The sequence below is a fragment of the Gavia stellata genome, chromosome 1 (genome assembly GCF_030936135.1).
Source record: "Gavia stellata isolate bGavSte3 chromosome 1, bGavSte3.hap2, whole genome shotgun sequence".
NCBI classification, from domain to species: domain Eukaryota; kingdom Metazoa; phylum Chordata; class Aves; order Gaviiformes; family Gaviidae; genus Gavia; species Gavia stellata.
In genome coordinates this window covers 74670670-74789479 of record NC_082594.1, presented here as the reverse complement: position 1 = coordinate 74789479, position 118810 = coordinate 74670670, and the positions used below count along the sequence as shown (strand labels likewise).

The 118810-nt window shown below is 41.3% G+C and overlaps 4 protein-coding genes across 5 annotated transcripts; 1 reads left to right on the top strand and 3 right to left on the bottom strand.

The window, feature by feature from the left end:
• Positions 1-4356: 4356 nt before the first annotated feature.
• On the top strand, positions 4357-82778 carry CYFIP1 (cytoplasmic FMR1 interacting protein 1). The gene is made up of 31 exons (XM_059820471.1): positions 4357-4387; positions 23018-23141; positions 23329-23418; positions 24789-24866; positions 25912-26013; positions 27239-27420; positions 28798-28894; positions 29034-29162; positions 30470-30574; positions 30749-30840; positions 32092-32209; positions 32793-32915; positions 35384-35509; positions 35825-35991; positions 37394-37541; positions 39412-39565; positions 40789-40945; positions 41509-41605; positions 41959-42035; positions 42129-42237; positions 42814-42933; positions 44651-44850; positions 51945-52032; positions 64862-65005; positions 66585-66675; positions 74398-74528; positions 76842-76914; positions 78081-78175; positions 79325-79563; positions 80491-80638; positions 81119-82778. The coding sequence occupies exons 2-31, from the start codon at positions 23025-23027 to the stop codon at positions 81281-81283; spliced, it is 3762 nt and encodes a 1253-aa protein (XP_059676454.1). The 5' UTR covers positions 4357-4387; positions 23018-23024; the 3' UTR covers positions 81284-82778.
• Positions 57864-58535, bottom strand: LOC104261036 (fibronectin type III domain-containing protein 9). Its single transcript, XM_009816948.2, has one exon. The coding sequence runs from the start codon at positions 58533-58535 to the stop codon at positions 57864-57866; it is 672 nt and encodes a 223-aa protein (XP_009815250.1).
• Positions 82779-84477: 1699 nt separating the features above from the next.
• Positions 84478-98317, bottom strand: NIPA2 (NIPA magnesium transporter 2). 2 transcript variants are annotated; one of them, XM_059820482.1, is made up of 8 exons: positions 98266-98317; positions 95544-95600; positions 90633-90693; positions 90052-90274; positions 88307-88363; positions 87458-87548; positions 86735-86895; positions 84478-85833 (listed from the first exon to the last, which is right to left on the bottom strand). In XM_059820482.1, the coding sequence occupies exons 4-8, from the start codon at positions 90188-90190 to the stop codon at positions 85196-85198; spliced, it is 1086 nt and encodes a 361-aa protein (XP_059676465.1). In that variant the 5' UTR covers positions 90191-90274; positions 90633-90693; positions 95544-95600; positions 98266-98317; the 3' UTR covers positions 84478-85195. The 2 variants fall into 2 exon arrangements, with proteins under 2 accessions (XP_059676465.1, XP_059676471.1); XM_059820488.1 differs by lacking the exon at positions 98266-98317 and adding an exon at positions 97947-97986.
• Positions 98318-107166: 8849 nt separating this feature from the next.
• NIPA1 (NIPA magnesium transporter 1) lies at positions 107167-118043 on the bottom strand. The gene is made up of 6 exons (XM_059824388.1): positions 117958-118043; positions 117675-117925; positions 114352-114399; positions 110387-110477; positions 108978-109138; positions 107167-107690 (listed from the first exon to the last, which is right to left on the bottom strand). The coding sequence occupies exons 1-6, from the start codon at positions 118041-118043 to the stop codon at positions 107179-107181; spliced, it is 1149 nt and encodes a 382-aa protein (XP_059680371.1). The 3' UTR covers positions 107167-107178.
• Between the last annotated feature and the right edge of the window lie 767 nt (positions 118044-118810).

Here is a 118810-nt window from a genome sequence, read left to right as displayed (position 1 = left end):
GTACCCTAGTTTCTATACTGATGTCCTGCAAGAGCAAAATGAATGTAATTTGGAATAGAATCAAGAAGGGATTTAATGCTTGTTCTTGTCTGTCAGGAAGTTGGTGGGTGGACTCTGGCATGGTTGGCAGCACAGCATGCAGCGTTTTTGGGAAACAGGGTGGGGGGACATGGGGCCATTTTACAGATAAAGAGTTAAATCCCTCTGAATTAGCAACAGAACGTTTGTCTAGCATTTCAGGGAGCTGGAAAGCAGAACTAGGAAACCCTGCTTGCTCAGATCCTTTTGAGATAGTGGCATTCAGCACTAGGAGGGAAATCGGAACCAGAGAGCTGCACATCTTGTCATGTCCTAATGAGTATTTATGAACGTGCAGCACGCTTGCTGTTGGCAGCTGGGCTCTTGGTGGCACGTGCTCTCAGGGGTAGGAATCGCTTTTCCTAGAGCCAGAGGTAGGTGTGGGTGACCGGATCACTCTGCATTTGCATAAGGCCTTGTGAAGCAGAGAGCTCCTGGTAGGAGTGATGGTAGGAGTTATGTCTTTACTAGCTGGCCAGGCTTCCTACTGTGGGCAGGTTCTCGCTTTCTGAGCTGGCTGCTCATTGAGACCTCTGAGACAGTTGCTGCTTCCTGCTCACTCTCTTCTACTTAAACTCCCAGGTGCTGTTCCATTTACATAGGTGCCTGTCTCCTCCTGAGAGCTGAAACAACGGGTTTGCTATATGTAGTGTGGAAGCACATAATCTCTTCATAGGCTTGTTATGCTTTAAACCATTTACCACATCTGACACAAAATGAAGTCTGTGCTGACTTTTGCAATTTTGCATGATGTCCTGTTCTTGGGGTCACTGCGGCCATTGCCCGTTGTGGCTTCATAAATACCTTTCTGTGTCAGGTCATGACAGTTTCCTGTGTTGCCTTATGTCCTTTCTGTGGATGATAAGATCTCTGTGGACTCAGCAAGTTAAAAGAAAAAAAAAAAGGCAGCTAGATATGCTATTAAGCTTAATCTGAGTGGAAAGGTGCAAAACCAGAGGGTACATCAGCATCTTAGACATAGCAGACACCTCGTTGGCAGGACCACAAGATTCCTGTTGAAGCTCTCAGACTGCTGTGGAATGGAACTCTTCCATGGATTCCTGTGGGCTCCTGCAGAAGACTTTCTTTCATTGACTTTGGATAAATAGAGCCCAAAGAAAGAAGTTAAAATGAAAATAGCTGGAATTCAGGAAGTAGACTTGTGGATGTCTATGGCTAGCATAGTGCCTTGAACAAAGGCTTATCTAGTCTTCAGACAATTGCATTAAGCTTGTTACTACCATATTATCTGATGTTCATCTGGTTTAGGTGTAGGGTACATAAAGTGCCAGGAGCATGATACATCAGTGTTATAGATCTCGCTAAACATCATTGGCAGGCACAGATTAAATATCAGGTTTGAATAAATACCACCCAAGAAAGGGCTGTTTGAGATCCTAAGTCTAGCCATCGGCCTCATAAAAACCACACCTAACTTCCAGTGGATAGGAGATCAGCTAACGTCTTGATCAGGAATGTGTAGATACATGTATCTTTAGCTAGGCCCAGAAGGCCCGCATTCAGTGTGGCAAGAATAATTAAGAAGAATGGATACGGTAGAGGGAGAAGCAGGTCATGGAGAGCCACTGAATGCCTTTACTCAAGTACTGTCATTGCAGTACTGAAATTGTACAAGAGTGGAAAGAGCAGGGAGTTGTGGAGGCATTACAGAATTAAATCAGGCAGCTGGATTGGTGTGATGTGGGCTCTTTTAAAACGGTTCTGATAAGCATGACTCATGTTACATGAAAACATAGACATCCAGATGGTAAAATGTGATTGTCCTCTAATTCCAGTATAATAATATAATTCCAGTATAATAATAGAAAAGCAACACAAATCTTGACTAGCTGCATATCATCATCAGTGTTTTTTTATCTGACCTTATGGGTAGCTATAAACTTGAGTATGGGAATGTTGATCAAGAGCAAATTGCTCCAGCAGTGGGGAAGTAGGTCCTTCACCCACTCTGTTACTTTAGGAGCATAGCAAGACCTGGGGCATCAGGCAATCCTTAGGACAAGCTGTTACTGCTAGGACAGTGTGGCACCAGTTGGCAGTGCCTTGCTTTCATACAAAGCAGCTGCTCCTGGCACCAGGTGGCCTTTGGCAAGTACCGGAGCTGCGGTGGCAGTCTTTCACGGGAGCACTGCAAAACGAAGCGTTGCCCACCTGGGGGCAAGCTGCTGTTGATCAGATCTCACTGGGAGCTTTTGGCTTGACTTAGAGCAAGTTCCCTGTCCTCCCTGCTCCGTTGTGGCTTGCTAAGAGAGGTCTCACTACTGATGTAGGCCAAGTGGCTGCATTAAGACAAGGCTGTTCTGAATTTGCACTCACTCAGGACAAGGAAACAAAACCAAACCTCCTTACAAAGGTGAGTTATTCTTTACTTTAGCGAGCTCGTTGCCCCCAGCACAAGTTTGTGGAAAAGGGCGTAGGGTGGATTGCATTGGACAGTGTCGGCTGTCATTTTAGAAACCGAAGCATCCACCCCTGGTTGTGTTTTATAGTTTTGACTGAGCTGGGTTTAGAAGCTAGGCTGATAAGGAGCTGTGATGGGTGAAATTAATTCATTTGGTATGTGCACTCAAAATACTTACAAATATATACAAACAGTCAGAGACGAATAAGCAGCCATATCCTAGAAAAGAAACTGCTTCATGGAAAAGACGATAATGCAGCCCTGGGAAAAATAGGACTGTGAAGATGTGTCTGTGATATGATGAAATGGTAACAATAACATTTTGAAATGATGCATAACTTCTCCACAAGCTGTGTCAATTCTTGATGATACAGAATGGGTGGAATAATTGGAGTAGAGTACTTGAAATAAGGAGAATTCAGGGGGTTTAGCAACTTATTCTCACTTTCCCAAGGCTTTCTTGTTGATGCTATTACAAAAAGGCTAGTTAAGGAAACTTAATACAGGGAAACTTGTTTGAAAAAAAGCAATAAATGAAGTAAAGGAATAATTACTTTGTTCTCAGCACAAAAAGCATTAATAGTATGCATCCTGCTAACAGCTGTTGAAAGAGACCTAAAATTGCTTGCTACAGCAGTACTGTGGAGCTTGCTAACGATTAGAGAGGATTCTCGCGAGTAAGTAAAATGTTGGATGCAACTTAAAAGCGGTCAAATACAAGCAAATAGGCTTTGAGGAAAAATTGTTGGGAAGTTCCCATGCGCTCAACTGACTGTAACCCCTACATTGAGTAGGTTTGTGGGTTCTGTCTGCCATAAAATAGTGGATGGAAAGAACAACCTCGACAAACTTTAGTGAAAAAGAGCTAGCAGTTTCATTTTGTTGTGCAGCATCAAGTTCATTAGATGAATCTTGAAGAAATAAAAGAAAAACAGAACTTGAAGTAGGAGAACATTATGTGGAACAGGTAAGCAAAGTTTAAAATGAGCAAGTATATATGTGTTTGTTGTGTTTTACAGAAAAATGCAAGTGGAATGTTGTCAACGGCCAGGGGAAAACAGCCCTTCTTGTGTTTTCTATTTTCACTGTCAACGAACAGTGGCATTTCAAACACGAAAAAGACATGCATGAGCACCCTCTAGAGGACCTTTAGAAGGGTTTCCTAGGGGATACCTTTTGCTTCTTTAAGGTTAGGTCCTCCATCCTTACTCCTGGGCTCTTTCCCTCGCAATCCCGCCAAAACGGTACAGTGGAAAAAAGTAAGTGACCGGTTACTGCCGACCCCGGAGTCCCCCGGGCGCTGCATTTCCCTACGGGGGGCTCTCACGGTGGTTCAAGCGGGCCCCGCTTGAACAGAGGCGCAGGATCGGACTTCCTCTGGTTTGTGTACAAGTACGACGGGGGCACGGTAGTCTTAAATATAGATTCGTCGTCTTATGTATAGATTTCCCTGTGCGTATGCCCCAGAAAAGGCCGCCTTCATTAAAAGCCGAGAGACGGATCACGCCGTGGCAGCCGAGCGTGCAGCTCTGCCGCCTCCGGCAGAACCCGGGACGGCTCCCGGCTCCCCAGGGAGGAGGAGGAGCCGGAGCCCGAGCCGGAGCCTGCGGGGGGGAAGGGGCGGCAGGTTTGGGATGAGGCGGGAGGAGGAGCTGGAGCGGCAGGAAGGGTGTTTCCCTGCGCAGCTCCCGGTTGAAGTGACTCAGACAGGAAACTCCCCACCAGGCGTGGCCCAGGAGCGGAGTGGCCGGGCCAACGCGACCCTCGGCGGCAGCGGACGGGCCGGGCCGAGCCAGGCGGAGCCCGCGGGCGGACGGACGGGCAGACAGAGAGACGGGCTCCTCCCGCCGCCGGGCAACGCCGTTCCCGGGAGCCGGCGGCGAGCGGGTGAGCAGCGCTTCACCGGGCCCGGAGCGGCCTGCCCGCGGGGCGGGGGCCGTCCCTGCGGCGGCGACTCCGCGGCTCCGGGCGCGGCTTCACCCCCCTCCCCCGTCTATAGGCGCTTTCTCCGCGGCGCCTGACGGCCCGGCGCCCCCTCCGCGCACCTCGCTGGTGGCCGCGAGCCCCATACGCTTACTGTTGTTCTGCTTATGCCCCCCGCTCTGTTTTTGGCGCGCCCCTGCGCTGACCCCCTCGCAGCAGGCTGCGGCCCGCCGAGCTGCGGGGCCGGGCCCGGCCCGCCCCGCCCCGCCGCGGGGGCGCGGGGCCGCCGCGGGGGCTCCCGCTGCTCGGGCGGAGCCGGGCCCCGGGGTGCCGGGCGTCGCCTCGGAGGCGCTGCTGCGGCGGGAAGGGTCGGGCGGCGGCTTGGCCGGGCGCTGCGAGGCGGCTGTCGGCAGCGGGCAGGTGGCCGCCCCCTCAGGCGGGCCCCGGCAGCGGGTGAAGCCTCAAGGGTGGTTACCCAAAGGCTGATTCTAGTCTTTCTTCTGGGTGCGGGGTCCGAGTTGTTCTCTCTCACGCGTAGCCCGTGCCTCTAACACAGGAGCCGTCGCAGTTGTGCTTCCTAGGCTGTCCGGGAGCGGATTAGATGGGGAAAATAAAAGGAAAAAGCCCTGTGCAAGTTCATCCCGCTCTTCAGGTGAAGGAGATGACCCAGTCTCTGTCTGAGGCCATAGAGTAACTTCCTCTTGAGGCAGTTGAGTTTTGTACAGTTAAAATAACTGCTGCAGTGAGAGCAGCAACGTAGGCATGGAACTCCCCAAATGGATGGTCTGGTACCCCCTCCCTCTCCCACCTGTCCCTGATGAGCAAAGAGATGGGCACTGCACACTCACACTTCATCCGTCTGAGTATTCCTCTAGTTCATCGGGGACTCTGCTAATCGTCTTTGCCCCTTGGTAGGCTCTCATTGCCTTGATTTTTATTCCCGCGCCGTTTGATGACAGGTTTGAGTAGCATTTAGACATGTAAATAGTTGTTTGTGCCAGGGAGGCTGTTAGGAGGAACTTGTCTTTGTGGGATGCAGCCAGTCTGCCTGAAGTGGTGGCTGGAGAGCACACATTGGAGGGGGAGGCAAGCTGTCTGGAGGAATTTCTCCTTAATTAGAAGGTCATACCACGCTTTGCTGTAAACTGTGGGAGATGGAAAGTGTAGGCTAATGAGCGACTCCAGTCCTTATTGCATTCCAGTTACTTATTTGCCATAACTTTATTATAATGAACTTACTGAACACATACATATGCAGTGTTGCTGGTTAGCCTGTTTTTCAAAGTGGAACTTCTAATAATACCGCAATGCAATTCTGCGATCTCTGGATTATGTTTATATTAATTGCACTTACACAAACTGTTTTATGCTCAGACTGAGTATCTCTGAGCTATATGCTAGAAAATACATTGCTAGTCCTTACTTAAGTGTTCTGGTTCTTGGCTTTACTTAAGCCCTACTTTTATCTTTTAAAACCTCTTTTTTGCATTTGTAAACACAGAGTTTCTCCTGATCTAATGCAAAAGGCTCTTTAAGCCTTCCCAGACAACTGGTCTCTGAAGTCTGGCTGGTGTAGGCAGCCAGTGTCTCTGTAGCTGCCAGGAAGGAGGAGGAGGAATTCGGAAGCAGCCTGTACAGCATTGGGATACAGCAGGAAGGCTGAGTTCCAGTATCGTCAAAGCACGCTCAGCTTGCCCTCCAAGAAATGTACAGTAGGCTTTCTCTGCAACAGCTTGAATTTTTAAATTTTTTTGGTAAAAGATGATGTTATTGACAGAATATCTCAATTGTACTTTGTGGTTTTCAGATTGCTACACCTAATTTTAAATTATTTTTTTAAGAATAAACCTCTCAGATTCTTAGAAAAAATAAACAAGAACCCCCTCCCCCACAACTGCCCCGCTGAAGATGAGTAAGACTTTGTGTGTTTTGTTTACAGAGCTTGGGTTTGGTCAATTCCTGTTGAGGGTCATGATGAGGATAGTGGAGTGGTGTTTGAAATGTGTTCAGCAGCGTTAACTTAAAACTTCTGACTTAATAGATACCACAATATTTAAACCCAAGTGAAGCTGAATTACATAAGTTGTTTGAAAAAAATAAATCTACATTATAAGAAAGGGCACCTTCCGCAAACAGTCCAGACTTTTCAGTTCTTTACTCCTGAATGTCTGACTTACAAAAGCTGGTAGTCCTTTCGTGATGTATTTATAATATCCAAAGCATTCATTAACAAAATTCTTGTTTCTTCGGTTTGCCTTAGGTGGGAATCGGCCCCTGGGCTTGAACCTACAAATTCTCTTGACCCATTACACAGACTCTAAAGCTTAATTAAATAATTAACAGGTATCTGTTCCAGCTATGTGTTTTATGTTTAGAAGTGTGTCTGATATACTCCTTAGCTTTGGTTAGTACTTTGTTTATTCATTCTGTGAGAGAGGTGCCTTGCAAGGTGGCTGGTTCCAGAGGGTAGGTTTCACAATCTTGTAATAACTATCCTCTTAGAATCATCAGATTTTTATTTTTCATTTTGTTTCTCGAAGAGTTCTGAAATATTCAGGCTGAGGTGGAAGCTTCAGGGTGGTTGGGTTGGAGCTGCAAAGTTGGAAAAAAAGGTGGAACACCACCCCCACCCACCCCCCCCCAAGCTCCTTTTCTTTGATTCAGTTTTATTCATCCTTTGGCCCGAAAGCTGCTAGAATTGCTTGCAATGCTATACAAAAGAAAATTAACTTTAGTATCATTTCCACACATATTTATGTGCGCATCAAGATGGTTTCATTTTACAGTCATTGCTCTGCCTTCTCCGGGCAAGTTCTTCATGTGGTTCCTTTACCGTACCAACAAGTAAAGTAAACTTCAGTGTTGGGCAGCATGTTATACCATAGTGAATCAGAAGTCAACCATATGATTGATTTAGCTTCTTTTGAAATAGTGAGAGTGCAAGTTTCTGAATTCTTGTTGTTTATGTATTTTTAAATAGCTGTAGTTACTATGGCAAACCCCAACTTAATAAGCAATTATTCTTGAACCAAATTAAGTGCTTGTTTAGCTAAGGATGCTGCAGGAGCTTGACACAAACCAAGCGTGAATGGCCAGGGAAGTGGTTTGGGTGGATCCATCCATGCACTTGGGAATGTGATTGATTTAAACAGTCCTGAGCTTCCATTTGGACGTGCCTTCAGTTAGATCGTACAGTGAGGGAGTAGTAAATGTAACAGATATGGAAACTATTGATATTTAGAACATATACCTTGTTATAAGTGGCCTCTGGCAGACCTTACTCTTGCAGGGCATTTTGTTAGTTTTTGGCTACGTTGTTATTTGAATACATAACAAATGAAGGCCACCTATATTTGTCCTTTTTTTGTGCCGTGCGTGCAGCTCTGACACAGTAACATGAAAGAAGGACATTTCAGAATTGTGAAATATGACTGTATACCTACAAAAACTTACTGAGAACTTAGTAATGGTACTTACATTTTAAGCTATGGATTGTCAGTTTAGGATTCTTCTTTACTATGCATCTGCCATTAGAAGCTGACATTTGTAGGGCTCGGGGGTATACTTTGCTGTGTAATGCTGACAACTGAGAGTGTGTATTGATTTGCTTGGTTTAAGTATAATTCCATTAACCCATATCACCTGCCTTTCTAGTGGTAAAATTAATGTATGATGCATTGATGAGACTTGCTACAGGAAGGCAGAGGGTGCAAAACAGCAGATAATCTTTCTATCTCTTGGCACCAAAAATGTTGTAACTCATCTTTTGGATAGTTCCTTATCTCTCGTAAGCACACCGGCAAAAAACCCTGACACTTGTTTCCTTCATGGGGCTTAAAAGGTTTTCTCTGTGTCAGTACGTACTGTTTGCTCTCTACCTCTATTATGTCTGTAAATATATGTGCATTCATAAATGTGTGCATTGTGGAGAAAATCCTGTCTTCAAACAGTTCAGTGTTTTTTGGGGAAAGTGGCAGTCTTGGACTTCTAACTGTAAAAAGTAGGGTCCTGGTAAAGGTGGGTATGGCACAAAGAATTGTCAGGCATTTGCCACCTCGGTAGACGCTCCCCTCCCCTCAGGCTGACCGTCAGCAGGACAGCAAGTGAATTTATAGCTGTGTAGCCTTCCTAGAGAAAGACCATTGTAGGGGAGGTGATTTAAGGTTGTGGGCATCAGAGTTGAGAGCAGATCTGGCTGGGGAGGGAGCCCAGCTCTCCAAGCCTCCACGTCTGGAAGGTGGTGGTCCCAGGGATGGCTAGGAGCAGCGCTTGTGCTGTGCTGCCATTTCCCTTCCCCACATTTTCTGTAGCTGTTTCATCCCACTAGCACTTTGCTCCTGCTCTCAGGGACCCAAACGGGGCATCAATCTCACAGCCTGGTGAGGCACTGAGCTCAGGGAGGGCTCTTGGGATGGAAATCCCTTCATAGCCAAATGAGCTGCTTGCTAGGCGCTCCCTGCATGGGACTTACCCAGCTGTGGTCTGCCAGGTGTGGATTTGCAACCCTCCAAGTCACACAGCGAGGTCCCCGTTAAACTCTTCTCAATAACGTGAGAGAAGTAAAGGTGAACGTGGTGGTCTTTCAGTTGGGTGGCTGCTCTCTGTTTCTGCCTGTGTGCTGCTGGGACAGGTGCCCTGGCACAGGCGCAGCTTAAAGTGAATGACCTCCCCAGGAGGGGAGGTTCTACCTACTAACTTTAATAAAGCTTTTCTTATTTCAAATAATTGGGTAACACTAACACGTGAGGAACTGACGCTTCTGTTCTTGCTTTTGTTAGAGGTAAATGCCAGGACAGCAGGCTGTGGTGCCTCCCCTTCCCCTGGTTTACAAAGCAGTTACTTGTGGAGTGAAATTGCATGGTTTCTCCATGCTTGGACCAGATGTTGGGAGATTTTCTCAGTTTAACGGTGTGTCTCTCAGCAAGCCTCTCACAGGGCTGGTTTCTGCAGGTCTGGTTTTCAGGAATGTTGGTCAGGAGGTAGTAGAATGACCAAGCAACTTTTTAAAGCCAAGAATTACTCATTTGGAGCAAAAAAATGCCATTTCCCCTCCCCTCCCTCCACCAAAAGGTACCTTAAGACTTCAGAGAGTATGTAGACTTATGCTTATTAGATGACACTCTCTACAAATGATTAGCAGGGTTGAGTGTCAGTAATGTTCTTATGAATCAATACCATATTAAGTAAAAGAAAATAAATAAATGGTGCTTTTGGTTTTAGAAACAAATACTCAGATTTCAAAACCAGTACTGGGGTTTTATGTTAGGACATGAGTCTCAAGAGTTGACATGCTAAGTAATGATTCCAGCTGTGTAAATGGTACAAGGAGCTTTTGGTGATCCTTACTTTATGCCCTACAGGTACACAAGAGATTTGTTTCCATGGCTTAGATAAAAATATGGTAGTGCTCTATGTCACTTCGAAATACTTTAATTCTGATAGGGGCATGGACACTTTGTTAGGAAATAAAAACCTGAAGAAGAAAACCTGAAATAAAGACCTGAACTTGATTTACAGTCTTCCTTCAGTATAGCTCTAATCATTTTAAGTGGATTCACTGATGGTATTAAATCAATAAGGAGAGTGCACTGAATTGTATATTCTGAATGCTATCATGACACATTGCTCAAGATGGATATGGATGCTTGTCAGCTGATCTCAGAAGTAAAGCTTTTGATGAATTTTCACTGCAACTGCATATTTTCATGTATTGTATAAAATGTTACAGATGATGAGCTCTTTTAGAGGAGAAAGAAAGCTTAAGAAACTGAAAGCTATTTGCTTTTTCTCCTTCGCCCTGTCCTGTAGTATTTCCTTAATTTTTTAAGAGAACTATTAAATTATAACTTGCTTCTTGTCCGATTTTCCCTCTCCTGCCTGAAATGCACGTAGTGGTACATTTTTTTTAACAGCTTCTGAAGCCTGTGTTTTCTTAAATACTGTAATTTTGCAAAATTGTGCATTAGTCTTGTACTGTGTTTGCTATTAAATAAAAAGCTACTTTTAAGCACAAACAGTACAAATTTGCCTAAAATATCTTCAAACTTATTTTTCAGATAAAGTAGTGTAACTTTTTTTTGCCTAAATGAAAGTTGAGAGAGTTGCATTGTTGATTTAGTAAGTACTTTCAGGTAGAGGGCAGGAGTGGGAATGACAGCACACAGCCTCTGTTTTAGAGTCATTTTTATTGAAGCATTTGTTCACTTTTTACACTTAAAATAAGTCAGTGCCGAAGCCAGAGCTTCACCCGCAGGTCTGCATTGAAAAAACTCGCTGGATATAATTAACGTCTGTCATGTCACGGGGGACATGTGCTGTAAGATGGAGCTGGATGCATAATGCTGAGGCGCTGCGGAAGGGAGACTTGGGGGGCTGCTTTGACCTGGGCAGCTGCCCCCAGCAGTGCTGTGGCTGGTGGCCTCCCCACGGGCAGGGGCTGCTGCTGGGCAGGCTCCGCCGAGAAGCAGTGAGACTGACCTTGGAGCAACCATGTCTGGAAATGGGCTCAAGAAGAGAGTGCGTGCTCTCTCTCTCCCCTGAGAAAACATTTTTTTTTTTTCTTTATTTCTCCCCAGTCTTGTTTCTTTATTTCTCCCCAGTCTTGTGAAATGAAAGTACAGTTCAAGAAGTCACATGCTTAAATAAACAGCTTGTCCAAGGCTGAGGGGTTGTATTGTTGCTTAGATCGAAATCTAAATACTCTGGAGTCTGGTTTTTCAATCTTTGTGGCTCACCTCCCTCACCTGTGATGTGACAGACTGATGCTCAGCCCACCATCCACTGCTCCATTCAGCATATGCACACGGGTGCACCCTTTTTGATTAAAGTAAGAGCAGTCCCCCCCACCAAATACGAAGGACAACCAACGAAACCCATGTTGAATAGGCATGAGCAATCTGTGACAGTAGTCTTTCTGCAGGATGAAAGGTGCTGTGTCTGAGCAATGCTGGGTTAAGGCCAAGCGCACGTGCTTTCTTCTCTTCTTTCCGGGGTAGTTATTGCTCTTGCTGCTTCTTTCCTTGTTCTTTGCAGAATCCTTATGTTGGGAAACTTCCCCTTGCTAAGAAACGAGAGAGCTCTTCACAACTGCTGAACATGCCAGAAGCACTGTGCTTCAGTGCTAAACTTTAGTCTTGCCCAAAGCAATGCCGTGCAGCATTGCTTCCTAACACACCCATGCAGCAGCAGGAAGAATCAGAAACAGAAGTATGGAAGAAAATGCCTGTTGAGGACAGCTGCAGGAGATAGCAGCAGCACAGCAAAATGTCCAAAGCAGCAAAACAAGAAGAGAAAATTAAACAATAGGGGAGGGGAGGAGTGAACTGGGTGAGAGAAAAAGAACATGAAAAAGAGAAGGGGAGGGAGGGAGTCAAGAAGCAATAAAAAGAAAGAACTGGAAGTTGAAGGACAAGCAAAACATAAGCTGCAGCTGATGCAACTCAAAGATGTAGTATCGGGGGAGTGTTAAAGGGGTGAGGCAAATAAGTGTAGCAAAACAGATCTCAGCACATCTAACCTAGAATGAGACAACAGTTAAATCTTTTGACTTCATTCCAGCCTGAAGAGAGGCCAAATACTGTGGAAGGGTTTTTAATATGTAAGTTTAGGATTAATACAGAGCTGAGTTAGTATTCTGAGTGAACATGAAAAAAATGTAAGCATTAATTAGTAAATCAACAAAAGCCCCCTCTAGCTCCACTAATCACAGATTTTTGAGTTTTATTTTATATTGGCGACTTGTATCTTGGGCTTCAGGCTTAAGTACATAGATAAAACAAACCAAGAAAAACCCCTCTGTGAATTCTTGTAGCACAAGTGCCATTGCAGAGGGGGTTGTGTGCTGCAGACCAAGCTGCAGTGACAGGCCCTCCCTCTGTGTTCACATGTGTGGGATGCCTTTGGAGCAAACTTTACAGGGTTAGGCTTCTCCCATATCATTGTAATGGATTCTCAAATAAAACAAGTGGCAACAAGCAGAATCGGTTTCCCATTTTTGAAGTGCATGTATCGCACTACACTTGAGATTCCCTGCTTGGGGATAGCATTTGACCCTATGTTTTTATCATTGGGTTGTCGCATCTCTCCTCCAAAGTTTCAAGATGTGGAATGATATTGCAGATGCATAGTACTAGCCAGGCTGCTATTGAAATACCTGGTGATTACTTGCTGCGTTGTCCACTGCAGGTGCTGCTGCAGTTGAATTAGTATGTGCTCATCCATGTGCTACTGCTGGCTGCTAGCACAGCAAAAAAAGATAAACCCACTCTTGTGCTAACTTGCTAGCAAGAATATAGCGACTCCAGCCTTGTGCTATGATACGGGAGTGCTAGTATTACGCGACGTTCTCTAATTGCGGGAGAATTTTCTTACTGATGCTTTAAAAAGAAGTAGGTAGTAGACCTGAACCTTCTGGCAGGCATCAGGAAGGGCGATTCTGTCCCACCGTGGCTTACCCGTCTTGATACAGGCTTCGTCCAAAGAGCCTCAGAGTTCCCCTTTGTAACCAGTTGTGATGATAGTAGGTTATCGGACCTTCCTGTCATTGGAAATGTGCTTCAATTTGTGGAAGGGAACACCTATAGTTAATTGACAAGTGTGACCGATTGTCATCTGAGTGCCGGTGGTCAGTGTGTCAGTAAGCCGTTTCAGCTACATGCCAGCATTGTTAGCAGTGGTGTCCTTCTGACCTTGATTATGGCGTGGGAGGAAGGGAGAAACAGTACTGACTCATGAAAGCGTGGCTTTTAGGTTGCATAAATGGTGCTGCCATTGCTTACTGAAGTATCTGATGCTGCACAGAATTTGGCGTCCGAGGTGATAAGGCTGGTCTGTCACTGAGCACTTGAACTTTGGTTGCACGGTCAGGTCATAACATAGTTAATGCTTGTGGAAAGAGAAGGGAATTGCTTGTCATGATGTTTCCCTGCAGGAGACAGGAGCTGGACCAGTAGCGATGTAGGCTACTTTAATGAAGAATGTTGCGTGAAAAATTCATGTGACTGAACATGAAGTGCTTTTAGTTTGGGAAGTTGAGATTTTCTAAAAACAATACTTTCTGTGCTTTAGCATTATGTTTTCCTCCAGATCTGTGTCTGCTCCTGGGAGCCTGCTTCCTCTCCTGCACCCCTCGAACGGCAGGGCAAAGCAGTTAATGTGAGCCACGCTGCCCTGTAGGAGTCTAATGCAAATTAATTGTTTCCATTATGTGGCCATTCTTCTGGGACTTGCTATGGTGCTGGGATGGGATAATTCAGTGCCGGAATTTTTGTTTTCCCTTTTGCACCTATTGAGCTTTTTTTATTCCAGTCACAGATGTATTTTTGAAAGCCTAACAGTACGTCAAATCTGTTGCACAAAGGTCTGTCAGCTGCTGTTTGCTTTCTTCTGTCTTTTACTTTAATCAGGCAGGCCAGTAAATGATGTGAAAAGCATTTTTCTTTGCTCCTTCAGCTTATGCAAATCTGTTGCTTAGGAACGAAGAGGAGCTCCAGTCCCAAAAGGAAAATCTTACGCTGATCCCCTTGGCAAAAAGGCGGATTGTGCCATCCAGAGAATGGAAAAAGAGCATTTGAACTGAGAAGATCTGGCACATCCATGTTCTCTGAAGCACTTTAGTTATCAGTCTGTTAAAGTGTTTTCAGCTCAGTCTGAATTAATAGGTTTAATTAAAATAGAACTATAAGGGAATTTTTGAGAGAGATCTTGGAGGTTTGAAAGAAAAGTGAATATTATAGTAATTGCTGTGCTGTTCTTAGAAGAGAAAATCTGTTCCTTTTGTTAGCTCTTCCCTTCACAAGGGCCTTTTGTGATCAGAGACTCATGGTTTAACTTGAGTAGGAACATTACACAGAATATTGAATCAAATTTTCTTTATAGAAAAATGATTTAATCAATTTTCTGCAAGCCAGTAACTTAGAAGAATGACACTATGGAACAGAAGAAACCTGAAGTTGTTGTGTTGCTATAGGGGTAAAACTTAACTTCTGCTGCTGTGCAGACCAAGCCTATTCCTGTGGGAATGTTGTCATTAGTTCCCGTGGAGTTCACTGAGATTGGTCCCATAGACCCTGGTTCAACAGGCCATTCAATCATCTTTTGAAATTTATCTCTGTTTTAATTTCTCTCCTTCTATGCATGGACTGTGGAATGCTTTTGTTCCTCCTTTTTGAAGAATATGCTTCTCTTCTCCCTCCTTAACTGTTGTACATAGAATTTTCCTGATTTTCATCATGGTATTCTGTCTTGTAAAGTAGGGTAAGCTTTGCTTTATTTATTTATTTATGCCTGTTTTAAAAAGACAGAACAACTCGTGAATACGCATTTCACTTCATGGATTGCATGGCAATTGTAATCTTCAGTATCCATGCCAGGCTTGAGATTTTGTTTTAATTTAAGATTCAAAGATGCTTTTGCAGACTTAAGAAAGAAAAGAGGCAATGTCAAAGGAAGTGCTGTTTGAAGTACAGACAGACTTCCTCTTTGTCTTATTTTGAGCCTGGGAACATGTACAAGCACTTGGAGATCAAATGCATTTATTTAAAAGCAGAATGAAAAAATATGTCCAGTGGACTGCAAAAAGGCATGGGCCATCCCTTCCCAACACCCGTTTTCAGTCAAATGAGACAGTGTTCTCATCTGCAACCTTATAAAATATTCTGAAATTTCTGTAATCCAGCAATTTGTTGTTAGTTGTTTAAACTCCACCTTAATTATCTCACTTTTTGGCATGATTCTTCCCCTTCTTTTTGGATACAAAATAATTTTTTCCACTTACCAATGTCAGCGTTTGAGATCTTTTTGGGTTATGTAGAGCATGGTCTTACCAGAAACAATTCCCTGAAGGTCTCAGAACACCTCTGCTGTCTTGGGCTGTATTCTCACGCTAGTATTTGCATGTGTTGTATTGGTGTTGGATGTATGCTAGTTTCGGGAGCTGACATTGTACTGGGTGCAGCTTGGCCCGTTCTGCGCGGCAGGAGGTGGGGTGTGCTGCAGCATCTCGTCTTGCCCCACTTGTGCAGTTGCACTGCCGTGTCGCTGAACGTACTGCCGTAACTTCTCCCGCGGTGGAGAAACAGAAACTGCGCTTTGCTGATCCCAGCTCAGAGCTTGGCGTGCGGGCCCTGGCTGCCAGCCGCAGCCCCAAACTGCTGATCCAGCCTTTTGTCACCCGGGGCCCCAACCTCTGCTCTCCAGCGGTGGGAACTTGCTGCAGTTAATGGTGGCCATAGGGTATGTTTTTCCTGAACCGTTTCAGGCTGTTTGAAGTGTAACTATCTGCGTTTTGAATGGATTCACACTTTTTAAGTTTAAAAGTTTTCTTGGAACTCATGGTTAAATGACTGAAAATGTGTGCTTTGGGGAATTTCTTAGTTTTGGTTTTTTTGAGATGTGTATTTAAGATACTGGTGTCCAAGAATGGTGAAGTAGAGGAGTCCCTGTGGTCTGACTTGTACAGTTTGTAAAAATGAAGAGTTTATGTAGTTTCAGTGCTCAACCCTATCTTTTGCATCTGAATGATGACTTTGTTTTACACTTTGTTCCAGGAAAAGCATTTGCACGGTCTGCGTTGGGCTCTTGCTTTTCCCTGTGCGCCCTGTTGCTTTTCATGAATTACAGCGGGAGGTTAGCCAGTGCTGCTGCTTCTCTGACTCTCCTCACCTGGGGATTCAGCATCGCTCAACTCTTTGCCCATTTAGCTCTTCCCGCCTGCCTGGCCAAGCGTGGCTGGAGGTGGTGGTGTGTGCGTTTGGGGCAGGGAGGGAGAGGGTCTGTCAGTGGGTGGGCTGCTCCGAAGAGGATAGGACCTCAGGAGGGGTTTGCTCTGCTGCCGCTGCCGTGGGGACAGCCTAGGCAGCTGGTGGTTCGTTCAGGAGCAAATGTGACATGCCTCGTTTTTCAGCACCCGTTTTCAGAGTCCATCTGAAAGGTGGGATGAATGAGTGGAGGAAAGTAATTTCATCCATCATTTTTTCATCTACCTCTACTAGCTTGCTGCAGCCCTTCATGCCAGGGCAGCTTGAGGACCACACTGAATCCAGCTGAGCAAAGACACTTGTTTTACTCTCAGACTATCGGGGACATTCTGGTAATTCAGCTGAAGTTAAGCTGAAAAAAGTGCAGATCCTTTATGTTATTGTCTCTTTAATAATTTTTTTTTTTTTTGTAATCGGAGGTTAATGATAAAAGGAAATCACCATCCACAAGCAGCTGAGCTGTTGCCTAAATGAGATGAGCCTTTGCTCACCTTATCAGCTCGAGTGCCCTGGGCAGTGAGGGTGGCTGCTGCGCTTCCATGTGTGGTATTGGTGCTGGGGAGGGGTTCCTTCTCCATGGCATTGCCTGCTCGCTCCTCAGATCTTTCCCTTGCTGTGCTGTCAGCTAAACCCTTCTTTTGTTTTCCATGGAAGTTTACCTTCCAGGGCACGAGATGAGCATGTGGTAGCAATAGACCCAGTTGTGTCCATCGCCTGATCTTTCCGGTATGCAGCAGTATAGCAAAAGATGTGCTGTAAGGAGCTGACAGCAAAAACCACCTGGAAGTTGTCACTGTGTCCAGATCGTTACCTGCTGCAACCTGCCATGTTTCAAGCGAGAAGAGTGCTGGCTTGCCACTCTGCCACTCTGGTTGTGTGAGGATAAATCCTTAAAGATTTCAAGGTGAGGGTGCTCGGGTGTTCCCAGGGTGTCAAATCTTTGAGTTAGTGATGCAAAGGAAAAAATGCCCGTTGGCAATGGGATTTAGGTTTTAATTATTATTGTTTATTTGAGGGAAGTTTAACATTGTTACTCCTTTTTCCAAAAGGAGAGCAAGGATTGACATAAAGTGAATGCCTCTGTGTAATAGTTTAAATCAGTGTCTTCTGAAAAAAAGTTGCTCTTGCTGTAGCTTGATACTCTCTACTTTTGTTTTCTATTTTTTTTTTTTTTTTAACCAAAGGGCTGACTTACAGTATTTATCTGTTTTCTGTGGGAATGGTCACTTGAAAATCTTAGTCCGGGGGATAATGCCCGTTTGCAAGTAATTTAAATGGCATATGTGCTTCTACCTCTCCAAGGAGTTACTTCCCATTCTTTCCCTATATGTTTTCAGGATACTCAAAATACTTTTTGATTATTTTTTTTTAATGTTTTGTGATGACATGATACCATTCTCATCATCTCCTCTGATCTTGTCTAACACAGACATAGAATTTCATCTGATCACTTTCGTGGTGAAGGGCTTTATTTTTCATCTGTAAGTAGATATTACTCAGACCAGTTATTTGAGATTGAATTTTTACGTTGGGAATCAATGTCTTTTTAAAGCTCAGCTGGATAGATTCTTAAGGCCATTAGAGGCTGTTTCTGGGGAAGTCTTGGTCAAATGATTGTGGCAGAGGCTAAAGAGGAACTGTGTGGTAATTTCTGTACTTATAAGAAGGTCTGAAGAAGCCTACAGTTACCTAAGTTCATTTGCTTTACCCATATTTATTTTTTTTTAACTTGGTTGGTAGCTACAAATTACATCTGTTGAATGGTGTGTGCTGTTGTTGAACACATATAAGAACTATCTCCTCTCATCAAGCAGCATTTTCCTGTTTTAGCTATTTATAGACTGAGTGCCTGAGTTGTCTTTTGATCTTCTCTTTGATAAATAATCTGATCTGCTTAACTCTGTCACTGGAAGAAATCTTTAAAACTCAAAGGGTTTTTTTAAAACTACTTAACTCCCTAGAATTTGGGGGAATATTTTTAACTTTGAGCTTGAGAGCCGAATAGGAGTATAGCAGTCTTCTCTCTCACAGTGATTCTGAAGTTAATGCTCTTTCCTCCACTCTGTGCTTTCTCAGTCCTTACCTTCTGGTTTTTTATTATTTCTTCTGGTTACTTTTCTACCTTTTTGTCCAAAAGACTTTTTGCCATAATTTGCTCCTGTTCATATTGTTTTTTTCCAAATAGTCTGAAGCTTCAGGAGGCCTAAAAGAGCAAGGCTGAGAGATGCATGCTGGGTGTTTTCTGATATGCTTGGAATTAAGAATATAGATCTTTTGCAAAGACTTCAACATGATTCTGTAAGGATGGCAATGTGAAAACAGTATCTCTATTAGGATTGACACTCCTCTCCTCTAAATACCAGAGCAACGGTGTGAGCAGGGCACTGTATACCACGCAGTTGCGTGGCTGTGAACAACAGTACAGAATTATGACATTTAAAAAAGATTGGCAAATCTTTTGTCTGAATATGTTTCAATAATAAGCCAGCTCTGAAGTTAAATCAAAATGTAAACAACGCTAAAGGGACTTCAAGGTCTGGTGCCTTTTTTAGTTTTGTTTTTCGTGTGGACAAAATGCGATGGAGGCGGCTCAGTGAGCTTCTCTGCAGGACAAGCTTTTCTGGGCAGTTCAGGCCCAGCCAGTGCTCATCTCCTTCAGAACTGAAGAAAAAGAAGAATATCTTAATTTGAGCCAGTCAGTGGCCTTGCACTAACATACTCAAAGTTTCCCTAAAAACCCTGTGGTTGATACCTCTGATCCTTGGACAGTGGGACTTGGCACGGTGAGGCTGAAGCTTGTCTGCACAGGAGACAGGGACTTTCTTGCTCTGAAACCCAGAAAAACGAGCTGAGAACCAGCACAGATGCTGCTGTCTCCTGCTTAGAAAGCTGGGTGTGCTCATCAAACACCAAAATTTAGCAAAACAGCATGCTGACACATGTGATTCTCTCTGCTGGAGAGAGGATGTCGGATAACAAATGGTTTTCAATTAAATTGCATACGTCCAAGAAAACATGTTCTTGGAGTGCATTTTGACTTTACTGCTGCAATGAGAAAAAAAAGAGGATTATTTCAGAAATAATGCTTACATGTCTTCTACTTGAGAAAATCCATCCTGGAAAATCTCAGGTAGGTACAAAGCTGAAAACACAACATTGTAGGAATTTAGTAAGAAAGTAATTCTCACAGCTTGGGGGAATTTACTAGTATAACTATAATTATCAGTATGACTACAGCATTTTAATCTGTTCTCATTTAGGTAAACTCCTAATCAGACTGCAGCTTCTGAATTTTTTTAAGTAGGTCTTTGAAGTTTCTTATGTTCTCTGCCATAAAGGAGTCTGTTAACAAAGTATTAGCTCTCCTGCCCAGTAATTTCACCTGTAAGAACTCATAGTGAATGACTCTTAAGGAGGCAAAACTATCCAATTTTGCGTCTAGGGAATTTTAGTTTTCTTAAATTTTTTTTCCTGAGACTTGGGGGGAAAAAAAGTTCCTGGTTTTGCCAGCCCTCCATCGTTGTAAATTAGAAACAGTCGTTGTCTTTTGGAGCTGGTTTTATTAACAACAACAGCAGAAAAAAAAGGGGAAACAACCCCAGACTTCAAGGAAATATTTTCTGTCCTGGTCCCAGGGCTTCCGCATCAGGCAAGGAGGTGGCACGGACCGTGCGGTGGTGTCGCCTGGCTGTGGGACGTTGTGTCCTGGCTAACGTGGTGTGAGTGTGGCCGAGCTCCGGCTGTCCCCCCACCGCTGCCGTTGTCAAACCTCTGCTGCTCGCTTCTTGGGGGGCAGAGGGGACGCACGAATTGTACCCTCGCAATATTTGCAAACATGTCAAAGCTGGGCAGGAAGGAGCTGCTTCCTCTTTCATGTCTTGCTAGGTACCGAAGTAAAAAGCTGGGCAACAGGAGCGTTGAACTTGGCCAACGAAACACCGGGCACGTGGATACCTTTGGCAAAATTACAAAATGGAGCTGTCAGCAAGCGACCTTAAAACAAGAAGGCTTTTGTAACAGTCTGCGCCCAATTACTTGTGTTTTCCTGGTTCAAAAAATGCTGATCTGTCTTTGGGAAATCATGCTGAAGGGCTTGGAAAAATGTGCCTTCCCGTATTTCTTTCAACAACCCAGAGGGCCGCAGGAAGCTTTTGTTTCTTAGCGTGTGCGTCTGGCCTGCTAACGGAGGTTTCCCAGACATGTTTTATTAAATAGATGGCAGTGTAAGTGAGATGGGATTTTGGTTTTGCATATGCTTTGGTTTCTATTTTTAAATTATTTTCCTAGTATTAAAAGAAAAAATCCACAGATAGTCTGATGTCTGCTAGTCTGAACATAGAAAGCTGACACTAGAGGATAACCCCTGTAAATATTGAGGCCAAAAGCATGCTGGTGTGCTTTCTGAAATAGCACGTATGGGTATTAAGGGCCATATCTTCAGAATATTTGCTTGTAGTGCTGAGGAAACACAAGTCAGGAGCCTGGCTTTTGTGGATGCCTGGCTGTCTCCTGCACCAGGGACCTGAGGCATCGATGGACCATGTTTTAGGAGGAGAGGGAAGGTGTGTGCATTGGGGAGAGGGTGTTGATACTTTTCTTGCACTCAATGACAGCTCCCCTTTATGTGGATAAGTGCAGTAATTTTTGATGTAGAACAGGCAGCCATTTTTTGCTACGCTTTTTGGAGCGCGGGTGGAGCAGTTTTTTGTAGCATGCCCCTGTTGTGCTTCCTTGGAGCCAGCGCTTTGTGGCCGTTTGCCTGTCCTGCGGTGCAGCCAGGGAGAGGGCTATGGGCCCATCGGTCCCACTGCCGGCACGTCCCGCAGCAGCCGCACAACCAGGTGTTTCTGCTTTGAGAGAGAGGCGAAGAGGAGGGAAAGTTTCAAGTTGGAAGGAGCATCTCAGTTAAACTAACCTAAGTAACGTGTTGTGGTATTTTCATTTTTAGCTAAAGCTTGTTCTATAGATACTCAGACCAAAAATTAAAATACCGTGTATTTGAAATGCTCTGTCTTCTTAGCAACTCTCGTCTGTTTCCTTTAGGGTAAAACTGTTGAGAGTCTGACCTCCTCGCAGGACTTTTGCCCAGGCGTGGAAATTTTTTGGCATTTGTTTATTTATTGAAGGGAGGACGCTGTGGTTTTTGCCGGTCTTTAATTTGAGAATAACTGTGGTTCTTGTGAAGGAGCTCGAGCTGGGTGTAGGCAGGTGTTGGGCAAGCGTCCCGGTGCAGGTCTGCCAGCCAGCACTCCTGTCAGTCCAGTCCTTCCTTGTTTTTCAGCAGGGATCGCAAATGGCACGATATAGGTGGTGTTTGTTTATTTATCTATCTATCTATCTGTCTATTTATTTATTTATTTTAACAAAACCTCATATGCACAGGCTTGAAGCAAGGTTTGGGCTGGGGTTTCAAGAAGCAAAAGGCTCATGGACCTTTCCGATGGCGTGTGTCTAAAATTGCCGGTGAGCTCTCTTTGTACGTGGTGCGTTAGCTTTGTGGCTATGGCTTGGGACGCAGGGTTGGTTGGTCTCTAAAGACAGATAGGTAATCACTTCTGGCTGCTTCCTTCCCTTTGCTTTGGGTTTTGGGGTTTTTTTTTGTCAGCTGAGCCTGTCCTTGGAGGTAGAGCTGTTGTTTCTGTGGGGCTTTCCCCAGGAAACCATAATTAGGTAGGAGAAAGTGAGGAGGTTTTTCTGCCAGGCCACTAAAAGTGCAGTGAGTGGTGGCGATCGCCAGCCCGTCCTGGCTCTCGCAGTGAGCTTTCAGCAAAGCCGTGGCGAGGGCTGCTCCTTCCCCCCCTGCACCTGGGGATGGCATGGCTCCGCAGTGACACGTGCCTGCTCCTCCGGGGTACTTTCCGGGGTACGGGCACTTGTGCTTCAGGGGGTGTTCCTGCCCTCCTGGTTAGAGCCGAGGGCAGCGCTCAGGCGCTCCCTTCGTGGTAGGTGCGTGTTTTTGCTCTTCTAAGTGGGGGAAAGTGACTTGCAAAGCCCTATAGAAAAAAAGAGACAGCTTGATTAGAGGTGTTACCTTAAAAATGAGGAATTTTTGACTGCGCTGAGAAGGATGAGTAGGTCATTCTACAGAAGTGAATGATTGAGTTGTTCTTCACCCCACGCTTTCTTCCTAAAATTTTTTCTCGTTGCTGTTCTTGGTTCAAACCCCCATGCAGTGGCAGCAGTTAGAGGTGTACAGAGAGTGCCGAGACCCCGAAGGATTTTGTGCCTCTCTATCACTAGCTATTCAGAGTGGATCTGGATGGCCTAGGACATGAAACACTGGAGACTGCTGGCACCTTTTGACAGCCAGGTCTCCTGAAGATGGGCTGGCAGTAGTATCTGTGGATAAGGATTTGAAGACTCGTCAGCTCAAAACTGAACCCTTACAGGAAAGTTGTATATCTGCACTTGTTACAGGATTTTTCTGTGTTTATTATCTGTAACTGAAGCAGACCACAGAATAACTTTCCTTCTAGTTTAACCAGAGAAGGTTAGATAGTCATCTTCCTTTCTTTACTGTGCATTAGAGGTCATCCTTTCCTCTATTTTTTGTGTATTTCTGGTGTACAGCCATGGGGGAAGAGAAACATTTCTCAACTCATAAAAGTGAGGAGGAGGATGTTAGTCCTAAAAGTCTTTTTTAAACTTGTATACTAAACCCAACTGGTTTCAGTTTGACTGTTTCCCTTCCGTTATGGTTGAAGGGAAACTGCACATTTCCAACAACATAAGTAGTTCCCTGCTCTTCGTATTACTAATTTGTTTTCTGTGTATATAATAACATATAAAAAGTTATATGTATGTGTGTATACATATATATATGTATTTTTTTAACCAGGTGCAAAATGACTGCTCAAGTAACACTGGAGGATGCCTTGTCCAATGTGGATCTCTTGGAAGAATTACCATTGCCAGATCAGCAACCGTGTATTGAACCCCCGCCATCGTCTCTGCTTTACCAGGTGTGTTGTCATTGCAGGAAAAAGAGTTTTTCCATTTCCCATTGCTGTTAAGAAAAAGTATATGTGCTTTTCAAAAAAAACCCAAAAACAACAAAACCAAAACCAAAGTGTATTTATAATTGCAATATATATAAAAAAAATCTTTTCCCTACCAAGGATTAAATTCTGCATTTTGCTTTCTCTGCAGCCAAACTTCAACACTAATTTTGAAGACAGAAATGCGTTTGTCACAGGCATTGCAAGATACATTGAGCAAGCTACAGTCCATTCTAGCATGGTAAGTAGATGTTCAGATATATACTTTTGTGTTAACTTGGAATAAAAGGAGAGGAACGTGTCTTCTTGCATTTCATTATAAAAATTGTGGTCACAGAAAACCAGAAACCAGTTTACCTACAACACTTCCAGGAGGCAGTGAGATGAAAAAGTGTGTGGCTTTTCTTTTTCCATACATTTACTTCTTGATAATTTTAAAATGGTCTTTCTTCTTGATCAGCCAATGTTGCTCAAAAGTTTTTTGCTTTCATTGTGCATTTTTCCAGTATTCTGAGGTGAGTTGGTTGTATTGACAGGTAGCTGCTGTAACTTGAGTGAAAAACTACCTTCCATCCTCCCAAATTTCCACTACTTCTCTGTCAGTTTAGTGTTGTTGAAGGGTTTTTGTTGGCTTCCTCACTGTAGAGTGTGTATTATTAGTGGTTTATTGGCATGCTTTTGTGTAAGGTATTTTGTGGTTTTTAACAGTTCCACAATATAAGGTAAGACTTCATACTGGTACTCCATCCGTCTCTGCTGATGGTGTTGCTGTTTTGGGGTACAAAAGAACGTGCAGGCTGCAAACGCTGGTCTGTACTGAACTTGTCATCGTTTCATGGCACTCTTGGAAAATGAGGAATAATATGTCTTCTAATTTTAGAAGCCAATTCACAAACAGTGGAATGGGCACGTTAAGCACCTGATTACATGCTACTGAAAATTATGTAGATTGACACCAATCTACTCTTACAATTACCTGGTGACTCCTTAACCTGTTTCAATTGTTTGGATGTTGTAGGCCCTCTCCTTTGACATGTAAAAAAGGATATTGCAGTGCATGTGCTGACTCTTTTATCCTTGACCATTCCAGCTGCAGTACCCAAGTTTAAAAAGAAAAACAAACACCTCCCCTGCCCCGCTTCAGATTAGCATTTTTATTTATAGATTACAGTGTCTTTAGTTTTGGGAAGAAAGAACAACACAAAAAAAATCTGATGTGGGGAGATAATAATTTCTGTCATTAGGTAGACATAATTGCTGCAGTTGTTGATCAGTGATCTGATAGGTGTTCGTTGGCTTACATGGTATGAAGATGATGATGTGAATTCTCTCAGAATTAGGTTGGGTGCTCGAACAGATGACTGAGAATAAATTAAATGGGTTTTTTAGCTGTTGGATTATAACCAACCTGAACATCAGTAACTGGTCATCTCTAATACAGGTAATATGCCAGCTGAGCCTATGAATTATGGTAATATTATTTTACATACATACAGTGTGATGTATCATTCAGCTTGTAATATATTTGTGTTTGTACATATACATTCTGTATAAGTGGATTTAATCCTTTTTTATTACAATGCCTAATTATGCTGAGTGTCTTTCTTACAGAATGAAATGCTAGAAGAGGGTCAGGAATATGCAGTCATGTTATACACATGGAGAAGCTGCTCAAGAGCCATTCCTCAGGTAAAGGATGAAAATCAAACTGTCATGTATCATGTGAACTTCTGTCTTGTTTTGGTATGGAGTTGCACGGATATAGCTTTATCAAGGAGCTATGAAATGTAGTCTAGTTTGACTCCCCAGTAGGCAAGCTGGGCATGCCATAGTGTCTTTTAGCACTTGGGGACTAGCTGGAGCCATAGCAATACCTCATGGGTTTTGTGTTAATCTTACTGATTGGTTCAAGAGTGGTATAGGGGTAATGTGCTCTAGAAAGAAGATATTTGATTGTCAGATCTGTTTGAGGTAAAAATTTAATTAATTTCATTCAAGAGAATGGATCCCCCCAACTTAATACTTAAGTTCAGAACAGGTTTAAGAGGTGGCATAGCATGTAATAATTACAATTCAGGTTAAACTTTTAAGTTTCTAGACATCCTATGTAGTAATTCTCCGAATGTCAGAGCTACGCAGTGTTTTATTGTTCTGTATGCAAATTAAAACCCTGTGGAAAAAAAACCCAACAAACCTTCTCACCTGAGAAGTCCATAGGCAGCTTCAAGTGTGTGGGAATGGTTGTACAGGGGTGTGGTGGGAAGAATATTCAGATGCGTCAGAAAACTGAAAAAAAATATAACCATGAGCTGACACCTGCCTGCTCTATAAGGAGTTTGTAATGCAATTATTTTTGTACTGAAATGCAAGAAAGGCTTGTCCTGTGGTTTAAATATTTAGAGTGGAAGTCAAGTAATCTGTTTTAATTTCTGGGTTTGGCCCTATTTTAGTGCATGACTTTCAGCAAGTGGCTTGATAATGTGGAAAGAATATTGCCCTAACGATACAGAGGTGTTTGAAAACTAAATTATTTGCTGTGAGGTAATAAAGAGAAAAATCTTAGAATTTTTTTTTTTAAACACACAGAGTTAATCCTGGAAGACTAGAAATTTATGCCTTAAGTTTGTCTCTTTAGGATGATAATACATTTTCTCAAGTTGTCATTGGGGATCTTAGTTTCTGAGGCTTTATCAGGAAAAGTTCCCAGTGTAATGATCTCTTTAATTGTCCTCAGGTCAAGTGCAATGAGCAGCCTAACAGAGTAGAAATTTATGAGAAAACTGTGGAAGTTCTGGAGCCAGAAGTCACAAAACTGATGAATTTTATGTATTTTCAGGTAAAAGGAATGGAAACAAATTTTTTTATATTCCTATTTTGTCTGCTTGATACTGTGTGCTCAGACACTGAACCTAGTCATTATACTTCGGAAAAAAGCACCCACATTGTTTCAAAGAAGGGCAGAATTTCTAATGCCTATCTTAAAAACTTCAGACGATCTCTATTAACTCTCAGGATAAAATCGAAGATAATTCCATATGGTCGCTATGTGTCACATGGGGACAGTTCTGGCATTTTAGGAAGAAAGGAAATAGAAATATAATACGTTTCACATGCATACATAAAAGAATCTTAGCATAGAAACCATTTGTTGGGGGGTGAGGGATCCACAAGTTGGGACACTAGAGCAGCAGGTGCAACTTCAGTACGGAAATTCAATTGAGGCAAGCTAACCCGGTCGTTGTGATCTGCCAGCCCCACCAGCCACATGAGCACTGGAGAATAGCAGTCTGTCTTGCTTTCTCCTCCCATACTGGCAGCTTGCCATTTGGTTCAATGGACTGAGGATGTTTCCAAGCATTATTCGGAGGGAGCCAGAGCAGCTAGAGCCTGTGAGCCCCAGAGCACACAAGAAGAGGAGACTGAATGAAATGTAGTATTTCCTGTTGTCTTCCCCAACTGGCGGATCTTACTGACTATGAACAATCTCCTTTTGTTCAAGGAGATTAGTGCTCTAAACTCAGAACAGATTCCTCTTTACATTCGAAGTTGCTGTCGTTTTTGTACGTGCAATCTCCATCTAGATGGCCCTGATGTGCGCTTGGAAATAAGCCCTCAAATAAACATGTGGCAGGATGATTTTGTGAGTTGGCATGTACTGCTATTAATCAGTCTGCTGTGTTTTTTTGTTTTGTTTTGTTTTAAGAGAATATACCTATAATCTGCCTTTTAATGCCTATACACTTTCTCACGAAAGAAGATGAACTCACTTGTTTCAAAGGGATTTTAAGCTTTTATGACTTTAATCTGCAAAGAAGAACCTTGCCCCTTATGCCAGGCAAGCTCTGTGGCAAAAATCACTGGTGACACTTGTAGCACACAGCAAGTGCACAGGGGTGGAGCTGCAAAGTCTGTGCTGATACCTTGTTAGCCTTGCGTGCTTTAATGTTTTTCTGCTTCAGTGGTGCTTTTCATTGGACCAACTCCAGTTATATGATGATACTTTTTTCCTGGAAACATCACGGCTTTTACTCCCTGTTCTCTTTTTTTTTTTTCCCCATTAGAGAAACGCAATTGAACGATTTTGTGGGGAGGTGAGACGTTTGTGCCATGCTGAGAGGAGGAAGGACTTTGTGTCCGAAGCGTATCTGATCACGCTGGGCAAATTCATCAACATGTTTGCGGTATTGGATGAGCTGAAAAATATGAAGTGCAGCGTGAAAAACGACCATTCAGCCTACAAGCGGTAAGTGGCAAGAAGCAACAGGACCCAGGTTTGTGCTGCCAGGATACAGGTCTCCCGCGAGATGGCAGCAGTTGCTCTTTTTCTGACAGCTTTCTCTTCAAAAGCGGTCCCTTCACGTGTGGGACAGATTACCTTGACACTAGGGATGAATTAACTGCAGTTAGACAGTTCAGTAAATCTATTTTCTTTATGCTGTTCTTCCAGCAGCAAAAGGTTCTTCTGCCTTTTAATGCCAGGCTGTCAAATACTTCTGTCTTGGTGCATGCTAAGCCTAATGAATATGCTTTGCTCAATAAAGCTTTTCTTTTTAAGTTTGAGGGGAAACCAGCTTTCTCGTCGCTTGTGCCACTTCTGTTCTATTCTATTCTGTTCTATCCTATTTTATTTTTGGCATCCACTTTGCCATTTGTAGCTGAGAGTTGTTACACTTGTTCTTAAGACATTTCACCTCCGCTGTTCAAAGTTGTTGTGACTGCAGGTGTAGCAGTGAGGGGATGAGGGTGGGATATCAGTGGCCAAGTTTTGTGCCTGAGCTGCCAGATGGTATGGGATATCTTTTGTTGAACATGGTGGTCAGAGCAGCAGGGGAAGACAGTCTTTATGCCGGCTGCAGCATCTGTGGTCTTTCGTAAAGAAAACCATTTAGGCAATGACTAGCCAATTTCATCTATGCTGCTTCCACTTACATAAGATTTAATTTCTACGTCTATAAGTAGTTGCCTTGTGTAGTTGTTGTTTTCTCTGGAGACCTCTTAAACTTCCTTGGATTGTGGTTTTTTTCTTTGGAGGTGTGCTTCTGGAGGACAAACCTTTTTCTGGAAGGCTGACTTTTCCTGGGTTGTTGTGTGGTTTGGGTCTGTAGAGCCACTGCTGCCCCCATCAGTTGAAGGATACACCCAATGGTTTTTCGGTTGGGTTGGATTGGGTCTTTTAACTAGAGTGCAGTGGGAGATTTGGTGTTGGAAAACAGTTCATTTCGGATAAATTAAGTCCATATCTCTCTTACAGTGAACTTCCACCTTTCTTTTCAGCTGTTTTCCTATAAAGCCTTCCCTTTATCTTTGAGGAAACAGGCTCTTGACACACATTTGTTGAATCCATAGCCTGTGTTTGGATAAGTCACTTTTTTAAAGCTGTGGCAAAAAAGTACTGGCCAAGTTCTCTTTCTGCTTGATTCAGGAGTTTGGAGGTGGAAGGTGCACTGAGGTTGACAATCCTGTAACGAGCAGTGAATGATACACCAATGTACTGGCAGTTAAAGATGTGCTGACAACTTACAGTTCCCCTGGTAGATCTGGGTTTCTATTGAGAGGGGGCAGATTTGGTTACACACAGTCCTGCCGAAGGGAAATACTGGTTTTTTTTCTGTTTTCAAAGAGCTGCTCAGTTCCTGCGAAAAATGGCAGATCCTCAGTCCATTCAAGAATCCCAGAACCTCTCCATGTTCCTTGCCAACCACAACAAGATAACACAAGTAAGCTTTAATTGTCTTCTTGCAAAATACCTAATGCTTTACAAAACTATTAAAATAAAACTCTTCCAGTTTGGTAGTAACTGTTGTTCCCCAGGGAGCATACCTAGTTGACTAATACCCTTTTCTTCTTTGTCTCCAGTCTTTACAACAGCAGTTGGAGGTGATCATTGGCTATGAAGAACTGCTTGCAGATATTGTAAACTTGTGTGTGGACTACTATGAGAACAAAATGTATCTAACACCCAGTGAGAAACATATGCTTCTGAAAGTAAGTTTCTTTCTGATACAAAATTAAAAAAGAATTGTTCAGGCAGGACACAGATGTCTGAATTCCTGGGGTTTTTTGGTTTGCTTTTTTTAAAAAAAACAAACCAGATTAACCGAATAACTCAAATTATTCCTTTTTCTTTTTTTTTTCCCCTCTCTATTGTCTTTTTATTATATTGCATGCTAAATCTATTTAGAAAGTTTCTAATCCATTTTTGTTTTTCATAAATTGAAGTTGACCCGATTGTACTGCAGCCTTGCTAGGTAGGAAACCAGTTCTATGGAATTGTGTTTCTATGAAGTATGACAACAGAAAGGAACTACTACATTTTATTTTTAGATATGTGGCAAGTTTGTATAAAAAGCTTTTGGAGGTGAGGCTGTGTATCAAAGATTTCATGGAACAAGTAGCTTAAAATTAGGATTAGTAAGTAGGTAAGTTTAGTTAGCTGGAATATGTATATGTAATAAGAGAGTGCTGGGCAATATGAGTGTGGTTGGTCTTACCAGCTGCATGTCTTGCAGTGGAAGAAAAGTTATAGAGTAAGAATGGAAAATTTGCCTCATGACAAATATTTTGAGTCACTTCAGTGTTTAACTTCTGAAGAGCTCTGTTTATTGGGACCAAATGGAAGCATCCTGAAACAATACATGAACTGTAGAACATTTGCGTTCTGTCTGCAGGGATGCCCAATGCGTCTTTCATATTTAGGCCTTTTGTTCGGTAAATGCATGCTTAGAATGCATTAAGTGGCTAATGCTCAGCTCCTGCTATTGTAAATACTGAATTATGAGTTTATGTTAATGAATAACTTGGACAAAATGTAATTAGATTTTTTTGTTTTGATGCTTCTGAGCTCTTGCTTGTATAATTCAGAGATATGCAGAAAGCCATAAAAAGCAATAGCTTATAGATGTCAGATCTAAAATTCTGTTACAGATCAGTTTGCACATACAGAATTTTAATAAAATGGAAGTGAAAAAAAACCTGCCTAAAAATAGCCAGACTCTAATTTCAGTGAGATTTTTTTTGTATGCTAAACCTTTGTACAAACAAGTTACATCTTTTAAGAATAACTGATCCGGCTAATGTTAATGTAAAAATTACTAATATGTGTATAATAAAAGAATACTACAGAAATGTATGTATTTGAAAATATATTCTGTTTGAAGGAGGGCGGGTGTTTCAGGACTGTGTTTTTAAAATATTAGTTTTTTTTTTTTAATGATATGAAGAACAGTCTTACTGCAGCAGGTTTTTACCTCTGAGGTCCTTCTGCAGAGAGGTTTGATTTTTTTCTTTTTCAGGTTATGGGCTTTGGATTGTACCTGATGGATGGAAGTGTCAGTAACATCTATAAGCTGGATGCAAAGAAAAGGATAAATTTAGCCAAGATAGACAAATTCTTCAAGGTTGGTTAAAATGTGATCTTAATATGTGATTTTAAAGGTAATTCCCCTTGCATTTTAAATATAATTAAATAGCATAAAGATCACTTTGGACTATAATATGGGTAAATAGTGGTTTTCTTTCACTAAGATTTGTGTTTAATAATTTATCTAACTTGGTTTATTCCCTGTGTACAGCAGTTGCAGGTTGTCCCACTGTTTGGTGACATGCAGATTGAACTTGCAAGATACATTAAGACCAGTGCCCATTACGAGGAAAATAAATCCAGGTAAGGGTGAGAAGGAAACAAAGAGGGGAGCGTCTGGGCTGGGGAAAGTCAGTCCCTTGGAGTACATTTTCATAATCATCCGTTAGTCTGTGGGTCTGTGGTAATTACTTAAATGGGATTTTCACTTTCGTCTACTTTTTGGTGTGGGTATTTCACTATTAATGTACTTTCATGTAATAGATACAACTAAAGAAACAAGTTGTTTAAAGACCTTTCTATGCTGCTGAGCTCATTCTTGTATCTGTGACGTTTCTTATTACTTGGGTTGGAGGAAATGAATTTTATCTTACACTAATTTAATTTTTATTTTTTCCTTTAAAAATGAAACTTCCTTTAAAAGAAATGAAGGATTTTACTAAGCAAGGTGAGCAGTAGTAGTGCATGGGTAAACAGGCATATGTATATTGTATATGGAGCAGCAACTTAGCTTGTCTCCCCCCTCTTTTCTTTTGGCTAGGTGTGCAGCACAGCAAAATGGCTGGAAAATGCAGCCAGTTTTTACATAAATGGTTCCATGGTTTATCGTTATTGCTTTGGTTTAGTGAATGTTTCCATGCTCCTCCAAGACCTTCCCTTCATGCAGTTACATGAATTTAGAATGTAGTGCTTTGCATTTTAATTCCTGCAGAAAAAACACATAACCTGCATGTAATTGCTAAGAGAAAATCAACAGCAGCAGGCCTACTGAGCTACTAAAAATATGAGGCTACTTACCATGACATTCTTGGTAGCATGTCCTTTGTGTCCCTCTTGATAACCTGTTGATAGTATTTAATAATCCCTTTTTTTTATAGTTGGGAGCATACTGTAGGCTCTTCATAGTTAAACAAGAATAACAAAAATCAGTCTGAAGGTACCTTGATGTATCTTGCAGCCTACACCTATATTTCTGCCCTGGCTTTCAATACTTTTTGGTCCTGTCCCTAAGTGTATGCTCTTGAAGAGATGCTGGTTTGTATTTCATAGCAGCAGCCGTTAAAAAAATACAGCAAAGAAAAGAAAAAAGAGGGTGTTTTTTTTTTTTTTTTTAAGACTTGGAAGAAGTGCTGTTTGAACTCAGAAGGGCAATCCATCACTAATGGATTGTGCAGGGTCAGAGGTAGAGGTGTGAGGAGAGGAAGGGCCTCAAACAGAGGAGAAGGAAGACTTTTTTAAAAAAAGTCACGCATTGTGGTTCTTTCTTTGCAGTATCAGTTGTACTGTTTATTGCCTAAACTGATTTATGTGGGGTTTTTTTGTCATTTGAAACAGATGGACATGCACGTCTTCCAGCAGCAGTCCCCAATACAATATATGTGAGCAGATGATCCAAATCAGAGAAGACCATATGCGTTTCATATCAGAACTGGCTCGTTACAGCAACAGTGAGGTGAGTGGGATTAGAGCTATTCATGCAAATTTCACGTCACTGATTAACATTTTTTGTTAAATATCTGAATAGCAGGTAAACCTCAGGCTGGGTAAATGACAAAGCTTGATCACCTGAATCAAGAAAAGCTGGCTGCAGGGCTAGTACCCAGTCTCTGTGTGATATTCACACTATTTAAATCTAAAGTTACAATGATACATCATACAAACTGCAATATTCTTCTGCATATATATATCTTTATATCTAGGATATATATCCTAGAACTTTTGGCCCTATAACATATATAAAATATATATAATTAGTGTCTTGTCTTGAATTCATCTGCAACAATATTTTGGTGATTAGGGATACCAGTGGTTTTCATCACTTGACCAAAATCTGTGAAGTTTAACTGTGTAAGTCTCTGGAAGAAAAAGCTGATAATAATGCAGGTGTTGGTACATGGTGCTGTTTTAATGCTTAAAAGAAATCTGTGTAGAAATTTGGCTGTGGATGCTGGATACAGCATGTTCTGATGTGGGTTTGTTTGTTTGGTGGTTTGTTTTTTTTTTTTTTTGTTTTGTTTTGTTTAATAATGTTTTAGGTGGTGACTGGGTCTGGTCGGCAAGAAGCTCAAAAAACAGATGCGGAGTATCGGAAGCTCTTTGATCTCTCTCTCCAAGGCCTGCAGCTTCTCTCCCAGTGGAGTGCACATGTCATGGAAGTGGTATGTTATCCGGGGAATAAAACCAGATGAAAAAGAGGCGGCTTGGTGAGGTTGGACAGGCTTTGCTTTAATAGAATGAAAAATGTGTATTGTGTTTTGTTACCTTAATTCCCCTCTTCCTTCCCTCCTTTTCTCCTCCTGCTCCAAACCACATTCTCAGAGGAAGGCATATGAAGTTCTTGGAGGCTAGGAGTAATGTTGCTGCTTTGAAGATCCAGTAGCACGTACAATCTCATACAGTACATGCAACTTGTTATATTTAATGGATAGGTGATCACCTGTGAGCCTTGACCAGATGTTTTTATGTTGTTCTTGTTACGTACATTTTGTAGACTAAGACTTTATTATTTTCCTCTAAACATTGTTTAAAATTATATGATGTTAGAAATATCCATACCAACATGCAGTCACACAGGAGGTGATAGAACAGCTTCAACTGGCTATGTTTAGACATCATCGCTTAGAAAATTGAAGCACGTAAGGTCTTAACCAAAGACACAAAAATGAATGGAAAGGCTCCCATTGGCTTTAGATTAGGCTTTTAGTCAAAAGGAAAGTAAATGTGGGGAAAGGAAAAATTGAGAGGAGGTGAGGGAGGGGAATTAAAGAACCTGCAGAGTTGTTTCTCTGTATTTTAATAGTTTATTTTAAAAACAGATGCCAGTTAGAAAAGTGACTGTTTTTTCCCATAAGAAACTGCTTAAGGCAGAAATTGATGGGGAGGATGCAGGAGTCCTTTTTATTCTGCAGACGCTTAGATAAAAGCTGCATGTCTTACCTGCACCAAAGCATGTTTCTAGGAAGGGTTGAAACAGATGACGTATGAGAGAAGCCAGACTTGCTCCTCCTCAGTCTCTGATGTCTGTGGGAGCATCAAGCCATTTGCACTGCGTGAATCCAGTGCGGTCACAGTGGGCATAGCCAGACACCCAGTTTTCTTTCTCTTCTGTATTTTTAACTGCCTTTTTTAAAAGCCAGTGGATGAGTCATGCTTTTTCCTGTACTATCTTATTCCTGTTTAAATCAGCAGTGTATTTTATGGTGAAAATCTTGTTCTCCTTTTCTCCTTCTTAAGAGAGGTTGCTGTTGTCTATTTCTGGCCTCTGCAACTCCCCGGCTTGCTCCCTTTATTTCTGTCATTGCAAGTTGCCACATTCAGGCTCTCTTCACAGTGACAATCGTCATATTTTATTGCATCTCTGTAGAAATTCTATTTTATTATATCTTTGTAGAAAGTCTCTTGTTCTTAGCTCTGTTTTTATCCTCCTAGTTCCAGAACAAACTCTCTCTGAGGACCACAGCAGGTTTTTTTGCCTATTATCACTGTTTTTCTTTGTCTTTCTGATTTGTATGGATTCCCTTAAGTACTTCTCATGTAAGTTCGTATTCACCTTCTTCCTGTCCTCCTACTGAGAATTTATTCTGATTTGGAGTATCCTACTTATTTACCTGTCTTCCGCATTCATTCAGTATCCATGAATTTTGTTACATGCATCATGTTCACATAAAAAGTTTCAGCATACGTTTGATGTCCAGCTTAACCTTGTAAACTTAATGCCCCCAAAATACTTCATCTTTGTTTAATAATTTCCCCAGTGTCCTCTTTGTAGCACTTGGGTTGCAGGGTGTGATGATATTCTTTGCCATAGGTAAGATTGGTGCAAATGTTAGTCCATTAGAGTAGGCAAATTCATATTGCTCTGTAATATAACACTTACGCAAAGATAGTGTCAAGCAGACCTTACTATTTGCTGAACTCAAACTGTGAGAAAATTGTATCTGAATGTGACTAGGATTTTTCACTAGATGTACCCTGATAGATGTTAGTTCAGCCTGACACTGCTCAGGAACATTTTGAGCTGTGTTTGCAGTGACTGAAAAGGCCGTATTTAAGAGAAATGCATGCTGTGCAGATGATACTGTCACAGGTAATACAGCTATTTCCACACCTTTAAGCCTAGTAAACATAAAAAACCTGCCCAAAAACTGTGTAGTTTTCCAGTTGTCTTTTGAATTCTATATGTGAATATTTGGCCAAGTTGGAAGCTCCTCTTTTTGTGTGTGGGTGTGACGGATTTTTTTTGTTATGCTCTGAGGTCTCTCTGTGTTTCTTGTACCTGAAGGAGAGAAGAAACTTCTGCCTACGCTAGCATTTGCTCAGTGAAAAATACCCTGAAGTGCATTACCTGCTGAATGCGAATTGCATTTTTTGAGCTAATACAGGATCGCTGACTTTCAAGAAAATTTGTTAGGCAAATTATTGTTTGGCATTTCCACTAGATAGTAGTTTCAGAATTTATGCAGGTTTTGAGAATAGGACCAAATATTATTTTTCAGATATTCTTGAAAACAGTGGAGTATTTCTTAAAGCATGTTATTTGCATCCAGCTATGTTTTTTGTTTCTCAGGCCTTGTTTTTTTTTTTTCCCCACATTTTTTTTCTCCCTGTTCTGCTGTGTGAACTGTAGTATTCGTGGAAGCTGGTACACCCAACTGACAAATATTCTAATAAAGATTGTCCTGACAATGCAGAAGAGTATGAAAGAGCAACAAGATACAATTACACTAGTGAGGAGAAGTTTGCTTTGGTTGAGGTAAGATAAATCTTTTTTTTTACAGGGATTTTCCAAAGATTAATTCTACACAAAGGAGAACATTCTCTATAAGCATTTTCTATACCCAGTGCAAAAAGGCAGCATGCCCTGTGTTGACTCTGAAAGAGCATGTTTTCCTCCATTCAGTCTGTAGGAGGAGCACAGGAAAACTGTCCTTTATCTTTTGGAACTTGTTAATTCCCCGTTTATCATTTTCTGTATTTAAAAAAGGGCTTTTTGAACAATGATACAAACAAAATAAGAAAAATACACGAGGTGTTTTGTTTTTTTTTTTTTTTTTTTTTTTTTTTGCAGGTGATTGCCATGATCAAAGGTCTTCAGGTGCTGATGGGAAGGATGGAAAGTGTTTTCAATCATGCCATTCGCCATACCATTTATGCAGCTCTTCAAGACTTTGCCCAGGTCACACTTAGAGAGCCATTAAGACAAGCTATTAAAAAGAAGAAAAATGTCATTCAGAGGTAACATTCTTGTTTTTATCTCTTCTTGTATTCTTTCCCCCAAATCTTACTAAATTTGTTCCAGAATTGCACAGATGTTGAATTTTGCATCTTTCAGTCAGTCCTCCCCTACTCGTCTGTCTGGTATTCAAAGTTAGCTTGGTTGAATATGTATTGGAAGTTGAAGAAGCCTGAAGTCTGGAGTCAAAAATGAATGGCTGCCAACATGGCTACAGTAAGAGTCCAGGCTGTCTTGAGCCACTTAGGACTACCACAGGAAATCTTGTGTTGCCGGTAGTTTATTTTTATTTTAAGGAAAGATAAGTACTGTAATACTGAAAGCAAGACTATCTTTTTATTTTGAAGAAAGGTGTTACTGTCCACCTTTCTTATGATTCCAGTGTTTCTTCTCCATGTGTCTCATGTTTACATCCCTCCCCATAGTCTTATCTCTGCCCTCTTAGCATTCTGGCTTCTTTCTCAGCTTCTGCTGCTTTTGGCTTATTAGCCTTACACTTCTCTTCCAAGTGCTCTGTCTGCCCACACTGATTGGTGGCATTTCCCAACCTTATTTTTTTTGTCCCTAGTTGTTTGCTTTTAATCTTGACTTGTTTACCATTTGTTTACTCCCACATTTCATTGCAAAGCTCTTAGAGGTGAAAATCTTTGGCCAATTCGGCTATTGCTAAATGCTCTGACTGCCACAAAAATACCATCATAAGCTAAAAATAAACAAATTGCTCCAAATTACCAAGTTTGCAGGAAGAGTTTTTTGTCCCAGGGACTTTCATGAAATAGGGAGCTATTACTTTCATACCTGCTTGGATCTTGGAGGAGACATTTGCTTGATCATTCAGCATGCCACAGGATATGGCAGGCTGTGTTTCTGACAAGTATCTGAAGTCCAGTTCAGTATTTGGAATTAGAAGTATGAGGCTGTTTGTATAAATTCCAGCTGAATTCTGAAGTTCTGCTGGAAACAGGAATTCTATTGTTTCTTTTCATTTCAGGCCCAAACTATGTCCTTTTAGTTTGGTTAATAATCTGCTTCAGTTTGATTGAACAATCTGCTTTTTGTGGTTCAGGAGAACAAAATGGCTTGATGTGCTTGCTAAGGATCCCAGAGGTGAATTCTTGACAAGTGACTTTTGTCTCTGGTGAACCAGTTTCAGAGGTCAGCTTTCTTCTGACAGAGGAGGAGGGCTCTGGACTATCGTTTTTGATAAACAGTGCAGGGCGATTGTTTCATTGATGTGGCATTCTTGAAGTTGTTGGTGAAATCGTTTGCAGTTGCTCTGAGTTAGCCCAGGCTCCCAAATGCTGTTGCAAAGTTTCTGTGCTTGTGGAAGAGTGCTTAAAAAAGTAGAATGATCTCAATGCACTTGGATGCGTGCCAGTCTGAAGTAGTGTGCATTGTGCTCAGTGTTTTGCAGGCCATCAGAAAGACAGTCTGTGACTGGGAAGCTGGTCACGAGCCGTTCAATGACCCAGCTCTAAGGGGTGAGAAGGACCCCAAAAGTGGTTTTGACATCAAGGTCCCAAGGCGTGCAGTGGGACCCTCCAGCACTCAGGTATTTTCCTGTCTGGTGGTTGTGATATCTGTCAATTGCATGAAATGTTTTCTCTCTGGCCTGAACTATTTAAAAATTGCAGGGTCTGGTTTTGGGTTTTTTTTTTTTTTTTAATGTTCAAAGTCTACTCTGATTAGGTTTATATTTACAAAATCATATATACTTAACTAAAATCCTCTGTCTGGGTTGCTGTCACTTTCTACTCTGATGCATAATTTTTCCAAGTGTTCAATCTCTTCAACTTAACTTACTGGGAAGAAATATTTTCTCATTGAGCTCCTAATGTTATTTAAATAATATTTTTGAACTATTTGAATTATTTCTTGACTGACTTCCATCTCTGGTATAGCTGGTGGAATTATTTTTTTTTTTTTGTTAAATCCCATTATTCAATAGATGTCTATGTAGTTTTAAAATATGTTTAAAGTATAAACAATTGCCTGTAAAATATGGGAGAGTATTTGACTTCGGACAAGATCCCTCCTACTGTTCAGTCATGAATGATAAAACTGCTCCCTAAAATCTATAATCTTCTGCTGCCACTAAACCAAGAGGTATTCCAAGTGTGTTTTCTGTGATAGTCATTGAAATTCCATACCTAGATGCTCGTTCTTGTTACCTCCATATAATTCTCTTTTTAATTTTCTTTGTGAATTTGTTTGGAGAGTCTGGTAGTCATAGCTCATCTGAGAAAATGAGGTACTGAGCATTTGGGGTGAAAAATTGAGGCAACTGTGGTTTGTAAATAGAATATTTTAATCTGTGGGGAAGAGAGCACGTACGGATAATAATCTTGGGTAATAAAAAGTTGTTTACATTGTGCTAAGATGGGTTTAATAAAGATTTTTGTTTTGGGAATTGGAAGAAAATGTTTTGATTTCTGATTTTCTGACTGGAAAAAAAATCAAATACCACCACCAATGTGCTTCTCCTGTGCTTGGTATGTTGAAGGGCTTTGTTTCACTGGCTGCAACAGGCTGTTTAGAGTACATGGTTCTGTCTGCTTTTCCTGCTTTTGGGCTGGCACATTTATCTGTCTCGGCTGACAGGAGGAAGGGAGGTCAAATATATCGATTTTTAGATAGGTTTTTCTCAGTTTCATGCAATTCTAAAATGGCTATGTATGAATTGGTAATACTTGGAAATCTTTGCAAAATCATTTGAGAAGCTAATGGCGTTCTGAGCATCCTCTGAAATGAATGGGAATTTTTCCATTCACTTGAGGGAGCACTGGATTACAGTGATTATTCTGAATGCAGAAACCTTTCTGTATGTCCTCCTCTGCACGCTTACTGCGCTGCTTTTCATTTTTAACAAACTAACACATTTTCTCTGCTTCTGTTTCCCCTTCCTTATTTACCCATGTGTTTTTATTAACGAATTCTCTCTCCCCTGCCTGCCCCTGTCTGTTGGTTTTTAGCTCTACATGGTTCGCACTATGACAGAGTCCTTAAACTCTGCTGAGCTGTTGAAGCAGCTCAAGTCTCTGGGATTGGAAAAGCTATTGCATGTGACACACAAGTTTCTGAGGCAGTCCTACATCTATCCGCCTCTTTTAAACTTTGGTGGTAAGACATTACTTATTACTTTTACTTTTGTGGTGATGTGAACTGTTCCACTGCAAATGGTCTGCTGCTTCGTGTCAGTGGAGGTCCCCTTGGCATGGGTAGGCATTCGTGCTGGTGTGTAGGCTAGTGTTGCATCTGTTCCTCTCGCCTGAAAGGCTTTTTCCCACACAGTGCCAGTTTTCAATTTGAAGTGGAGCAGTCGCTTACTGATAGTAATTCTCAGTGTTGCTCAACTAATGTACCGTGTGTATTTTCCTTTTTTCCCCCCCTTTCCACCACAATTGTTTCCTTTAATGATACAGCTTTACATGGTGAGAACTATGTTAGAGTCCCTCATTGCTGACAAAAGTGGTTCCAAGAAAACCTTGAGAAGTAGCCTTGAGGGGCCCACCATATTGGACATAGAAAAATTCCATCGCGAGTCTTTCTTCTACACTCATTTGATAAATTTCAGTGGTAAGATATGTAGATGATCAGTGTCCAGCTTAGCATGTCCTAACACCTCTAACACAACCTGGAAAATGTTTCCGATTGCCTAAGCCAACTTACCTTTGGTTTATTTATCATAAGCCTTGGTCTGTCCAAACTTTTTCTGAGATGTGGTATTCGGTATTGTGGTGGGATTTTTATTTTGACTTGTTACACATTTGTTTATAATGCATCAAATTTCGTATAGTTACCTCCCTTTTCTATTTTTTAAATGTATGTATTTATATAAACAAGGGACAGATAAGCCTATACACATTGAAATTTTAAAAAGGAAGTAGGTTTTGTGTTTTGGGTTTTTTTGGGTTTTTCGTTTTTGTTTTAAGTACAGAGGAAACAAATTCTCTGTTGTGGTAAATTTGATGTCATATCACTACTCTTACTATTCAGTTAATTGTAATCGGAAACATGCTGTCCTAAAGAATTCACCTACTGACATTGAATGTATCTAGTCTTTGTCATCACCATGCTGTGTTGTCTTTCATTTTTGTTTTGCTACTGGACTCCTTTACCCTCAGAGAAGGGGGAGCCTGTTAATGTCAGTCATGCTGGGGAACAGCGTTTCAAAAGGTCTTCAGAAGATCTTAATGTAAAGAGTTCATTCCCATTTTGGTTCTCAAGCCTTCTGCAAAAGGAGGCTTGTGCCCAGTGTTTTCTGGACAGGTGGGAGGCACACCTCCGTGTCCTTGACAGAGGCCTTAGAAACTCTTTGTTTTAATCCTTCCTTCATGTGTCTGTCTGTCATTTCCTGCCCATCTAATCAACAGGAACGTGTGGAGCGATTCAGTCCTCCAGAGGGAGAGATGGTACTGGTGGATCTGGTACAATTTCGTCTCCTTTGCCTGCTGCTTCCCAAGTTCGGTGTATGGCTTTCTCAGCCCCCAGCTGAGAAATTAAACTAGAAATCCCCCTTTACTGGTGTACATAGTTTTTCTGTTTAACTGGTAGGTCTGGTCCACTTCCACGCTTTTTTTGGTAATAAGGCACTCCTTTGGGGGCCAACGTGAAGTTCAGAACTCTCTGAAAAAGTCATGGGCTTTACGTTTTGAATTTGGTTTAGATATTTGGCTTATGTATAGCTCTAGTGACTCACGCCTGCTTTTTTGTTTCACATTGCATCATCAGAATCACAGTCGTATTGTTCTTAATGTATTTCTATAAGAAGTGTAATTCTTCCTTATTTATTCTGAAAGAAACCCTGCAGCAATGCTGTGATCTGTCCCAGCTGTGGTTCAGGGAATTCTTCTTAGAGCTGACAATGGGCAGAAGAATCCAGTTTCCCATTGAGATGTCCATGCCTTGGATTCTGACGGACCATATTTTAGAGACCAAAGAGGCATCGATGATGGAGTAAGATCTACTTGTGCTCTTTAGTTGAATGATTATTCTTAATGATTGTCACTCCGTATTATGTTACTGCTTTAATTGGTTTTAAGAACAGTCACTGAGAAGGTATTCTAAACCTTCATACACTTTTCCTCTTACATTTGCTGATATACAGATTCTCAAAGTTTTCTTTGTGAAGTGAGTAATTGAAATAAGAAACCTTTCATACAAGTATCATTGCACCAGCCAAATATGTTGTTCCCCGAGTGACTTCTCCTTATTTAGTCCTCAAAGATGTCAAATATAGTGCATAGTGGTAAAAGCATAGTTCCATTTTGATGGAAAGCTACATCTAGAAAACAAGATTCAGACTACGAACTTATCTATGCAATTTCTTGAAGTAATAAAAGACTTTATTAAAGGAGAAAGTGTGATTCTTTTTATATCAAACAAAAAGATTATCCTGTTTGCGTGAACCACATGTGGATTACAATATTGGCTGGCTTACAACTTCTTGATTGCACCATCCTAAAGAATCATTATTTCTATAGAAATGTAACTCTTTTTTTTTACTCTTTTTCATTCAGGTATGTTCTGTATTCTTTGGACCTTTATAATGACAGTGCTCATTATGCACTTACTAAATTTAAGAAGCAGTTCCTCTATGATGAGATTGAGGCAGAGGTAAAGTAACCTTACCTACTGGAGAAAAATAGTCTGTACCTGAGTGTGAAAATGATGCTAAAGGCCAAGATCTATTATAAGAGATTCAGAACAGTTGGAGATAATAAACAAACTGAGAAGAAAGACCAGAAGATGGGTAACTGGTTGGGTGATATGTTGCGAGGTAACCTGTAGACCTGTGCAAAATGCCTCACATTGATGCTGAAGACTGAATGTCATCTTCTCTTGTACTGGGAAATTTGGATGCATTAACTTTCTTAATTATGTTTGATAAACAGTGGGAGGTCTTAGATAAGCTCCCCTCTTTTAATTTTAAGTATCTCTAAATGCAAAATTTTTTTTTTCCCCCCAAGGTAAACCTATGTTTTGACCAATTTGTTTACAAGCTGGCAGACCAAATATTTGCATACTACAAGGCAATGGCTGGCAGGTAGCTATTCCAGTAGTGAGAACTTTTATTCATGCATTTCTGCTCTGCTTTGCTGTCTAATATACTTTAAGCATTTTCTTCCTTTCTTAACAGCCTGCTTCTGGATAAACGATTACGTTCAGAATGCAAGAATCAGGGAGCAACCATTCAGTTGCTACAGTCCAACCGCTACGAGACACTGCTGAAACAGAGACATGTCCAAGTGAGTTAACTCATACTCTGTTGTATTTGAGTTGTTTAGCAATTTTCCAATGGTGGTAATTTCTGTAAGTATATAAAACACTTTCAGTGCTTTATGTCCTGTCATCTAAGTGGCATAACTGACATTTGAGAATCAGCTTTTTTGTCATATTGAAGGAGTAAATTAAGAAAGAAAACTTAAAAGATTCTGTTTTAATGCAAATGTCTGTTGCAGTTAAGCAAACACAAGCCAAATAGGAATGTCATGTGTGGTAGTGTTGTCTTCCTAATAATGTCTTTCACCAGTTTTCAATATGCTGTCGGCACCATGTCATGGACACATAAAATGCTGATATAAATACTTAGATGTAAATGCAGCATGTGGTTTTTACTTGTTTTTCTGAGAATTGGGATGTAAATTGTAATACTTCATTTGTTCATGAATTTATAAATCTTATCCATCTGCTTTGTTTCTGTGTGTTTGGAATGCAAGTTCACCCTGTGAGAGTCTGTTAATCTGTGGAGTCTCATAGTCCTTGTACAGCTTGTCTCCTAATTTGACTTTCAGTTCGAAACTTCATGGCGTTTTTTTCTTTAGCTTCTTGGTAGGTCAATAGATCTGAACCGACTGATCACCCAGCGAATTTCAGCGGCCATGTATAGGTCAATGGAACTGGCAATTGGTCGATTTGAAAGTGAGGATTTGACTTCCATTGTGGTGAGTGTTGTGTTGCAGTTTTGCCAGAGCACTAACACTGCAGTTAGGAGTCTAGAGTTATATATGTATTATGTTTTATATATATTTTTTATATATATAATGTTTTTCCTTAATTTTTATTTCTTCTATTTGCATTGAGATTGATAGACATCTAGCACTTTTTTTTTCCCCCATTATAAATCTGTGTTTGTTTTTTAATGGCAGAATCAAAAAAGTCTTCTCAGGTTTTGCTAGACATGATCTAGGTATTCTCTCAGCAAATAGTTGTACAGTCAGTCCTGAAGGCAGAAAAGGCTGAATGACTAACAGGCAAACTTGTTTTATCCCAAACCTTAGTTAAATATATATATACAAATGGGAAGGAATTTAAGCAGTCTCATTAGAAGAATAACAACACTTTTCACTCTGATGTTTTGTTTTCATTTTTCTGTAAGCATGAAATCCTATGATGCTATGGTTGAAGTTTGTCTGGTTTACTATGTCTAGATTGACAAAACCCCTTACCAGAGAAGCAGCTTACTCTTGCAAAAGGCATTTTTTTTTTGGTAGTGTAGTTAGTCACCTGCAGCTACACCATAAATATACTGGCAAATCCTCTGTTGCCATTGTAGTATATTGTGGACTTTACTGATTCTGATGTGCTATGATTTTTTCACCCCATACCTTAACCTGCCTCTGTGTTCAAATAGTGCTTTGTCCTGACCTGATGCAGTACTCTGAAGTATGTTCCTGTACATGGGACTGTGCAAGTCACAGTCCTGTTGGGACTGAAAATCTGGTTTGTTCCTTGCCCAGAAAAAAATAAACATGCTGCAAGCGAAGGCACCTGTAAAGAAGGCATATACTAGGGGCTATAAGGGAAAAAGGGAAAATGAGCATTCTCGTGATTTAAATTTTTGTAAATGCCCACTTTTGTCTGTGCGTATAGATAAATTACAGACCAAAACAAAACAGCTCTGTGCCTGGTAGAATCAAAATGAGTTTATTTATGCAGGCAGCTTGGTTTTGTAGCATGACAAAATAATAATAATTTTTTTTGTGGAGGAATGAGATCTGACCCATGCCTGTGGAAGGAGAGCATCTGGGCAATTTTGAGGTGTCTTTTTGAGTAAGTTTCCTGATTAAAATGCTAACAAACAAATTTTATTTCCAGACAGCATGAATTTGACAAGTAAATACACAGTCAACAGGAAAAATATCAGACCCATTGAGTTCTGCTGGAATGAAACAAAATTAAAAGTCATGCACGAAAGTTTACCATTGGACTTTCCATAATAAGTTTTTTACCTGTGAGATTTTGTCATGCAGTTAACTAACTTTATTTCATTTCATTCTTTACTGAAGATAAACACTGAGGCCATAGAGCTGTGCAGGAGTCTGGCTTTCATGACTTTTCAGTGCTTGGTGTTACAGCCTTTGAATTACTTAAACATAGTTTTTCTTTGTTATGTGCAGGGTTTTCTTAATAGCTAAGTAAACAGAAACTGTTGATGTGTTTCTTAGGTTCTTTTTATTTCTTGAGTTATGAAGTAGTGGGGCTAAGATGTTGACCCTCCACCATCCTCTTTTTTTTTTTTTTTTTTTTAAAAATGAAAAATAATTTCTGCTGAAAACTGCTTGGTTTCCTCAGTAAGCAACTGATACTAATAGTTTAACTAGTAAGTTTCTCCACTTTGTTAAATTCACTGCTCACTTTCTTTCCTCTTGTTTTTTGTAGGAGCTGGATGGCTTGATAGAAATAAACAAAATGACTCACAAGCTTCTGAGTAGATACATGACCTTGGACAGCTTTGATGCCATGTTCAGAGAAGCCAATCACAATGTGTCAGCCCCTTATGGAAGAATCACTCTTCATGTCTTTTGGGAACTCAATTATGATTTCCTTCCAAACTACTGCTACAATGGATCCACTAACAGGTTAGCATGGCAGCTTTTGGTTTGCAGCAGTTCTTCTACCACTCTCCTGCAACTTCTTTCCTAGCAAATGCTGGCAAGTCCATCTCCATTCATTTAGTGTATTTTCCACTTCTAATGCTTTACTTGAAATGAAGCAGCATGAGTCATTTTACTAAGTACTGTCAAATGTATGACAGCCTGTTATTTGTCCACAATAGAAGTCAAATGTAACCGCAGCATCCAAATGCTGACATTTGAATGACTTAGCTATGATATGCTGAAAAATAAAATGCGTCCAAAAATACTGCAAAGTGCGTATCAGGAAGACATTTTGGTACAGAGGATCCTCAGCTGTGAGATGGTGGAAATAAAATTATATTCTTGATTCTCCATTGATGTGAAGAAAAGGATTGTTTACTGGAGAAGGGAAGAGTTCAGTGTTCACTGTAACTACAGTTGCAGCCTTTAAGGAGAGTGAGTAATGGAAATAGGAGGAGAAAGGTAGGATCTAAAGTCTGAGTGAGTGGAAGGCACAGTGCTTAGGATTTTGCATTTCTGGGCTTTCTGCTTGTGTGCTGTTTTTACGATTTGTGTTGCTTTTAGCCTGTACTCAGGTTTTGGTTAAAGCACTGTGGAGTGACAGCAAAATGATATTGAATATTGAGCTGTAGGAAGAGGAGGAAGCCTGTTCTCATCTTTCACTGTCTCCTTGGAGAGCTTTCCCTGTCTGACATGTTCCATGATGGTTATGTTGCATTTTAGATCCAAGATTCTGTCGGGGGCGGGGGGGAAGGAGTGGTTTTTTTGTGGTTAAGTTTTAGCCAAGAAACTTCTGTTATATAAATCTGTCTGCACAGGAGAGTTGAATGTATTCCCGAGGAAGCTACTGTGCAGTTGATGTATCTGGAGATCAATACTGGAATATGCAGTGCAATGTATTAAGAATCATATAAACATAATATTAAAATCTTGATGAAATCCTGATCCTTACACTTGTCAGCTTTAATGAAAGACATTCAATAGCTCCTGTAACAGTTCAGTCCATGTTCATCCTGGCTATAAGGACTGCTGTACTGCAGACAACAGTGCTCAGGAAGCAAGCATGGAACGCTGAAGGACACTAGCGGGATCCTGTAGGAGTGTAGCTTGTCTGTTTAAAAGCTGTACGCACAAATTGAGTTAGGCTGATCCTCAAGCTTGTTGGGTAATTAATTCAGGATAATTAATTTAAGACATGATAAAGAGAGCCAGATCTTAGGCAGTATGTGTACCATGTGTCCAATTTCATCACAGAATTGCTTTGATTTCAGTCAAAAACAGCAGCGTGGAGAGAATTAATGTGTGTGTTGCACACGCTATACGGTGCCCGTTGATATTTTTGCTGGGAGAGGGAACATGGAGTTTTTAGCCCTTTTATAGTTCTTGAGCACATTCATTATGTCTGTTGCTGCCTTGCTGTTAGCATGAACTTTAAATTGATGAGCTCTCTCTGCATTCAGCTGTACAGGTTATTGTGTGCAAATACAGGAGTACACTGTGAGGAGCTCTGTGAGAGCTGCTAGTTTAATTCTTGACTCTTGATAGGTAATGTCTTGTATGAAAGCTACATGTAAACAGGGGAAGAAAACAATGAAAGGCTGGAAGAAAGAGAAATAAGCATGATGAAAAGTAGAGAGGTCGCTTAGTTGTGAGGGGTTGGAGGTAGAGCTCCCAGGAAATATGTAATACCTGTGGCTTGCCTTTTATTAATTTGACCACAGTCTAAGTGTGAGGGTCCTTCTTTTAAAATTAGTGTTTTGGTCAGATTAACTGGTACTCAGTACCTTTTGAAGCTCTTTTTCCAAGAATGCTTGAATGTGATGATTTCAGACATTTGTGAAAGAGTTCAAGTGTTTAGAAACCCTGCAGGTTTGGTTCAAAGTCTAAGCCTATTCACGCAGAAGTATTGAAGCATGTTGCATGCTTAATTATTTGGGACTTAGGAATTTTTTTTTATATTTGATAATGTACTGAGATTAAACAGTGAGGCTGCTATTAAAAGATTTAGCAATTTAATAATTGCAGTTGCCAGTTTTCTGAAATTAAGTCTCATTAGTGCTGGCCAGCTGCGCAGCTGTGTCCAGACTCGGGCACAACAGTTTGTGGAGAAGGAATGGGGAGGTGAGGAAGGGGACCTCTGTGGATGGGCATTAGTAGTGAAATCCAAGGGTGTTTTTAATCTACTTGTTGTTGATCAGGAAAGAAAGAGAACAAACTTTTGGATAATGGCATGAGTACGTGCATTGCAGGTGAGGTCAAAGCCCTCTCTAGTCCAGTGTCCTGATGCTGGCAGCAGCCATGCAGAGGCCGAGTATGAAAACAAGGGAGGCTTGTGGTGATTTTTCTCCCAGGAAATGTGCTGGCCTCTAGCAACGATCAGGTGTTTCTGTAAAACAAAAATGGTGGGATGTTAGTGCATTTCTGGCCCTTTACAGGTGGTTTGGTTTTTTCCCCCCCATTGCTTTGTCCAGTCCTTTTTTTAAAGCTATGTGAGGTTTTGACATTTGTGATGTGCTGTAGTGAGGAGTCTGCAGTGGAGCTGTGTGCTGCACGAAAAAGTATCTCTTCTAGTTTGCTCTCAGCTGTTGTCTGCCAGTTCTTATACTGAAAGTGACCATGAACAGCCATTTCCCACTTGTCTCTTCTGTGCTCCTTGGGATTTTTTTTAAGAGCCCTCTCTCATGTTGGCCCTCAGTTGCATGTTTTTCCAAGCCAAAGCTCTTTCCACAGCAGCAATCTTTGTCATGCCTATGCCTGCGTCTGTACTTTTTTCATTCCCCTGTATCTTCGTGGAGTTAGGAGGACTAGGGATGGCCAGAGGATTCAAATGACACAAGGACAACTTCTAAATTTTTGTTCTTTGTTCCTTTTCCACTATCTGTAGTGTTCCTTTTTCTGCCTTATTTTCTTTACTAATTCTAAGCTGGTCTTTTCCTTCCATGATAGCATATTTTGTGTTCAGGGCTAACAGAGGAGCAAGTGTGAGACAGCCTAGACATTTATTTGGATTGAGGATTTTCTGTGTTTTCTTGACACAAACGATACAAGCTTCCTGAGACAGTAGTCAGACTTGTAGCTCCATCTCCTCTCAACACATTATCCAAATCTGTATTGTCTGCTAAAAATTCATGTATATAGCACTCTCCCAAATGCAGTATGACATATTTCTTCTGAGGATACAGACTTGTCACAGAATGAACAAAAAGACCAGCTTTTGATTTTTTTGGTCTTCCTGCCTGCCTTCCCCTTCCTCTTGCGAACTCTCTGTCTCTCTCATACTGCTTTTGAGACTAGTTTTCACAAGAGAACAGCTGTGTCTTCTTGTCTTGCATATACTCTGTGATAGTCACTGTTCAGAAAAATTTTCAGCCCTTTCAGACACTGCTGGAGCAAACCTGAAAATCATCACTGGCAGTGAAAACTACCTAGTTTCTGCTACAAAGAGCCAAATGGTGTAGTTATATAGGATCATGCAAAGTAGGGGTGACTGTAGTCAAATACTCCATCAAATTTGACAACAAGCACCTTATCTTCCCCTACCTAAAAAAAAAAACCAGTCTTTCTGCCAAAGTGAAAGGTCATAGTGATGGAGTGGCGGATATCCATTACTCTTTCATCCTCTGTTTTGTCTCCTGTTTCCTCACGCCTCAGTTTGCACCCCTCTGTTCTCTCTATCTTGACATTCATTTTCAAGAAGGGTGAGGTAGATCTAGCATTCACTAAGAGTGGAGGTGTAGGGCTACCCTTAGATCTGGTAGACAGGACAAGCTAATTTGAGAAGGCTGGGAGTTAAAAGTGTTCATACCAATTAGACAGGAGTGCAGAGGGACACTTTCTGTATGAGCAGGGAGGGGGGATTGTGATATCTTTTAATTCTGAGATGAAGCTCAGGAAGTTTATGAATGAGATTGTCTGTCTGATATGGTGCTTGCAGTAGCAAGGAGGCAGGCTCATTGACCGAAGGGGTCTCTTTCAGATTTCTCCTTATTTTCTTAAATAGATTATGGTAATTAGAATCATAGAATCATTTAGGTTAGTTTGTAAAGTGCTCACTCTGAACTACTTCCTGGTAGGTATCGCAGAAACACCGATATAAAATGATTTGATCTCTAAAATACTTACTTCGGGGCTCATGTTGTCCTTTAGCAATCACTGTTGCAAAGCTTTGGTAAGCCAGCAGGCTTTTCATCTGCTTAATCTGCTTTGACTGCTTACAACCTGCGTTGATTAAAATGGATAAATTGCTGTGAGATCATCAACACTGATTAAAAATGAAAAGAACTGATTATCTTGGAGTATGCCAAAACCTGCATCCATCAGTATCTGAGGGAAAGTAAAAATTTGCCTAGCTTTTTAACATTGGTATTCAAAGAGCTTCAGTCCTTCAAAGAGATGTTTCTGTTTCTTGGAGGAGGAGCAGGAGGAAGCCAACCAGCAGGATGTCAAAAAGAAAACACACACACACCCCGCCCCGTTGAAAAAAGTTTGAAGAATAGCAGATGATGCTGAACTGTAAAGGTTTCTAACCCTTAGTTTTGCGAGAAGAAATCTCTAATATTTATCTGAATGGTATTTTAGGATTAGTCACATACCTCCTAGAACGATGGACTCTATTTTCCCTGTTGTATCCTCAGTACTTCACAAGATACCAAGTGACTGTATCTCTTGTTCCAACTTCCTTTCCTTAACCTCTTCTTCCTCTCTCGGCATCTTTCCCCCACGTCCCTCAAGAAAGTATAAAATGGGCGCTTGCTTCAAGTCTTTAAGAAACTTCTAAGGTTATTTTGCTGCTATTCTAAAACATTAGACATGGAGAAACTCCCAAGAATGTAGAGGAGCACTGGGGAACACACAAGAGTTACTTGTGCTTGTACAGAGCTAATGAAACTTAGAGACTGTGTCTCAGAAGTATTTCTCTGGTATTTGATTTCTGAGGCTGTGATTTCTTCTCAACTCAAGTACAGTCTGACTGGTTAGTTCCCAGACACTAATGACACTGTAGTTCAAATATATTCATAATACCTTTTTGAAAAGAGAAAGAATAATTGTTACAGCTTCCCAAGTCATGGGATGCACCCACATTTATATTCTGAAACACTCTTTTCCTTGTGAGGGTTTTAATTTAGTGATAACAAATCAGTTCTTGCTCAATATGTCTGCACGCTGAAACCCAGTCTTATCTCAAATGACATGGTATCTCTTTTGATTTCTTTAATTTTAGAGATTTTCTTAGGGCTTGAAAATTGATGTCGGTTTAAAAAGGAATAGGATTTGGAGAGAAAGAAGTGTGAATAATCTCTGTGACTGTTATATGTTGCAAATTACTTTGAATTCCATCAAATGTTTACAACATCTCTGGTAAACTTGTTAATGAAGTATCTGTGCAGAGAACAGATTTAAGTAATCTCAAGAGGAAGTTTTCAGTTGCTATGGAAGTGAGGAAAGGGGGGAAACTTGTAAACTGAGGAAATGTAAATGTAAGGAGATTTGAATTATGTGTATGTAATATCAAAAATAATACACGTAAATGATTTTTTTTTTCTCAAAAGCTCTAAATATAAGCACTTTCTGGACTTCAGCAAGTACAAGTGCTTTTGGAAAGACAGGGATAAAATACATACGAACAAGTAGCTGAAACTGTGGGTATACCTATTTTTGAGCAGGTTAGAAAAATACAGAAAACCTTGTCCTGAAGGTATAGATTCTCACCAGCATGATTTGGATTACTCAGAAATAAAACACAGTGGAAACAATTATAAGCAACATGGTGCAATTTATACATGTTTGGGTGAAACAATTTTTAATTGGCATGTCTGGTTTTGTTTTCAGCTAGAAAATGAATGTATTAAAAATATAATGTCTATGTTCTTTCTAGGAAGAATTATTAATGAAGCATTTATTTTGTGTTGATTAAATTCAAACACATTTTAAACAAAACTAAGTCAAGATATAATTGTATCTTGTGATACTATAATGCACTGCAAACTTCCTTTCCTGAAGCCTTTTCCTAGATATATTTATTTTACTCAGCTGTCACTCAGAACAGCCTGATCTGATACAAACATTTGATGTACACTTCTTAAATAGCTGGTTTTCCTCTTCCCTCTGTACAGTTTTGCACAATTTACCAAGAAATCCTTTTTATCAAGTTAAAAAAATAAAGTAGCCATCCAACCCATAAACACACGCACCAATCATTTTGCTTGGTTTGGTAAAGTTAAGCAGAATCAGAATTGTAATAGATGTTTAGTAACTTCTTCCTGCGCTAAAACTGTCATGCTGCAAAATGTGCATTACAGAGTTAACAGGCAACATCAGGGGAGTAGGTGTGTGCTGCTTGTTCATGAGAGGACTCGTGCCTGCAGAGTTCTGCCCCAGCACCGTTCTTTAGACTCTGGGGCCCTGTTTGGAGTGGGCCATTTGATCCTATCTTTTGCAGTACTCCATATCTCTGTAGTTCTCTTGTATGTTGTTAAGAAGATGACAAAGGTAAAGCTAAACATGATTTATATTGGTACATGCTCACACTGAAGTATGATCCAACTTTTGAAACATTAATTTTGCTACAAGGATTATACCCTTCCTCCTGACTTTTTTTTTAAAAGCTATTAACCTAAAGTATTTCTCCTGCTGTGAGTTTCTTTGGGGGGGAAAAGCTCCAAAACATTAAATAGAAATGTCATGTTCCTCTTTGAAGGTGTAGTTCATTCTGAAGGACTTAATTTTGGAAGCACAAGGAACTTCCTTACTCTCTGTAAGAGGCTATTGCTACTTTGTTAGTTGATTCTTTTTTTGCTGGGCTGCGCTAGAGTAGAGGTGAGAAATATTTTGGGACCCTTCACGCCACTGGAAGAACAGGGTTCCAGTAAGTGATGGAGAAGTGCATTATGATTTGTGTCCAGGCTTTTGGGCAATGCAGGCTATGTGCTTCCCCAGTTTCAACTTGGGCTTAAAGGCTACCGGTCTGGCTTTGGTTTTATATGTAGACAAAAGCAGTATTATACAGGGTAAGGTGCATTAGGCGCACACCTACTAACCTAAGTACAATTAATGAATTATTATTTTTGTTTTTATAGATTTGTTCGGACTGTGCTACCGTTTTCTCAGGAGTTTCAGAGAGATAAGCAGCCTAACGCACAGCCGCAGTATCTCTATGGATCAAAGGTTGGATTTAATTCCCTTTGTATTTATGGTTTGCTAATGTTTAAAGGTATCTTCTTTAATTCTAGAAATTATGGAATATGAAAGTTATTGAAAATGGACTCACATATTTTTTGTATTTTAAATTCAACATAAGCTTTTTTTCAGACTTTGCTGTGAAGCTCACCATATGTTTCATCCAGAGTGCAAGTGATTAGTCTGCTGGTTAGTCTTAGCTGACATAGCTAAAAATAAGTCCTTCTCTCAACCACTTTGCATTTCACAGTTGCTTACAGTGGCAGAGCAGACTCAACGAAAAAATTAATTAGTCATCTGGTAAAGTGAGAACACAAGCCCATCTTGGGTGCAGCTGCTCCCTTGTTACAGTGATGAAGACTGTGATGGCAGGAGAAAAAGGAACAGATAAGGAAAAATGCTTCAGATAACAAGTCAATGTTATCTGACTTAAAAGGAATATATTCTGACCATCCTAAGCTATCAGATACCAAACTGCTTAAATTATTTGGAAAAAAAAAATAGCATTTCTTTGGCAACTTCAACCCAAGGACCTCAAAGTCGTTGTGATGAACTTGGCCTTCTGGCCATCTCATCTCCTGTATTAGAATCATCTTTCTTGCTTTGCAGATTAGGAGTGCCTAGAAGGTTTATGCAAGGTTTCAACAGAAGCGTACAAGATATGCAGTCACGTACTCTGTGCCTTAAGCAATGCCCAATACTGAGGTTGGAAAGGAGCTTATGTGGGTGACAAGGTGAGAGAGTACTTGGCACATGAGAATAGTCGCGGGCTTTCATGGAGTTACCCAAGTGAGGAAAGTTAACCTGTATTCACAGGACCAATGCTATGCTCATGTGTGCAGTATTGTATGTTGGAGGGATAGATTTATTCTCCCTGATCACTGCAGATTTATTTTCTTACGCTTCAGAATTATTACCCGAGTCTTAACGACAGTTAAAGGCATAGCACATTAACATACAACTGCATTTTTAATATCCAGTCAGAAATATTGATCTGCTTCCGACAGCAGTAAAAACCAGCAGTGGTATCTTCAGCAAATCATTTGAGAATATTTAACAAGACGTCACTCTTAATTTTGCATTGTTTTCTTGAGTATCAGGTATGCAAAATAAAAGTATAGAAAAGATCAATAAAAATATAAGGATCAAGTTAGAGGATTGTTGAGTAAAGAAAGCTTTAAAATTATATACTCAATTATCCTTGTAATCTATGCAAGTGTGCTGTGTCATTTTCATGTCTAGCTACTTTCATTATCTAGCTCCTACTGAAACATGAGCGTAATTAGTCCTTGTCTTACTGTTATTTTCTGCACATCATATACTAGATATAAGGTGCAATCTCTGTGAAATGATTTGCCCAGCAAGCTAGTTTTTGAGAGCTGAAGAGATAGCTCAGAAGTTACAAATTTCAGTCCTAATATATCTGCTGCATTTGTAAAATTTCCATGCTTTTAAAACGTAAAGGAGGTGGAAAAGGATTCACATGTCTTTAACGTGGAATGTGACAGCTGATTGTCTGGTACTGTGAATAGTGTTTTATATAATTGTTCTCCAACAGGGAACAGTAAATTATAGGAAGGTGGGATTTTCTGACATTAGAGTTATTGTGTTCCTTACTATTTTAGGAATTCACCAGATGCAGTGTAAAGAGCAAAAACCCCACTGAATTTAGTAGAGATTGCTAACTTAATTTATCAAAGTGATGATACAGTGGGGTGAGTGACAGAGAATTAACTGGGAAACCCTTTTTTATCAGTCAGGTTACATTATTAAAATGAGTTTAGTAATCTTTACTCTGAGAGCTATACACTTTCATAAATCTGTTTATTTTTCTATATGAGCAGAAGCAATCGAGGGGATTCTTAGATGCATTTCTGGAGCAAGTTTCATAACTACATATGCCTATATTAGCAAATATTCCTGACTCTCTGTAGTTTTAAATTTCTACAAGAGTATGTTTTTATTATTGAATCTAATGTATTTTGGAATTGAGGAAATTTTAGGAGGACATTTCTACTCTATATAGCAAGTAACAGATAGTAATTCTTATGTGATAGAGGCTACACATTCTAGCGTGTGATATAATTGCATGATATTATTCTGTGTACTATATAGCGAGGCTTGTCACAGAGCACGTCCCTGTTTGGGTCCTTTAACGGTTATATTGTTGAATTGCCTCCTGACTGGATAATAGTGAGGTATGGAGTAGCTATGTACTTTTTATTTTATTGTCTTTTTCGAGTTCTTGAACTACTCAAGATATTCAGATGAGCACTTTGTATTGACCATATAGCCAAGGAATATGACTTTTTATTTTTCTTGTTGGACTTTTTTGTTGTTGCGTTTTGTGGTTGGTTTTTTTTTTGTTTGTGTTTTTTTTGGTTTTTTTAGCAATCCATGGTGTTTATTTAGGTCAAGACAAGAGCATTATGGTTTCTTGTGCATATGTACACTCGTACATGCATGTATTGGTCTGTAATGGCTAAACACTCTCTGTGCAGAAGCTTTGCATGCGCAATGTTCTTAAGACTAATTAAAGACATTTTTAGTTTTAATCTCAAAGTGTTCACATAGTCTCATATATTTCTAAATGGATCAAAGCATTTGGTCTATACTAATGTGTATTGATGCTTAGCATAGACAGTTGTGTCCACATTCTCTGTTGCATCTAAAGTTTTCTGACCGGTATCTTCATCCAATTAGCAAAACAGAAACCCACAGGTACAACTTGCTTCTCCTGAGCAGAGCTGTCAGGTGCTAAGGAGCTGACCTGCAAAAGCTCATCAGCCTTTTAAGTGAGCTGGAGTTATTTTAAAAGCTCATTGAGCATGGTCATTGAAATCCCTTTACTTAGGTGAAGTGTGTGTAGGATTCATGAAATGAATGTTAGCAGACTGAAATTTGGCAACATGGTCTGGGTGCATAAAATACTTAATAATGTACATAGAAGAAAGAGTCTTTTCTGGGGATTCAAAACTAACTTTGCACATTAATGAAGTACCTGGGTTTATAGAGGTTGTGTAGGCCGGAATTTAAGAGCTTCCTTTCTGGCTTGTACAACATTTTCCAAAGATCTTCATGTTTGTATGTCTTCTGCATTTTGTAGATGCTAACTCATTTGTTTTGTGAAAAAAGACCCCTTTGGAAAATACTTCTCAATGTAAATATAATGGTTTTTATCTACTGCTGATGCACAAATTAACAGCAATTTGCACTATGTTGCATCTTGGTATCAGTTTAGTAATTACTTAGAATGTTTGCCCCTTACTAGATCACTGTTAAAACTGGACAGTGAACTACTAAAACACAGAATTGCCAGAATGAACCTGAATGAATCTGTAATAACACTTTATGAGCAAGAGACAAAGAATCGTATAGCTTTGTGAGTGTGTGATGACATGAGTTCTTCAAATTTAGTGCAGAAGTCAGATGGCACTCCTTATGCATTGCTCATTTGCAGCGAGTGCGAGACGGTCCATTGCTCGTGAGGTGATATAAATGTTTCTCTAAGTAGTGCACAGTAAACTGCTTGGGTGGAATGGTTTTATATTTAAAGGAGGTAAATCCCATTCCTGGGAGCTTTTCCATGGTAGATCCTTGCCTTCTCTATCTGATATGTAATCTTTTTGTACATATGTGTTTGTGTATAAATAACAAAATTCAGTAGGTGAATTGCCTCAAAACTGCTTTAAGACTGAACTGCTCCTTGTTCTCAGTATGGTATATACATGTGTATATAACATATAAATGCATGTAAATATGGACTGCCTTAAAACCCACATAAAGAAACAGAGATGCATAAAAGTAAACAGGTTTTCAAGGGCCCAGGATGTTGGCAAAGAGAATATATGTCTCTTGGCTCCATCCCTTTAACATTAAAATAATCTTTTCCCTCTTTGATGAAACCCTCGTCAGAGAAGTGTTACCGTTAATTTGATTACAAGATGATTTTAAAGCATTGTTTTCTGTCCCCACTACTCAGCCGCCTCTTTTTGGCAGTAAACCTGTAGCACTGGCTTCATGCTCTGAAGAGAGTTTTTCAGTGTCTGTTTCATGAAACACCTTTATTTCAAACAGCAGTAATCTGTTGTCATCTTCACAGTTTGACTGGTGTGTAAGACAAAGAAAAACATGTGTCAGCTGGAAGAAATGCTATGTAAGGGGTGGGGAACACCTATTGCTAACGTAACACAATAAAGACACCTGTTGAAGTGTTTTCTAAAAGTAATACTTGCCTCCATTCAGCACTTGTTTCTGTGTGTCGTGCCTATCCTAGTAGAAAAAAAGTAAAGATGATGCAGCAAACTTATGCCAGCTTGTGTCTTCCTAGCAATATGAGAGTTGACATCTTTCTCAAGTTGTGGGAAATGTTGTCAAAATAGTGTAGCTGAAAAGACCCGCTGCCTGCTGTGAAGTACTTGGCGGGTGTTCTCTTGCCAAAATTGTACACCACCTTGGCTTCCAGGACGCGGTGGAAAGGGATGGCAGCTGCCCAGCCAGGAGTTCTCCAGCCTTTACGGGTACAACCGAGCTGCATCAACAAGATCTGACTTTACACACACGTTCGTATCAGTAGCAGTTTAAAATGCCTGCAGTCACAGCGTATCTTTGTTTTTTAAACATACCATACTATACAGCAATAGTAAGACTTATTTATTTATTTATTTATGGAACACAAATGCACTTAAGAGATTTAAAACAGGGTGACTTATACATGTAAGCCAGACAAGACTCATCATGTTGTGAGAGTGAAGAGATTTCTGTCAGAAGGGCCTTTCTTGGCACTTTGCCGTGAAGCTCAAGGCTGAGCGAGATGATCGGCAGATTTGGTTATTACAAAAATAAAATGTGTTTCGGCGTGCTTTTACTTCCTTGCCCCTTCATTACACAAAAAGTACTGTGTGGTTTGATAGAAATTTGCATTTGGTGAAAGAGTTTTATTATTAAAACTGAAAGGGAAAGAGAGAAGGAAGGGGCAGGAGTTGCTTCTCTGAACTCCGTTTCCTCTACAGGGAATCACTTGCCCACAGAGCAGAAAGTAGCTTGTGGTGGGAGCAGAAGGTGGCTTGTGGTGGGTACAGAAGAGCGCAAAATACGATAACCCAGGACATTCCCTTAGTTTCATTAAAAGTGTCTTTACAGAGTCGCTATGTTGCAGATGTTTTTAGACCAAGGGGGATTTCAAAGGTGGGCGAAAGGTTACCATTAAAATCCTGGTGAGTTTAGCTTACGTGTGAGATTGACCTCATTCAGATGGGAGCTATGGAGAGGACCATGGCTGGTGAAGTGCGTAGTCTGGGTGTAATAGTTTGTAGCGTGTAGTTTGAGAAGCAGTTGGGATTGTGGGGGTAAAACTCACACTGGCAAACCACTGCACTCGGTATGTACGTTCCAGTTGCCTGTAGCGTAACAGTCTGGGTTGCCATCTGAAAACTTCTACTCAGTTTTAATTTATGCTAGGAAAAAAGAAGTCTCTTGGTCACTTTTGATTCATTTTTATATTTGTTTGCTGTTTTAGACTAAAGAAAAGAAACGAAAAAATTCCCTCAAAATGTAAACCAATTATTTGCTACATGCTTCATTTTTAAATAACGGAGTGCGGCTGAAGTGCTCACTTCTTGGGAATCTGGACCTTTGCCTCTGAATACCTCTGACTGTGTCCGGGCTGATGGAAGGGGATGTGACACCGGAGGTACAGGCTGGGAGCACTGCGGTTAGCAGTCAGAGCTCCCTGTTGTGAACGGTGACAAAGTATACGATGCGTTTGAAGCAGTTGGGTTGTTGTATGTAGTAAAAATCTCCTCCCTGACAAAAGGTTTCTAATTTATAGCAGAGCACTGTCCTGTCGCTGGCACTCGTTCTCGGCTTTTGCAAGTCGGCATGACGGGTTCCTTGCCCGCTGAGGGATTCTGTATAATTGTGGCCAGCTGAATGCCACCTGGATGCTTTTCCTCTGTGTCCTGCATCAGTTGGCTCTGCATGCCGAGCTCCTCCGACGCATATGTCGGGCTTTTGGGCCATGCCTTCCCGTGGTCTTGTTCGGAGGTCCCGTTTCGCCCTTGCAAACGCTCGCGTCTCCTGCGGCACAGGACATGCAGGCAGCCATAGAGGAGGATAGCAGCGATAATGAGGAGCAGGATGCTGCTGGCAAGCCAGATGCCCAGTGCCAGCTCTTTCTTGGTGTTGCTCCTGGATGCTGGGTCTCGTTCCAGCGTGTTAAAGACTCGGCACTGGTCGCTGGAGGGGTTTGCGGACTGGCAAGTCACACACACGATGTATGTTGTCAGTGGAGTTAGGTTTTCAACCACAAAGGAGGAGCGACTGGCGGGCACTCTCTCTTCCTTCTGAAAGCTCTTTCTCGAGTAACTCGATAGCATGCTGTTCCAGTTAGGGTGGTACATGACGCTGTAAAAGCTGTCGGCACAACTGGCCATTTTTGGCCAAATTACCATTGCCGTGTTTCCTGTGATGTTTTGTACGGTTATTCCCATCTGGATGTTGCTTAGGTAGGTTTTTATCTCTCCCGATGCTGATCTTGCTGTGGAAAGGGAAGATGTTCGTTTCCCAGGGAGGTAACTGAGAAGTTGCAGCACTGGAGATGTTGTGTGGATCTTAATCGTAGTGCTCTGTAATTTAGGAAAGGAGTTTATTAGGCAGCTGTGCTCTTATTGTTGGTACTGCTGTGTCAAAGTGAGAGTTGGCAGTTCATAAAGTTTGGAGTATTTTAAACTGTGTACTTTTTTTCCCAAGCAAAAGGCTAGATACATGCTTATAGAAATTCAACCAGAGCTGCTGCCTGCCCAGGTGATCAGTTGTCTCTTGTCTCCGTGAAAGACAGTGTGTTTTGCAGAATTTGCAGTTGGGGAGCCACTTCCATTCACAGGTTTTTTTTCAGATGACTGCGCTTGCAATGGGAATGTTGGCCTTCAGCACCCTGTTCAAAATTTGCATCTATGTCAACTTCGATATACACGCTGCCTACGTATTTGGGACAGTCACTTGAATAAGGTCCCTGGATACTTCTGTGTTAAGGAATATGTGGTTAGGTAACATTAAGGGAAACAAAACCTCTTCAAGACTATAAAGGGGAGAAGTGAATATGCTTTGTGCTTCTGAAATATATAACCCTCCCACAGGGAAAAACAAATGATCAGAAGTTTAAACAGATGCATTTATAAATGCCTCTCTCCTTTGGAGCAATGCTGGACTATTCTTTTTAATAGAACAAACATTTCTAATAGGAAAAAAAAGCTTGATATTTAAGATAATTTTATGTTATGAGTCAAACTCTCATAAAAAAAGGTCTTTGAAATCTAAACTGAATTGAACCGCTGTCTGGTTTGGCATTAAACTAAAGACTGACAGATTGACCATCTAACTAATTACCTCCTTACCTGTCACACAGAACACTTGTCTAATGAGTATGTTGATAAGTGGGGTTTGGATTTGTTTGTTTGCTTTTTAAAGGAAAGAAATGCAGCATTTGCTTTTCTCTCTAGTCTGAGTATCTTGCATTTTATTTTATTTATTTGGTGTTTTCCATAATCTCAAAGCTTGCTTTTGTGAGCAGTGAATTTTCTTATGTTAAGTGGCAAGTGAGAGGTCGCAGGAGTGGATCTTGAGGGATAAATTCCTCTGGCCATCCACAAGTCTTGATTTTTGCCTGTCACAGTCAATTGAAAAACAAAACAGTACATGGAAACATCCCAGATATTATTTTGTCTCCAATATAATTTTACATTAGTTTCTTACCTGTCGATACTCTCCATTTTTTGCTTGTGAGCTAGCACACATGTAGCCACTGCTAGTGCAGTGGCTGTGATGATGGTTCATTGGTGGCATCAGTATCACAATATTTAGTCTTGATGCTAGTCAGCCTCTTGGAAAAGCTTTCTCAAGCTAGGCTTAGTTGGTGAAGTACAGCTTTCACTATAGGATACCCTTTGGATAGATAGTGTTTTTTAAAAAAATAATTAATACTCTTTTCTGTGCTATGTGATTGTATGTAATTCCATAGCCTGTCTGCCTTGAACTAATACTCCTCCTCATAATAAAATTAACATTAGAAAACCTGCCAGTATTTTGAGATTCTGAGTTTGTGTTACCACTGTAAATAGTGTAAAGAAAACATCTTTTTTCTGCAATTTTCTGAATGCTTCTGTTAAGGATATCTTCCTTTCAGGACAAAAAGTTGGCTTCTGCCTTGGTAGACTTTTCATTAAAATCGTTATTTTATAGCAAAACAAACCTTAATAACAGCCAGTGGATATTTTCATTCGTTGGGTGGGGGTTATTTTATTTTACAGTTGTGAGGGTAACTTTTTCAAAAGAGCCCACTTTGGAAATTTAATCTGATTCTCGTGTAGTTTAATACTCAGCTTCTAGTGGCACTCATGTGAAAGTTTTCTTCACTGTGAAAGTTTCTTGCTTTTTTATGGACATAAATTCCCATCACAGTAACACTGTATTTCATTGTTTATGACTTCATTATAAAAATTAATTTTTTTTTAATGGTCAGGTTTCAGATGTTAAGTCTTCTAGCTAAATAACAATATACTATTGAAAATTTTGCTGATCAAGAAAGCTCATAACATTTGCTCATAACATTCTGAAATTATTCTGTAATACTTTTATTGTATTTTATACTAGATAGGAGGCTGGCAAAATATATATTATTTTAACGGGATCTTGATTGTTACATTACATTAATAGTAAGAATTCTGTGACTGTTTATGTATGAAAATCGTTGCTCAAGGCTTTTGGATTATACTTACTGGGAAGTGGGAAGAAAATGATGTAAAATCTTAGATATGACTGATCTGGGTAGACGCTGCCTTTCTATTCATGTGGTAAGTGCACCCTTTTTGATACAGCAGTAATATAAAGGTATTGAGTTTGTCATCGAATAAACTTATTAGACACATTTTGTCATCTACCTAATAATTTCATCCTCAGCGTTTTCTAAGTTGAATGTTAGGATTTTAATTAAACAACAATAATACTGTTTTTTTAATTATTACAAAACATCAGTTATTAGAAGATATATAATTACTGGCATGTAAATATTTGGGAAACCCATTTGATGTTTTATAGATTATAAAGGCAGTACTTACTGTCACTTCCTGATGGAAATTTCAGACCACAATTTTCATACGGTGATGCTGCTGCAAAACTGACATAAACGCTAAATTTTCTGTATCCTTTTTCACATGAGTTATTTCCTGCCTGATCTCTGCTTTCCAGTTTGTTTTTTCTTCCCCTCAGATTCCCTGGACTGAATTCTTATTGCTTGGTGCTTTCAGTTTTTTTCTCAGATGCTGCTGGTGGCATGGTTTCTTTGTCTTTTCCACTGAAATTCATGCAAGAGCACATCTTGTCTAAAGATGCCGTTGCCTTGCTTTTCAAAGAGTATACAGGAGAAAAAAATAATGTCTTATTCCCCTTCTCCTGCTTGCCTCCCCTTGGACAGTGTACTGCCTGAACATCCCTGTTATATGCTCTTGTGCCCGTACCAGTGATGCTGTGAGTGATTAATGTTAGCACTTAGATGACATCAGCAACTAGCAACTCTCTCTCTCTCTCTCTCTCTCTCTCTGCTTTTTTAATTTAATTTAAGTAGGGGAAGGAGCAAGCACAGCTTAAAAAAACCCCAGAGCTCCCTCTCTCTTTCCTTCCCTTCCTCCCGCTCAGCTTTGTTAGTGGCTTCTTCCCTAAGCATTTAATGCTTTTATGTATCATGGGGGGAAGCAGCGGTGGTGTGTGATGGTGTTTTCTAAATCCCTTGTCACAGTTTATAAAGCTCCGCTAATCCAGCGTTTACAGGTGGACCATTTTAGGTACTTCCCCATGAGGGTTACATTAAAGAAAGATCTATTTTTAGATTGGCTGGCTGCTTCTTGTTATGTATTGGTGAGTTTTTAAATACTGAAATCATGTTTTTAGGGCTTGCTTTTCTATGACAAATTTCTGCTGTGTGAAGAGGAGTTCCCTCCCCTTAACCTCACAGCAGTAAAATGCTTTAAATTACTGGAGTAAAATTCTCCTTGCGCTATAGCCGAAATAGATAGTTTGGACACGTTTATTCTGGAGACCTTCCTGACTGGAAACATCAAAAGCCAAAGATGAAATCTCACCTTTTAGGGACAACTGTATGAATGTTCAGTGTATTGGGACATTCATCTACACATATTTTCTTAAGGTTTTACCAGTTCTCTCCCCCGTCGATGCCCCAGACTCCTTTTGTGGAAGCAGAGAGCCACACAAACGCACACGTTGTACTAGAGGGATGCAGCTTTAGGCTGTCCACCTGCTGGGGTGTGTTGGAGTTCAGCCTTTTAGCCAGCTCCGATCTAATAGCAGGACTATGCCGTGTATTAGGAATCTAATAATTACCCAAGTGTTTGTTTTAGTTTGCATTCACAGAAAAGATGGCTGAAACACCCCTCCTCCAGAAAATCAGCACAAGCCCACAGTCCTTAGGACAGAGGTTCCCAGACTGACGGACGGGTGCAGCCGGGGGACCCTCCAGAGCAGGCTGACCTGCAGCAGGTTGCTCAGGGACGTGTCCGGTCGGGTCTCGAACATCTCTGAGGACAGAGACTCCACATCCTCTCTGTTCAACCACCCTCACAGTAGTTAAGTTTTTTCTTATGTTTAAATGGGATTGTGCCCATTGCCCCGTGTCCTGTCACTGGGCGCTGCTGAGCAGAGTTGGCCCTATCACCTTTACTCCCCCGATCAGTTACTTACGCATGTGGATGTGATCCCCCTGAGCCTTCTCTTCTCCAGGCTGAACAGTCCCAGCTCTCTCAGCCTTTCCTCGTAGGAAAGATGCTCCAGTCCCTTAATCATCTTTGAGGCCCACTGCTGGACTCTCCCATACATGTCTACATCTCTCCATCTCTCTGCTGTACTGGGGAGCCCATCACTGGACCGAGTACTCCAGGTGTGTCTCGCCCGTGCTGAGTAGAGGGGACGGATCAACTCTCTTGACCTGCTGGCAGTGCTCTGCCTGATGCAGCCCCGCTGGCTGTTGGATGCCTTTGCCGCAACGACATACTGCTGGCTCGTGGTCAGCTTCTTGTTCACCAGGACCCTCAGGAAAAACAAAAAAACCCCAAAACCCACCTTCTGCAGGTCAGGCTGTCTTGCTGTATAGTTTCTTCACACAGATGGAGACAGAAGTTTAGGCATGTAAGAAATATAACTAAACCTTTAAGTAAATTTCAGTACTGGCAACTTCTTCAGTTTTCACATTGCAGAAATAAATTGTTGGTTGTAACTTTCTGGGGTTGTTGAAGCATGATAAAATTTATGTCGTTTTCTATGTGTGTGTGTTTTAATAACATATGCAAAGTTTCTTACTTAGGTCAGGAGTTGCCTGGTTCAGAAAGTTGGATTTGGATCTCTTGTTCGTTCTTGTTATGACCTAGATGGTCTCTCTGAGCCTGTGCTTTCGTGTATTTCTTTCATAACACAACAATTTTTGACCCATGAGGGTGTGGGAAGTATGTCTAAGGCATCCACAAAAGGTGGCCAAGAAGTGTTAACCTGTTGCCAAATTTGCAGTTGCTATATGTCAATCTAGAATCCAATTTTTAAATTTCTAAGTCCACAGTTCGAAACATGTTGGAAACGGGTGTTTATATAGAGATTTACAACATGAATAAAAATGTGTATCTTCTATCCTGATCTCTTCTAAAGAGGATTTCTAAGTCCTTTTCTTTTATGAGACTAAAATCCTTCAAGAGCTTGGTAGAATTTCATGACTTGAATTCCGAGGAGTTTCTTTGTGCAGTGCCGTGTGTTACAGTATCTGGTACTGATTTGCACGGTTAATTGGGGCAGGGTCAGCATTGGATGGGAAAGGTCAATGTTCTTTCTGGATTCTGGTGAAGGAAAATTTTCTGTTACAGCTGATGTGTGTGGAGTTGAAAGTCTAACGGTATGCTGTCTTTCATGCATGTGTTAGAGAGAATGAAAATTGTAGAAAAGAAAAGGAAACACAACAGAACCTTCTGCAAGATTCCCTTTTAAAATTAAATTTCAGGATATTAGAACAACCCACTTACAGAAGCGGAGGATGTTAAGTTAGCTAACTCCCCTTTGATCCGCGGCTTCAGCAAACAGTTTCTAAATCCCTACTCAGCATCAGTCTGTACAGTTGTGTTCACTTTGAAGAAATAGTCGTTAATATGGCAAAGCACCTGACCCTATTTATAGAATTCTGGAAGAATTTCCATGAGGTTACATCCCAGACTTAGATTTGCTTTGATCTTGTGTACAGCTAAGGGATTTGAAAAACAGAGATACTTATTAGTGAGTTCCAGAGAGCAGTAGCTGCAGAAGGCTGCTTTTTGTAGTTGAGTATTCAGAGAATTAAAACACCTATTATGAACTGAAAATTGAAGTAACTTCTTTCAAGATGTTTTGTCCATACAATGGATGATATAGGAATAGCAGCTGTGCTTTAAATTCAGGGATCTGAACATTGGCATTGACTACTCTATCCTTTTATACCTGTGTAAATAGAAAAATACGAAAGAGAAAATGTTCATGGCTTTATAAATGGTAAGTGGAAGATGCCTGGTGGGGGGAAAAAAAAGTGTTTACAAGTTTTTCTTGCTAATACAGAGATTTTGGTTAGAGTTCCTGCTTTACAGAAGGGAAGCTTTGTATTTTAACTTCCTGGAGGTAGAGTGAGATACAAAGTTATTATTTTATTTTTGATATGCTTTAAAATGCTGTTTAAATGAGATTATTATAAAGATGCAGTCGGCTGAAATTGTCATTATTTATCTCTGTTCTCTCGTTTTAGGCGTTGAATCTGGCATATTCCAGCATCTACAGCAACTACAGGAATTTTGTTGGTCCCCCTCACTTTAAAGTCATCTGTAGACTTCTTGGGTATCAGGGTATTGCTGTGGTGATGGAGGAGCTGCTGAAAGTTGTCAAGAGCCTGGTATGCCAATTGTCTTTCATTTTCTGCTATTCCAGATGGCTTCTGGTAGGAAATTTGTAAGTCAAGAAAAACAAAGTGAAAGTAAGATCTCAGGTAAAACTAATTAAAACGTTACTTCCATTGAAGTTCAGTATAAGCTGTGTTTGAGAGTACTCAATGTCTTGTGAAAGCAATAGATGATGTGCCTTGGTAGACTGAGCAGTGTTTTGAAAACCTTGGATTCTGAATTGGAGATGAATTTAATTTGTGGAGGCCTATGCTGTTAGGTCCTGCGTAGGCTCTGGAACAGTATGAATGTTTCAGATTAGTTGATTTCAACTTAAAGATTGTACTGCAGATTCACTTCCTCAGTATTATTTGAGAACAGCTGGAGTGTGCTTTCTGGCTTGCATAACTTCAGGGCTTTCATTAATAACATCATTGACAGATGACGCCTTAATAACAAGGAAGGTTTAATCTCTGTGCTTGATCTACCAATGGATCGCATCAAGCCTATTTAGAAGAGTGCTCAGACCAGATGTTGAAGAAGTTATCCATACAGCCTGGGTGTCTTGTATTGGAAAGAGCCTTTTCTGTAACTAGGAGGAGGTTGAGGGGCTGGCTGTTCACTGTATTGTTCGTATCTGTGTATACAGCCATAATGCATTGCAGGTAAGTGTAAGCCAAAGAAATGGTCTTTTCCTCCCTGTCCCTGTTGCCTGTAAGGAGCGTGCTGCCAAAATTATCCAACTATACTGGGGGATAGCTGTAGTTTTCATAATCTTACTTCAGACACTTGACACATTCGGCAGTTTGTTTACAGTAATTCCCACAATGTTCTAAGTATGTTTTTGGTGTTCTAGAAAGGCTGGAGCCTGCTTGAAGGGGTACTATGGTCTAATCTTCAGGAAAAGAGGAAAACACAGATATTTTTTTGTGTTTTGGTGTCGAGTGTTGGTTTGTTGTTTCGGAGGGATTTTTTTGTGTTATTTATTTAAGTGGTAAATCGTCCCAATTCCTTAAAGGTAGCATTTAATGCTTGGGCATTTATAAAGAAGGTTAAAAGGCCTGGGGGGAGGTATTCTGCTGATGCCTGATGCAGATGCTCAGATCTAGGGAAACAGGTTTGAGATAGGTGTCTAGTGGGAGGAAGGCAGACTGACTGTAGGCTGGGACTGTGACTTAACTAGTATGTCCGCAATAGCCAGTTTGAGCTGTTACAGGCATGCCTAATGCTACGGATTTTTCTGTTGTTGCTTTTGAAAGCATTCAAATGTAACTTTTTTTTTTTTTTACCAAAAATCTAAAAGTTGCTTAGGCAATAGAGATAGTCTGCAAGAGAACATGATTTCCTATTTTTTACCTTCCTGGCCTTAGCTGTTGTGCCACTCCTCCTGCAGCAAAAGGTGGCTAATGCCGTATGAAGGAAAGTGCAACTGTATTACTTTGAAAAAGTTGCCTTTTTGAAGATGATGACTGACAGAATTAAATGCAAGATTTCTAGAGCTTGTTCAATTCATGTGTAGTTTGAATGCAATTTGATGCAAAGTTTCTTAGTTCAAGAACACTGACGTGTTTACACACATCTGTTTTCTCTTAGTTACAAGGGACGATTCTTCAGTATGTCAAGACCCTAATGGAAGTGATGCCTAAGATCTGTAGGTTACCAAGACATGAGTATGGTTCTCCAGGTTAGTTCGTTTGGTGTTACCATAGTAGCCTTAATAAGATGATACTAATCACTGTCTTCTGGATCATGTGTACCTCTCTCTTTCACCCCCTCTCTTCTCTCTCCCAATAATCAGCACTTAGTCTTTTTTTTTCGTAACAAGAATCATTGACTGCTGGGCTTTCTGAAAGTACTGAATAAAGTTTTAAGACTTTGATGTTAAGGGAAAAGAAAAGGATAACAGTCTGTATATAGACAGCCTTATGACATAATTGATCTTGAGCTGGGATGTTCACAATAGTTTCTATTTATAGTCTTTCTCATAAGTGGATTGAGCTTTTCCCTCTGCAAGTTAGCCCCTCACATTTGTTCTGTTTAAATGTCTAATTTAGATAACCCTGATTCTCTGGAAAAGCTTCTATGCCCTCTTCCTTTGCCCTTATCAAATGTAAGATAAAAGGAGTGCTACTGCTCAGAGGCAAACTGGTCCTGCCAGAATAGTTATGTCTGAGGGTTGTGTGGGGTGCATCTTAGCCACTTAACAGGAGGTGTGACAGTTGCAGAAGAAGAAATGACTTTGAAAGCTGCTTGCCACTATGGAGAAATAATTGGCTAATTAGTATTTATCACATTGTTCACTGAAATTCTGAAACTGCTTCCCCCCCCTTCAAAATATTCCTCCTCCTCAACTTCTAATTAACACAAATTAATCCTTCCATGTGCCACCCACCTCCTAAGTATATCTTTATTTTTTCAGAGTTGCTCAGGTTTATTAAATACCACTCCAACTGGAATGAGGTTGGGTTTTTTCTGCTTCCCACAGCTTGCTTGACGCTCATTACCAATGTTAAACGAAATCAAGGACTTACTAAGTGTTTCCGTCCTGTTTTTCTCCCTGGAGCGTAGAAATGGATGAATCATTAGCAGATGAATTATACTGCCAATGGTAGTTAGCAGTATAAAAATAATCTATCTGAGGTTTTTAGCCACTCATTAAGGTCTGACCGCACACGCAGTAGGTATTCTCAAATATAGATTATGCATCACCAGGGTCTGCGATGCTACAGGTGACATTGGGAAGCTCATAGTCTCTTGCCAGAAATACTCACCTGTAAGGACTAAGTATTTGGCGGGAGATGCCCAGGGACTTAAGCAGAAACTTTATCTTGCAGTTGAAAGGCAATCTATCCTATAGGAAAGGCGAAACTTTTCTTGTGCAATGTTAGCCTTCACAGGCTTGATTAAAACATTTTAAAATCCTTCATCACTTTCCTGTTTTGTAGAGATCACAAACTGCTCTGACCTCATATTTACTTTTGCAAAAGAAATCCCGTATGTTTAGATGCCTTCTGTACCGAGAGATCAGAGTAACTCTTGGTGCTACGATGGAAGATCACAGCAACTAGATTTGGAGTGGATCTCAAAAACCAGCCTGATTCTGTGCTCCTTCACTGTCCCTGTTCCTAACAGGTTTTGTCTTGACGTGTATTTTTCCTGTTCTGAACTATTTCTAGCAGTGGATACTTAATAACTTCCTGGAGAGTCTCTTTTAAGAAATAGCAGAGACAGCCTTTATAGCACTGTCATGCCACCTCTCCCTTTCCTTTCGAAGACGCTAGACAGAAAATGCGTGTGGAAGCTCAGGGCACCTCCATCCCTCTCACATCACTGAGGAATTGTCTTGCGCTCTCTGTTGCCTCTTCATCGTGGAGCTGTCTGCCCTTGGAGCCGCTCTGACTGATAAAGGGAAATGTTCTCTGCGATATAGACATGCTGTAGATTTTAGCCCTCATCTGGGATCTGAGAGGAACTGCCCCATTGTAGAAGGGCAGGCTCAAACCGTGCTTGGTTTAAATCCCTGTCCTTTCCTTTCTGTGCTAAATATTCCTCTGTAGCAGTCTTTGCCACGCCTTATTGACTTGGTTTGCCACAGAAAATGCAAGCTAATACATGCCAACTGTTGTTTGTTCCCTCCTCTGCCTCCAAAAGCTTCCTACAGAAGTTCGTAGTTGTAGTAGTAAGTCTGAGTGTTATGGAGCGTGTCTGTATGCTGCTTCTATTCTTTCATAACAAGTTATTTCTTTATAATTGGCACTACCTACACATAGAGACCAAAACTGTGATTCTGATCTACAGATTAAATATGTAGATTCTCGTCTGTCTCGATGTAACATGCATTTATCAATTCAGAATTAATTTCCTGAGTCCATTCTTCATACGCAAAGCAATTTAAGTATGCTCAGTAAGTAAGCCTCTAGCTATTTTATGCGCTTCAGACTTTGCATTTGGAGAGCTTTGTTTGGACTCTGTTGATCGCAATTCCTTGAGCCCTGCATCATCAGCCCTCTAGACTTGTGGATTTCAGTGATTTATTCCTGCTAAAAGGAGCAGGGTACAGACAGTGGCATCAGAGTTGTTCAGGGCTCCTGTTTGCCAATGGGTTTGTTTCCATAGAAACAGTCTAAAGCAATGGGGATCTTGCTCATCTTGTAGTCATAAAAATATTTGTCTAAAAATACATTAAGCATAAGGATTTTTAAAGGGACCTTTTAAAGTCACTAAAGCTTTTAAAGGAATATTGGCCTATAAGAGTTTAACTTTGAAATTTCATCTTGGAGGTAACATTTTCTTCTGCTGTTTTTCTGGTATTTGAATATGGCATTCCTGCTTTGGATAAATGAGTGTTTCATGTCCTGCCACTCTGAAGCATCATTGGACACGATGAGGATAGTAGTTCGTCAGCTCTGCTGTGAGATGAGGCTTAGATTTTTGTCACTGGTATATCACCCCTCCAAAAGAAAGTTTTTAAAAAAACCCGACGAGCTTAGCAAGGTAGAAACTTGGTGACAAAGAAGCCTAATTGTGTATTTTTTCTTAAGTATAGTATTTCCATGTTTCTTCTTTAAAAAAAAAAAAAAAAAAAAAAAGGAAACAAAATGCCCAAAGGTGGTGCAGGGCAAAACACTCATTACACCAGGCCATGATCTCTTGAAATCCCATGTGTTCGCACAGCAGTTTGGGGAAGCCTCCCAGTGCCCCGTGCTGCCAGCTGCTGTGTTCCTGCCTCTCCCTGGGCTGATTGCCCTGCTGGCAACACCTTCTGAGCTGCTTCAGCACAGCAACCTGACAAAAACCAGTCTTCCAACCCTCCTTTTTCTGGAATATTTTGTGTCAGGGTCTAATAGGAACTGGAGCTAACCTGGGCTGGGAAGTGTGGTGGAGGGCAGTAGTGGCTAGAGGCTTCTGGGGAAGCATTGCTTGGGGCACAGCAGGAGGGCTGGTAAAGCTTCCCGTTATCCCAGGTTTTTGATCAAACTTGGATGAGTAGGAGGGTAAGTTAATTTCTTGGTGGGGGTGTGATGGCTTGAGTCCTCGCGGGGAAGAATATGAAGGGAATTTATTTATAGTTTTGGGGTTTTTTTGGAACCTGTCCATCGGAGAAAGATTTGGGAGGGAATCACAGACTATTTGAAAGAATTTGTGGGCAACCCAAATCACCTAGATGATTGCGAAAGGGCAGTAAGGACTGATTAGATATGCAGAGCAATACGATGTTTCTTTCTAGCAAAATAAACACAGTGCACAGGCCCCGTGATGGTAGTTCCTGGATACATGTATATGCTTAAACCTTACAAACATTTCTATTGAAAGGAATGGCATGACTGCTGATAGGCAGAGTTAATGATGTCTCTTGTGAGGCACAGAAGTGTTTGTAGCTAGCATTTGAAGGTCTGTATGAAAGTGGACAAAAGCTAAAGGTCATTATAGCACCCAGTTTCTTGGGAGCAGTTTTGCTGTTGCAGATTAGCAGATTTTACTTGACAATAGTGAAGTCAGTACTCTGCAGAAAATAATCCATAACACAACTAGACCAGGAGTTATATTCAAGGTCTAGTTTGTTGTTAGTCAGCAATTCAGTTTTAGAATTAATAGCCAATTTTTGTCCTAATCTTTTAGGTATCAGAATTGTTACAAGCTCTGGAACATGTCTGATTTGAGTCTGTAGGTGCGAACTGAGATTGTCTTATAGAAAACGAAAGGTGACCGAAGTGAAGAAATCCAACCAGCTTTGTGTTGCATGTGTTGATTTGGTCTGACTTCCTAAATTAATTAGTGTACAGACTGCACAGCTGAAACTTGGCATCTGCTGTTTGAGTGCTATTGAGATAGGATTTTGAAAGCAGAGATGGAATCTAATCCTTTACTAATCTTCTGTACTTTAGTGGATCTGTTACATATCAACAGCCTTTGTTTTTGTTGAGATCTGTGTAAATCAGAAACTAGGATTATAAGATCGATTATTATGACACCTAACATCATCCCATCTGCAGGAATAGAGGGGTTTAGTTAAAATTGCTTTCTTGGAGAGAAGGAGCAAAAAGCCTTGATTCATTTGCCTTGCAAAATCCTATGTATATATAACTAATTCAGTAACTTATGAATTGCACCCACAAATAAAATCAGGGGAAAGAGGAAGGTTGTGTGCAGTTAAGTGAAATTAACTTTCCTAAGACACGTTCTTTTTCCAGGGCTTCAGTGTGCATGCATAGTTTTTCATAAAAATACAGTTCTGTCTACTGCATAGTATAAAGAGCTGTAATCGGGAATGCCATTGCGCAAACATTAATGAACTCTGTAATGTGGAGTGACTATAAAAGACAATCTGTCATTTTATGGTATGAACCTCAAGCCTCTTTGACTTCTGCTATCCTGCTGCTTTTGGGTGGACTTACTGTCTTGCTTTGGTTTCAGTCGCACCTTCAGTATGAGCTCCTTGTTGCAGGTGACAGACCTCTGTGCTGCTCCTGGTTTCTCTCTGTGCCATCCTGCTCCTTTATATTTGCTGTAGATGACATGGGTTATTCTCAGGATTTCACTTCAGAGTATAACATTGGTAAAATTTTCTCGACGTTGTTCCGGGCATTGAACTCTTTTCTGAAACTCCCCACAAAATCCACAGGCTGCGCGGGGGATTGAGAGAGTCTGACACCCCCACACCTCCCCTGCCTTTCCATCCCCTTCATGACCAATGGTGGTAGCAGAATCGTCCTTGCTGCTCTGTTCAGCTTCTATTTCTCACCAAATTGCTCCCCGCTCGCCATACAAGATAAAGGGAAAAACATCCCCACCTCTGTCCTTGTCAATATCCTACTTGCTCGGGTGGTGCTTTCTCGCCATGGTAACTATGTGGAGAAGTCTGCAGTTACTCACTGTGTTTCGGGGAGTCTTCCAGCCCTTCTTTTGGTTCACCATCGATCTCTGCCTACATGCCATGGATATTAAGACCAGAAACACTGGTAGATATTCTAGTTTGATTTCTTCTATGGCACAGATCTAAGTCCAGGATAACACAATGGACTTTTGCTTCCAGAAGGGCATCCAGTCTTGGTATGAAGAAAGTATTTGACTTGACTTCTAGCAGTTGATCCTTCGAAGATGTTTCTTGCTAGGCATGGAAGCCCTTTCATCAACAGAGAAAAACACAAAGGAAATACTAGGGCATATAACTAAAACACACAGTAGACTTGTGGTAAAGCTTGCTTCAGTGCCCTCAATCTCCATTTTTTTCCTAGCATCAAAATTTTTTTGAGAAAAATTTTCTGCTCTATCAATCTGCCTTTTCAAACTCATCTTTAAAATAGGAATCCCAGTATTCAGCACTGCAGCATCTCATTGCCATGGTGGGCAGATCTGTTTAAACAACAAACACAAGTGCTCACTGCTGCTCAAACACCTGGGAATTGCAATTGGCCTTTATACCGCAGTGTTGAATGTACACCAACAGCCTTTTGTGGAGCTTTTTCATTACATGGTCCCTGTGTTATGGGAAGGGGGGATTTGGTGATGTGCTGGCATGACTTCTTTGCTTTTTAGCTAGATTTAAATGTGTTTTCCTTTGAATAAATCAAGCTCAGCAAGCACTCATTACATCTCATGTTACCTCCATTAGTTTTTCAGCTCTGCTTTTCCACTGAGTCACTAAACTACTCAACTTAGGTCTGAAATTTATCTCCACTGAACGTGTGTGGGAACACTCATTTACTGCAAATTTTCTATTGACAAACAGAACATCTCGGAGATGTAACAGAGCCAGCCCTGCATCCCCTTGCTATGCACTTTATTGATGTTTCGTGTTACTAATTTTAATGATGCGATGCTTTCTGTAGAAGTGTGTGGGTTAGCTGTACAGCTTCCTTCACTGTATGTTTCAAATTCAGCAGAGGAATTTGAAGGGATTTCCTTGGCATAGATACGTTCCAGGCTGTATTTTATGTTTGTGTGCTCCCCTCTCAGCCATTGCCTTGCTGGGTAAATACCGAAGTCTAATCTCCTGCATGGGAAGCGTTCGTCAGTGGCACCCAAGGAACACATGGGAAGGTGGCGGGGGGCATCTGTGCTCTCTTTACTTGTCTCCTGTCAATTGCTTTAGATGTGATTGGGTGGAGTTTTAACTGTGTGACTTGATTCAGTGTAATGGAAATGAACTGCCATATGTAGCACGGAATTCAAAAGCTTTGCACGATGTCTTTTCTTCTGTCATCAGTCGAGGTTTTTGGTGGCTTTTTAAAAGGACCAGGCTTGTGCAGATAAATGGAAAAATGCTGATAAAAAATAACTTGCAAAAAGCTGGAGAGCTGTCTGACCTACTGCAGTTCTCTGCTCTTCCTCGCCTATCCTGCACATCGCTTTACCCTCTGCGGTGCTGACCAGATCGGGTCTCTGCAGAAGCTGCCAAGCCTGGGGTCTCCTGGGCTTGTCTCTAACCAAGGGACTGTGCAACCTTGCTGGGACTGGGGGGGAAGGAGCTGGAAATCCACCAGCGTGTTAAGTGTCACTGTTGTTTGGGAGAGGTTTGGTGGAAAAGACATATGTTATGTAAATGATGTGATTTTTAAAATCATAATTTAGCTGTTTTTTAACAGCTTTTGGCAAAACTTTCACGGAAACAATGTTCTGACTGTGCTTATCAGCAGGATCTGATGTACCCTTGCCAGCAGAGCTTGACTTGTGATTTCTGTATTTAATTGTTTTGTGAGGTTGCAGATCTTCTCTGGCTGGCTGTGGCATTGTCAGAGTCGTAGCCTGACACCACCCCTGTTCCCTGTATTTTTAGTGCTCTGCTCCTTGCTGGCTCTGTCGTCCTTGAAAATAACAGCTGTGAATTGAACGTGTCGAGTGGTGCGGCAGGTTTGGAACAGAGGCTGGAACAAGACTAATAGCAGACGAGAGCCCTAGTCTCTCTTCCTGCTCCTGAAAATTATTTTCTTACCTCTTACACTGGCTCCCTTTTCTAGGAGTGAGAAGCTAGGCACTCCATTTTGCATGATTTATCCAGTTAAAAAGGTCAGCACACCACCGGCTTAGCACTTCGTAACCACTGATTTTTAATGTATTTAAATACGTCTCCTTTCAATTTCCTCTAGGCTGCACGTCTGGAGATAAAAAAAACTCTCATGTGCTGATACAGGGGGAGAGAACTCTAAACCTGCACCCGTGGTTAGTTGTGCTCTGATACAGTGTATTTATGCACACTCACTGCAACCTTTGAATAGGCAAATTGGTTAGAAAATTGGAGTGCTTTTGAGGCAGAAAGAAAAATTTACTCCTGATCCGCATGACTCTTACCCACATGACCAGAATCTTTTGTCTGCTTTCCCAAGGTAACAGGTGTGCCTGTGTGATCATCACTAGATTTTGTTCTGGCTCCTGAGATCTAATTTTTTTACTTCTCTTTTGATTTCAGGTATCTTGGAGTTTTTCCACCATCAGTTGAAGGACATCGTTGAATATGCAGAACTGAAGACTGTCTGCTTCCAGAATTTGCGGGAAGTGGGAAATGCCGTCCTGTTTTGCCTCCTTATTGAACAGAGTCTGGTAGGTGCCTGCTGTGGTAGTTGAAAATCCATCTGTCTCTCAAAATGTGCTCTCAAATTTTTTTACTAATGTCATAAATAACAAGTTTGAAATCTGCAAGTTTGCTATTGCTGATGGGTAGAAACAGTTCCTTGCTCTGATCTCTTACAGTCTTGCAGGGGCTTTCATGTCTCCGAGATAGCAGGGATGCCTGAGTTTGCTGGGTGAGAGACATTGCCTCATGTATGGTATCTGAGGATCAAATATTATGACCTTCATCATAAATTGTGATCAAATATAGTATTCCTGCAGTCAGTCACAGGGTGGCTACTCTCTTTATGTCGATGAGTTGTGCATCTGGTACTGTTATTTTCTTTCCCTGCTTGTCATTCCTTTAGTCATTTGAAACACCGCAAAGTTAACATGGACTTCTTGGACATCCTTCTTGCTGCTAGGATGGCTGATAGTGGTACGCACTCTGCCAGGCATTCATCTGTCCTTGTTGGAACGAAGCTGTGAAACATGTCCAGTCTTCCAGCTGCTTCCGATATGCCTAGCCTCTACCTTTCAGCACGCCGCACTGCCCGCTGCTGAGGGCACGGTGCTACAATTGCTCTTTATCCTTACCTCTCTTTTTCTTTTCCCACTCTTTCACATCATGCAATCCGCTGTTCAGACAAAATGGCCAGATGTGCAATTTCTTCGTCTTCATGCTTTTGGGTGCTTACAGAGGGAAAGGTGGGCATTGCCTATGGGCCAGAAAAGCAACAGGTGTGCTGTCTTCCCTTTCTTTATCTCCATTATGCCTTTGAGACTTGGGTGGGGAGTGTCCCCTGCCTGTGCGTACAGGGTGCTCTGCCCATGCTGTGAAAGCACGCGCTGCCGCTGAGACTGGGCTGCCCATCACATAGAGATCTTTGCTGACTGCAAACCAGACACGTCATTTCCTCGGCAAGCTGGCTGAGGGCCTGCCGCTGCACAAAAATAAATCCTCCCGTAAGACTCCTCTCTAGGGTGTATTGAAGCTGTTGATGTTAGATAAGGTAACAAAGACATGCTGTTCCTCAGAGTACTGTTCATGGTGTTAGAGGATCCCTCCCATGTGGTGGAGAGTAATCGAAGGGCCAGGTGGCAAGCAGCGAACCCGTATTCAGTAATGGGATAGCTGAAACAAAATGAGAAACTGTATTACTTTGGATTCAGGCTAACAGGGTACGTGGTGAAAGGCCAGGCAGGTGAGCACCCTCACTGCTTGAGGTTGTACCGAAGTGACACCAGTGCTGGAAGTACCTTCTTTGGGACTTTCTAGGAATACACCCTTGTTTGCTGCCCCTCCTCTTGGTTTATGCCCTCAGTGGTGCCCCAATGTCCTGTCATGAATTCTTGTATTTTTCCATTGTGGTTATCTATCATAACTTAACTAGACTTTACCCTGGTGCAAAACATAGGTCTGTAGTGCATCTCTGCTAGTGGGTGATCTTGTTAGTCTTGACTGCCTAGCACATGCATTTTCATGGTGTTGACATAGAATTACAGAATCATTTAGGCTGGAAAAGACCCTTAAGAGCATCAAGTCCAACTGTAAGGAACTAGATGTGGGAAAGGTGTTTTAACTCCAGTACCCTGGCCTTGCTGAGGGTATGGCTGATGAACATCTCTTCTAATACTGGCTCTGAGGGATTACAAATGTGTAGAGGCTCTGCTCCAGAAATGAGGAGAGGGGCATAGCAAAGTCATGTGTCTGCTTCTGGTCATCTCTGCATTTTCTCTGCACATATGGCAGCCAAGAACCAGGAGACATCTGTCTGACTTCTCCCCGTCCCTAAAGATGTAAAATACTTCCTGAGAGGTGGTTCAGTGTTGCTGTTGTGTGTCTCAGCTCGCCTGGCGGGGGACATGGGCCCGCCACGACAGATAACGAACGGGTTGTGGGAACAGTGTTGGTAAAAATAACCAAGCAGTGAGTCATCTTCTTCACCGCTTTGTTTGTCTGCGCAGGAGCCGTCTGCCACTTTCACACAGAAATTACTCATTCTGCATTAGTCTTTTTAATAAATACGCTGTCCTTTACAAACTGCCAGCTGAAGTTTGGAGGAGAGCTGCTGGAGTTTATTTGGGAATCCGAGGTAACCTGGTGAAATCAAATCGTCTTTGGGAGCGATCCCATGAGGAGAGCAAGGGCTCAGAGCGGCTCCATGCGCTGGCGGCGGAGACTGGCTGCCCTCTGGTGTTTCTGCCACAGTGTCGGCGTGCTTTTGGAAGCCCGTTTTGGGGATCTGATGTGGTGTGGGGATTCTTCGGTCCTAAATGCTTCTCGTTTCCTTTTTGTTCCAGTCCCTAGAGGAGGTGTGTGACCTGTTGCACGCGGCCCCGTTCCAAAATATCCTGCCCAGAGTTCACGTCAAAGGTATTGGCTAAGTGAAAACCCCTTCCTTGGGTAATGCTTTCCACTTGTCTTGCCTGCTGCTGTGGTTGTGGTGACTGTCCCTAGCCATCCTTTACAACACCGCTGTTAATTACGGGACAGAGGTAACAGATTCAGGTCTGTTTGCCTGGCTGAAAAATACGTGCTTCTTAGCAAGGCTCAGTGCAAATTACAAGAGGGAGAGGAGGAATGTCATGACAGGGAAAAGCGGGCAGTATTACCCCTCTATGTGACTATGGTGAGAGGCTTTTCCGAAGGTGCTGTTTATCTTATATGATTGTCAGTTAAATGGGGTAGGCTTGATCATACAGGGTATTGGAAGTCTGTCAACAGAGTAAGTAAATACAAGTGGTCCCTGGTCCCAGGAGACTTCTCACATGCCTTTTTACTAAACTGGGCATGCACTGGTGAGTGTTTGCAGGATTGATTCCTCTGGTATCTGCTTTCCTCATCCTTCATCATCAGAAATTGAGCTTTTTTTTTCCCCTCACGCTTCTTTTCTTTTTGTGTTGCTCCTCTGTCTCCTTTCCGTTTCTCGCTGCCAGAGCAGCTGATTTGTTTTGCTCGGCGAAATCCCATCAGCTAAAAATCTTGGAGAATATTTCCAGACTCACCGTAGCTACTTGCATCTCTGCATAAAACTAACCAGACCATTGTAAAAACAGTATTTTCCCATTTGCTGGAGAACGTTTCCTACTTGCCAGTGATGAGGGGGTGCCAACTGCTTTTTTAAGCCTTGTTATACACAGAATTCCACCCTCATTATACCCCACCTTCTGGAGTCAAGCATTTTATGTATGATAAGGACAATTTAGTTGGCTTAGTACAAGTGGGAGTCAAATATGTTAGCAGCAGCAGTATAACAGAGCCTTATATTTGGTCTTCAATTTAGTTAATTAAATGCATTCTACTACAAATTCCTTGGTTTCTTTTTGTTTGCACATACAATTCAACATTTTAAAATTTATATTTTTCTAAAAGCACACTGAGGATTAACCAACTATTTAGACCTATAAAAATAACTTACCCAGTTTCTACTGTAGTGAATAAAGGTTGTGTAAAAATAAGAATTTTCTTGCTTTACTTCAATTTATAAAACCAAGTCAGCTACCAATTAAATGAATCAGTGCTCTTTTTTTTCCTTTCAGAGGGTGAAAGACTTGATGCTAAAATGAAGAGACTAGAATCAAAATATGCTCCACTACATTTGGTTCCTCTCATTGAAAGACTAGGAACACCCCAGGTAATCTCTCTCATCTGTGTCGGAGGCAATTCAAGAAATTTCTGAGTACTAGAAAGCCCGTCCTTTCACACATGCCAATAGCTGTGTCAGAACTTCAACCTGCACATCCACCTTGTTCACATAACGGGATTTTTTTTTTCAGATCCATGGAGTTGGAAAAGCTGTTAAAGCTCAGAAGTTTAAAACATTTGAGACTGGGGAGGAATTGACATGTTTTGGGGAGAATGCCGAGTTGTATGTATGTTGCTATGTGATCCCCTCTCAGTATAAGGGCCAGCCTGGGAGGTCCTACTGCCAATTCCACCAAAAGCAATCAGTTTTCTTGTGCACATATATATATATTTTAAAACAATTTATTCCTCTCTCAGCCAGATGATTAGAAACTCTTGGAAGATGGGCTGAGTTGAGCTTTCCTGGAAACACAATGACTAAAGAGAACATTCCTGAACTGCCTTTGCAGCTTCAGCACTATTTTCCTTTCTCTCGGTGTGAGCGGTACATTAATTCCCTGCTATAAACTTAGCAGTTTACAAGTGATTGAGATGTGAATAGTAGAAACTAAGAGCGGAGTGCTCTGAAGCAGGCTTCAGACTGCTTTTATCATCACATGTGCTGCAGCTCGGTAGGTGCTGTTGCGCTGTAGGAGAGAGCTCTCAATGTGATGGCACAAGCTGGGACAAGCCCTAACCGCATTGCCATTTATGGGTTTTGTCTGAGCCTGTTTATGCTGTCTTTGGAGCTTTCCCATCTCTAACAGCAGCAGCCGAGGGGGATGTGCAGAAGAGCGCAGGCAGGAGCTGCAGCAGAGCGCTGAACTCCGGTTTTGCTTTCTGCCTCTATTCAGGCAAAGAATTCTTTAAACTTCCCTGGGACTAGTCCAGGATTAGCATTACTGGAGATAGCGTTACTTACTTTCAGGTTTGTCTGCTTGAAAAGGCTGTTAACAATTTTCTCTGCATGTTTTTTCTACTGAACCGAACCCCAGGTTAGTGGCCTCTGACCTCACTTGAAGTCAGGAGAAGTATCTCCTAGAATAAACCAAGTGAAACTGAAAAACATGTTGTTGTTGTTTTGGGGTTTTTTTAAATGCAGTCTTGTGGTCAGGTGGCTTTTACCAGGATTGTGCACTTTTTTTTCTCTCCACCTTAGCAAATAGCAATCGCAAGGGAGGGGGACTTGCTGACCAAAGAACGCCTCTGCTGCGGCCTGTCCATGTTTGAGGTTATCCTGACGAGGATCCGCTCCTTCCTGGACGATCCCATCTGGCGCGGGCCCCTGCCCAGCAATGGGGTGATGCACGTGGACGAGTGCGTGGAATTCCATCGCCTCTGGAGCGCAATGCAGTTTGTCTACTGCATCCCCGTGGGAACGCACGAGTTCACTGTGGAGTACGTACTGCCAGCTGCCAGCGGTCCACCTGCGGGCAACAGTGCTTTGCTTGTCCTCCCTGGAGCTGGCAGGGGGGCCTAGAATGGAGGCGTTTGTTTGCCTGCCTGCAAGAGCTTAGTGCGAAAACAAGGGAAAGTGCTGCGATCACTGGGAGGGGCTCATAATCCATGAACACAGATATTATTGTATCTTTAACAAAAATAACCCTCTATTTTAAGTATTGCCACTGTATAATGAATGATCCCATGACAAACAGGCCCTAGCACGCCTCTTTCAATAGTAGTCAGACCCCTGCAGACGCTGAACTTAAATAAAATAGCTGAACATTGGTGCATGTATTTCTAACAAGTGTTTTCTTCTCTGAATTAAGAGCAAAAATGAGCATTTGGAAGTTAATGTGATTAACATGAGGTAACAAGGAACTGTTGTTCTTCGTTTCGTTAATTTTTATGATCTCCTTACTTATAATATCCTTTAATATATCCTTACTTTGAAAAACTGTGGAGCTGTAACGTGCTTTTCACTGAGCAATGATGGAGGCAACAGCATAGGACATTTGCTTTCTTTCTTGCCTGCAGCCCAAAGGAGCAGAGTGGTGTTGGATTCCCACTTTGTTTTCTTTCAAAGTGTTGTTTCCTTTGAAAATGAAATGTAATGCTGCTGAGTGTAATGGGGACTAAATGTTTTTGGAGTAACTCTACATTGTGTAAAATCGTGGGGGTGGGCTTCTGTCTTTTTTGTTAAGCATCCCTTTGCACCGCTTGTGGTATCTGGAAAGAGACCTTAATATACCAGATCTTTTGCAGCATTTTCTAGATTAGTGTCTAACATATTCATTATTTAGTGTAATGGCCGATTACCAAGCATTTCCTGTGGATATGTTTCTGAAGATTTAGGTGAAACGTGCTTTATGTGTTCTGTTTCAGGCAGTGCTTTGGAGACGGCTTGCACTGGGCTGGCTGTATGATCATCGTGCTTTTGGGACAGCAGCGTCGTTTTGATGTGTTGGATTTCTGCTACCACCTATTGAAAGTCCAAAAGCATGATGGCAAAGACGAGGTTATAAAGAATGTGGTGAGTTGAAAACATCTGTTCTGTATTCACTGCAGTAATGAAGACAACAGTAAATCAGAGCTGTTTGTACTCGGATGCAGCGTAGATGTAGCAATCGCTTTTTAGAATGAAATGCTAAAAATGAGGGCACCAGGGTTTTTAGGAACAAAAGATTAAGGCACTTGTACTAGAGTTTGAAGACTGGTCGATGCGAATTCTTATTTCCTGGCTATATGGGATTTTCTTAATGCTTCTCATTTCATATGCATGCATTCAGATTATGACAAGGCTGCTGTAAATTGCTCTTTTTTGTACAAAAAGCAGCACTGTCAAAAAACAGAATGCGCTTTAGATTTTCACTGGATTAGCAGTGGAAGGGAAACATTCATGACATTGCTGGGAGAGGTGAGGTATTTGCACAAAAGCATTTGCTGCTTTTGTGTCTAAGGCTTTTTATCTCCAGAGCTAATTCATGTGTGTCTGGTTTTTTGACGTTTGCAGCCTTTGAAGAAAATGGTTGAGAGGATTCGCAAGTTCCAGATTCTGAATGATGAAATAATTGCTATTTTGGACAAGTATTTGAAGTCCGGCGATGGAGAGAGCACACCCGTGGAACATGTGCGCTGCTTCCAGCCACCGATTCATCAGTCCCTTGCCAGCAACTAGACTTCCCACCTAACAATACGTTTTGCACCCATTTAGGCTAGAAGTATGAGAAAGGAAAAAAAAAAAAAAAAAACAACAAAACCCACAAAACACACCAACAGTTTTAAGGAATACTCTCATCTCTATTTTTCAGTATGCCTGTGCCATTTGAGTGGTGCACTGTCCTCCTCAGTCTTCAAGCACAATAACTGTATACAATCTACTTATTTTTCTAGACTGAAATTTTATACACTTTGATTAAAAACCTGTGACTGTAAAAGATTTTTGAAATCTCTTTGAATTCCTGTACTGAGGTGGCCATTTTAGACTGGGCTGGCATAATTTCCCCCTGAAGCTATAATAATAATAGCTGTGGAGGATAAGAAACTATGTTCTGTAGAAAAAAATTTTTAGAAATCAATTACTAATTGTTTGTATTAGAGCATTAATTGCTTAATTAGCCTTTATTAAAAAAACAAACAAGAAACTGTTGGTGCTTCGTGAATAATTTTTCTAGTCAGTTGATTAATTTTCCTCTTTGCAAAACTATTCTCAGAGATCAGTAATTATGGAAATGAAGGCTAATTAAGGTGATCGTTTCAAAGTTAACATGGAGGTGACCAATAGTATTCTGATCTTTTTAAAAGGCAGTAGTTTTGATTGATTAGAATGGGGACTGTTTACTTTTTCCTAATGAGAGCTTCTAACACAATTTGTGTTATGTTTGGTACCTGTGTACCAAAATATATGTTTACAAGCGATAAGAAATTCTTGTTTACAAGAATCTTGAATACAGTGATCAGGTGTAATCTATCCCAGTACATAAGCTCTAATGATGTTAATCATGATTTACTTACGGAAAGTATTTGTTTAATTACACTTACTGTATTATGCAAAGACTGCATCAGTAAAATTGTTCGTACAACTTTGCAACTGTAAAACTTGACTTTCAAAGCAACCTATTCAGCCAAAAGTAGTAACACTTCCTTGCTTACTGCAGGGTCCTAACGGAGCTTTTCAGTGGTGTTGGAGGGTAGTCAGTCAGCTGTTGGGATCAACCCAAAACTATTTTCCCAGAACAAATGTCAGTTAGGATGGCTGGAACAGACACAGACGGATAATTTCACATTTTACCCAGGATACAGATTGCTGGAGACATTAATTGGTTTATGTTTCTAACGCACAGTGTGAAACCAAGAACACATCCCTTTGAGAACCCAGTTTTCTCTCTTCCCTCTTGCCAGTTCAAGGTTAGGTTACAGCACATCTTTTTTTCTGCTCAGCTCTTTTCAGATGTTACACAGCAACGGAATCGTGTAGAAATGAGCTTCTGACAGAGGAGGTAAGCAGGAGATGAGGAATGTGTAGATACTGGGGTAGCAGGGAACTGGATTTTGAGGAAAGAAATTAGCTGAAATTCCTCAGCAAAACAGAGGACAGAGATTTGCCAGGCAGTCTGTAAGCAAATTTCCAGTACCAGAGGTTTTCCCAGGACATTGGTGCTCGAGAGCTGCCATTCCAGAGTGGTCTCTGTTGTGCTAGGAGTGCACACGAGGCTGCCCGGCGTGGGGGAGACACAAGTAGGAAACGTGTTTTGTTGCGCCAGCTCATTGCAGGATTTCTTCTACAAGATGCTTAACACGCAGTTTTCTTTAGGAAACATTTTTTTTTGTCCTTCACAGCACTCCGCAAAGAAGACTTCTAGCCAACCAGACATTTATTTCCTTGTGCTTCAGGCTTCAATTAAGGAAATTAACAACTTTCTTAATTTGTTGAGATAATCATTGGTTTAGGGATAAGTCTCACATACTTGAGGCTTTGGCTCGGCACTGTGGTGCAGAAATGTTTAATTAATAAAGCCTGATTATTTTTTTTTGTTTAAGAAATATTTTAAAATAACTGATCATGGTATGAGTAAAGCAAGTTATAATTCTTACCAGTTAATTGGCAGCAGCAAGCAAATTGGTCTCTAACATCTTAAAACTACTAGCGTTAATACAGATCTCAAGATCTTTTTTTCTTTTCTCTTCGGTTAGTATGGGTTTAAGATAATTCAGACATTAGTCCTATGAGATGTTTGTTTCACATTTTTAAAGGTAGCTTACTATTTTTTTCATTTTCAGCAAGATATTAGACTTTAAGTGACTTAAAACCTCTTCACGTGGTATAACTGCTTCTCCTACCTAGAAGGAAAAGTCAAGCAAGGTGCACAAAAGGCGTTAACTTTGTTTAAAATTCTCTCTCATCAAAAATAGGGGGTCTGGAGGCCAGAACACAAAGTAACCGACTCCACAGTATCAACCTGTAACCTGCTCTTTGGTTAGGCTGGTGCTTTGCTACTACCTGTGGTAGCCAGTTCAGTGACTCCTTGGCAGTTTGACATCTTCCTTGCCCCTCCCATTACAGTCCTCTCTGTTGCGTAAGTGTTAGAGGGACCTGTTTCCCTGACTGAGTGCTGTGGACATTATGTCCTGTAAAATTAGGTAGAAGTTCAAATCACAGAATCACTAAGGTTGGAAAAGACCTGTAAGATCATCAAGTCCAACCATCAACCAGCAAACACCACCATGCCCACTAAACCATGTCCCACAATGCCACGTCCATGTGTTCCCTGAACACCTCCAGTGAGGGTGACTCCACCACCTCCCTGGGCAGCCTGATCCAGTGTTTCACCACTCTCTCAGTAAAGAATTTTTTCCTAATATCCAGCCTGAACCTCCCCTGGCACCATTCTTCAACCAGAATTTAAAGAACCTTTTCTTGCTTGACACCTTGGCCCCTCCTGCATGTATGACATGTAGCAGAGAAAGACAGCAGAGTTAGTTTTACAGGGGGGAACTGTTTTTTTGTCCTGGTAATGATCTTAAACTATACTCGTTTAACAGTAAGCACAAAAACTGACAAATTACAGCAGTAACTAGTTGTCTCCATCCCAAATAATTTCTAAGCTTCACATCCAGGAGAAATGTTATAAAAATATCACTAATTTTTATTTTCTGCCTTTGTGAACTTAAGAAATACCAGCTACCTTCCCTACCAATGACATTATGTTCCATTTTTTTTACCCTTTTTTTTTGAACTTACAGTGTCACAGCCAGTAACTGTGTTACTGCAAACAAAACTGCAATTCTGCAAGTTCAAGCTGTAACATCAAAAACACAGAGCAGCTCTACAGAGCCGGGCAGTGTGGTGCAGCAAGCAGACAGAACCTGACCTCTTCCACAGAAGAGGGAGTAGCTTTTTTAGCTACTATTAACAACTCAAATCCTTTCTCCTCCATCAGCTGGCATGGCAGGAGCTACTGCCTCACCTACCCAAGCAGAGCAGAAGCTCCTGCCTTCTTGTTGCTGTCAGCCAGTTGCTCTGATTTGGTCAGGTTGGGGCTTTTTGATGGAAATCCTGCAAGTTTTGCATACAGATTAGTTAAGCGGTATTTTCAAAGGATTAGTCTTGCTTGGTTGTAGCTTTCCCTTTCCTTTTTTACAAACTGGGACGAGTACTTAAAGCAGCTCCTGGTTTAGTATGTTCACAGTCACTCTGTGTTCAGTCAGGGCACAAGTACAAAGGATCCAGGTTCACTGCAACTTTTTACCACCAATGCAGAAATAAAGCAATTTATTTTTGATAAAATTGTCATTAGTGCAATACATCTTAAACCAGAAGAATGAAATGAAAGTATTTACACATAACTTAAGCAACAAAACCAACTGTGGTCTGAGGTCATTTTAGTATTTTTTTAAAGTAAAAATAAGGCAAATAAAAACCCCTTCAGTGTTCTTTATCCAAACTAAATCGAACTTAAAAATAACGATTGTCTATACATACTGTTAAAAAGTACATGAGTTTCCAGACGAGCTCAGACATTTCACAGCAGAAAAAAAAAATCTCCCGAGTTACAGAATTGTTCTTTTCTTAAGTAACATGTAGGTATTATCAGAAGGCTGACAGACTTCCATTCCTTCTGGCTGAGAGACTCTCAGTGGATTGTATTTCACCTAGACAGGCAGAACTTTCTTCATCGTGATTAAAGCAGTCGTATGTGCTCAGCAAGGTACCATTTGCTGCTCTATCATCTTTCCGCAAAGAGAGGGGCAGATTTGCTAGGGTGAAATTAACATCTTTGAAGGCATGCAATAAAAAGATCCCCACAATAATCGTCAGGAAGCCACTGAAGGTGCCAATAATGTCATCAGCCGCCATGTGTTGCCATTCCTTGAAAAGGATGGCAGAACAAGTTAAAACAGATGTTGTAAAGATTACGTAATATATTGGAGTCACTATTGAAGTGTTGAATATATCCAAAGCCCTGTTTAAATAGTTGATCTGCGTGCTCACACAGACAATAAGGCTTAGCAGCAGAATCCAAGACAAGGGATGTTTCAGCACTGGTTTTCCTGCAAACAGTTCCTTTATAGCGATGCCCAAACCTTTTACACAGGAGACTGATAATGCTCCAATTACAGAGCAAATTGTTATGTACACAAGAATGTTGGTCTGTCCATGGCGAGGTCCCACCACAAATATTAGAATTAAAGACACAATGACAACAAGAGTTGCGAAGACCACAAAACCTGTCGTTGAGGAGGGGGGGAAAAAAATCTTGTTATTTATGTACACTATCAAAAACATCTTAGAGGTATTGAGAAAACGCTCATTCACAATGCGACCAGCTCAGCTTAAACAGAAGAGTTCAGGATGTTTCTCATCATTAATATTGTTTTAACTTTGATGTTGGAGTAGAGTGAGCTAGCTAAAACAAAGAGTGAAACTCAGGCATGTTGTACTACCTTTACCAGTCTATCAGCAAGATGACTACAGGATTAGCTCATGAAATTGCCTTATACACAGGCTCACTGAGGTGTAGATGCCACTGAATACAGGCTTGTGCCTGAATGCTTTTTAGGGAGGTACGTTTTGGCAGGCTGCTACATTCATCGGCAGATTTCCAATAATCGGGTCATTCCTTAAGATCAGCTTTTTAATCCCTGTGCTGCCTATTTCCTTGCGTTTAAAATGGGAATTGTCTTTGCATATATAGTATTTTGCAGATGTGTATTTGAGTGCCTCATCTTCCATGTAAGCACAGGAGCTAGTCTCCAGGATTACACTTCTCAGCAGACACTTAACCACAGCACCTACTTTTTTATTTTAAGGATAGCTCAAAGTTGGGCTGAGAGACTGACATACTTCAATTAAAATGTACAGAAGTTGTACTTATCCAACTGTGCTGCTGCATTTGTTTAAACTGTCATCTCAGTAGTTCACATCAAGACACTTTGTTCAAGGCCAGACAAGTTCATTGGCATCATGCAAAGCTCCCTATGGAATTATGCCACAGAATTCAAATCTCTGCTTTGTTTTGATAACATGAAGCAGACATGGGCTATCTTCCTGGAACTTGAAAGCACCAGTAATGAAACTATAATAAAGAAGTGATGGGCTGCATACATATCAAACCAGCATTTTTCTTACCTGGATCACCTAGTTTGTGGGACATTTCATTCAAAGTTTCTACTTCCTCCTCTTGTGGAGCATGAATTACCATCACAGTTGATCCCAGTATACTTAGCAAACACCCTATTTTTCCATGTAGATTAAGTTTTTCATTTAAAAAGAAGGATGACAGAATGGCACTAAGAAGAAAAAAAAGCACCAGCAAACATGGAATTAGTAATAACTCATTCATTTGCTCATCAACTTACAGGTTGCTTTGACTGTACAGGTCACCTGCATACACAATGCACAGCTTAAAAATAGCTACCCAGTTGATTTTCTATCTCGAGACACTTGCTATGGACAGAACTACCTGTTAATATTTGGAACGCCTTTTTTATGCTGCCTCCCAAAAAACTCTGTATCTAAGAACTTGTAAGAATAATTTTTAAAAGACAAAAATCTTAACTCTACTTGGGAATGAAAATACTACTCTGTTTCATTAAAAAACTACATGTTTTTAAAATGCAGAAGATGATAGCTTTTCACAGATTGAGGTGTAGATGCATTGCTAGAACCCTTTCACAGTATAGTCACTTCATATTTGGAGAAGCTTAAAGTTACTCCTGATGTTTATAAGCACTCTTTATTTACTGTTAAGAACAAACCACATTTATTACAGCATATTTCAGTGACATATTTCTAAATAAATATTTCACTTCTCTCTCTGAAATCGCACTGCTTTCTGTTAGAGTTTCTTACCTTACAAGAACACTGAGAGCTCCTAAAGGAGTCACTAATGTAGCTGGTGCAAAAGCATAGGCAGCAAAGTTAGCTACTTCGCCAGCTCCCACTGCAGAGTAGTAATTAAAAAAAAGGAGTTAGGCTGTCTTATGCAACAAACCTGTGAATCAGTGCAAGTGTTCATGTAGACACAAACATGCAGTAAGGGAACAATGGAAAATTCTAATTATAGTGTTCAGCTAACAGTACTCACAGAACATCCTTCCCCACCCCCCACCCCCACCCCCCACTATTATATTTTAAGAACAGGCTGAGGGACTACAACAGGTATTAAAATTAATTCAGCCCGATTAGAAGGTGTTTTATTTTGGTGTCTATGTTGTAGTTCCCCAGGCTGCCACCTTCAGTCATGAACCTCTGCATGGAGAAATCTGCAATAGCAGGCTATAGAGCAAGGCATACATTAAGCCACAGTTACCTGAACACAGCCAGCAAGTCCAGAGTTTAAGCAATGAAAAAAAAGTTCAGAAAATAGACATCATCCCAAAATATGCTTCTAAAGAATCTTGTATATCTAAGCACTTCTCTGCTAAGGCAAAAACCAGAATGCATATGCTAGTAAAGAGAGACAGGAAGACCAACATCTGCCTAGCTCCACTGCCTAAAGAGGAAAACAGTTACTGAAAGAACTTCTGGTGTGAGAGAAGTTACATCACAATCATTAGAGCTGCACCCATCAAACCACCGGAGAGCATTACCATACATTGTAGAATCCCCATCCTGCTCATTTTTTGTAACCATTGCTGCACCCTGTGGCACAGTCATTTAATGAAATTATATAAAGCAGATTATATTTTTGAAACTTACTTGAAAGAAGTCCAGCCCACCACAGCCACTCCTTAAGATAAGCATGACCACCTTGACCTAAAATTGAAAGAACGTGCACTACTCAATTAAAGACATACATTGACAAACAGTAAGCCCCGTCACTGATAACATCACCAAAATAATTTTTGCAGCCCATGCCCTTAAAAACATAGGCAATCTTTTGATACTTAGGCTTTATAGTTAGAGGGCTTGAAATAAAATCTTCAAACTTCTGATGTGCATATGTCTCCTACAGCCTACTTTGAAAATTAATTTTTTTATTTCTTTCATACTACAAATGGCACTGATGACCATATCTGCATTACCTTGAAAGACAGTTCTTTCAACTTTTTGTAATGACATGAAAAGCCAAGTTATGTGTCTCTTACAAGTGTGCTACTTTGTGGAAATCATGTGTGGCTTATGTGGTTGATTACATGTACAAACATGTGAAATGCAGTCACACTTTCCCATTCCAAACCAGAGAGCATGAATTATGTATCTTGAGATCACCCATATTTTAGAAGCAGAGATGACAGGTACTGAATTAAAAATACTGAAGTTCAACCCTCTGAATCATCTGAGGGTGCTGTAACCATCCTATCTAAATCTATCCTCTTTCAGTTTAAAACCATTGCCCCTCGTCCTGTCACTTCAGGCCCTGATAAAAAGGCTGTCTCCGTCTTTCTTTTAAGACCCCTTTAAGTATTGAAAGGCTCCAATAAGCTCTCCCTGGAGCCTTCTCTTCTCCAGGTTGAACTATCCCAACTCTCTCAGCATTTCTTCAAAGGAGAGGCATTCCATCCCTCTAATCATTTTCGTGGCCCTCCTCTTGGACCCTCTTCAACAGGTCCATGTCCGTCTTGTGCTGGGGACCCTGGAGCTGGATGCAGTATTGGTGGGGTCTCACCAGAGCAGAGTAGAGAGGGAGAATCACTTCCCTTGACCTGCTGTCCACACTGCTTTTTATGCAGCCCAGAATATGACTGGCTTTCTAGACTGCAAGCGCACATTGCCAGCTCATGCCCAATCCATGGCCATCTCCATTCAAGTCCTTCTCCCTAGGGCTGCTCTCAAATCCATTCATCCCGCAGCCTGTACAATACTGAGGACTGCCCCAACCCAAGTGCAGGACCTTGCACCAGGCCTTGTTGAACTTCATGAGGTTTGCACAGGCCCACTTCTCAAGCCTGTCAAGGTCCCTCTGGATGGCATCCCTTTCCTCTAGCAAATCAACTGCACCACTGAGCTCGGTGTCATCCACAAACTTGCTGAGGGTGCACTATGTCACTCGTGAAGACAGTAAATAGTACTGGTTCCAGTATGAAACCTTGAGAGACACTACTTGTTACACATGATCATCACATGTGATTTTTAGTTTTCTAAAACAATCTCCTGATACCTCAAATGCAGCTAACATTCTCCTAAATTCACTCATTCAGGAGTGCAGATGTAGCTAAGAGTGCTGGTTCCAAGTTCAATTTGCAAGTACAATTCAGATTTAACTGACATGCAAAGGAATGTTCAACAAGTGTCCCTAGAGGGCATTACATACAAATTAAATAGTATGTATCACATCCAGAGTTAGGTGTATCTGACACCAGAGAAAAAACACATCAGCTGTATGGTTTAGGCTTCATATACCTGTAACAAACAAACAAAGTCAAAACAAGATCATAAGTTTAGTAATCTTCTGTTAAACAGCACAACTTAAATGTCAGCAAGTTTCTTAAACATGTACTTACCTGCTCTCATGGAGCCCTTCCTAGCTAACCGGAGAAGGCCTTTCTTTTTCAGGATGAAACTTCCTCCGATGAAAATGCTGGAACTCATAGCCAACACCAGACCAATACAGAAGTCATATCTCCCACGAGTTTGGCTCATCTCGTAAACTACTAAAGGCTGTCACATTGATCAATGAACAGCAGAACTTCTGTTACTCAACACAAGATGATGCAACACTGAAACCTGAGCAAAATAAACACACCAGAATTAAACTGGTAGAAATACATACTGTACAGGAAAATCCTCAACAGCTCACATGACTGGTCTCTGCTATGAGTGTTTGCGGGGGGGAAAAAAAAAAAAGGCAATCTTTGAAGTATGTGTAAGCTTGAACCATGGATGAGCAACTAACAAGCCTGAACACACAGAAGGAAGGGCTTCTGACCTGGCATATAAAAACTGAAACTTGAACAAATAAAAGTTCTTTGAAAAAAGTTAAGGAAAACTTAAAGATGTGTGATTTATTTTTCTTTTCATTACGTACACAGATCTATGTCTGGCACACCATGTAACTGACAATATTGATCAAACAATTACTTACATTGAAATCAGTTTGTAAGAGAGTTTGAGAACAGCCACAGCATTTCTTTCATATAAACTCACTAGAAAAATGAAAGAGAATATTAGAATGGGTGATTAATCGTACAGTGATTTCCCTAACACAAACAAACTTGCAATGTATGCACATGCACGTATCCTCTAATGAACAGGGAAATCTGGAACAAGAAATAAGGCATCTGTTTGTTGATATATTTTGCCAAGAGTTTCCCATACCTGTATGAAGTATCTTTTCAGCTTAGCTACAGTAACTATTAAGAGTTTACAGTTTAAAAGCTTTCACCTAGCCTGCTAAGACTCCAAATTTAGGTAGGTAAGACCTTCAACAACAGCCTAGCAGAAGATAGCAATTTTTAGGCTAGAAATCAAGGTTTTACATATTCAACCTCCAGCTTAACAAGAAGATTTATTTCAGTGCATCTTTTCTCCTGTTACAAGCTGCAATGAGGATATCCTGGATTCCATCTAACACACAAGATTTTGAATTTAAGGTATCTCTATAAATAACTTTTAAACTGAAGAAAAAAAGCTCAAAGTACTTTCAAGGTGATTAACCTCTCTCTAGTATGAAGGGAAATGAAAACTATTTTTAGGCTTTGATTTCAAGACAACTAATAATTATGACAGTATAGAGAACTGTTCTAAAGGAAGAAAACATCTGTATATAAAACAATTCTTATTTCCTGGGAACACTAATCACAGATGTGCCAAGACTAGCATTTAGTTCCTTGAGCAATTATTTTCCAGATACTCAGAAGCATGGCATATGACTTACGTTGCATTAACAAGCTTTTGATTTAAAAGTAAAAGGGGGGAAAGAAGAGGATGGAATAAAATGTTTCCATTTCAGTGCTCACTGGAATCTGAATTCCACAGCTCTAGTGTTGAGACATGGCGGTAGCTTCCCCAAGCAGGAGTACAATGCTGGTGTCAAGGCATGGCAATATCAAGCACCCTCTCTCATGCCCAGGCAGAGATGGATGCACCCACTGGGAGTCCAGAACTAGATAAAATCATATTCCAGTCTGCCATGCCAGTTCACAGTTCTGATTCCTGCACCTCTTTCTTCAAAACCTGTTTTCTTCCAAAACTACCTTTCCCTGTACGTTCTTGCTTCCAACCCTGATTAATTTGCTACACCCCTAGGAAAAACCTAGTGGAAAGCTACAGATAGGTTAACACTAAAACTGAACACAGATCCTCCTACTTGCGCCCAGTTAGGCTGTGAAAAAGCACAGGAAAACAGTCCCATTTGATAAGCAGTCAACATGGCACTATTCAAAATGCTGCAAGATCCACAGTTCAAAATTCTCAAATCCTCTTTCCTTAAACCTTGCATAGTAATTTTTAATATCTTATTTTGTAGGAAAAAATTAAGTAAATGAACTGCAAGGGTCTGCTTTCATTTTCTAGCAAGTTTTAAAAATAAACTTAAGTAGATTCTTGCATGATACAAAATCACCTATCAAACAAAACCAAAAGACAAATCATTAGTGTGGGAGACAGACCAGAACAAGCCACTTCACTAACTGCATCAAATATTTCTCTGGTTTTGAATTCAAAGCAAGACTTTCAGTCCCCTGAAGAATAAATGCATTTTTCAATGCAAGGAAAAGACATCAAGAGACTTTTGCGACTGTTCTCTCTACCATCTTTTCTAGCAGTCATAAGTCACACTGTTCAGGTAATCAAGCTAAGAGTGTTCTTCTAGCTCCAGCTGGTGTAAAATGTGACACTGGTATAGCATCACCTGGGGGAGCGGGGCTTCTTTTGCTGAGCTTTTTTTACTCTACCAGTGTTTTCAACAGTTGTTAGTCTAGTTATATTACTAATGGGAGTATTTTTACTAGTGTAGCTTTTCACTAAAGCAGAACTCACCATACTGACAAAACCACTTTTTTTTCCTTTCCCTGGCTTGCACAGTTTCATCTACACGAAAACATTTCTGACAGAGGTAAAGAGCATGAGTTAGTCCCATCCTGACATCTTCCACCCACTGTGTTTCAGAGACAAGGGAGAAGCACAGGCTGCTTTTCTTGGGAGTAGAGGAAGAATTTGATTGCAGAAAAATGAGGAAAACTTCCAAGCTAACAGGTCATTTTCTGAATTTAGACTTAAAAATGCCCTAAAGATGCTACACTTCAAAACTAGTAGTTCTACTCTCCCTGAAGTCCCAAATACATTAAAGAGTTTTTGATTCCCTGTCAACCACTTTGTTAATCTTGTAAACTACTCAAATCTTAACCACTTCTTCATATAAATTACTGCTAGCTCTTCTAAGTTTATTTGTCCACACAGACATGGCCAGTCCCATTTCTGCTTGGGCTGGACTGCCATACTTACATGTAAGGTTTATACAGGTGTCTACATTTGCTGACCATTTCTGCTGCACAGTCAATGGTGAACCCAACTTCTCTCTGCAGAGATTTGGTTCACTTTGCATACAGCTCAGATGTAATTCACATATGTAGAACTGACACGTATAGCTGCAAAGTCAAAGCAATAGCAGGCCCAGGAAGTTTTACACTTCAGGAAATCTGTGGTTTAACCATGAGACTTAGTAAAAGAAGAGGAACTAATGCATCCTCACAAATATCATCAAGAAAAATTATTATCTTTAGAAATAAGAAAAGAAAATGCCATGAAATGAGCAGTTTCTGGAATAAATACTCCTCTCATGTTTCAGCTTTGGGACGTGCCATGCTGGACATTCCAGCAGCCAGGGCCACTACAAAGTTATACACAAGAGAGAAGCCAGAAAACATAGGAGATAAACAAAGCTGGCAGTGGTTTTAGTTGTACTTGGTGCAGTTCTGCAAAGTGTCTTTAATCAAGTTCACAGCTGATTTTACCGCAGATAATATTTCATCCATCCGAGAGTAGCAGGTTCATAGAGGAATGCTAGTTTGCTGCTCTGATTTCAGAGATGTAATGAGGGGATGAGACTCTCCTATCCACAGGAGCTACAACATTTACAATGCCTCGAAGAACCACCCATTTATGAACTGCTTGTGGATCATCTAGTATCATGAGTCACAACTCTCAGGGCACAACAGTGCAATGACAGACAACACAGGGAACGTATACTAAGTATGAGGGTTAGCAGGCAGGGAGAAATGGAGAAAAACCTTTCTGAAAAAAACTGCGGGACATAAGCAAGTCCAGATTAGCCACAAAGTTTGTTTGCTTATTTTTAAGGTGTAACCAAGAAGCATCACAAATGCAGACAAGATACAGAATCTCTGGCCTAAACCACAAGGAAACACTTCTTTGTCTCTCTGCTCAAAAGTCCTTCTCTCCCAAAATCAGCATGCACACAGCACTCAGAAGATACATATTTATTGTAACAAGTAAGCTCCCTAAATGTTGAGAAACACTGAAAGTAGTGTCACGAGATGAAATAATATTTTACATTTGAAAGTAGATAAGCATAAGGAAGTATGAGGGAATTATCAGCCAAAGAGAATTAGTATCACTTCCACAAGCTGTACATTGTATGGAAGCAATAATTATAGTCAGTAAAAGTAAAACATGGTGGATTGTTCCAACTTCGCCTACTGGGCCACCAGCCCTCAAGAGTTCAGTAGACAGTCTTTTCTCCTAGAAGTAATCTAAATATATGCTAAAATATTTAAATGCTAGAATTGACTATTTTCTTGTCTAAAACCTGATCTTCTTAACTGTGAACAGGATGATGTCACTAAGCTAAAAAGGGCCTTAACAGGCCATTTACTTCAACCATTTTCCAGGTACAGCATCATACTCTGTTGCTCCTCATTACAGATAATTCAGCCAAGCTCGTCCCAGGAAATAGTTACGAAGAAAATTTCACAAACACTACAGCATGCTTTGATGCTGTTAGGAATAATCATTATCTAATTAATGATCTTCATCTAGATCTTCACTTTGACTACCAAAGCCCGTTATGTTTGTCAACTCTGGACTTGGAAAAGACACAACTCCCTTTATCATTGCACCCACATCTTAACATTACTCTGCAAGTTAGGTGCTTGGTGCTTCCTGCTGAGCCACCCTCTGGGTCCTTTCCCAACAGCCCACGTTTTGGGTTTGGTTTTTTTTTTTAATGAAGTGCAACTCCCAAAGCTGCATGCAGTATTTTAGCTGAGTTACTATTACTTCCGCAATACAGTGGAACACTATACTTCTTTTCATACAACCCAAAATGGGTGGTTTTCTTAGCACTTCCTAAGCAGTCATCTACTGTTGACTCATCTTCAACTTCTCTATTAGTATAACCTCTAAATTCTTTTCTACAGAAACTGTTCTCTAAGATGTATTTGTATAGCAAATTATTTCTGCCTGGGTGTAATAACTTTCATTTACTCCTATAAAAAGCATCTCTTTTTTTCAGAAATGTTTCCTGAAAATATTCATCTGAGTTCACACACTGGCAACCCTTCCCTGCTCAATGCCATTAATGATTTCTTTGTCCTTTCAGCCAGATCACTAATATTAAACAGCACAAGATTCAGACATGACTCACACGGAAGGATTTTTTTTATAAAAGGTCTCTCTTGACAAGACATTAGTAATATTTACTCCAGATACAGCCATTCAGCGTCTTTTGAACTGTTTTGTCATATTTTACTTTCAATTCTGCCTATTTACAAGAGCTCCACGAGAAGTTTTATGTTTCTAACACTGAAAGAGAGCACCTATTTAATGCCCTCCTAGCCATAAAGCTTTTCATAGAAGAAAAAGGGGCTGAATCAACAAGTTGCTTTTAACAAATACACATTGACTATTATGTGTCACACCATTATGTGTTCCATTCTTCCTTTCCACAGGCATAAAACCACAGGAAACAAACACTCCCTAACAACAAAAATCCAAATGTTCAGTGATGAGCCTTTTGAAGGCTCATTATACATACCAATTTTGTTCCAAAATCCAGAGGCATTCACTTCTTAAATATTTCAATGTTAGGTTTCTAAAATATAAATTAAAAATAACATTAATTGGCATTTTAAGAATTCAGCTAAAAAAAATTATGTCCATCACTTCACGTTAATTTCATTTTCATGCATGACACACAAGACTGTACATTGTCTCATCTATGCTTTAGAAAGGGACAGGATTTTTGTTTTAAAAACACCTGAATAACAAAGTAGTGTGATTTTAAATTTGATCTTCCTTAGGCATGTCACACCTGAAGTGTTACAGTTACTTCATCCCTTTGCTTTTCACTTCACTAATCAAAGAAACTAACTTGTGATCTAAGCTATTCTTAAGAAGGTAACATGCTAAAGTTGAATTGAAATACTATCCTAGCCCTTTCAGTTTTCTTCTGCAACTTAAGTGCTAAGGCACTTTTATTACAAAATCTAATATAAAGTTTTAATTATTGGCTTTGCTATGGTGAGTTTTCAGAGGATGTTTATATACAGAACTCTGGGGTGGTGGGGAGTATGAACACATAAATATTTTCAGTAAAACTACTAAATATATCCCCCCCAAATATATCTAAATCTTTAATCCAAGCCTTCCTCAGTTATGTTCTGTCCACTCATGAACACATCTTTTAAACACAGGTATAGAGAGAACATTGAAAGGACAGATATAATATAGCATTAAGATAAAAGAGCTGCTGGTTCAAAACTTAGTCATGTGCATTTTTAAAAGGCCAAGATGCATGCATTCAGTACCAAAGATTCTGTATACATTATTGAGGAAAGAGTACCTTCAGTTTTGCACAGTAAATCTGCCCCAATACAGATATGGTTTTCCAGCTTTGTCAAAGTTAAATGAGTGTCCAAACTTATACACATAATTATTTACATATTACATAGGCAAGGGAAAAAAGTATTTGTTTATAAAAATGTTATATATATGCATATATATAATATAATGTTAGAGGCACTAGCACAATCGCTTAGAAAGCAAAACATGCGTTAACAGTTCTAAAGGTGCCTATTTTAAAGTTTTAGTTAAACTGTGGGGAAACTTATCCTTTATAGCAAAAAAGCAACAAGCATTCCATTCTAAGAAACTGGGAGAAAACAAGAAAAATGCCACACTAAAAATTTTTGTACGTCTTATTCTTTGCATTTGCTATTTGTAGTTATTCTGTTCTATAAAAAGAATGACCTTCAATTAAAGCATTTTCACATAAAACTAAAAAGTGTCTTCACTAAATCAGAGTGCTATTCATTAACCTAATGCAAACTACAGATGGTGCTTTATAGCTGATACTGTATGGACTGTATTTCCTAGAAGTCTATCAAAATAGACTCAAGATAAGAGTAGATGACATGACTTGCTGCTTCTTTGCTGTCCCTAGTACACCAGCTTCACTCTCAGTAGGATGAGTCACCAGCACAAGGACACTGAAGTTCTACCTTTAGTATTTAAGATGGACAGTTTCAAATTTAAGACAACTCAGTAAGTTTAGGCCGAATCTAGACATTAGTCACTGTTACTCCTTCAACATGACTGATAATCTGTTATAACCTGCTTTCTATTTGCCAGGATTTTAGCCTGAGAATTAATAACTTTAACGAAAGCAGAACTGGTGTGACATTGAACTCTAAATACAATGATACTGATGAAAGCTTACACAATCATTTCCTATCAATGAACTTGTTACCTTTCAGGGGAAAAAACCCTAACTGTACACAACAAGGCACATCGTGGCTCTCTCTCAATGCTTCTGATGACTATATTTATTATTATGTTTTAATTAAAAATAATGTTAACTATATTGCCAGAAAATGGAGAAGGTTGACTGGTTGAGAAAGAAAAAAGATTGGAGAAAAAGTCAGGAACGAAAGAGTCAGACCCAGCCTGTATCTTCACAAATCATCATTCTGAACTACAATGCAAAGCTAAAATTATTTTTGTCCACCTCAAACTAAAGCACTGCCAGGGCTCTGAAGTTCTGCTGAAGCTGATCTGGAACCAAGCTGCACAACCCTCAACCTCAGCTAAACTGAACCCTGAACCAAACCGAAGACAAACTGGTTTAGCTCCCTGATGAACAACAGGCAGACTCCATTAAGAAGCACAGCAGCTCTGGAGCTCCGGCAGAACTAGCACACTGCAACTTGCCGCTTCTGTCCGGTTAGAGAATCTAACAAGCACCCAGATTTTTATTTTTTTTTTATCTCGGCCTTCTGAGCCCAAACCACAGCAAGTTTCCCACTACGGAGAAACCCAGACGGCGAAGGTCTCCTCGGGCTTCTGCAACCAGGTTCAGCGCCCGGAGCCGTGACAGCCACGCAACCACCGCCACCCTCCCGGAGGCAGCACGGCTCCCCCCGGCCTGCTCGTTCCTCACCCCGGCACGGGCGCTCCCGAGGCAGCATCAGGAAGGCTGGCAGCAGCCGGAACAGCCGGGGCCCCTGGGCGGCAGCGCCAGCCCGGAGCCCGGAGGCGCGGGCAGGGCCCCTCCCGGCGGCGGGGCCCTCGCTCCGACCGGGCGGGCCGAGGCCGCAGGCAGGGGCGGGGACGAGCCTCGCGTCCGCAGGCACCGCCTCCCCTCCTCACCCCGCCCTCCGAGGGGCCGGCCGGGCCCGCCACCGCCCCCGCCCCTCCGCCAGCCCGCCACCAGCCGGGCCCCCTCCCCCCGGCGGGCCCGCCCGCCTCTTCCCAGTTACCTGCGGTCACCGCCCCTCACATCCCCGCCGGGAGGGGCCCGGCGGCCGCCGCCGCGCGCGGACAAAGAGGAGGAGAGGGGGGAGGGGGAGGCCGGCGCGGGCGGTGGGAGGGGCCGGTGCCCGCGCGCTCCACCGCCATGAGGGGAGGAGGGGAGGGACCGGCAGCGGAGCGCGGCGGGCAACGACGCCGGGAGGCGAGGGCAGGCGGCGTCCTGGGCCCGGCCGCCCCCTCCCCGCTGATTCCGGCAGTGCCCGCCGGAAGGGGCGCGGCGCGGCCCAGAGCGAGGCAGCGGCGGGGCCGGGCGCCCCGCCCACCTCGGGTCACGTGCCCTTCCCCACAGCCCCTGCCTCTCCCGTCTCGGGGGGTGGCGTGGGCGGCAGCGCCGACGTTGGCGGCGGCGGCCACTTCCCCGCGGCGCCCCCCAGCGGCTCGCTTGGGCCCCTCGGGTCACAGCGGAGCGCCCGGGCGTTGGCAGCCCGGGACAGGGCGGGCCAGCGCCTCCCCCGGGGCGGGGGAAGAAACTCGCCGTGGAAAGGGCTCGGCTTCTCAAACACCCTGTAACGGCCGGCGGACAGCGTCTCGCAGCGACGCTGCTTCCCCTGCAGCCGTGCCTCGCTCGTTCCCGCCGAAAGCGACGTTACCCAGCTTTGGCCCTCTGGCAGAAAAGAAATGCTTAAACCATACGCGGTGAGCGTAAGAGACGTTTTACGGGGTCGGTGAGCTTGCACGGTTTATTACTCTACTTAATTCAGGTCCCCCGCCCTCGATGCACGCTCTACAACGAAAAAAGCTTTAATCGCATAGGAAGTATAATCGATGCACGTGGTTAGACAAATATTTCTCCTCAGCTTACAGTGAAGCCTCTTTGCAACGATCGTAACAAGCTTCAGACTCAGAGGGCTCTTCAGTTTCTTCAAAACTGTCCAAACAGGCTTTACAAAGCTGCCTCGTGACATTAGGTCGAGATAACCAACACTGCCAAAATAGGTGTGACAGCTCCACCTGGAAGATGCGGCTCTGCCTTCTCAGACAGGACGCGCTGTTTTGCCGCGGCCCTCAGTGACACCACTTCCTTCTTCTGTATCCTTCCTTCCTCGGGATTTGTGTTGACATTACCATAGTCTGCACAAGCACCCGCTTCATTTTCACTAGGCTTGGAAACAAAAGCGGAGAAGCAATCTTGGCTTTCCCCCCCAGGATGCCCCTAGCAAAGCTGTTCCTCAGCACGTTACCTGTTGTCAGTAGCTGAGCCAACACAGTCCCTCACTCTGTCACATAATCCCTACAACTTCTAGGCCACTCAAAGCAAATGGATAAATTTTAGGACTATTTTATTCCCCAAGGTAACATTCTATTCCCCAATTTAAAGCCAGTCTTATATTTATGACATGAATTTTGCCCTTGTGAAGTAGTTTACACACATACGTATATGTGCGTATATACACATACACACCACTAAGCAATATGCAGTTATTACCTATGTAATTACACAGTACGAACTTGTGCAGTAGTTGTTTATAAATATATAAATTGATACAAAACCCACTAAGCAATATGCAGTTGTTACCTATGTAATCACACAGTAGGAGGCTGGCTTTTCTGTGTTTTACAAGATACCAAAACTGTGAAGTCTTTGGAAAAGTTCAACAGCTGGTGAAAAGGGTTCCTCAAATGGATTAAAAAAAAATTAACAACCGTACCACCTAAAACAGTGCAGTATAAACAGGAGCATCTAAGTACCGACATCTAAGACAGTCCAAAGTTTAAAGGAGATGAAGAAGTTAATGTGCCTGCGACCGTGCCAAATTTTGGAAACATATTCCTGAGTTGAACAGTAATGATGTCTGAAGCAAGTGAATTTAGTCTTCTCCATCCAGCCTCCTCTCCTTCTACTCCTCTCTCTTCAAAACCACCTGTCAAGCAACCTAGAACAATACTGAAGCGAATAAACACCTGAAAATATTAACTGGATTCCTTTAAGCATTACAGACTCTTTGTGGGGCTTCAGTGATTAGCTGTTAATCATCCTCCTCATGTTTCTTCAACTGCTAGTTCTGCTTAACATGCTGTAATCTGTTCACACAAAATAAGAATTTTTAAGTGCTCTCAATTTGGCACAAATCATTAAATCTTTACTTCAAAGCCAGGGGCCGTGCTCAGTAACAGAAAATACTCAAAGCATGTCTGAATAATTTACAACAGCATGATATTTCAGGCATGTTTGCAGAGTATCTGGAAAGAACTCCAAATATCAGAACGGTGGTAACGGGCCTAACCTAACCCATTCTTGCGGTGCAACTCAAGCAGCACACTCCATCTTTACGCTCAATGAATTTCACAAAAGAGGTCAGCTAGTGTAGGTACTTTTGCAAGGCTATGGACAGGGTTTTTCAGGGCTCAGTATCTACTACATGTATAAACATCTCGTAAGGTTTAAAAGGACAAAGAGCAATAATGCCACCCACACAACCTCAGGAAACATTACCAGGTTAGTGGGTAGTCTAGCTCGTGCTGCATACCGACTCACTCTTGTGCAGTTATTTCCAACCGTGTACATGCAGTGAAGGGGTTGCCATGAAAGCCACCACGTGCCAGCTGCCCAGAGCTGTTCTCTGGTACACAGTCCCTGGGCAGAACGGCGTGCGCTGGCAGAGCGGGATCCATCCCACCAGGGTGGTGAATTCAGTGAGGTCTGTACCTGGCAGAAAATTGATTAGGGAATCAGGCAGCTGTAACAGGGTCTCTGGTGGCCACGTCCCTGCTGCATTTAACAAAGACAGCTGAGCAGAACAAAGAAGCCATGTCTGGGAGTCTACCTGTACAACAGTTGCACTGTCACGTACAAGGGACTTAATGGACTCTGCTTAAGACTTAAGCTCTTCGAACAGACCTCAGAAAAATCAATGGTACTTTTTTTTTTTTTTTTTTGCTTTTGGCACGATCAGATTTTGGTCTTCAACGCTCTTCCCATATGAACTGTGTGGGTGAGATACATATGCTCAGGATTGGGTACGTCCCAGACTTTCAACGATAATGGTGGTGTAAATGGCATACTTGCCTTTACCACAATGCTGCCTTAAAGGCCTAACTCCAGAGATGCACAAGAAGAGAATAAAGAGTTGAATTTTCCTGCTAAAAAAATCATCTCAGAATACATACTCCTTATCCTATTTACTTAAAAATCAAGGATGCTGCATGTAGAAAGGAAAGCCTCTCTAGTTTTCTGGTCTATCTTTGTATGTTGCATTAATATCATCAACACCTTTAAAAATAAAATTGCAATGACATACCCAGTAAAGAATCCATGCCAATCTTTTCCACTACATACAACATTTTATATTGGAGAGGCGCTAATTTCCTTGTTTAAAAATAACTTCCAGTTTTGACCAGCAGTAATACTGATGCATCCCCTAAAACACAAGCACAAAGACTGAAACGATTCTTAATCATAAATCCCACCGTTAAAAATCCCCAAACAAAACCATGCCTGAAAGTCATGTATTTGCCAGTACCTGATACGAGGAGCTAGGAATGTCAGATGAAGGATTAGATGGGCAGCCACTGTGATTTTCCAAGTGACTCTTTCTGCAGGAAGCTCTTGTGACAGTAAGTTCGACTGGTGACACGGACTTCCTTACAGCTGTTGCCACTTGATGCACACCCAGCTGTGGAGTAGTAGTTCTTGAAATAAAAGCTCTAGCAAGTAGCCAGTGTACAGGAATGCATGAACAGAGCATGTGATAACCCTTGACACAGTTTGAAGTGACTCAGGCCCCAAGAAACATTTCTGCCAGAGAAGCGTTCATTTTACCTGTGGGCAAACTTCTGTACAATAGAGACATTAAGACTCCATCTTGTTGGCAGACACCGCTATGTGACAACTGAGCCCTTCATGGGGCAACTGATCTGTACACATGAAAGAATCTGTTACTCTCAGTAAAAACAAGGCTGCTATTTTATTAAAGCGTAATGGAAATAGTTTGGGCTTAGGAATTGAGATTAGGCTGTACAGCAGCTAGATGTGCGGGAAACTGATTTTTTTCCCCCCGTATGATAAAGAGGAGTCGTCATGAAACAAGCGTTGAGCTAGAAATAAATCATTTATTTTAAAACAATACAGGTTAATAAATAGATTAGTTATCAGAAAACTTAATAAATAGCCTTTTATAATTTACACAAGGCAAATACAACATGCCTATAACTATTTCTTAAAAAGCGAAGAGAATAAGCTTGACTTGTAAGCCATTAACAAATCTATATATACATTATTTGGAAGCTAATAAAATAAACCATTTTTATGTAATCCATAGTAACTATATTGCAATAGCATTGAAGCAACCAAAACCTGACACTGTATATTTGTTGCCATCCACCTTTTCCCCATATCCCATTAGAATGAGTTTTTACATTCCAGGAAATAAAAAAGTAAGTTAAAAAAAAAAAGAGCAAGTTCCACAGTTGAAAAAGGATTTAACTTAAAAATACCCCTTTTGTGTAATATTTTCCACTCTGTAGAGCAACTGTCTGAGGCGGAGGGGGGACCACAACAAAAAACAATAAAACCCTCTTATTTGCAGCTTTTTAAAAAGATTTCTTAATCCATAACATTTCAACACTGCTGTCTGAAACACTTGGGGACTAGTAGTAATAATAACTGTTGACATCATTGGTGCCTAACATGGTACACACTAAAATCCTGCATCACTTAAGCCCATATTCAGTAGCACCAAAGAGTTATTACAAAAACTAATCTCTGTAAATAAAATATAACAGGTAATAGATAAACATTTGATAACATTTTATTTAACAGTAAAATTTCAGCAGTTATACCACCTCAAGACAACTGAGAAGATCTGTAGAATCCTTGATGTTTTATATTTATGAAACAAGGTGAGAAGGGTATAACGTGCAAACAATGACCCATTTTAAGCACCCCATATTTAATAACCCCAAATCTTTCTTCAAATACAAACCCTCTATTTTTTAAATAAAAAGGAAAGCTAAACCTCAGATTCTAGTATTTCAACAAACAAAATCCAGTGTTTTCATTTTTCAGTGCTAGTTACTTCAGAAAAATACATATGTTCAATATAAACAAAGATTATTAATAGGAAGCCTCACTTGTCAAACTGTGATATGACAGGTTCTTATTAGTGTTAGTTGCAGCTTACTAGTCAATAGGCTCTATTTACACGTACAGAGTCCTGGAAAGTCAATACAGCAGATAACTTATTGAGATATTTTTCTTTTTTACATAAGTATTTAAGGTGTAACAAATTTTTTTTTGTTGTTGTATCAAAAAGGTTTCTATTCTCCTACTGAACATTTGAGGGATTTTTGTGTTTGACACCTAATAAAGATTGTGACTGACACAAGTAAATCCTCCATACACTGAAGGGATAATGGTCAAAGAGCTATCTTCAAGTGAGTACCAAGTAAATATGTTTGACAAGTATAATAGAAGCCAGACATACGGAGTGAAACGCCTTTCGTATGGATTTGTACTTAATTCAAATGCATCCCACCACTGCAATGAGTCCACTTTCTGTATGCGTAGCCTCTCCCACTTCTACTTTGGAATCAGAACTGAAGTCACCTGGCTCATAGCTATCAACAGACAATGCAAAGAGCACATCAAAAGGGCAGACCCGTGAGGGACACCAAAGCTCAGGAGACAACTATGCACATTTGCTCCCTGAGATGATGGAACTCAGATATCTGTCTTATTCAAAGTGCTTACTTGTCAAAGGGGTGGGGGAAAAAAAAAAAAGGAATGGCTAAAATTCAACTTCAGCAGTGCCTCCTTTTAAATCAGAAAAGCAATGGGACTAAAAAAGGTAAGACACCTAGAACGAGGAGGGTGTAGGATGGAGGGGAGAAGAATCATACCAACAGTGACAACAGAAAATGCTAATGCATTTCTAAAGTTAGAACTGAACCAGATCCAGGTACAGCAGAACTCAAAAGAACACTGCTGCACACTGAACAAAGTAGCAAAAATAAAGGTTTCCGTTATTTAGCATTCATGATGTAAAAGGCTGCAGATATAAGTGATGTGCAAGGCCACGAGAATTTCTTTCACCTTATGTGCTGGCTTTTGACATCTCTGTTTTAAACAACAAGGTTAACTAGACATCTCTAGAAAGCTCATCACAGGTGAGGAGCAGCTGGGGAGAGGAGAAGAAACCTATGCAGACGTTTATCAGCTGTAAGGATGGTCAGATGACCACAGAACACGGCTGCTACTTTATTCTTACTCTGCATAGTGAATGCTTGTCAAGTAAACTTGTGCGTGTGGTGCTGAACATGGCAAGGTTTAGACAGGGCAGTCAAGTTATTTTGGATCTAATATTTACTAATAATTTGCATACGCACCTAACATACTAGGATAGGCACTTTCTAAATAAATAGGAATTAATTTTAAAACAAAACAAGACAGACAAATATGGCCAAAGGAGAACTAAGATGAGACCACAATCATTTCCATTTTAACCTAAAGATTTTCACAGAAGTCTTCAGAGGTTAAAGGCTAGTACAAAACCAACATGCAACTCGAACTCTGAATTTGAATTTTGAAAAGACATCTTGACTGCTTCAGAAAACAGCTAACAACATTGTTTTAAGAAGTAGGTCACTACAGGTCTCATAACCTATGTACAATTCCAGTTTCAATCAGAAAAAAGGGAATTAATATGACAAAACGTAACTGTCTGCTGAGAACCAAGATACCATCTTCCGATCAATAATGGACAGAGGTTAGTTTTAACCAGCTTTCATAATCCCATTTCCCTCATCTGCAATTCTCAAACTTTCTAGAAACCATACACAATATTTGAAAATCCATGAAGATGGCCTTTTCTCTGCTAGCGCTGTTTTATTTCACCAAGATACCCAGTTTCTGTGCCGGCCTATAACAACGTACGTTTCTGCCAACTCAGAGTGATTCCCCCCCAATTTGGAGTTATAAAACAAGCTTCCAAATAACATAGTGGGGCTCTTACTCCATCAGAACAGTCCCTTCAGAACACTAAATCTTTAGGATTCACTGTTCATGATTATTACTGCCATCAGAAGGGCTTATAACATTCCTTTTAAATGAAAATGGAGGCTGAATTTTAAGGTAACATTAATTCAGGTCAACAAAAAACATCGCAAGAGTGGACAGTATTACTCCCCGTTAATCAACGACCACATTCCTGTCAGCCAGCCACAAAGCTACATTCATGATTTCTTGATAAAGTGTCATGAACTTTTTGAAATACTGTCTCGTAACCATGTTGGGGTTTTTTGTTTCAAGAGACGTTCTGAACTAGAGATGTTGAGTTCCACTGTACCCTTCCATTTTTGTACTTAAATGGAAACAAACATTCATTACTTTTCAAGCTTTCCTTACAAGTTTTTGACTCATGATGTTTTAACTACCAAATATAAGAAGAACATGAAAATGAACTATTTCTTTCTTTGACATATCAATATTCTCTAAATGGTTTAAACTGAACAGTTCAGAATCATTCCAATCACAGCTTAAGCTATCTGTACTACTTGTCAAAATATTATGGCTGACCTGTTCACACAGGTCTGTGAATTACTGATCTGAATGTATATCTCTGTTGGTTATCTGAAACTCAGCTCTCTGAATGCCTATGCTTTTTCAGTCTTTAACCTCCTTTTCCCATGTTATAAGAGGATCAGACCATCTTTTTTGAGCTATGAGAAATCTCACGCTCTTTTCTCTCTTAAATTTCTTTTTTTTTTTGTGGTCCCTGCTTATTAACTACTTCACAAAATGGTTTCCTGTATTAGTCACTTAGCTAAAACAAAGGTATGCTGGACTGCTTTGAACAGTCCTCCCGCAGATTGCCTCTTCTTATTAGGACTATGGGTTTTTCAGAAGCTGTCAAGGCATCTAAAGGTTTCAGTTCAGGTTTGTAAATTCTTCCAAAAATGTGTGGCTCCTTCTGGATGCTTTACGTGTTTAGAATTTGAATGCAGTCCAATATTACAGACAGTGAAATTGTATTATGAAACCGGTGTAGGCCATCTGAAACAAATACATTCACATTTATGCAGTATTTTTGGATTACAAAGGCACTGAAATAGTTCTGAGCTGCTTACAAATAAGCCACCGTATAGGCAATGAGTCTGTGCATCATTTCCACAGCCTTCACAGTCTTTTTGTCTGCTCCCAATTAAAAACTCTCAGATGAATGCGGTATGTCTTAATGCATGTAAGTTACAAAGAAAAATGCATACCTGGACATTACCATCAGCTGATAAGTAATTAGTGAAAGATTTTTAAGGGTCCACTGCTCTGTATAAAGAATTCAATTTAAAACTCCCCAGTGTCTTCACCGCATGGCAGACCAAGTTGCCGAGACAGTCACTAAAAAGGACAGATCTGCAGTCCATGGTTCAACCAACATTTGTCTCAGAATTCACAGCCTTGACGGTGAACACAATGCTATTTTGAGATTAACAAATTGTTCCACCCACTTTTTTGCCACCATATTTTAAGGTATACATCACTCATGAAAGGTGTCAGATTGAGTGCATTAGAAACTGATGTTTTCTCTCCAGAGAAACAGTACCTCAGAAGCCACAATACAAGCTTTCATACACAGGGCTATCAGATTCGCAGATCTCTTCTGATGGATTACCTTTTACAGTAAGGAAATACATCGGTCTCTATGCTGACTCAATCAGTGGTTCCAATTAAGGTCATTTATTGTGTTGACTGGGGTACATGGACAACTGTTCCTTTGAAACTGGATGGAGGCCTCCAACTCACTTCACGTAGGCCACCAAATTGTCAGAGGGTAACTACCAACCTGAATCATATCTGAACCAGTGACCTAGAAATGAAAGGCTCTGCATCCTTCCCTGAGCCATCCAGTTTCCCCTCAAAAAATATTTTAATCTGTCTTCATGTTAGGTTTATTTAAATCCCCAATATTGAAGTTGAATTCCTTGAAGACTTGTATAAGAACAATTCCAATAGATACGGTGGTGAATCCACAAGCCATTCCCAAGAAATCTACCACTCCTACATTACTCCATTCCCTGAAAAGGATGGCTGAAGCCAGCAGGACTAGGGTGGTAAACACAACGTAGTAGATGGCACCAAACACAGAGGAATCGAAACATTCCAGTGCCTTATTGATGTATCTGAACTGAATGATAATGCTACATCCTAATACTGCCAGAAGTACCAGACAGAGGTACAGAGCCCTTTGACTCGAGGGGTTATTGTGAAAGATATCTTGAGCAGCCAGCCCAATACCTTTTGTGCTGGGAACAGTGAAACTGCCCAACAGAGAGCAAATACTGATGTAAACCATGATATTAGTAGGTCCATGAGCTGGAGCTATCCAGAAGATAAGCAGGAGAAGCATTAGCAGCACTATGCAGAGATAACCCACGAAAACTAGAAAACAAAAAGAAAACAAGATAATAGCAAGGTGAGAACTCTTGGTCTTCTGAAGATTTTAGCAGGCAAATCACGTCATACCAGTGAACTTCAGGTATACACCAGGATTAAGATTTGCTTTTGAATATAGATCCAAATCACTGAGCATTTAGAGATGTTGTGGGCATCTGCAACTGATGATGTTGTCATGTTCTTTGGGTAAAACAAATAATCATGTAGTAAAATACACACTGTTGCACATTTGAACTGGATTTAAGATGGCTTTTTTTTTTCATTCTCTCTTCCATCAGGATTATACTCCTTAAAGCCCCCTATGGCAGACAGCAGTGATAACACCTCATTAATAACCAGTTCAATAAAGCATGGTGCATGGATCTAGCAAAGAGCTTAAACATAAAGTTAGATCCCATTAAGGTGAGTAGGGAGAGTTGGAAGAACTGCGAGGCCGTATCATTTACATTATAGCATAAGTACACAGATTAGACTGGTGAAAAACATTCCATGCTTTACAGTTGCAAGGAAATATATTTCCAATTAATTTTGGTCAGACTGAAATGGTAAATTTAGACCAGGGTATTTGTTTTCTTTTCTTTGTTTGCAAATTTTTTGGATAGCTGATGTTATTAGGTTTGAGTTTCTCTCACCTAAAGCAATTAAAGGAAACAACAATAGTTGGCAGTTTAGCCCTTACGCAAGAAAAATAAAAGTGAGTCTGGCAGATATTAGCACTCGTCTGTGTCCTCCAGGAGCTAGTGGGGCTTTACATTCTCTGTGAGAAAGAACATGCATTTCAGCATATGTCTCAACAGCGCATTTCTACACACCTTTATTGTGCAAAGAAATCTGCTTGGAACATAACTGGTATCTGGTATAAACTTCTAATAAATAAAAAACCCAAATGCCAGTATTTTTTGGTTTGTATAAAACAACTTAAATTGAGAACCTAGAATTATACCTTTCATCTCTAAGTAGCAAGATGTAATTTTCTAAAATTATGAAAAAGTGTAAATTCAAATGGCCATTGTTCTGAACTTGCTGTGCGGGATAACGTTTTCAAAAGTATCCACATTTTCCTTTCTGCACACACGTATCAATAAATCTGACAAGTTCAAGCACAGCAAGCCATAGTTTTCGCACACAAAAGCTGTACTCGTTTGCCTCTGTCACATCACGGTTTCTTCAGAAGTCAATTTTCCTACCTGATGGAAGTGGTAAACCTCTTCCTCCTGCGTGCTCTTGATCAATCTCACAAAATCATTATGAGTTAATAAAAGAACAAAGTACCTGGATTTGTAAGCTTCTCTTCAAGCTCAGCCTGAGTTGTTACGCTCTCGGACTTTGGGGAATGGATGATGAGAACAACAGACCCAGCGCAGCTCAGCAAACATCCCAGCTTGCCAAGAATGTTTAGTTTTTCTTTCAGTAAGTAAGAAGCTAAAATGGACCTTTCACAAAGAGGAAGAAAATTAAAAGTTTGACTACATCCTGTTAATAATGCTCCAACAGTGATGTCCTACATGAATTTCCCTCTTAAAGGAATAGTATCAAATGTTGGTGGATCCTCAAAATGCATTTCTGACTTAAGAAAGATCCATGCAGTCTCTGTCTTAAATCAATCCTTGATGTTTCATCTTAGGAAAAAAAAAACAAAAAACCCACAACACACCCAAAACCAACACCACATCACCCCCATCAAAAAAACCAAACCCCCAAAACAGCCATCTGGCACCCGAGGCAGGTATCTACCCATTAACAATTTGGTGAGCTGTCATGAAGCCCCATTTTATAGGTGCTATGCAGCCATGAGATAAAAGTGGCCTTTGGTTACAAAGATCAAGGGGCTCAGCTCAGACACATAGCTGACCGAAATAGACAAAATTATGTGGACTAGGATAAAGTAATAGGTGGTAAGTAGAGCGCCATCGGTGTGCTTCATAGCGTATAAAACTAAAGACAGCCATGAAGCCCATACAAAGCAATCTGCGCAGTAGATGACCAGTGCAGGCAGATACACAGTTCAGCAGCCAACAGTAGGCAACAGAAAAATCTCGAGGCAATGCATAGCTTTCTTTTTAAAGAATTGTACTTTTCCATTGCAGTATGTTCACAACTGTAGTTTAGCTATTCACAAAACATTTAGTTGCATATTAAACTCCTTTTAGGAACACTCACTGCCTTTTTTGTTCCCTCCCTTCACAGGAACATAACATTCAAGAAGCTGTGGGCATGCACATGCAAGGGAATCCTGCTTCAGGAAATGAGGCCAAATCCAATTAAGTAAAAATCAGCATCAGTAAACCCATGTGGGTTGTGGACAGCAAGCAAGAGAAAGAATGTGAGACAACAGGACAGGTCTACATAGTAAGGGAACTGTGAATAAGAGAATAAGTAGAAGAGTCCAGAACAACCACAGTGGGGGAAAAAAAAAAAATAGTTTATCTGTTCCAGATCATAGTGATAGTTAAAGCAGAAGATACTCAGGAACCCTCTCTTCACCATTGCCTTCTCCCTCCCCTCCCTGCTCCCCCCCCCGCCTTTGCTGGGGAAAACAGGAATAGGTGACATTATAACACATCACTAACACTCATAAGGCTGACATCTTCTCAGTGGACCTCCAGTGATCGCTGAGTCTATCTGACATTTTATTAAGTAGTAACAACATTCAGATAAGAACAAGAAAAGCAAACTCTTACCCAAATGGAACGCCAAGAGCTCCCAAGGGCGTCACTAGCACAGTTGGGACTGCAGTGTAGGCCAAGAAATTCCCTATTTGACCCAGAGCCACTGTCAAGAGAACCAGAAATAAACCTTTAAATCCCTTTGTAAAAAGAAGTAATGAAAACTTACCCAATACTGTTTGGGAAAGACTGACCTAATTGAAAAACAGATGTTACAAATTTGCTTAGCTCTGTTAATTTTGCATTTAAACAAAACAGCTGGAATTTTTCTGTATTTTAAAATTATTTTTTAATATAGGACTTATATTTGCCACACAAAAATATCCAAGATGGCACAGTAAATAATCTCATTTGCAACTTGTCTTGGTTGAATATAAATAAGACTATGAATTAGAAATACTCATGGATTACACTCAAATATCTCAATATTACACATAGGGAGGGCTAAAATTATATATAACCCCTGATTTCAGCTTTAGGATGTGCATACATGTAACACAAATGCACTTGGTTTTAGTTCCTAACAGCAGTATTACCTTTTGGGGGGAAAATAAGGACAGTACTGAGGAAAGGGATCTACTAATGAAACGCTAAGCACATGCATAGGGCTCTTCAATATACAGTAGACCACATCAAATTTTCACACTATGTAATACCAGAAGTAATCCCTGATCACTGTAAAAAGAACAGATCCCTGACAAGTCACAAAAACAGCCTCACAATCTTATTTTTTTCTTTCCCCCAATAAAAGCAAATTCCAAGATGCACCACACTATTGCACATCACAGCTGTGATAAACAGTTCATGTGTTCAAGTTTTCCATTAAAAAAGAAAAGCTGGACGGTTTTGCAAGTGCTGGCAAGTTCATAACAGGTCAACATGATGCTTGCATAGTTACAGGGTCTGTGGTAACTGGCAAGAACCTTGAGACTGAACACAAATTACATACAGCTCAAATTTCCAGTTGATGTTAAGAGCCATTATCAGCATTTAAAAACATTTCAAGAATCCAAGCTGTTGCTGTCTTTATGCTCAGGCTGGCATTGCCCTCGACTATCAAATATCGTTACCATCATACTGTTCTTTATACCTGCAAAGCACTGTGCAAGCATTAATTAATTTACCAAATTAGCTCACATTATCAGTAGAGCTGAAGACCTGTGTAACCTATAGGAAACATGAAGGAGACAAACAAACTTAGAAAACAGCAGAGTGTGACAAAGTTATACTAATTCAATTCACTGAGGCTTTCTCTACTTGCAAGAGTGAGCCAGGGAAGTTAATGAGCCGCACTTCTAGAGCACAAGAGTCAGTGATGGTCTCCTGAATTCTCCCCCCCCGGGAACAGAGTAACTCAGCTATCAGCCTTGGGCTTGTTTTTCAGCAGATGTGGCAATTTTGGCATCATCTTCAAGGCATCTGAAGGCACTGGGGCAGATTTTGCATGGACGACGGGACACAGCTAGCACACTGTGTTTCTGCAGATTACATACACTTCCAAGTGACCCTGACAAAAGGTTGCTTTTTTTTGGAGGTCAGCTGCCTTAACTTTCTGTTGGAAGAACCAACACCGATCCATAAATTAGATCTCTGAAGCTTCAGTCAAACTGCACATATTGTAAGGTAACTGAACTTACCAGGCATATTCAGTATCACCATGGAGTAACAGTAACAGTCTCTTACCACCATGAACAGCAGACCAGGACTAGTTAAGACCAATTAAAGAAAGAATCTTAGTAATTGTTACCATCTACCTGATGTTGAGGACCTTTGCTGCCAACCTATCCAGTCCTCTCCAGGTAGAAATTCCTCTCCAAATACATCAATGCTGTAAGTCAATACTTCGCTTCAGTTTAAGCTTGCTAAAGGAGTACCAATATCCCCAAGTTATTGCAGCACAAAACTTGATGCACACTGACATGTCTACATTAGCAAGGAGACCAGGAGTAGATCTGTAGAGCAAAAGATGTCTGCTGTATGCATATCAGGAATTGTATTTCAGACTAACTTCAGCCTGCTCCCATGGACTGAAAGTCTATTTGCAGCTGGTGTGCGTTAGGCATGTTCCTAGAGTGCATCTTCCAGCCTAGTTTCATCTTAAAGTCCAGTTCAGGAGCTCCAACACTGCTCCACAACATGAAAGAAAGCCCAATCCGTGGAGACAAACCAGAGATTCTCTTCATCAGTGCATTCCCCATCTGCAATACAACGCTAACATAGATGTCTCCACTATAAAAACCAGCCACATCTACACTGCTATCAAAACCTGCACCGAAACTAATTAATTAGCCATTAATTAGTTTAATGCTCATTGAAATACCTGTACACATGCTGCAATCCCTCTTTTGACTTTTAAAAAAAATCTCTTAGCAGAATCTGTAGCCCTCCCTTAGAACTCTTCAGTAATCCAGTGGATCCCAAAGCCTCACAATGGTTAAGGTAGTGTTATGCTGCGTCAGCATGCCACCACAGAAATGCTTGTTCACCATCTGAACAAATATTGTGAAAACAAGTTGATAGAGTTTATGTGGGTAGTAGCAGTCATCCAAACTCCAAATTCTCTGCTTGAGAAAATGATGTCAGCTGTTATAATTTCAGCCAGGTAACTGGGGATATTGCTAATTCCCCAAACATCGCCTTTCTCTGCATCCCATAGGTGCCTACCCGGCCCTTGCTATTGCTGTTTGTGACTCTGTTGTAATTCTGAATCTATAATATCCTTAAGCAATTCTTCCCTTGGTTCCTTTGGAAACTTACTGAGGCTTTGTTTTGAAATACCTGTACCTAGCTACTGGACAAAAGCCAACTGATACCATCCCCTTCAGCTATTTTTCCTTCATTCAATTCTGTCAGCTCTTTTAAGCATGAAATAGTTTTCTCTGATTCACCAGGATAAACTCCTGTAATAAAATCTCTCTCATTTTAGCTCCTGCTCGAAGATTCAAGATGGGAGCCTCACGAGCAATAAACAACAGTGATTAATGCACAGATTTACTGCTACTTAGGCAGCAGTGATCCTGGCAGAGGAGGAAGCTGACAAAGAACTACTTAAACTCGGGTAAATTAGCTGAAGACTTCCCTCTGAAGCTCTGTTGGCTTCTACACTTGCTGTGAACTTCATCCTTCAAGTGATCTACCAGTTTCCATTCCTTCTGCATAGCTTGAAGACAACAAAACCAGAGACTTACCTTGTTGCCACGAAGCAAGGGGCACAACTGGATGCATGTACTTCTCAGAAACAGCATCAGAACATTTCCAAATAATTTGCAAAAGGCCGGGTTAGAGTCTAAAAGTGGAGTACGATTTTAAGCTCGTGGGTAGAACTAGGGCTGAACTGCAAGAGGAGAAAGCTAGCTGCTCCCCATGCTCTGGATTCACATCAGAGAGTGAACTCAGCCTAAGCAGAGTTTACAAAGATACTAAGAGTGAAATTACACTGATCTCGTATCAGCACCAAAGCTTCACATTGATCTTGTAGTTAAAAGCAAAATGGAAACTCGATCTGTCAAACTAGAAATCAAAAAGGATTCTTTTTTTTTCAGTTGAGGCTGGCTAAGTGCTTTCTGATCTAAAAAAATAACATGTGCTCAATGAGTCCTTTTGTGCAGAGCGGCAATTTCTTATTCAGCTTTGACTTTTATTAAAAATTGAGCGGACTAGCGCAATCCAGAGACACAAACCGTGCAGGAACCCAGAATCAGAGCAGCGCGTGGCTGCCAAGGGCTGCAAGTACCAAATGGTTCGGAAACCTGGACAGATGTCTGACTTGGGATTGTCCCAGCTCTTTGCCTTCTCAAACACCGTCAGGCACAGTAGCCAGAGTGAGAGTTTACTGAAGGTGGGATATTTCTGAGGGATGAGAAGTTCATGACAAGAGAGTGTGAGATTCAAGATGAGAACTCAGATTTCGTGATGTCTCATTTCACCATCTAACCACAACTTCTCCCTTCAAATAAAATCAAACCTTTTAAGATACTTACTTGCAATAGTGCCAGACCACCATACTATATCTGTTAAGTACGAAGTACCTGGAAGGGAAGTATAGGAAGACATATTAGAAAAATATGAAATTGCAATATTGGAACTACAAAATAGAATAATTTCAACAGTCTCAACTATTAAGGACCTTCACATACCCTTTTCTTCAAGGCAACTGAGTGGGAGGAAAACAAGAGAGAAGGTGCTCAGATTTGGCCTAAGTGTCAAAGTTGGACCTTCTTAAGACAACATATTAGTGAGAAGTTCTGGTTTTCAGTGAAGTACCTACGCGATGCTAACACGGTGTTACTTAGAAGGGCGTCCAAAATGTCACCAAATGCTTCTGAGTGCACCAGTTAAACATACATGTTAAACCGCTACTAGGAGAATGGGAAACCTATGGAAATAAAACGTGATTTGGATCAATTAGTTTGGTAATATAGCCTCAATGAAATTGTATCAGAGAAATTGTATCAGAGAAGTTGTTTTGGCATGCAGTTTTGGCAGTACTGTAGCATGGACCAATCCTCCTGCATTTGAGCATTGGAAAATACTACGACTGAAGCCTCTGAGTTCCTGACATACCGCCACATTTCAAAGAGAGGAATAAAAACTCTGGATTGTCCCTTAGTGTCTCCTAAGCTCAAAGATGATTATTTTCATCATCAGATTATAGGCTCTTGCTTTGGGATGCGCCAGAGGAGCCTGTGCACCACATTTTCCAAGTTCTGCTTCTGTAGAACATCAAGGCTAATGACCACTTACTAAAATAAAGCTTGGCCTCCACCGAGCATGACCTTGGCATCACGCTATGCTCTTACATTCTGCTCCTCTTTCTAGCAATTCAGCTCTGCGTTTATTTGGGAAGATGCTCTCCAAAGAGCTGCTGGAACAATAGGCAATACTGTACCTACCCTGAAATTCCAATTGAAAGAAAAACACAGTAATCTATAACTCTGGAGACATATAAAATATTAAGCACTTGGAAATCACGCTATATAATTGAAATGAGATGGAAAATGACTAATGAAAATGGCCAGCTTTAGAGTGGGTGTAATCATTTTTTAGACTTTTGTTATTGCATATAAAATAAAAACACTGTTGGGGGCACAAATTATAGAAAATATTGACTCAAGTAAGATAACTTTGCAAAATATTTGTCACCCGCTGCTGTTTCTAAGCAAAGATTACTAATTGCATTGATACTGTATTATTGGTTCGAGAGAGAAGAAAGGGAAGACTTGAAGTGTCCCCTTGTTAATGATACAACACCTCCTGAAACCAATGGAAAAAAGACATCATCTGACACTGACGATCTCGGGCTCACAGCTCCGACTGCTAGATTCAAGGCAGAACCGCACTGCTTCACAGCATTAAATAGGGAGAAACCTAGGGTATCGGCCTGGATGTCTCCACACAGAGCATGGCAATAGGAAATACTATGAATCGGTGGGCAAGATACACAAATAAGCATCAGCAATGTCTTCAAAACAGGATGTTTTACAGCTGCCAGTGCTGAGAAGGCAGGCACACACCCATCACCCACTTAACTCAGTGCTCCACTGAAAGCTCTTCAGGGGTCATTAGACCCAGCTATACTGCTAAATGGCAACGTCTCCAACTGCCTTGGGATGGAAAGTCATTCTTTTCTCTTGGGTCTTCTCATTGTTTCCCTTACAAAAAGAGAGTTGTATTTATGGTGCAAACATGATCTCTCAGTGGACAATAAAAATGGATTACAGCCACCTTGGAGGGAAAGGGAGACTATGCTTGCAAAACAGTAGTTTGTCCGAGGCCCTTAACCGTAAGGTCATTGCAGAAAAAGACAAAATAAACTTGTTCCATCAGGCTGCCAGCTGGTAGTAACATAGTTGCAAGCTTGCTCTGCTCCACTGCATGCATCTTGAACATGCTAGATGCAGCAAGCACTAGAAATGCACTGCTGGTCTAACTAACACTAACAATCTCACATACATATATGTATGTGTGTGTGTGTGTATGTATTTACATATACACACACACACATATACAGAGAAAATACCTAGCTTGTTCTGGTCACTAAAAAGGATTTTTCATGAGAAAGAGTTCCCAGAACCTACAGACACATGCTCACACACACAGACACCATCACCTGCAAAACAAACGGCTATTGACCACAGAAATACAATTTAAAAGCCTCATGCAACCTGTGTTTACAACTTTCCCCCACAAATAAAAGCATGATACTAAGAACAAACAAATAATATATTGCATTTTCCTATATTCAAAGCATCGAGTTGCAACTAGGAAATGCTGTTCATAGGCTGCATGCTTTGGGGAGCTCCAATTTCAGAAGAAAATACAGAAGATGTTCATACTCAGCTTTGTTTTGGCTAAACTGTCTAGATAGCAGAGTCAGTTCCTGAATACATTCATCTCAGAAAACAATAATGACATATGGGATTTCAGCATGAAAAATAAAAGAAATTATTTCATGTTACTGGTGTGCCTTTCTTCTCTACAAAAGGAAACCACCACGTGACTGATGGAACTTGTGGTGTATGTCCGTGGAAGAGCTAGAATAAACGAGTGACAAGATGTGCTGGGGTTGTTCACGGCAAGAAACTATCTGAGCCCGAGAAATGGGTAGAAAACTCCCACAAGTAGGTGAAAATACCGCAAGAGAAGTCTATGTATGCACACACACACGTACACACGGGTCCCCACTGTTGTATTACAGCGTGACAGAAGACCAGTGAGCAGGCCATACATGGGGAAGCTGTTGCTGATGACTACGCTCAATACGCCCTCGTTGCTCTCCACCTGCCGCCTCTTCGGTAACTGATCACGTCCCTTACGCCGCGCTCCAGTCATTGACCTCTGATGTCAAACACCCTTAGGGTGACAAACTGAGGCCGGCTCCCCCGTCCAGCCGTCTGGGAAGTGTCCCCCGCTCCAGGCGACACCGTGACTCCCCCCCGCCCCAGGCAGAGGGTCCGCCAAGACCCGGGGGTGCCTGTCCTCCGCGCCCCCCCGGGCTGCGCCCCCGCGGGACGGGCTGCGCCCCGCGGCAGCCCCCCCCCCCGTCCCCGGGCCGTCCGCCGCCGCAGCGCGGGGCAGCCGCGGCCTTTCCGCGGGGTCTGCGCGGGGGCGAGGGGAGGGAGCGGCCGCGGGGGACGCCGGGCTGCTGCCGGGGCGGGGGGACCCGTCCCGCACGGTGCCGGGGACGATGCTCCGGAGACCTGCGAAGTTACCGGGGGGAGGTGACGGTGCGGAGGGGAGAGGGAGGCAGCGAAGCCCCGGGGGGCGGTCCCGCCCGCCGCCACCGCAGCGCCGGGGCCCCTACCTCGCCCGCGGGCCCGCACGATCCCCTTCTTCTGCAGGACGAAGGTGGAGCCGTTCACCAGGCTGGAGACCACGGCCACGCTCAAGCCCAGCGAGACGGCGGCGGGGCCGGGGCTCTGCGCTGCCCCCTCGCCCGCTGCCGCACCGACCGCCATCCGCATCGCGCCGCCGAGAGCTCCTGGCACGGCGGCTGCCCGGGCCCAGCGTACCCGGCAGCGGCTCTGCGCCGGGACCCGCCCTGCGCTGCGCAGCACCGCGCTGCGCTGCGCTGCGCGACCCGCCCCGCCGGGGGCGGCTCCAGGCGGGCACGAGCGGCAGCCGCGGCCCCTGGCACCCGTCCCGTGCGGGGACGGCAGCAGGATGACGTCATAGCAACGGCATTTCCCCCCCGCGCCGCCGCTCTGACGTCACGGCTTTGTGCCGCCCTTCTCCGCGCTGGCACCGCGGGGAGCGAGGCGGCACCGGGCAGAGAGCTGCCGTGCCGGCCCCAGTGCCGGTGCTGGCGGCTTGCAGCGTTTTGGGGCGCGGGTATGGAGCAGAAGCTGCGGTCCCCGCGGGAAGGAGCTGCGACCGTCCGTGGGCAGGGGGGCGCGGGAGGACGTGCAGGGGGATGCGGGAGGACCGGGACATGCGGGAGGACGGAGGGATGCAGGAGTATGTGCCTAGGGATGCGCGAGGACACAGGGATGCAGCAGGACAAAGGGATGCGGGAGGACAGAGGGATACGAGAAGATGTGCAGAAGGATGTGGTTTGCAGGACAGAGGGAGGCCCTGCCGGGCCAGGGTTTCTCGTGTGGGAGCAGCGCTGCTTTCCAACGCTGTCGCTTTCCCTTGGGGTTTTTAAAATTTGTGTCGGGTCCCTGGTCCGACTGAGAGCGTGGTGCGTTGTGGCAGCAGGGCAGGAGCAAGCCAAGGGCCAGGCAGGGGCAGAGCCGGAGAATGAGCAGGTGAGCGTGTGGCTACAGACTGGGAAAGCTCGGCCACTGCCAGGGGTCGTGCACATTGCCTGAAAACTGTGGGATCCATAATCACTCCGTTTTCATCCAGCAGTAAATCCCAGAATCTACATTTACTTCCAGGAAAAAGTTCACACTCATCTAAGGGCAGGGCAAGATCAGCTTCTCAAATCACAAGTCT

What these genes read in the sequence shown, in the direction of transcription:
- LOC104261036 (XM_009816948.2), bottom strand. Translation starts at nt 58,535, where the DNA reads ATGGGAATAACCGTACAAAACATCACAGGAAACACGGCAATGGTAATT.
- NIPA2 (XM_059820482.1), bottom strand. Translation starts at nt 90,190, where the DNA reads ATGAGCCAAACTCGTGGGAGATATGACTTCTGTATTGGTCTGGTGTTG. An exon ending in GAAGGGCTCCATGAGAGCAG is followed by an intron (nt 88,364 to 90,051) that starts GTAAGTACATGT and finishes TTTCAATTTTAG; the next exon opens with GTCAAGGTGGTCATGCTTAT. An exon ending in GTGGGCTGGACTTCTTTCAA is followed by an intron (nt 87,549 to 88,306) that starts GTAAGTTTCAAA and finishes ACTACTCTGCAG; the next exon opens with TGGGAGCTGGCGAAGTAGCT.
- CYFIP1 (XM_059820471.1), top strand. Translation starts at nt 23,025, where the DNA reads ATGACTGCTCAAGTAACACTGGAGGATGCCTTGTCCAATGTGGATCTC. An exon ending in ATGATGAGATTGAGGCAGAG is followed by an intron (nt 41,606 to 41,958) that starts GTAAAGTAACCT and finishes TTTCCCCCCAAG; the next exon opens with GTAAACCTATGTTTTGACCA. An exon ending in AGGATTTGACTTCCATTGTG is followed by an intron (nt 42,934 to 44,650) that starts GTGAGTGTTGTG and finishes TGTTTTTTGTAG; the next exon opens with GAGCTGGATGGCTTGATAGA.
- NIPA1 (XM_059824388.1), bottom strand. Translation starts at nt 118,043, where the DNA reads ATGACGTCATCCTGCTGCCGTCCCCGCACGGGACGGGTGCCAGGGGCC. An exon ending in CGCCTGGAGCCGCCCCCGGC is followed by an intron (nt 117,926 to 117,957) that starts GGGGCGGGTCGC and finishes GCGCAGCGCGGT; the next exon opens with GCTGCGCAGCGCAGGGCGGG. An exon ending in CGTGCGGGCCCGCGGGCGAG is followed by an intron (nt 114,400 to 117,674) that starts GTAGGGGCCCCG and finishes CTTCCCTTCCAG; the next exon opens with GTACTTCGTACTTAACAGAT.